This window comes from Ornithorhynchus anatinus, chromosome 11, assembly GCF_004115215.2.
Source record: "Ornithorhynchus anatinus isolate Pmale09 chromosome 11, mOrnAna1.pri.v4, whole genome shotgun sequence".
In the NCBI taxonomy this organism is placed as follows: Eukaryota; Metazoa; Chordata; class Mammalia; order Monotremata; family Ornithorhynchidae; genus Ornithorhynchus; species Ornithorhynchus anatinus.
This window is the reverse complement of record NC_041738.1, coordinates 1,538,884-1,661,757: the sequence shown is the minus strand read 5'-3', so window position 1 is coordinate 1,661,757 and position 122,874 is coordinate 1,538,884. Positions and strand designations below refer to the sequence as shown.

Here is a 122,874-nt window from a genome sequence, read left to right as displayed (position 1 = left end):
GCTTGAGGAGATACAAAGGGAGGACAAGACATGGCCTGTGCCTTTAAGAAACTTCTAGTCTACTGGAGGAAAGAGTAAAAAAACACGCCATATATAAACTTACATATTGATCTAAAACAAAAATGCCCACGGGACACAGCGAATCCAGAGTCCACAGAAACATACACAGATGAGCAATAAATTTTTTCAAGTCTTCTCTCCAGTCCGACAGGTGAAGTTTTTCATTCAATCGTTCAGTTGTATTTATTGAGCGCCGAGCAGTAAATTTTTCTCTCTCCCAGGTTGTATCTATGTGAATTTTCCTCTTTTGCTTTGAATTTTCTCTTTTCTGCAACCTCTCTCACACACCCAGCCCCGCAGTCACCCTGACAAACACCAGACCGACCCCCCTTCCTTGCAGTCTCATTCTCTGAGCTGGAGGAAAGCTAAAGCCAGTTCCCTCCAGCTGCAAGAGCAGGGCTGGAGCAGAGGACCTGACTCCCATTTCCCACCCCAGAGTGTGACACCCGCTCCCCCCACCCCCTCATCCCTTCTCCCCACCTCCCTGGACTCTGGGTGGGAGTCAGGCCTTCCGCTCCCAGGATTGGGCATCGGGGGGAAGAGGGTCCCTGGTCCCATTCTCTGGAGTGGGCTGAGGGAGATGCCCAGCATGCCCTCCTTGAGCGAAAAAAGGAGACCCGGGCTTCTCATTTTCCCATTCTCGCCAGCAGTTCTGGACTTGGAGAGGGAAGGAAAGTTCAAATTAGGCATCATCTCCCTGCCTCTGCTGTCCTGCCCCCTCTGAAGCCAAGTGGGAAGGCTTCATGGCAGAAGGCGGATTTTGGATGAGTTTGAAGGTGGGGAAGGACTTGTTTGGGGGCAGGAGCAGAGGAGGAAGGTCCAGGCTCCGGGCTGGATGTACGCAATCAGTCAGAAGTGGGAGAGTCGTACTGACAGGCGAGCGGCATGTTCTGAACCCTCTGTGACAGCCAGATAAAGGCTGGGCAGAAGGCACCGGGGGTAGTTTCCCTCCATCCTGGTGGCCGGTTTGGAACATCCCCCCGGCCTTATCTGGAAAGAACTAACAAACCTCCCCTCAGAGGCACACATGACAGATGAAACCCTTAGGTGCCATGGTAATCTGTGCTACAGCAATTTAGATATAATGTCACGGCAGTCCCAGGCCCGCGGATAAATGTCAGGTTTAATCCCGCCGAAAGTGACCAGGCCCCGGTGGATTGGACCCCAAGCAGAGGAGAGGATGGACCTTGCGGCCTCCAACTCGAAATCGTCCTTTCGGCACCACAGCCAGAGAGTCTGGCAGGTCACGAGCCCCATGTGATCTTCTAGACCGTGAGCCCTGTAATTGTGAACAGGGATTATCTCTATTTGTTGTTGAAGTGTACTTCCCAAATGCTTAGTACAGTGCTCTGCACACAATAAGCACTCAATAAATACGACTGAATTGAATTGAATTGATCATGTCTGCCAAGGGTGGGGGGCAAGGGCACCCTGGGGACTCTCAGCCCTAACAAACCTTTCTAGGGCTCTTCCCGACCAGGCCCGCCCACGGGACATTGGAAGAAATAAATTCTGGTTCGAGCCAACTAAGAGGGGACAAGGGAATCATCCAGCTGGTCAACCAGGACTGTGCCCTACACACAGGATGAATGCTTATGTAACTAGCTAATCCCAGGAGGTCTGGTGTCAGCGGGTCGCTTGATGCTTTTCCATCCTCCACTTCAATTATTGTAGTCTCATTACTATGCTGCTTATTAAGTGCTTTCTGTCTGCTAAGCGCTGGGGTAGATGCAAGATAGACAGTGAGAAGGAAGGAAGGCGGTGTTATCAACTGAGATTAGTGAAGTGAGGAAAAGGAGGAGATTTAGAGGGTAGATCAGTAATTCAGTTTTAGAGTGAGTGTAAACTGCTGGTGGGACATCCAAGTGGAAATTATCCGGAAGGCCAGAGGAGATGCGGTGTTGAAGATTATTTGCAGGGGTCAGAGCTGGAGAGATAAATTTGGGGATCATCAAAGTAGAGGTGCTACCTGAAGTCTCATGTGAGCCGCCGAGCTCTCCGAGAGGGTGGGTGTAGAGCGAGAGGAGTAGGGTCCCCTAGATTGTAACTTCCTTGAGAGCAGGTTTTGAATTTACTTTTTGCCAGGGGAAGGTATTTGTTAAGCACTGCTCTAAGGGCTGGGGTAGATTCAGTCCCTGTCCTATATGGGGCTCACAGTCTAAACTGGAGGGAGAAGGATTTAATTCCCATTTTACATCTGAGGTAACAGAGGCACAGAGAAGTTCAGTAACTTGCCCAAGACCACACAGCAAGCAGTTGGCAGAGTCAAGATTAGAACCCAGGTCCTCTGGCTCCCAGGCCCGTGCTCTTTCCACTAGGCCATGCTGCTTCCCGGTACGTACTAAGTTGTACCTTCTCAAGGACTCAGTACACTGCTCTGCCCACAGTACATTTACATTAAGTTTACCATTGATTGCTTGATTGATTGACCCAGAAGAGAACCCTGTGAGACACCTAAAGTTAAGGAATGAGAGGAAGAAGAGGAGCCAGGAAACCAACTAAGAAGGAACGGTAAGCGGTGTGGGATGAGACCCAAGGTAGCAAAACCACGCTGTGGTAAGTGTTTCAAGGACCGAGTGGTCCTCTCTGTCAAAGGCAGGTGAGGCGTGAAGGAGGGTTAGGACCTGGGCTCTTCCTCCTGGTTTCACTGTCTGGAAACCGTTTGTACTTGATTTTTATCCCCGTTAGACTATAAGCTCCTCGAGGGCAGGGAATATGCGTCTCCCAACTGTTGTATTCTCCCCTAGGCTTAGCAGGCAGCATACAGTGCCTAGCACTCGGTAACTGTTAAATGAATGCCATTGTTTGATGGATTGATGTGTGGCAGGTTTTCATAACCAACCGGCATAACTGGACCGTCAAAATACAGTCGACACACACCCGGAGACCCAAACTAAAAGAACCCCACCCTCTAAGAATTCTAGATATTGGGCCTAGAAAACATACCCAACTGGGGCCAAGCAACCCTCACTGGGGGCAAATCAATATCGGAGGAGCCGGACCTCTAGGAGGCCTCAATCGTGATGTTTATTGAGCATTTACTGTGTGCAGAGCACTGAACTGAGCACTTGGGAGAGTACGATAGAGAAGGGTTGGTAGACACGGTCCCTGCCCACACGGAGATTAGGGTCTAGAGACTGTAAGCCTCCAATGGGACTGACGGTCTCCTCAGTTGTAGTACTTCCAGAGATGTGTCTCTGATTTTGTATAATTTTAATTAAGCAAAACTCAATAACCCAGAACGTTAAAAGCATCAGCACTTGGCTCCAGTGGTGACTGACTTGGGATTTTGGAACTTGCCAACTCGAGAAACGTGTTGATTCTTGGCTGTTTGGGATATGAATTATGGTAATTATTCCCCCAGCACTTGGCAGTATGCCAAGGGTTTGGGGCACCAGAGAGCTCTTCCAAAAGAGACGTGTTCTTTGCCCCACAGGAGTGGCAAGTGGGGGGTCGCTGTCGGCGTCTGGTCTGAAGTGGGGCAGCACTGATGCCCCTGACTGAGACTTTTTTTGGCTCGGAAGTCTGAGGAGCTTAAGGGGATTGTTCTTTAGGATTTGGGAGCTGGGCTTTATCCCGTATGGGAAGCATCCACACTGCGCCAGCGGAAGACGTCGACACGGTTAGGAGAGCCGGGAGGGATGCCCGTTCTCTTTAGAGAGAGTTGCCCTCTGGTTCGAGGACAGAGGTGGGATTGGATCCCTGGGGTATGAGGGTCAAACTGAGAGCCTCCAGTACCCACTCGCACACTGTGCCTGGGAGAATTTGGGCAGTCCCCCTTTCCGGCCCCTTGTAGCCATTCAAGATGAGCATTGCTCAGATTCCATCGATCACCAACCGGACTCGTGCTTGACCTGTTATTGCAGGAGTGGTGATGGTTTGCTCTGAGTCATCCCCACTCTCTTGCCTGGTCCCCCTGTGCCCAGTGGCAAGCACTGCCAGGTGACCACTAGGGCAGACGGGAGCCATCTGTGGTCACTGACCAGAACCTCTCTGAGACCTCAACAGCAGTGATGATGATGGTATTTGTTAAGCGCTTACTATGTGTCAAGCACTGTACCAAGACCTGGGGAGGATACAAGCAGATCGAGTCGGACACAGTCCCTGACCTATGTGGGGCTCACGGTCTCAATCCCATTTTACCGGTGAGATAACTGAGGCAGAGAGAAAAGAGATGACTTGCCTAAGGTCACACAGCAGACAAGTGGTGAAGCCGGGAGTAGAACCCATGAACTTGTGACTCCCAGGCCCGTGCTTTACCCATTATGCCATGCTGCTTCTCTGGCTCCTCACCCTTTGGGTAAATACAATGCCCAGTGGGGCTGAGTAAGGGCCGAGGGAGTCACCTCCCCTTTTTCACTTAAGCAAGAAATGAAGAAGCAAAACGGAACAACAGCTGCGGAACCACCTGCAACAGGCAATGGTCCGATGGATGAGGAAAGACCTCTCCAAAAGAAGGGGCACCGGACACCTGACTCCGGAAGCCACCCTTCTATTTGGCCCAGGGCTACAAAATCAATGCCACATCCTGCCCGCCCGAAGCCAGCAGGCAACACCGTTGTCTCCGGAAGATCCCTGGACTCGCGTACTCATTGCCCCAACCAGAAAGGCCTAGAAGCTTAGAGAGGGAAGTGCAGATTGAAGAAGTTCCTAACCTGAAATGGAGAGAGGCCCAGGCTTGTCACCTCCCTAGTCAGGAAGGCAAGAGCAGAGATGCCCCGCTTTCACAGAAGCACCCCTTACCTGGAAGAACTTGGTGATTGAAGAAAAAAAGGGAGAGAGAGATATGACTTCCCCTGCTGCCATTCTGCTGCTTGGTGCTCATTCTGTAATTTTATTGCTTTATATTGATGTCTGTTTACTTCTATTGATGTCTGTCTCCCCTCCCCCCGAGACTGTGAGCTCGTCATGGGCAGGGGTTGTCTCTTTTAACTGCTGTATTGTACTTTCCCAAATACTCAGTGCAGTGCTCTGCACACAGTAAGCGCTCAAAAAAAGTGACTGACTGACTGAATGAATGAATTCTCCTACCCTCCTACCCTCTGCTGGAGAGCTGAGCTGATCTGACCAGAAACTAGGCTGGGCTTGTTGGCAGCTCCCCAGTTGGCTCAATGCAGTGCTGGGGTGGCGAAGAGAAGTCGAGGTAGGAGGATTGCCAGCACCCGGAGGTCTTTTTGACTGGTGTTGATTTGATCCTCATTCCCCTGTCCTGAAGTCACCTCCCAGTTTCCCCTAAGGAACCTGGGCCCAGAACTGGCCCAAACCCGAGGAGGGAGCTGAAGCTTTTAGCTTGCACTCGGCTCTGAGGTTCTGAGGTTCCTAGCATGCTTGCTGAAGGGCCGAGCGGGGATGGAGAAGGGGATTGCCTTTCCAAGTGGCACTTTGTTGTGACAAGTGGGGTGAAGGCAGGGGAGGAGAATGGGGAGCCAGAGGGCACCGGGTTGCAGTGGCGTCTCCCAGAAATACTTGGGCCCATCTGTGATCTCCCCCTCCTGCGGCTTACATTCTAAACTAGCTTTGATGCTGATATAAGGGCAGCTGGGCACAGCATCAAAAAAAGAAACAACAAAATAGACACTCTCTCCTGTGCTCTCCTCTCTCTCTCTCCCCCCACTGAGACTTTTATTTCAAATACAATAGGGAGGCATCATGTAGCCGGGTGTGGGCAGGGATTGTCTCTCTTCATTGCTGAATTGTACTTTCCCAGCAGTTAGCACAGTGCTCTGCACACAGTAAGCGCTCAGTAAATACTATTGAATGAATGAATGATTTTTCCCCAAGTTACCCATTTTGTTACGGAGAGGGATTTCATTGACTCATTGCGTTTAGGGGACAGGCAGGAGGCAGGAGAGGTAATTACAGAAGAGAAGGGCGGAAGAAGGCAAAGAGGTTGGGGCCCAGGCAATGGCATTATCTTCCAAGTGGACAATTCGACTGAATTATGGAGAAAAGGACAGAGGATGTAAGAAGTGACTAATAGAGGCACAGAGAGAATAGTGTAAAAACAAACAACTAGGAAAATGGGTCCTGCTTATCTCTGTGTTCCAAATCATTAATTAACTTGAAAGTTCTTGATTAGCAGATCAAATAGCCATTCCATTCTGAGGAAGGGGATTTCTGACGTCATGAGCATAAGCACAGAGGCCAGATAAGGAAGGATAAATTCCTATTCCTCAACACTTAGCGAGGGCTGACGCAGACCAGGGGCTCCCGCCCGGAGCAGAAAACAATCAGAGAGAAAACCAGAAGAGCTCAGAGCCATGCTGGGCAGCCCGCGAGGGGGAAGTGGGCATGAAAGAGAGGGTGCTACTGAGTGGGACATCTGGGGAGCTCCAGTGTGTGAGTCGTCCTCAGGTTGGTGCTCTGGTGGTCCCAGAGTGGCTTTTGGGAAAAGGCTTTGAGAGGTGTTGTAGAGTGGGAGAGGCATGCTTCGCTCCTCTAATGCTAACCTTCTCACTGTACCATGATCTCATCTATCTCGCCACCCAACTCTTGCCCATATCCTGCCCCTGGCCTGAAATGCCCTCCCTCCTCATATCTGACAGACAGTTTCTTTCCCGGGTTTCAAAGCCTTATTGAAGGTACATCTCCTAGAGATCTTCCCTGGCTAAACCCTCCTTTCCTCTTCTCCCACTCCCTTCTGTGTCGCTCTGACTTGCTCCCTTTATTCATCCCCCCCCCAACCCCACAGCACTTACGTACATATCTGTAATGTATTTGTATTAATGTCTGTTTCCCCTGGCCCCACCCCTAGACCGTAAACTCATTGTGGGCAGGGAATATGTCTTCTTATTGTTATATTGTACTCTCCCAAGTGTTTAGTACAGTGCGGCTAGGGGATGGGCAGAAGAGATGAGAAGATAATTACAGAAAAGAAGGGCGGGAGAAGTCTAGGAGGTTGGGGCTCAGGCAATGGCATCATCTTCCAAGTGGATGACTCTACTGAATTATGGGGAAAGGAAGAGACAGAGAGTGGATTTAGGAAGGACTAATAGAGGCAGAGAGAGAAAAGTGTAAAAACAAACAACTTGGGAAATAGGCCCCTCTTTCTCTATGCTCCAAATCAGGAATCCTCTGGCTGATTGACCTACTGATTGACTGTAGGGGGAGAAGCAGCAGGGGAAAGGAGGGAATGATACAGAGTGCATATGGGGAGTGACGAGAGATGGGCTGGGGATGTAAAACGATAGAGAAGACAAGGGAATGGTAAGGAGAGAGGAAGACTGTCCCAAGTAGGGTAAATAGAAGGAAAAGTGAAAAAGAAGGGGAGGAGAGGAAGTAGGAAATGCAAGAAGGGCTGAAGTGGTGCAGACCACGGAGGGCTCAGAGGGAAAGGCCAGAATGATTGGAGGAGTCGCAGGGAGGAAATGTCGGGGAGGAGAAGTGTCTGGGTAGTAGGACCTAGCTCCAGTATTGCTCGGTCGGGTGAGAGGCAACAGCGTTGTTCGAGAGTAATTAGCGATTGCTGTTGCGGCTGCTACTGTCAGTTTCCCTAAGCACCCCATGTTGAAAGGCCAGAGCAGCGCTCTCAAACTGGTTCTCCTGTGCCACTCGGTACCTCATGAGAAATTCACTTAGACAGTATAGACAGGCCAGGCCGACGGGCCATTTGAACTGAGAGGAACAGGGAAGCAGTGGGGCCTAGTGGAAAGAGCACGGACCTGGGAGTCAGCAGGCTAATCCTGGCTCTGCCACATGTCTGCTATGTGACCCTGGGCAAGTCACTTCACTCTGTGCCTCACTTACCTCATCTGTAAAATGAGGTTTAAGACTGTGAGCCCCATGAGGGATAGGGAGCGTATCCATCCTTGTATCTACCTCAGTACTTAGAACAGTACTTGGCACACAGTAAGCACTTAACAAATACCATAATTATTATTATTATTAGGAAGCTGAAGATTGCTCGAAATGGGGTCCCCACACGTTCCCTGCTCACAACAAGCTTACAGCCTAGAGGCCGATTGGCCCCAGCCTCATTCTCAGCAGAGAGCTGGAATCCAGACCAGAACATTTCCTCAACCGGTGTGTCCCGGTCACAGGTTGAGGGAATGTTATGGTCTGAATAAAGTCTGATGCACTGTAATGCTGGGGAACCTTTCTTAGGAGTCTTAGTCAGTTTCTCTCTACTGAGAGCCCCAAAAGGGAATCTGCATAACATTTTTCCCCATGACTAATCAGAGAAACCAAGGGCCAGAGAAAGGAAATGAGTTGTCTAAGTCTTGGATGAAATAATGAGGAGGAGAGAGATGCCATCTTTCCATACCTTCCTGGGAAGGTTTGGAGTTAAGGGCAGGAGTTCATATGCAGCACCATCTTGGGTCAGTCCCAAGGTCCATCCAGCTCAGGACTCCATCTCCAACAGGGGCACCAAAGCATTCAAAGGAAACACATTCTGATTGCCCTCCTGGACTTCCACTGTAATGGTTAGAGATGGACCGTCCGAAACCCCCGACTCCTCCCCAGTGACCCGGCACAGACCATCCAACACCCTTGACTCTCCCCTCTCTGACTCTGACTCTTCCCCAGCATGGTTTAGTGTAAAGAACACAGGCCTGGGAGTCAGAGGTCGTGGGTTCTAATCCCAACTCCACCACTGGTCTGCTGTGTGACTTTGGGCAAGCCACTTAACTTCTCTGTGCCTCAGTTACCTCATCTGTAAAATGGAGATTAAAACTCTGAGCCCCTCGTGGGACAATCTGATTACCTTGTATCTACCCCTGTGCTTAGAACAGTGCTTTGCACATAGTAAGTGCTTAACAAATACCATAATTACTATTATTCCCCAGTGACCTAGCAGGGATCATCCAACAACCTCTAATTCTCCCCTCTCTGTCTCTGACTCTTCTCCGATGAGCCAGCACAGACCATCAAACACCCCTGACTCCTGTCTCTGACTCTCCCAGTGACCCAGCATGAACCATCCCACACCCCTGTCTCTTCCCTCTCTGTCTCTGGCTCTCCCCCAGTGATCTAGCATGAACTATTCCTCCATGGATCTCTCCAAAGCCCTCTGGGACCTGCAGTTATTGCCTGTCTATACAGCTTAATGTGGGAACCCTCGTCATGTTCTCATGGTAAGCTTGGTGTTTGGCCTTTACCTTAGGAGTGTCTGTTCACCCTGGTTTCCATGGTTTCCTAGCCCTACCCCCCCTTGCCCATTCCTCTCCATTCTGCACCCCTTGCTGCCTCCAGGCCTGCTGGCCCATTCCCTCTCACGGCCCCTGGGTGTGTTGGGGAAGCTGGGCTGGGTCAGCGGGAGTTGGGGGCTTTGGGTCCCCGGGTCAAACCATCCCTCAGGGTCCCTTAGAGGATGAATTTTGGTGACCTATAAGCCTATTGGACATTTCAGATTCCAATTTCCCTTTGCCCTTCCTTAGGTTTAAGGAAGAATATTTTTCCAGGAAGATGGAGAAAGGATGAGCCTGTGTCACTTAACACCACCTGCCCCTAGGTCCACAAAGAGGCCCCCAAATAGCCATGAGACAGGGCCCTCCCCGTTGGCCCCCCCGACCATGCCTCTTGCAACGCAGGCCGGGGTTTTGGCCGGCCTCTCCAGTGCCCCTGTCCGACACCCCCTGTGGGGTGATGGGAGATGTGATAGAGGCAGCAAAGCCAGTGACTTTTCCCTTCCTTATTTCTCCCGCTCATCTTGGGAGGCAAAATTCCTCTGGGAAATCTGTTGGGGCGAGCACATCTGGAATTTTTTAATGAGCTCGGCCGGGGAGCCAGCCAGCTCTTTACCAAGGAGCGTTTCTGGGTCGGGGCTGCCCAAGAGGAAAGGCCATCCGTCGCCTCAGAGTACCTCCGGCCAGCGCAGGGCAGCGGGGCTCCTCCCGTCCGGCTCTGGACTCGACGACCCAGCCCTGCAGGCTCTCAGAGGCGGCCCGGGCCTTGCCAGGGCACTGAGTGCCCTGGCCCGGGTTGAAGGCCTCCGAGAATGGGACAGAACACCTGCCCCTTCCACGTGGGCCCTCCCAGACCCCTCCCTCCTGCCTCCCCTTCCTCGCCAGCTGAGCCCTGCCACAAAGGAAAGAAAGCAGCCTGTGTTTGGCGCTGGGTGGGGCCTCCACACTCTCTGGAATGAAACAATGCCGTTACGTGGTCAAAATAATAAGTAACCGTGGTGGGAGAGTGTGGCCCGCCAGGAATACTGCATGGAGGCTTTCCTCGCACTGCGTCCCCTCCCCTCTCTCTGAGACCACAGGCCTTCCCTTCCTCCCTTCTGTGACTCCATCTCAAAAAGAAAGGCAGTCACCTTTCTTAGAGGGCTGCAGGGGAGGTCAAGGTTCACGAAGGCAAAGGACAGACTCCCCTGAGGGCTTGGGAGCTTTCTGTTTCCCTGATCAACGGTTTCACCAGGGGTGCAGGTCTCCATAGGGCACCCCAGGGACTGAGGAGAATCTCTCTGGGCTCCCTGATAGGCCAGAGAGGGGCAGAGTGGTGGCCCCCAGAGCCGGTGAGGAGGGAAACTGCTCTCTCTGTGCTGCCCTGAGTTCAGGCGTCTGCTGGGAGCTTATTGAGAAGCCACAGCTCGACCTGGGGGTGAAGACGCTGAGAGATTGGTGGCAACAGCAGCCAGACCAGTGTCCCCTGTCAACTGCCCTGCCCCTTTAGTGTTTCTTCCTTGCATGTGAATGGAGGTGTAGGGGGTGGGGAGCAGGAGGGAGGTCAGCCGGGTGAGAGGCAAGAGGGCAAGAGAATCAGCATGGCCTAGTGAAAAGAGTCCAGACCTGGGAATCGGGAGACCTCAGTTATAATCCCAACTCTGCCATTTGCCTGCTGTATGACTTTGGACAAGTCCCTTAACTTCTCTGAGCCTTAGTTTCCTCATCTGTAAAATGGAAATAAGATGCCTAGTTTGTTGGGGGGGTTTTAATGGTATTTGTTAAGTGCTTACTAGGTGCCGAGGCATTTTACAAAGCACTGGGGTAGGTACAAGATAAAATGGTTGGACACAGTCCCTATCTCACATAGGGCTAACAGTCTTAATCCTCATTTTGCAGGTGAGGAAACTGAGGCACAGAGAAGCAAAGTGACTTGACTAAGGTCACACAGCAGACAAGTGGCAGAGCTGGGATTAGAACCCAGGACCTCTGACTCCCAGGCCCTTGCTCTTTCCACCAAGCCACACTGCTTCTCTGTTCTCTCTCTTCATTAGACTTTGAGCTCCATGAGAGACAGGCACTCCGTCCTGTCTGATTGTATTGTATCTACCACAGTGCTTGACACATAGTAAGTGTTTAACAAGTACCCCAGTACTAATAATAAAACAAGAATACTTTGGCGGAAACAGGATGTTAAAAGAGTTGGAAAACCCTGTGCTAGAGAGTTAAGCCCTCACCTAAACTGAGGTTACAAGAGATAGTCCAACCTCATCCTCTGTGGACTTTTACAGAGGAGGAAGAGGAGGAGGGGGAGGATCTCAGTGTGAAGCAGCGTGGCGCAGTGGAAAGAGCACGGGCTTTGGAGTCAGGGCTCATGAGTTCGAATCCCAGCTCTGCCACTTGTCAGCTGTGTGACTGTGGGCAAGTCACTTAACTTCTCTGTGCCTCAGTTCCCTCATCTGTAAAATGGGGATTAAGACTGTGAGCCCCATGTGGGACAACCTGATTCCCCTGTGTTTACCCCAGCACTTAGAACAGTGCTCTGCACATAGTAAGCGCTTAACAAATACCAACATTATTATCTGAGACTAGAAGGTGTTTATTTGCTTGTCTCTCCACCCTCCACTGGGCAACTGGGCACACCTCTGTTCCACCCCCCACAGGGGAACAGATAAATGCCGCTATTAAGGACTTAAACCCCCTCTCTCCCTGAAGCTCTGACTCCGACAATCCCAATAATGATAATAATAATGGAATTTGTTAAGCGCTTACTGTGAGCCAGACACTCTACCCTTTAGGGGCAGAGGGCTGGGGGAAAAGCCTCTCTCCCTCCATGAGCACTTAGGTGGTCCTGGGAGCAGCACCGGGGAGCCCAAGGATGGAGTATTTACTGTACCGTACTTTCCCAAGCGTTTAGTTCACTGCTCTGCACACGGTAAGAGCTCAATAAATACAATTGAATGAATAGAGTGGTTTTCTCCAGAAGCCCGGGGACAGAGGAAGTGGAGGAGGAAGAGGAGGCTCAAGATAGGAGAGGCAGCTGCCTCCGCTCCTTCACTGCTTCAGGACTCTCAGCTCACCGGCTGGCCAGCCCCCCGTCAGGGCCCAGCTCCCCTCCCAGGGCTCTGCCCCAAGGCCCCGGGGGCTCCTGGCTGGATGGGAACTCTGTTTCTAAGCAATTGTCTTTCCCCTCATGTTCACTTATGTCTGGTGATAAGGACAATAAGAAGACCAAAACAAAATGGAAAACCCAAGCCAACCCTTCCTAAGAGATCAGAATGTTCTTCTGGAATCAGGGGGTGGAGTATATCAGGCCATTTTAGACAGAAAGTTTGTCGAAGGCAAGGGTTACATCCTGTGAATCTTCTGTACGGTGGCGGGCACACTGAGAATGCTCCATAAATACTAACCCACCAGGGCTGGGGAGGGAAGGGGAGGAGGGGAAGGTGATCTCGGGGAAGGGGTGCGGCTCCCATCTGCCAACAGAACCCCACCCGCCTCCCATCTTTAGGATCTTTGCATTGACCAATTGACTGATTGATTGATAAGACCCTGTTCCCCACCTGAATTTAGGAAAAGCTAATCTAGGTTGGGGGGAGGAGAATGATGGACCTCTAGGATCTCTTGGTGATTCTTTCCAACCTGCAGAGCACTAGCCTCCCTTAGCCTCAGTTCTTTCATCCGAGCAGGAGGAAAAGAGGATCATGGTCTGCAGGGCGTTTGGCTCGTGGCCAATGACAAAAACTCCAGGCGCGCTACAGCAAGTAGATCTGGGCCTCGGTCTCGGTTACTTCAGGAAAGCCTCTGAACATCCGTGACTCAGAATATGCTGAAGTGACATCTGATGAAAGGGGAGGCCCTCTCTGAAACCCCACTTGCCTCCTTCTGGGTGCCCTGGACTGGTCTGCTGTGAAACCATCTTGGATTTCTCCGGCAGCTCTTCGCTCGGAGACTTGAGGTATCTCCCCCATTTCCTCTGATGGCAAGTCTCACAAGATCATAAGAAGAGCCCACCTGGGCTCTGTCTCTGACAGGGGCACGAGGTCACTTGAAAGGATCATGTGCCATCCTCGACACCCATCCTCAAGGAGGGGGAACTGGGGGCTAGTCCTCTCCTGAGAAACTGGTGTTGGAAATCGCTTCGTCTCCCACCTTTCTGAGGCGGAGTCGACAAAATCAAGTGGGAGTCAGGAGATGCAGGTTCTGGTCTAGGTCCTTCCACTTGCTTGCTGGATGACCGTGGGCAGGTCTCTTAGTTTCTCTGTGCCTCAGTTTCCTCATCTGTAGAATGGGGGTAAAACACCTATTCTCCACTCCCCCCTCCTATACTTAGAACAGGGCTTGGGACATTAGTTTTAATAAGTCTATCATTACTGTGGACAGATATAGCCTGCACAACCCTGGCCTCTGCCTTCTCCCCGTCACGCCGACTCTACCCCCAGTGACCTAGTATGGGCCATCCAACAACCCTGACTGCTCTCTTTTGGTCCCTGACCCTCCTCCCAGTGATCCATGGATTTATCCAGACCCTTCTCCAACTCGATGATCCGCTTACCTTCTGCCATGTGAAGGGTTTCCTTGTTTGTTTTGAACCTGCCACCTTCAAGCTTCAGTGGATGGCCCCCTGTCCCAAGGCTGTGGGATTCTGTGTTTGCCTTGTCCATATCCGTCCCAAGTGGGTAAACTTTCATTCAATAGTATTTATTGAGCGCTTACTATGTGCAGAGCACTGTGCTAAGCGCTTGGAATTAACAAGTCGGCAACAGATAGAGACAGTCCCTGCCCTTTGACGGGCTTATGGTCTAATCAGGGGAGACAGACAAGAACAATGGCAATAAATAGAGTCAAGGGGAAGAACATCTCGTAAAAACAATGGCAACTAAATAGAATTGAGGTGATGTACATTTCATTAACAAAATAAATAGGGTAATGAAAATATATACAGTTGAGCAGACGAGTACAGTGCTGAGGGGATGGGAAGGGAGAGGGGGAGGAGCAGAAGGAAATGGGGGGAAAAGAGGGTTAAGCTGCGGAGAGGTGAACGGGGGGCGGGTAGAGGGAGTAGAGGGAGAAGGGGAGCTCAGTCTGGGCCCCCACCCAATTGGCCTCTCTCAATGGGCTTTGGAGTCAGAGGTCATGGGTTCAAATCCCAGCTCTGCCACTTGTCAGCTGTGTGACTGTGGGCAAGTCACTTGACTTCTCGGTGCCTCAGTTACCTCATCTGTAAAATGGGGATGAAGACTGTGAGCCCCACATGGGACAACCTGATTCCCCTGTGTCTACCCCAGCGCTTAGAACAGTGCTCTGCACATAGTAAGCGCTTAACAAATACCAACATTATTATCCCTTCCTCCCTCCTCACCGTGCCATCCTCCCTGAATTGGAGAGTCTCACTAATCTACCAGGGTCCTTGGGAAGGGAACAGAAGGGTTTGCAACACAACCAGTTCCCAGTCAGTTAGGCCAGGAGTCCAGCAGGCTGAACTGTCCCCCTAGTGCCTAGATTCTCCTTCCCCACTGTCTGGCCGGGCATTTCCCAGAAGCCAACAGGGTGGTGTTGCTCTTGCCATCGAGGAGGCTGTGCAATTTCGACTCCACTCCTGGCGATTTATCCCTTAAAAATCTATTAGGGGAGAGAGCAGTCAAGAGACCTGAGTTTGATTCCCAGCTCTTGAATCCCAGCTCTGCCCCTCTGTGTCCTCAGGCAAGTCACTTAACCTCTTGAGATCTCAATTTCCTCAGCTGAAAAATGGGGATAATCATTAATAATAATAATAATTGCGGTACTTCTTAAGCACTTACTATGTTCCAGGCACTGTACCAAGAACTGGGGTGGATACAATCAAATCTGGTTGGACACTGTCCCATGTGGGGCTCATAGTCTCAATCCCCATTTTACAGATGAAGTCACTGAGACCCAGAGAAGTGAAGTGATTTGCCCAAGGTCACACAGCAGACAAGTGGGAAAGTGGGGATTAAAACCCACGGTCTTCTGACTCCCAGGCCCATGCTCCATCCACTATGCCATGCCTGTGGGGGTCAGGGACAGTGTCTGATCTCATAACCTTGTATTTACTCCAGCGCCTAGCACATAGTAAGCGTTTAATAAAGGTCATGATTAATTCATGAATTATTTAATGAGGCCTCGGAGCATCGGTCTTGACAATGAATCTGAGTGATAGCCCAGGTTTCTCCTTTCCGTAGCCCCCGGGCAACACTGGGGCAAAAACTCTGGTCTTGGCCCGGGCCTGGGAGAGCACAGACTCAGCCTTTGTGTGCCTCCAATAACAAGGGCACTGTGTTTTCCTAGCGTCATCCTTCTAGACAGCCCCACTGGAGAGGGAGAGCAGTCCCCAGCTTGCTCCTCTCTGCCTGCTGTTGGAAATCACTTTGTCTCGCGCCTTCCTGAGTCGCCGCAGGTCGATAGAATCAAAATTCTATTAGTCTTAAAATACCACCGGGACATAGGGTGAGTTTTTATTTACCATACCAACCGATATTCCTCTCTAAGCGTTGGGGTGGAACCCAGCACCCACACTGGGGCATTTTCCAGTGAGGAGCGGAGCTGTGCAGGAAATGAGGAGTTCGGCCATTCCTGCAGATTCTTAGGGAGAAAGAGGCCTCCTTGAAGAAACTTCCTTAGCCTGGAGGCCGTGGTGACCCCAAGCGTCTGAGTTCAGGTGAACCCGAAAGGCACACCCCCTGTATTTACGCAGGAACACGCTGGCATCGCCACCCAGATTGGACTCCACGTGATGTTGCTCATGGACAAATAATAATAATACCTGTGGTATTTGTTAAACGCTTAAGGGCTGGGGTAGATACAAAATAATTAGTCCCACTTGGGGCTCACAGTCTAAGAAGGAGGGCGAACGGGTATCGAATCCCCATTTTGCAGATGAGGGAACTGAAGCACAGAGAAATTAAGTAACTTGTTGTTCAAGGTCACACAGTAGGTAATAAGAAGAAGAGTAATTGTGGTGTTTGTTAAGCGCTTATTATGTGCCAGGCACTGTACTAAGTGCTGGGGTAGATACAAGACAATCAGATTGGACACAGTCTCTGTCCCACATAGGGCTCACAATCTGCACCCCCATTTTACAGATGAGGGAACTGAGACACAGAGAATTGAAGTAACTTGCCCAGAGTCAAACTACAGACAAGTGGAGGAGTTGGGATTAGAACCTAGGACCTTTGACTTGCAGGCCTATGCTCTATCCACTAGACCATACTACTTCTTAGATACTTCTTAGATACTTCTAAGATACTTCTTCTTAGGTCACACAGTAGGTAATAAGAAGAAGAGTAATTGTGGTGTTTGTTAAGCGCTTATTATGTGCCAGGCACTGTACTAAGTGCTGGGGTAGATACAAGACAATCAGATTGGACACAGTCTCTGTCCCACATAGGGCTCACAATCTGCACCCCCATTTTACAGATGAGGGAACTGAGACACAGAGAATTGAAGTAACTTGCCCAGAGTCAAACTACAGACAAGTGGAGGAGTTGGGATTAGAACCTAGGACCTTTGACTTGCAGGCCTATGCTCTATCCACTAGACCATACTACTTCTTAGAGATCCTGGAGGCCAGCCCAACCTCTTGGGCTTAGTTGGATTTTACCCCACGGGCTTGCTCAGAACAATGGGACCCGCTACTCCCCGGTCAACCTCACCCTCGATTTCCTCTGAGTCTGGGAGCCCCTTGGGGGCCAGGTACTGGGCCTACATCTCAGCCGGGGACTTCTTTCCCATTGTAGAGAATAGTGCTTGGCACATGGTGAGAATTAAATTAAAAGTAAATTTGGATATTTGTTCAGCACTTGCTGCGGACCAATCACTCTTCTAAGCACCAGGGTAGATTCAAGTTATCAGTTCGGACACGAGCTCACAGTCTAAGTAGGAGGAAGAACAAGTATTGGATCCCTATTTTACACATGAGGAGACTGAGGCACAGAAAAGTCAAGTGAGTTGCCTAAGGTCACCCAGCAGACAAGTGGCAGAGCTGGGATTAGAACCCAAGTTCTCCAACTCCCAGGCCTGTGCTCTTTCTCCTAGGCCATGCTGCTTCTCAGTAGCCATGTTGCTTCTACTGTTCATTTATTCACCACTCACAAGTGAACTAGAGGTTGGAGGTGAAACCAGGTTTCCTAACCACGAGACAACACTGTCTCTGGGCCAGGCCCCCTGGAGTAGCCGCTTAGGGAGAAAAAACCCAGCCCGTCATGCCCAGAACCAGTGGGATCGACGGCCAAGGTTATTTATCCCGAGAGTGGCTGCCTCTCCGAATCCCCGCGGTGGTCCACGTGGGGTGAGGCGGTCCGGACGGGATCAGAGCCCAAACCGAATCAGACCTGAGAGATCCCTATCAGAAACCAGGAGTCTGCCAGGGACAGATGGGGGAGTTGGCAGGGTGAGAAGGCCTGGCCTATGAAGTCATTCCTCTAATGGGCTGGGCCCCGTGGAGCAGAGACTGACAGAGGTGGGCACCTTTCTGGGCTGCCGCCCTGGAGATCGGCCCCAAGGACGGTGAAGTTTCCAACAGAAGCTGGGGCTGTGGCAGGGTCGGGAGGGTGTCTTCTTTCTGCTTTGGGAAGAGAAGTGGGTTTGGGAGGGATCAGTCTAGGGGGAGGACTTTGACGTGAGTCAAACCCCGGGACCCAACCTTTAGTGTGCATTTCATTCACTGGGCAAGGATGAAGCCAGATAAGCTCTTGAGTGTCAACGCTAAGAGGATGTCGAGCCATTGTTTCCCTCCCAGTGGTCTGGGTCGGCCTTCCAGCTTCGCATACCCTGGATCCCTGAGCAGCTCCGGGAGCTTGCGAGCAGGGCAGGAAAGACCCCAACTCAGGTCCTCCTGTGCCATTTGCTCTTTGCAGCCTCCCTGCCCTCCTCAGCCCTGTCCCATGCTTCCCTCCTAAAGCCCCTCCCCATATCCACCCACCCCTGGACTGCCAGTACGATCGATCAAGCAATCGATCGGTCAGTGCCAGGTATTGAGTGCTTACTAAGCACTTGGGAGAGTTCAGTAGAGTTGGTAGACAGGACCCCTGCCCTCAAGGAGCTTGCAGTCTAGTGGGGAAGATGGATAATAAAATATATTACAGATGGGAAAGCGACAGAGAATAAGGATATATGTGCATGAGGGCTGTGGGGCTATGGGTTGGGTGAGCATCACAGGGCTCGGGGGGTGCTCATCGGTGACACAAGGTTGCCAAGGTTGCTGGGCCCAGTAACGAAAAGGTTTCAAATCCAGCTTAGCCTTTGACTAACACACCTCAGCCACAACCTGGAGAAAATCATGAAATAACTCAGCTGCAGCTGCATCTGCCACCACCGCAGCCTCACGCAAATCTCTCTGGTAAGGCAGGGGAAGGTCTCAGTAACTCGTGAGGCTCCAGATTATGGCACCTATTTTGCCTATAGGAGCCCTTGAAATACTGAACCCACCAGTTCTCCATTGGCAACTGGGTTGGGACCCCAGGTCCCTAACTATGAAAGTATAAGTATAAATATTAAATATTATTCTAAATAAAAGTACATGTACATATATCCATATTTTCATGGTATTTATTGAGTGCTTTCTAAGTGCCAGGCACTGTACTAAGAGTTGGGGTGGTTAGAGCCCAATCAGGTTGGACACAGGCTATGTCCCACATAGGGCTCACAGTCTTAATCCCCATTTTATAGATGAGGGAACTGAGGCCCAGAGAAGTGAAGTGACTTACCCAAGGTCATACAGCAGACAAGTGGCAGAGCTGAGATTAGGACTTTCCGGGGTGGGATGTGAAACAAAAGAATAGTAGTAGTAAGAGCATGAAATGAGCACCCATTGGATGCAGTGCACTGTACTGAGCACTGGAATCAAAATGGAGATGTTACCTATTCCCTGCCCAAAAGGAGCTTACATTTTAATGAGGACAACAGGCATAAAACTATATACAAATAGAGTAATCCAAATAAATAATTGAATGTACCATTGAACAGCACTAGCATATCCGAAAAGGGTCAGGATGAGTATCCATTAGTGCTGAAGTGCCAGAGGTTGCTGGTCCAACTTGGGGTGCCGGGAAGTGATCGGGGAAGTGGAAGCAGCGTGGCTTAGTGGGAAGAGCGCGGGTTTGGGAGTCAGAGCTCATGGGTTCTAATCCCAGCTCTGCCACTTGTCAGCTGTGTGACTTTAGGCAAGTCACTTCACTTCTCTGTGCCTCAGTCATCTCATCTGTAAAATGGGGATTAAGAATCTGAGCCCCACATGGGACAACCTAATTACCTTGTATTCCCCCCAACCCCCACACTTAGAACAGTGCTTGGAACATAGTAAGCGCATAACAAATACTTTTATAATCATTATTATTTTAGGAGAGATGGGAGGGTAGGGAGAGCTGTGATCTATCTGTTTGAGGCATGCAGAGAGTTTCAAGTAGGGAGAACAGCATGGGGGAGGGCACAAAGGCCAAAGAGGAGAGAGTGAGGACCAGTTAGAAGATTGGCTTGAGAGGAATGAAGAGAATTAGCTGGAGAGAAGCAGGTAAAGAGAGTAGACCCTTAAGCTAGGGTAAATCAGCAGAAAGCCGGGAAGCCCAAGGCAGCGGAGGGTTTGAGTAAGGTGATCCACAAGGCACAGATCGGAAAGAGTAGAGGCTGGAGGCTGGGATTCCCAAAAGGAGGCTGATGCAGAAGTCTGGCTGTGACATTAATAGTAATAGTATCTTTTAAGCATTTTCTATGTGCTTGAACTAGGAAGGTAGTTGTTTGGTTGGAGATGAAGGGACAGATCCAGGAAATTTTATGTAGGAAGAACCAGCCAGATTGGCAATAATAATAATAATGGTGGTATTTGTTAAGCGCTTACTATGTGCACAGCACCGTTTTAAGCGCTGGGGGGAATACAAGGTGATCAGTTTGTCCCACTTGGAGCTCACAATTTTAATCCCCATTTTACAGATGAGGTAACTGAGGCACAGAGAAGTGAAGTGACTTGCCCACAGTCACATAGCTGGCAAGCGGCGGAGGCAGGATTAATAATAATAATGTTGGTATTTGTTAAGCGCTTACTATGTGCAGAGCACTGTTCTAAGGGAAGGGGTAGATACAGGGTAATCAGGTTGTCCCACGTGAGGTTCACAGTTAACCCCCATTTTACAGATGAGGTAACTGAGGCACAGAGAAGTTAAATGACTTGCCCACAGTCACACAGCTGACAAGTGGCAGAGCCGGGATTCAAACCCATGACCTCTGACTCCCAAGCCTGGGTTCTTTCCACTAAGCCACAATAGATTGAATGTGGAAATTGAAAGACATTGAGGAGGAACCCAAGGTTTCCAACTTCTGGGACAGGGAGGTTGGTGGTTTTATCAACACAGATAGGAAAGATAGGAGGAGAAGTATGCTTAAAGGACAAGATGGGTAGTTCTGTTTTAAACTTGTTGAGTTTCACATGCCAAATGGCCATCCAGATAGCAGAGTTCTGGAGGCCAGAGAAGATGTGAGATTGGCGGTTAGCTGAGAGAGAGAGATCAGGGAGACAGAGAGATTTAGGAGTCATCCGCAAAGAGGTGGTTGTTTAAGCCGTGGAAGCAGATGAGCTCCTTGAAAGAGGGACTGCAGAGTGAGGAGAGTAGGGGGCCTAGGCCAGAGCCTGGACAGCCCCCATCTCCCCCCTGCAGCAGAAGGGTGAGAATGAGGGAAAAGCAGAGCCAGTGGAAGAACTGGAGGGAGCTTCCCTTAGAGAGAGCTTCTCTTAGAGAGAGCACAAGCTGTCATCAGGAGTCATGGGGTTAAAACTTGACTGTAGTATGTTGAGAGTTGGTGGAGAGGAAGTGAAGGCAGACAGTGAAGAGGCCCCGAAGGAGAGTAGAGAGACAAGGTGATAGCCACAGGAGGCCTTAAGGGTAAAGGGAGTTTTCTAGACCGTGGAAGACATGAGTTGGTTTGAAGGCAGAAGGAGAGGAGCCAGCGGAGAGCTGATGCAGTTTGTCCTTGTGCCTATGGGAAAAGTACCTCGACAGACCCCTGGGGCTTTATTTTTTGTTATTTTTTAACTTCTCTTCCCCCCCCCCACCATCCCTCCCCCCTCACCCCCCCCTGCTCCCCAGGGGATCCGCATCTCTGGGCAGAGTTTGGACTTTGAATGTTTTTCTATTTCTAAGTGTGTGTGTGTGTTGTCTATGCCTCATGCATTGAGAGAGAGAGAGACTGCCTGTCTGCTCTCTTCACTCATTAAAGCCCCGGTAAAGACACTGGCCTCCCTCCCTTCCCCCCAGCATCCCGCCTCTCTGAAAGGGCCTGAGAGTTTATATTCAGAAGTGGATTATTTCCGGAGGTGGCTGGGGGGGCGGGGGGATGAGGGGGGAAGTACAGACTGAGATTTGAGAGTCCTGAATAGAACAGTTGGTGTGGCCAATATGTAAGGCAGCCCTGAAGCAAGCTCTTTTTATTAGTAACTGTTTGGGCCATTCAGGGCCCCCACCCCATGCTCTTTGGTCTCAAAAACCTGGCCATTGGCAGGCAAAAGTGTTTGGGGAGAGTGGGGGGTGGGAGATCTGCAACACAGTGGGAGTTGAGTAACAGTAGTAAGTGAGCATCTACCCAGTGCCCTGCATCCTATTGGATGCTTGAGATGAAGCCTCAGGCATGGGCCTGACCACTTGAGGCCCAAGCCCCAGCCCTCCTGTAGCAGAGTTGATATGCAGAATTGGCTTAGCTCACCTGAGTTGGGAGCAGGAATCACTCTCTTGACAAGTGCTTCCTGGCTGTGGCAGGGCCCAACGTCCACCCCAGGGAGGCTGGTGGTCACCAGGGACATGAGGTGGGACTCCAGGTTTTCTGCACAAGTCCCTCCCTCTCCCCGATCTTGGGTTCCCCTTTCCCACCGCACCCAATCCCAGGACCCCTCAGCTCCACTCTAGGGAAGGGAAAGCTGCTTGTGCCCCACAGGGAGGAGAGAAGGTAGCATTTGGGAAGGAAAACTCCACCAGCCCAGCCTTGTAGTTAAGCGTGTCCCTCGCCACGGAAGTTCACATCAAGGCTGCGTCTAGACCGAAGGGGAGCCGTTACCTCCCTCCAAGAGCTGGAGGCCCCGCTTGAGCGGTAGGGCTTCCTGGACTCTGTCCAGCTCCAATGCCTATTCAGGGAGCGATGTGGACTCAGCCCCTCGGGAGCCAGCTTCCCTCTCTTTCCAATGGCTGGACCGTGGGAGTTTCTGCCCTGTTGCCCTCAGGAGAAGCAGAGGGACGGAAGTTGCTTCTCAGGACTGGGTCTACCGGGCCGCGTCTCCAAGGGGAGAGTTAATGGCAGATCCAGAAACAAAAAGCCCGGAAAGTGGCAGGCTGCCAGCCGGGGGAGGCTGCCGGTGGGTTCAGGCTCCTGGGGGAGGGATCAAGGGGCAGCCCAAGGGTCCGGGGAGCTGCACGTGGCTTTGTCTCACTCCCTGGAACACCCCCTCCTCCGGTCTCCCCTGGCAAGAGCCGGAAAGACAGCAAAGCCCGGGCCCTCAGGGCCCCTCCCTTAGCCACTAGCTTACACTGGTCCCTCCCAGGGGGCCGCCCAGGGCCACCTGCCATGGAAACCCATCTCCCGGGAAAGCATGAGCTCGGTGACCTACTTCCCAGGCTGTCCGAGGGCCCAAGGGCTGCTGCTGCCTGGGAGAGTTTTGCCTCAGCCTGGCTGCTGCCTGGGGAGAAATGAGCTGGAGTTGTGAGATCAAGCTGGCTCCCTTCACTCCGGGGCATTTCTCTGGCTCAGGAGCAGCCCTACAAATGAAGCCTCAACATGTTTTTGCCTGAGTCCATCCCCAGCCAACCTGCCCATCGGGCTCCCTGCCCGGCCCTAGGCAAGGGGGCCCAGGCCATAGGGGTTTGGGAGAATGAGAACGGGTCAAGGAGGGAGCTCCAGGACGGGCTGCCTGGCATGGTACCCAGGCCCTACAGCGAACGAGGGCTCACCAGTTGGCAGGACCCAAGGATGTGACACGAGCGTGAGATCGTGAGCAGCACTCTTCTGGCTCGCCCTTTGTCCCAGCTGGCCCAGGACTTCTGAATGAACCGTTTGCTGGTTGTCCTTCTGGTCACCCTCACTCATGGGTCACCCAACTCATCCCTTCCCTTTCCATCCCTCACTCTCCCCACAGTGACAAAGGATGGATCATCCGAGATCCCCGGCTCTCCCCTAACTCCATCTCCGACTCTCCGACCAGTGACCCAACATGAACTATCCAAACTATCCAATGCCCCTGATTCTCATCCCTGGCTCTCAATCCAGTGACCCAGAATGGTCCATCCAACATCCATGACTCTCCCCTTTCCATCCCTTACTCACTCCCCAGTGACCCACTCTCCTCCCCACCTTTAATTTCCACCCCCCGGGTGACCCAGCATGGACCACCCACCCCTGACTCTCCTCTACCCCGTCTCTGACTTTCCCTAGTAACCACCATGGACCATCCAACACTTCTGATTCTCTTCTCTCCATCCCTGACTCTCCCCATGGACTCAGTGTGGATCCCTCATCCCCAGATCTATACAAACCCCTCTTGACGCTGCTGGAATTTTTGGCCACCCAACAGTCCTGTGGGAATGGTGCCATTCTTCCCTCCCTCCCTTTGTCTCCCACTACCCTGTCCTCCCGCAGTGGCCCACCCCTAAACTCTAACTGGCCTGAGGCGCCTGGAGGATTCCAGTTTCCTTCCAACTCCCAGGAGTGGAGTTGTGTTGACCTAGAGGAACATGCCTTGAGACTAAAGGCATCTTCACCCCCTCCCCTTCCCTCCCAGTTCTCTCTCTGCCCTCTGGAGCTCTAGGGGCAACATCCCTGATCCACAGTGCCAGAAACTGGAGGCGGGCAGAGGCTCAGGGCATGACGCCAGACTTAGTTGTTAGGTTGCAGTGGGGCAAGCTCCCGCCTGCAGGACCACGGCAAAGCCCTCATTCCGTGCCCCTCTACCAGCACCCCCTCCCTTGCCCTGCTGCCTTCCTCCACCACCAATGCTTGGGCACAGGGTGGGCTGGTGGGAAGGGCTAGGATGGAACTAATCCCACTCTCCTGCCCCCAGGCCATCTCCCCTCAGGTTCCTGTCCACACTGCCAGAAGTCTCACTGGGCCTCTCATTGGTCTCAGAGGCAGAATGGTGAGGGTGGTGCAGGCTGCGCAGGCCCTTGCCCCAAGGGAAGTGTGCCCAAGCCCCTGGGCCCTGAAGGAGGGAGCACTAGGCATAGTGGGTGGAGAGTCCTACCACCTTCAGGGGGCCTCCCAGCTGGTGCAAGTCACACCGCCTACAGCCCTAACAGGTAGCCCCCCTGAGGGAGCAAGGATCCTGCTGAGCCAATCTCTCTCGCTCCTGCAACAGCAGCAGGCCTTCCCAGCCCTCCGGCTTCCACAGAGTATCAGGCCGAAACCTCTGGCCCGCAGTCAGGCCCGGCCCGGGGCTTGTTTGCAGACTGGCTTCTCTCCCAGCCCCACCTCAGGTTTTGCCACTGCCCTGGACCGAGGCCTGGCCAATTCCCCTCCATCCCAGCCCCCTTTTTGGGACCCATCAGGCCCCATGGCATCCGGGCCCAGTTTCAGTGCCCCTCCAGGTGCCCCCGGGAAAGTAGGGAGTTGGAGCTGGGAGGGATCGGGTGAAATGCTCACCCTGCAGATGCTGCTGCTACTGCTGCGCTGGCTATGGGTTCTTCCGCCGGCCCCTCCACCTCTGGTTTCCCAGGCAGCCGATCTTCTGCCCTGCAGGCCCTCCTGCTGATCATGGGGTCGAGCCCCCTCACCGCCGGTCCCCTGGGTAGCGCTACCAACCCAGTCCCAAGCCCCGTCCCCCCACCCCAGTATGAGGGAGCCAGCAAGGGCAGGGCCGTGACCGAAGACTAGCTTCCTTTAGATTAAAGTTGTTTAATGGACCCAGTACTTCCATTAATGGACTGCACTTGGGGGAAACAGATCCAACATTGTGGTTCTTCATGAGCTGTGACATCATGTCTTCCTGCCTTCTTGACCACACCATCCCCTCAGCCACCTCAGCACTCACATGTCCTTGTTTAGTATCGATTTATTTATCTACTCAAGTCTTTGGTATAGATCTAATCTCAAGTTCTTTAACTCTTGAACATTCATCCACTTATGCCAACCGTGGTCTTTCCCACGAGTTTGGAAGTTCCACCAGGCAGGGATTGTGTCTCACACTTCTGTATGATCCCCCAAATCTAGGGTAGTGTTGTGCCCACAGTAGAAGCCCTTTCCAGGGCTCTGCTCACAATAGGTGTCCAGTACAGCGTTCTCCAACCTGGAGGGGCCCAAGATAGTACTCAGCACTGCTGGTGCTCAGTACACTACTCTGCTTTTGGAAAACAGAGTATGTTTGCTCTTCAGGGGCCTAGAAAGCTGTGGGGCCAGTTGGGAAACTGGGACCTGATGGGAATGGAGAGAAATGGGAGGGGCTGCGCAGAAGTGAGGTATGAGTAATAATAATCATCCTGATATTGTTAAATACTTACTCTGCACCAAGCGCTATTCTAAACGCTGGGGTAGATATAAGATTATCATGGGGCTTAGTCTAAATGGGAGGGTGAACAGGTTTTAAATCCCCATTTTGCAGTTGAGGGAATGGAGGCACAGAGAAGTGAAGAGGTTTGTCCAAGGTCACATACAGCAGACAAGTGGCAGAGTCAGGATTAGAACCCAGGTCTTTCTGACTCCCAGGCTCGGGCTCTTTCCACTAGGCCACGCTGCTTCTTTAGGGTTTGGATTGAACTGGATGGCCTGGAGGATCTCGGCGACGCTTTTAAATTTTCTAGGGAGAATGAGGCCATTCCGGAACCCCGGCCCCAAAGCCCCACCCAACAGCCTGCCTCCCCAGAAAGTAATCTGGTGGTTCCCATCTCACCTGTTCTGACACATCCATTCTCTCCTGACTGTCACCACAGCAGAGCTGAATGTTTCAGCCGTGACTCACGCCAGAGCAGAGTTGGCCGAATGGGACGGTCGGGATTAAGGGTCATGGTCATAGTCATGGCCGGGACAAAGCGGCGCTCTGTGTCGTAGCCGCCGATAACCTTCCAGCGATGCGGTACGTCATGGCCGTGGGCGGTGCCATAGCGATGCTGCACGTAATGGCTGTGGGTGCTTGCCAAAGCAATCCTGCATGTTGAATGATCGATCTAGTCATGGCCACCGTGGGTAGTGCCATAGCGATGCTGTACGTCATGGCTGTGGGCACTGCCAAAGCAATATACTGCATGTTGATGAATAATGATGATATTTTTTAAGCGCTTACTATGTATCAAGCACCGTTCTAAGCCCTGGGGTAGACACAAGCTAATCAGGTTGGAAACGGTCCCTGTCCCACGTGGGGCTCACGGTCCTAACCCCCATTTTACAGATGAGGTAACTGAGGCACAGAGAAGTGAAGTAACTTGCCCAAGGTCACACAGCAGACAAATGGTAGAGCTGGGGTTAGAACCCAGGTCCTTCTGATTCACAGGCCCGTGCTGGTTGATTGACCTAGTCATGGCTGCCGTGGGTCGTGCCATGGCTTCACTGTCCATCATGGCCCTGACTAACGTTATAGCAGTACTATGGCCATGGCAGTGCCAGAGCTGGGCTGAACCTCTCGGCGGCAGCCAAGGTCACCGCGGGGCTGAGTCTCACGGCTGACACCGTTCCCACGGGGCCGGGTCTCGAGGCAGTGAACCCGGAGAGCCAGAAGAAGCATAAATCAACATGGGGGATTTGGCTTTAAAGTATCCCCCAAACTCCAGCCACCCCCTCATTAAGTAAGAGCCCTGTGGCATTACTTCCCCCGAGCCCCCGGCCAGTTCCCGGGCTAACCCAAGGGGCTGCTGGCATCCTGAGGGCCACGGCGGGACCGGGGCTGGGGCCAGGAATAATGAATGGGGCTTGGGTGAGGACCCGGCGGGGTGCTGCAGGGAAGGTTCGTGAGGTGCAGGTGGAGTCCTGCCAGCAGGCACACTGTTCCCTTTGGGGGCTGTCGGACCGGGCCGGGCTGCCCCGAGCTCCTACCGAGAGCCCGTTTGAAGCAGGCAGCTTCCTGCCTGGTCTAACCTTGCCTTTGGGAGATCGGTGGAAGGGAGGACTCCTTAGCCCCCCTAATAATGTTGGCATTTGTTAAGCGCTTACTATGTGCAGAGCACTGTTCTAAGCGCTGGGGGAGATACAAGGGCATCAGGTTGTCCCGCGTGAGGCTCACAGTTAATCCCCATTTTACAGATGAGGTAACTGAGGCACAGAGAAGTGAAGTGACTCGCCCACAGTCACACAGCTGACAAGTGGCAGAGCCGGGAGTCGAACTCATGACCTCTGACTCCGAAGCCCAGGCTCTTTCCACTGAGCCACGCTGCTAACGGGCCCTCGGCTCCGGCTCAGCCGAAGCCGCTCCTCTGGTTTCACTTTTCTGATGCTTGGCTCCACTCAGTACAGGCCCTCCACTCTTCTGCTTCTCAGCTGCTGGGTTCTCGTTCACCACCTAGATTGGGGCTCCAGTCCCGCCCCATCTCTCCTGGCCTGTCACCTCACCCTCAGTCCTGCTCCTCAGATAATGAGGTGTTTTTCTGATAATTACTCTCTTCCCTTTCAAAGTCTTATTGGAGAGACACAACTCCTTCAAGAGGCCTTCCCTGACTAAGCCTCCTTTCCTCTTCTCCTCCCTTCTGTGTCGCCCTGACTTGCTCCCTTTATTCATCCCCCTCTACCAGCCCCAGAGCACTTAAGAACATATCTGTAATTTATTTATTCATATTAATGTCTGTATCCCCCTCTAGACTGTGAGCTCGTTGTGGGCAGGCAATGTGTCTGTTTACTGTTATATTGTCCTCTTCCAAGCGCTTAGTACAGTGTTCTGGATACAGTAAGCACTCAGTAAACACGGTGAATGAATGAGTGAATGTCCACCGCCTCAAACATCAGGACAAAAGGGAGCTTCAGGCTCTTTCCCCAGACCAGTGCCCCTCCCCACTGAGGCCCCATGCCTCTCTCCTGAGCCTAGAGACATGAAATTATCAGTCAAAATCACCAGGTTTGAGTGGCATCTACTGGGGTCAGAACACTTTTCTAAGACCTATGGGGCATACATAACGAATACAAGATGTGACCCCCACCCTTAAGCACCTTACAATCTCGTGGGGGCAACCGTAGCATGAATTGACAGATATATCAGAGTTAAGAGTGAAGGAATAGAGATAAATAAAGGCCCAAACGGAGCAGTGAATCAAGAACAGAAAAACGGAGAAATCAGTGAGGGTGGAGGTGGTTGGTGGCATGGCCCCCCTGGAAAGCAGACAGGATGAATCAGTTCTGGAAACTTCTAAGAGGCCCTCTGCCCCAAAACAGGGTGTCACTGACCCAGTTTACTTCAGTCAGCTCTTGGGTTGAGCGAGGGAGGGAGACAGGCCAGGAGAAGAACTGCAGGGAGCAGAGGTGATGGGGGAATAGGAGGGCGGGACGGAAGGTGGAGAGGGTGGGGATCAGGCCTCCTGTTTTCACCGTGGCAGGCGAGTCTGCTAATGAAAAATATTACTGAGTTGAAACCAGCAAAACCTTGAGACATTCGGTGTTTCGGTCTACCTCCTTGCTCTTCTGCTGCCCATTGTCCATCATTCTCTGTGGTGTTTTACCCCTCCCTCCCCATCTCTGCTCTAAACCTTATCCCCTTTCCTGTCCCTTTCTTTCTCTCTCTCCCCAACCCCCCCCCCCCGCCAACTCCCCCTTCCTTCTCCAGGGCTTTCCTCTTTTCCCCTACTATCTGCTGTTGTTTTCTTAATCTGCCTTTGTCTCATCCCTCTTCTCTCCATCCCTTTCCTCCTCCACCTCTTCCCCTGCACCACTGTGCTCCTGACCACTGTTCCCTTCTCCTCCTCCCACCTCTACATCCCAGGCATTCCTCTGTCTCGCTCTTTCTTTGGAGCCTCACTCTCTGGCTGGAGGTTCCCCCCACAATCACCACCCACCACCACTTACCTACCTACCTACCTACCCGCAGTGACTTCTCATTGGAGGAGACCCAGGAGTGAGACTCTCCTGTCCACTTTCTCCCTTTCAACCGGCCAGTTGCTGCACTCTGGCTAGACCGCCCCCCCTTGCCAACCACCCCCAAAGCCCGTGGCCATTAACTCCGCAGGCTGGGGGAAGTGAGGTGGGGAGCGGGGCCACCTCCAGGGACATCTCCCCTCACTGTGCCACTCGCTCCGTCCCGCCTGCCTCAGCCCAGCCTGTTTGGGCAGGCTGGCCAGTTGCCATGGCAACTGGGACCTCCACACCAGAGCTGAGCCGGGGAGAGGGGACCACCTGCCTCCCGGCTGGCACTGCTAAAGCTCCTGTCACACTCTTCCAGCTTGTCTGATGGCAGCTCTAGGGAACCCGATTCATCATAATCCCCTTCCTCAGCCCAGACAAGCAGGCCGGGGCCTGGTAGGGCCGGACTCAGAAGCCCTTCGGAATCAGGCCAACTGTCAAGGCGGTCAAAGTCTCATGTACAAAATGAATGGTCTGTCCAGAAATTTACCTCTCTGCACATGCACACACGCACACACGCACACACACACCTAAGTTCTACCATGACGATTTGCACTTCGGCTCGATCGCAATGAGGGAATCAGGGAACGTTCTTCCGACCACCAGAGCCTGCTTAGGCCCGACGTCTCACGTTACCGTGGAAACCGCCTGTGCGCACGGGCATCATGTCGGCACACCGAGTGCCTCAGCACCAGTTTTCCCAAACGCGGGGTTTCGCAAGAACGCAGACCCCACCAGAGAGAGACAGAGAGAGAGAGAGAAAGAGATGGAAAGAGATTGACTTGGTTTATGGTACCCCATCCCTGTCTGGATCTTTAATGTCGCCCCTTGATTTCCACCCCATTTGGGGACCGTCGAGATCCCAGAGGCATCCCACCCTGAGTCCCCAGGGGCTGTCTGGATCCAAGCTGGCCTCCCACCCGACACCAACCAAGCAATTCATCACAAGCAATCTTCTGGCGGTCCAGGCCAACTGTGTGTCTGCTGGGTGCTGCCTCATCTCCACAGGACCCTTGCGGGTTTTGCCGCCAAATCCCTGCTAGCAGGTCTCCTCCCACTCCTCCCAGCTGAGGCCTGCCACACTTCACACACTTTTCCTTCTCCATTCCTGGCAGATGAGAAGCAGCATGGCATAGTGGATAGAGCACGGGCCTGGGAGTCAGAAGGTCATGGGTTCTAATCATGGGTTCTAATCCCGGCTCTACCACTTCTCTGCTGTGTGACCTTGGTCAAGTCGCTTCACTTCTCTGTGACTCAGTTCCCTCATCTGTAAAAGGGGCTTAAGAGCCTGAGCTCCATGTGGGCCGGGGACTGTCACCCTAGGGCTTAGAACGAACAGTGCCTGGCACATAGTAAACACTTAACAAATACCATAATTATTATTATTAGAGGAACTCTGAACTCTGGCAGGGGTGCTGCCACCCACCAGCCCTCAGTGCACAGCCTGAAGTGGGGCCAGCACCCTGGCTCTCAGCCTGCGAGGTGGAAAGAGGGACTAAAGGGGAGAGCTCAACCTTCCAAGAAAGGCCAGGAAGAAAACCGAACCCGGGGCCTCTGGGATCTGGAACATTCCAGGCCGGTGAATGACAACTGGCCCCGAGACCAGGGAGCCCAGCGGCCACTGCAAGCCACAGGCAGAGTTCAAGAAGGGGCCTGGCTCTCAGTGGTTTATATGGCACATGGAGGGAGAGGGGTGGGTGAGCTTTCCCCGTACAGTCCCTTCTCCCTCCCACACTTCCAGCTGCCCCTCATCCCCTGCCTCCTCCACCACCTCCCCCGAAGCAGGATCCCACTTTGCCCGCCACCCAGAGATGGTAGTGCCACGGCAATAACAGACCCTCCAGAAACTCAGAGTCACTCGACATGGGGGCAGGGGAGAGGCGGTGAACGATTCATAGCGGGGAGACAGCAGTGAATGCTGGGCTCCGGGCGGGAGACAGCCCCCTGTGCATGCAGACAGCTGGCAGTTATCAAGCCCTGATTATGCCATGGGGATTATCCCAGGCCTCCGCTCCTTCTTCCTCTCCCTCTGACTGCCCTCACCCCACCCTGCTTCTCCATCTTCTCCCTAGGCAGTTACATTGGACTATGTCCATTGGGGTTTATGTGCCTGCGGTGCCAGGCCTCCGGGTTGATAGGCAAGAGGGCAGAGACCCAAACTGGGGAGGGTCTCCCTGACACTCAGGCGGGGCCAGGAACTGAACCTTGAGCTTCTTTGTGTCTTTGGCGCTAATCCCCTACTTCCCGGTGGGGTGGAGCGGGAGCTGCTCTCCTGAGGTGGAGTTTATTGGGCTGGGGGGAGTCCTGCCAAAGTGGGCCTGAGGCCACCTTGCTGATGAATGGAGATACAAGGTGTTTTGGGGTGTTGGTTTTTTTTTGGTGGGGGTGAGGCAGAATCCCGGAATACCGTAATTCTCCAGGCTCAACTGGGAGACCCATGAACCAGCCTCCATTTCAGTTTTCCAGTTTTGCTAATGGGAAGAGTGACACCTGCTTTCTCAGTTCACCTTCACCTCCCGCATACTCCAGGGGCATAGAGGGAACACGGGTGCCAACTGGCATATGGTCCATGTCAAGGAGTTGGCGGGCTGATATGCGATTACTCCTTGGAGGGAGCCAGCTGAGCTCACCGACGTCTGAGATTGCATCAGCTGCAGCAGCGGCGCTCAGGGCCGGAGGAGAGGGCTGGGGGTCAGGGCGAGGGGGCAGGAGGGGGTGGCTCAGCCGTCTTGTCCTGACGGAGTTCAGGCCTGTAGGGCTGCAGGAGGCGAGCGAGAGGCTTGTTGACTGCCAGCACGATGCCCTGCCCTCACCTGGACCTGCTCCCCAACTTTTCAGTACTGCCCTCGGGGCCCAGGGCTCCAGGCTGACTGCTCTCCAGGAGCAGGATTCTTCTAGGTTAGACCCTGCATTTCCAGGAGCCTACCAGAACAGGGGGGTGGGGGCTTGTGGACCCTGGGGAGGCCGGCTCGGCTTGCCGAGCCGGTGGGAGGAGGGGTGGAGTGGATGGGAGGTGTGGTCCTGGTGGAATGGGGCTTGGATCACTCCCCCCCAGGGCCTCCAGAAGCTGCCACTCAGGAGGCCAAACCCCCGGGATCAGGGGCCTCCCAGCATCCACCTCCCAACCCTCTGGATAAGGGCGAGCGGGAGCCTGGCTTAGGGGAGAACGCCCTCCACCCCTGCTCCTCCCCAGAGTCCAGGGAGATTGGTGCATCTTGGTGAGCCAGGAGCCAGCACTGAGGTGGGCCAGAGAGAGTTTACAGGGTCTGGGTAGCAAGAGCCCAGGGCCCAGAGAAGCCCCTCCAGGCAATGGAGCCTGGACTGCCCCTCACATCCACACCTGACCCTGGTGCACTCACTGGACCCCAGGAGGTTTGGGTCGGTAAGGGGTACAGAGAGAAGGATGGGGGCAAGAGGATAGGGCTGGGGACTAGAGGCTCTGAGAGAGAGGCAGCTGAGAGGGTGAGGTTGGGTTTGGAGGAAAGAGGGGCACGTCCCCACTGGGTGAGCAGGCAGAGGGGCTCTGAGCAGACCAGAGATGCCCCGGGAGAGAGTTTCACCCTCATTTTCCTTTCCTGCTCAGACTGTTCGGGTGAGCAGACCCCAGCCTCCCGGGTCCCCGTCCTGTGGCAGCAGACAGGCGGGGAGGGTGGGGGGTTTGGGCGGCTGCCCGTAGGGCAGGGCCTGCTGAGGGGCTTCTTCCTGAGGAGGGAGGTAGGGCAGGGTAGTGGCAGAGCTGCTGGGATGGGACCCCAGGGAACTTTGGGCAAATTTGGAACCCTGGAGGCGCTGCCTAAGGGGCCCTCGGGAGGGAGCAGATTCCTTCTAGAAAGTCACCTGACGGGCTCCCGCCGAGAACACAGATTCCTGAGGCCCAGTGCAGCCCCTTGGAGGAGCTGGGCTGTAGAGAGCACGGGCCCCTCCCCCGGAGTCTGGTGAAATGGGCCATGAGGGAAAGAGGTTGGGACAGTCCCGGGGCAGGTACAGGAAAAGCCCCCAGATCAAGTGTTCCATAACTCCAGCGAGGGATTCTGGAAGAGGCTTCTGGCTGCCGAACCCTGGAGTGATGTGCCCGGAAGTCCCTTCCAGGTGCCCAGAGTTGCAAGGTGACCCCGGGCCGGCCGGTCCTCCGCTCCAGAGCCAAGCGGCCCGGCCCCGCCTGCTCTCCTGCACCGCCCCCAGGCCCACCGGGAGCCCGCCACGGTCCAAGGAGCCCCAGGACAGAAGTACCGGCCCCCGAGGGCTCCAGGAGGCTTGGGGCCAGACCCAAGAGGGTTGAAGGCCCATGCGCATGCCGGGCCAGGCCGCGGGGCCCCGGGGACCCCGTCCGCACGGGGCACAGCCTGGGACGCCTCGTGCCGGGCCCGCAGAATCAGCCCCTTTGTTTCCTGGAGCTTCTGCTGAGTCATTGCTCCAGCAGTGTCCCGCACACCGTGTCCTGGGAGTCCGGCCAGGGCCCAGCCGCTGCCCTCTGGGAACCTCCATCCCTCCACTGGGGCACCAGGCTCCCGGGTGGGCCTCCTGGGCTCCCCTTTACCCTACCCCTGGGCTTCCCTCACCCCTACCCGGCTTTGAAAGCCAAATCAGCTCACACGTGGTCCCCTCCCTCCCTCCCTCTGCTGTGCTGAACGGGCTCCCCGCTCAAATACATCCAAGCCGGGCCCAAGGACCGCCCACAGATCTCCTCCTTCCTGCTTCCCAACAGGGGCTATTCCCACCCCCCTGCCGTCCTCTCACTAGGGTTTGGGTCCCAGAAGCTTCTCCTGCCCTACCTTTCCAAAAGCCTTCCCGGGCTGCAGGAGCTCAGACCTGGAGGCGGCTGGGAGTCCGAGCGGACTGCCCAGTGACCAGCCCACCCTCAGGGGCTGCTCCCTTCCACCCCAGATCTCCAGTTCTCAGGCCCCCGGGGCCGTGGGCCCCCAGCCTGGTAGCCTGACCCGTCGAGTCAACCAAAGGAAGGACTTCTGGGCCTGAGGTGAGGGACATTCCTTCCTCGGGTGACAGGTCAATCAATCAATGGTATTTATTGAGCACTTTATGAAGAGCACTGTACTAAGTGCAGTGTACTGAAGCAGCGTGGCTCAGTGGAAAGAGCACGGGCTTTGGAGTCAGAGGTCATGAGTTCAAATCCCAGCTCTGCCATTTGTCAGCTTTGTGACTGTGGGCAAGTCACTTAACTTCTCTGGGCCTCAGTTCCCTCATCTGTAAAATAGGGATGAAGACTGTGAGCCCCACGTGGGACAACCTGATTCCCCTGTGTCTACCCCAGCGCTTAGAACAGTGCTCTGCACATAGTAAGCGCTTAACAAATACCAACATTATTATTATTATTATTAAGTGTTTGGGAAAGTACAAGAAAGTAAAACTGGTCCTGGGGAAAGCCTGAGGCTCCTGTAGGCCTCAAGCCAGCCCTCAAGCCACCCCGGCACAGCGCCACCAAAGAAAGCAGCGTGGCTTAGGGAAAGAACCCGGGCCTGGGTGTCAGAAGTCCTGGATTCTAATTATGGCTCTGCCACTTGGTCGCTGGGTGACCTTGGGCAAGTAATAGTAATAATAATTGTGTCATTTGATATGGGCTTACTATGTGCCAAGCACTGTACTAAGTGCTGGGGTAGATACAAGGTAATCAGGCAGGACACAGCCCCTGTCCCTCATGGAATTCACAGTCTAAGAGGGAGAGAGAACCCCCTCTCCTTCCTCTCCCCTCAGCACTGTACTCATTTGTACATATTTTTATTACCCTATTTATTTTGTTAATGAGGTGTCCATTCCCTTGATTCTATTTATCGTGATTAAGTTGTCTCGTTTTTGTCCATCTGCCTTCCCCGATTAGACTGTAAACCCGTCAATGGGCAGGGATTGTCTCTATCTGTTGCCGAATAGTCCGTTCCAAGCTCTTAGTACAGTGCTTTGCACAAAGTAAGTGTTCAATAAATACTATTGAATGAATGAATGACTCATTTTCCTGATGAGGCAGTTGAAGCACTGAGAAGTGAAATGACCTGCCCAAGGTCACAAGCGAGCAAGTGACGCAGGCGGAGTTAGAACCTGGGATTTCTGATTCCCAGGTGTGTGGTCTCTCCAGTGGGCCGGGCTGCTTCTCTGTGCCTCGGCTCCCTCATCTCTAAAATGGGAATGAGATGCCTGCTCTCCCTTCCCCTTAGACTGGGAGAGACGTTTGGGACAGGGACTGCGTCTGAGTTATTGTACTGTCTCTGCCCTCCGTGTTTGCCCCTTAGTAAGTGCTTGACAAACCCCAAATGTTGCTATGATGAGGATGAGGGTGGTGATGATGATGATGATGATGATGATGATGATGGACCAAGCTAAGCGCCTCCTTTCCCCAAGGTTCCTCCTCTGCCCAGTTGGGCTGGGCAGCGGCATCCCTGTCGTGGGGGCGCCCTCAGGTGGCCACAGTAGGTAACAGCAGCCCCTCTTAACGGGGAGTTCATCTTGCAGAAGCAGACTTCGCATCTGGACATATATAATAATAATAATAACAATAATAATAATAATATGTGTTAAGCGCTTACTATGTGCAAAGCACTATTCTAAGCGCCGGGGGGGATACAAGATGATCTGGTTGAGGTTACAGATGAGGTAACTGAGGTAACTGAGGTACTGAGGTAACTGAGGCCCATAGAATAATAATTAATAATAATAATAATAATAATAACGTTGGTATTTATTAAGGTCTTACTATGTGCAAAGCACTGTTCTAAGCAATACAAGGTGATCAGGTTGTCCCACTTGAGGCTCAAAGTTTTGAATCCCCATTTTACAGATGAGGTAACTGAGGCCCAGAGAATAATGATAATAATAATAATAATAATGATGTTGGTATTTGTTAAGCGCTTACTATGTGCAGAGCACTATTCTAAGCGCTGTAGGGGGGATACAAGGTGATCAGGTTGAGGTTAAAGATGAGGTAACTGAGGTAACTGAGGAACTGAGGTAACTGAGGCCGAGAGAATAATAATAATAACAGTAATAATAATGATGGTATTTGTTAAGGGCTTACTATGTGCAAATCACTGTTCTAAGCGTTGGTGGGGTATACAAGGTGATCAGGTTATCCCACTTGGGGCTCACAGTTTTTAATCCCCATTTTACACATGCGGTAACTGAGGCCCAGAGAATAATAATAATAATAATGTTGGTATTTGTTAAGTGCTTACTATGTGAAGAGCACTGTTCTAAGCGCTGGGGGAGATACAGGGTAATCAGGTGGTCCCACGTGAGGCTCACAGTTTTTAATCCCCATTTTATAGATGAGGTGACTGAGGCCCAGAGGAGTGAAGTGACTTGGCCCAAGTCACACAGCTGGCAAGTGGTGGAGCAGGGATTAGAAGCCACGACCTCTGACTTCCAAGCCTGGGCTCTTTCCACTGAGCCACGCTGCTTCTCTCTCTGGTTTCTGAAACACTGCATCTGAAGTCGACACATTGAAAGTCGGACCCCGTGTTCCCAGAGGAACAGTAATGGGAATGGGGGATTGGTTCCTGAACCACAGATACCCTGTTTTTACCCAAATCAATAACCCAGAACTGTATACTCCATCTTTATTACAGAGGAGAAACATAGTTACATGCGCGTGTCTGTGCTGAGACAGAGAGGTCCCACAAATCGGACGCTAACTTTGACTTAATTCAATATAAGGTGGACTTGTCCACCTCCCCTCATGACCAGGGAGCTGCCCTGTCCCTTCCTTCTTTAAACTCTCCCCCAGCCCTTTACTTCCCCCAATGCTGCGTTTCAAAGATTTCCCTGCTTCCCCAAGGCTCCCATGCACGTCCCACCGCCCCAAGCTCTGCCTCCCCCCCACCCCCCAAGAACTAGTGCCATGTGGTAAAGCTGAGGCCAGGGGAGAGACAGAAGTCAGGGTTTAGTGGGGAAGAGAAGACAGGTAAACTGACGGGCGCCCGTGTGCCTGTCCACAAGGGGAAGTGGCTTCCGCGAGTAGTGCTTGACAATGGCGGCCACGCTGGAGAAGAGCTGAGGGGAAGGAGGACAGGGTTGAGAGCCCAGCTGTGGCAGGGAACCGGTGGGGAGAGGAACTGGACAGGCAGGCCGGTCCCTACCCTGCAGGGATTTGGGGGCGGTGTGGCCAGCTTCATCAAACCACCTCATCCTTCCTACCTCCACCCCTTCTCTCCCTCCTAGCAGCGGAATTTGGGACAGGGCCCCAGGGGCACTCGCCCCATCCTCGGCCCAGCCAACAGAGACCCAAGTGTTCCTCTGGATGGTGGGAGGAGCTGAGGCTGACGGGAAGGTAGTCCCCAGGGTTCAGGACCTCACTCCGCCTGCTCCCCTTCAGTCCCGCCACTCTCCAGCACCCACCTCCTCTCGGATCTTCCCCTCACGGCCAAGAGCGTAGTGCCGCCCGCCGTCCAGCCGCCGGATGGGGACGTTGTAGACACGGTTGTGGAGCAGCACGGCCAGGGTGAAGGGCTGGGACCCTCCGGGGTTCGAGCTGGGACGTACGATGAAGGCCCCGTCCTGGCCACAAGACCCACCCCCGGGCAGTCAGCTCATTGTAATTGCTCCAGGGATGAGTCAGGGTCTCCGGGGGTCCCCATTAGGGAGTCAGGTAGCTACCTTTTGGAGAAGCAGGACGCTTTCGGCTGTCTGGCGGTCACAGGGGTCTGCGTACCAGGGTTGGGTCAGGATGCTGGGGTCCTGCACACAGCACCAGGGGGACACTAAACCAGTGGGCGGGGTGGGGGCCGGTAGGTAGAACGAGGGCTGGGAGGGCGGGGATGCGGAGTTTTTGTCCTGCAGCTCGTAGAAGGCTAAAACGGGTCGAGACAGCGAGGACCCCAGATCAGGGAAGGACCCGGGCCCTTGGTCTCTCTCCCCTCCCACCTGCCCCTTTCACCCACCCACCCCTCTCACCTCATCTATGGAGCTGTTCCCCAGGGAGGCTGCAGAAAGTGGCAAGTACTCAGCTGAAGGAGGGGAGCAAGGTATGGGGATGGAGCTGGGGGGGGGGGGGTGTAGGTCGGAATGCCCAGAATTGATTTGGAACAGGGAAACAGTCCTGGCAATGAAGGGGCCCCTACTGACAGCCAAAGCTGAGATAAAAGAACCCTCTCCCCACTCCATCAGAAGACCTGGATGAGAACTTGCCAGCCCCAGGCTTGGGAGCAAGCCTGTGGGGACAGCCTGGAAGGGGCTTCTGGGCAGGTGAACCCCATCTCGCCTGGCAGGGCACATAGGAAGTGGGGGAATCATCCAGCCTGGGCCAACCCCCACCTCGGGACAGCGAAGGGGATGGGGCGGCGGGGCGTGAGGCAGCAGGGAGCCGTGGGAGAAGGGGGAGGCTTTGGCAGGCAGACTGGCACAAATCCCTGCAGGGACATGGACCACTCCTCACCCTTGGGAACTGTTTCCGCTGGTCCCTGGAACACAGGAAGCCATGTTAAGGAAGCGGTGGGGGCACCCCGAATCCTGCCTCTCTTCAATACCGCCCCCCACCCACTCGCCCTCAACCCCTGGCAACTCCCCCACCCTCCAGCTCACTGCGATGCCTCTCCCCACACTCACGCTGACGGCTGCCCAGGAGAAGGTGTTGGCCCTGGGGAGAGGTATGTGGAGGGCAGATTTAGGAAGCAAAGTTCAACAGGGGACCCCTCCTGGTCTCTCCTCCTTCTCCAGGGTAGAGAATCAGCCTGGCCGGGACCCCCGTCTAGGAATGTTTAGAATGATACTTCCAGCGGGGAGCTCTGAGACAAACTCACCGGGGCAGCTTTGAGACCTTGGGCTGAGGGTTTGGAGGAGTCAGAGCTTGAACACTTGGAACCCGGCTCAGGCTGGGGACCGGGGTTGAGGCTGAAAGAGAGAAGGTGGGTGAGTTGACTGAGGCCTTCTTCAGCTCCAGGGGGCGGGGGGTAGGAGGGTGGGAGTCAAGGACTGGGTAAGGCTGGGGAGCACCCAGCCTGGAGGCTCAACAAGCCCCTAGACTGTAAGCCCCTTCTGGGCAGGGATTAAGTCTCTACCTATTGTAGTTGCCCAAGAATTTAGCTTGATTGTTTGGTTCTAGAAGCCAAGGGTCCCTTGCATGGGGTCAGGACAGAGGATAGCCAGTTGGTCGAGTGGGGGGTAGAAGGAAGGGCTTGTCGGAAGGGCGAGGAGGGCAGGGGGTGGAGGTGAGGAGGTGAGGAGGGGAAGGCACCATGGAGTAGGAAGGGGCTTACCTGGGTGGGGGTCACACTCCAGGTAGATGCTCTCAGGGGATTCCTTCTGTGGGGAGGAAACCTACAGGGCCAGGGTGGAAATGGGACTGAGCCTGTGTGAGCATGTGGCCCTGAGCAAACTGGAATCCTTCTGGGTGTCAGCCGCTGCACTGAGGCCCAGCGATGGATTATCACTGGGCTGTTAGTCCTCTGAGTCACCGAGTGTGCATGCGTGCTTGCAGTGCATGGGTGCATGCGGGCTCCTTTGGGTGTGGCCAGGACTCCCCCAACCTGATGGCAGGGGAAGAGCTGGAGGGACCAAACTTCTTCCACCCAATGGGGATGAAGCAGGGCAGTGGCACAGTATCCTTTGCCTTGAGCCACTGAACTCAGTCCCCTCCAGCCCAGCACTCCTGTTGCTTGTGAAGAGGAGCTGAGAGAGATGAACAGAATCCATTCTGTCCCTTGCCCTCAAGAAGCTGCTGGGGGCTGTGCCTGCCAAGGGGGTGAAAATGAGGGACTCCCCGAAGCAACTTGGAGCAGAGCCAAGGGCCGCCCCCTCCCAAAGCGGCTCCCGCTCAGCCACCTGAGGGAGGACTCAGAGCCCAGGCCACCGAGCCAGGAGCGACTTCTTGGCCGAGCTCTGCCCCAGTCACCATGGCTGCAGAGCCAGTCCGGTCCAGCCCAAAGGCCTCCAGAGGCCTGGAATGGCCCTGGGCTGGATGGTGGAAGGTCGCTGACTGGCCCGGCCCGGCAAACTCCTCCAGGTCATCTGGCCCCTGACAGCCAGCACCCAAGCTCAGAGAGCTGCATTCCCCGGCTTCCCACTGGGAATCCTTCCATCTTGGGACTAACACCAACAATCTGAAAGAGGCTCCCAGAATTCCCCTTTCGGGACCCCTCTCCACAAGCCCCTCCCATCCTTCCCTCCATCCACCCCCCACCCCCACTCCACTCTGAGGCCTAGGCTTGGGCCCCTGGGCCAGGACCAAAGCGGTGGCCGTGGGGTTCAGTAACTCACTGTGCTGTCCAAGGAGCCCGACCCTGTAAGAAGAAGGAGATAGAGGCAGTTCTGGGTGGGGTCAGGGGCCCAGTCTGGGGGTCAGAGAGGCTGGAAAGAATAGGGCTGGGGAGGCCACAGATTACTAAGCCCTTGGGAGCAATGGGGACAAAGGAAGGGTTTCAGCACCAGTCCCTGGCCTGAGCCGGTGCCCCTGGATCCCAGGGCCCCCCAGGGGGAAGTGCTGGGTTAGTTGGGGAAGACTCCGAGATGGGAGCGGGCAGCAGCTTTGCAGTCCCCACCCCGGCCAGAGTGAGCCCCCTGAACTGCTGATTAGACTGTAAGCCCATCAATGGGCAGCGATTGTCTCTATCTGTTGCCGAATTGTACATTTCAAGCGCTTAGTACAGTGCTCTGCACATATTAAGCACTCAGTAAATACTAATGAATGAATGAATGCCCCTACTGGCCCCAGCCAACCCTGGGGTGGGTCCCGGCTGTGCCTTCTCTCCCTGCCCGTGCCTTTGCCGCTACCTCTGCGGTCGATCAGCTGGCTCCGAGTCATGGCTTCCTGTAGGCTCAATGCAGTCAGCATCTGTGGGAAGGAGGGGCGGGGGCCAGAGAGAGTTGGGGAGAGGAGGCTCCTACAGAGATGTGACGGTGAGAGTGAGCATGAGTGTGTAAGGGGGTGTGTGTGTGTGCGCCCGTGCACGCATGCACGCAATAGAAAGCGGATAGGCCTGTTTGTAAGTGTGGGGGTACACGGGGGGATGGTGTCATTGGCTGGTGTGCAGGTGCATGAAAAGGGACAAAAAGAAGAAGCCAGAATTATAGAAAGCCTACCTCCGTGAGTCTGTCCATGGGCCTCCATGAGTTGGTCCAACCCACCGACCCTCCCTGTCTTCCCTAATTCCTGGCACAATCCCAGGAAATAAGGCAAGGTGGTGGGACGGGAAGATGGGGGGGCCCAAGGAAGGGGGCCCTGGGAAGTGTTGGAGCAGGGAGCCAGTGGGCTCGGAATCCATCAGCTGGTGATGGAAGGGGGTGCAGACTGGCCCTGGGTTGCCGGGGGACAGCGGACTGCTTTGCATGCTGATACTCAGGGACTCTCTGAAGCAAATTTAAGCAAATGATACAGATAAGTGGTGCCCACTATGGCTGGAGCTCTGACTTGGCCAAGAGCGGGCAGGGGCTCACCATGGCTGGGTGGGGCTTGGGGAGAAGCCCCAGAGGCCTGGGGAGCCGACTCTGACCCGGCCAATCTGGAAATGACAAATAGCACATAGCTGAGACCCTCGGACCCTCCTTGCTGGCCTTCCCCCTTCCCCCCTAGTGCCAACTCTCCCCGCCCAGGGCCCCAGCCCGAGCCTCCCATCCCTGTCCCTATGCCCCTCCCTGCTCTGCCTCCACCTCAGTTTCTCCTCCCAGCCCTCCTTCATCCACACAACCCAACGACTCCCTCCCCTCTCCTCCCTGCCCTTCCTTTCCCTGCCTCTATCCTCCTCACCTGAATACAGACCCTTCCCCTTCAGAGGTGCTGGACAGGTGGGGGTCACTTGGCGGCGCTGGACCTCATAGGGGGGCACCTCATACTCCCCACTCCCCACCTTCTCCTTGCCCCCCTCCAAGCTCTGCAGAAGAGGGGCAGCAGAGGCTGACTCAGCCTACCACCTGCCCCAGGGGAGAGCAGGCAGGGAATGGGGAGGGATGGGGCAGAAGAGAGTGGATTGGGGGATGCTTGGAGAGGGTGGAAGGACGAAAGTGGAAATGTCAGGGGCAGGTGGAGGCGTGGGGGCCATGGAGATGTGTGGGTCGAACAGCCTCACCAAGATGTTCCGGGTCTGTGGGAGACCTAGGCACCCGGGGCCACAGGCTTCTAACATCTGTCCTGGGGAAGCCAGGTGGAGCTGAGTCAGTTTGCCCACCCTGGCCCCTCCCACTGCCTATCTCCCAGCCCACCCTGAGCTCCAATTTCCTGATCCAGCCAGGAATCTCACAGTGCACTGGGCAGTGCTGGGCTGAGGGGGCACTCAGTCCACACTGCTGATGGGAGCCGCCCCCCAGGGCAAGGGGACCCCTAAGACCCCGGAGGACCCTCCCCACCCCGCACCCCTTCAAGGGAAAGAACCTCTTGATTGGGCCCATTCCCACCTAGATTAACCTGGCCTAGAGTAGCCCACCCCAATAGAGGCCCCTTGCCCCGTTACTTACTTGCCCGTGGAGGCGGTGGTGGGGGTGGCCTCAGCCTGCAAATAGACTCCTGTCAGTTCCGCTCAGGGAAGCCCAGAATTCCAATAGGCCTGATGTGAAGCCCCCAGAAGAAGAGGGCTGGGCCCAGCTGAGCCCCCGGGGGCAGATAGGGGAAACCTCACAGAGGGGCTATGGAGGAGGAATGCCCACAGGCCGGGAGGGGACTGCTGGGGGTTGCACTATTGCCCTGTTCAGATCGCTGTGCCCTCAGCTCTCCGAGAACTAGGGGAGATAGGGGAGGGGGGATGCGAGGGATGGAGCAGGTGGCCCGAGGTGTGGGGTGGGGCGACTCACGGGATCTTGTTTCCTCCGAACCAGTCCTAGAAGAAGCACAGAGCAAGGGAGGGGTCAATGCCGCTCCGACACCGGGAAAGGGAAGTTCGAGTCAAGGCTTGGGTCCCAGCATGGGTTGGGGTTTGGGATTGAAACCCCATCTCAGGCCAGATTGCCGCCGGATCCCGGGCCCGGAGCTGGCCCCGAGCACGTTCTCACCATGGAGGGAGCGGGCAGGAGTGGAGCAGAGGGTCTGGGTGGCTCTCTTAGCCCAGCAGGGATGCAAATGGCCCCAACCAGCAGGACAAGGGCTCTGTTGTTTCCCAGATTTGCATCTCCTAAACCCAAATACAGTCCTAGGTCAGGAGAGCGATCTCTCTCCCCACCCCACCCGCCGCCCCCACTCCCCTCCTCTCTCCCCACCACTTCCCTCTCTCTGCTTGGCCCTGCCCCCATTTCAACCCAGCCCCCTACTCCCCCTGGACCCAAGTTGCCAGCCCCATGTGGTGCCGCCAGAGCCCACCTCTAGTCTGGAATATGCAGACTTTCAGACTGGCAGGCAACATCCCTTCTCCGAAGGATGGCCTGAGGTACTGGGCACAAGACCACACAACAGAAGAAGAATCCTGAACAAGTGGGCATCTGAGTCCACTATCCTGGAGGGAAGTGGTGGACTTCTGAAATTAGTCCAAGACACTGGAACTTTCCCGCTGACTGCCCCTGAGGATCAATGCCCAGTCCCCATGCGGCCCACGGAGCTGTCACTGCTCAACAGACCGATCCCGGGCACAGCCCGTAGCCCAGTTGAGCTCCTGCTTTCCCTTCCCTCAGGAACAGACAGCTTGGGAACCCCCAGGCAGACAGGACTCCCAGGTCTGAATTGAACCATGATCCCCCGACCCGGTAGATTTGGGTCACCGAGGGATGCGCCCCACGAGGCACCAGGCCAACCTGCCTGAGCCTGGAGTCCACTCCAGACCCTGCCCAAGCCCTGACCTACTTGGTCTTTTTGGCAGGAGAGAGGTGAGCAATGACCTCGACCTCGCTCCTGAGTAACTGGGGTCACCTCCTATCCTACAGGCTCTCATAATATCCCGACTGGATTATTGTGTCAGCCTTCTCTCTGATCTCCCTTCCTCCTGTCTCTCCCCGCCCCTGCAAGGGCTCAGTGGAAAGAGCACGGGATTTGGAGTCAGAGGTCATGGGTTCGAATCCCGGCTCGGCCACTTGTCAGCTGTGTGACTGTGGACAAGTCACTTAACTTCTCCGTGCCTCAGTTCCCTCATCTGTAAAATGGGGATTAAGACTGTGAGCCCCACGTGGGACAACCTGATTCCCCTGTGTCTACCCCAGCACTTAGAACAGTGCTCTGCACATAGTAAGTGCTTACAAATACCAACATTATTATTCTTCATTCCGCTCTCCGGCTCATCTTCCTGCAGAAACGCTCTGGGCATGTCACTCCCCTTCTTAAAAACCTCCAGTGGTTGCCTATCAACCTCCGCACGAAACCAAAACTTCTCACTCTAGGCTACAAGGCTGTCCATCACCTTGCCCCCTCCTACCTCTCCTCCCTTCTCTCTTTTTACTGCCCACCCCGCACGCTCTGCTCCTCTGCCGCCCACTTCCTCACCGTCCCCCGTTCTCGCCTATCCCGCCATCAACCCCTGGGCCACTCCTCCCGCTGTCCTGGAATGCCCTCCCCCCTCACCTCCGCCAAACTAATTCTCTTCCCCTCTTCGAAGCCCTACTTAGAGCTCACCTCCTCCAAGAGTCTTTCCCATATTGAGCTTCCCCTTTTCCCTCTGCTCCCTCTGCTGCCCCTCTACCCCCCCACCTCCCCTCAGCTAAGCCCCCTTCCCCCCCTCCTTTCCCTCTGCTCCTCCCCCTCTCCCTTCCCCTCCCCTTAGCACTGTGCTCGTCCGCTCATTTGTATATATTTTTTATTACCCTATTTATTTTGTTAATGAGATGCACATCACCTTGATTCTTTTTATTGCTACTGTTTTAATGAGATGTACATCCCCTTGATCCTATTTATTGTTATTGTTTTTGTCTGTCTGTCTCCCCCGATTAGACTGTAAGCCCGTGAATGGGCAGGGACTGTCTATCTGTTGCCGATTTGTACATTCCAAGCGCTTAGTACAGTGCTCTGAACATAGTAAGCGCTCAATAAATACTATTGAATGAATGAATGAATGAATGCCTCCAACAGCCCAACCAGGGGGTAACCAGAGAAGCCTGGAGCCAGAACCTGGCCCAGGTCCAGCTAGGCTGAGAGGAAGTGAGCCTTACTGGCACTCCAATTCCAAAATCATCCTCCTTATCAATGCAGGAGCCCGACCTCGCCTGTCTAGGACTACTTCCCTTCCCTTCTGCTGGCCCGGACCCAAAGAGGGAGAGAAGGCCGGAGTCAGAAAGTCCGGGCTCTCTGGCCATCCTCCTGCTATCGCTGCTCCCGATACAGCTGAAACCCGAGTCTCGGATTGGGAGCCAACCACCAGCTGAGATGAGGCCCTGGGGAGAAGGCCCGCCTGGGACCCCATGGCGGAAGTGCAACCGTGACCTGCTACTTTTTCTCTGTTCTCCCAGGCGGGTGGCAGGGTGCCAGCCCCAGGGAGGACTCTCAGGTAAGCCACTTCTCCCCACCCCTCAGTCGCTCCCTCTGCAAAATGCGGGAAGATGAGGCCGGGGGTGTCCAGAGGCTGTGAAACCCTTAGGGCACCAAGGTTCAGGCACCAAGGCTGCCAGTTCAGGAGTGGCACTAGGTGTCCCAAGGCCAGCCAGGGGCTGACTCGGAAGCCAGCTTGCCTCCACTCTCCTTTACAGAGACAAACCACATGAGCCTTATTTGTTGTTGATTCATTTCCCCCCACAAGATTGAGTGCTTGTAGATCTTTCACACTCCTCCCCTATTGGGCCCGCCACCCCTGCAGGCCTGTTTGATTCTATTTATTGCCATGTTCTTGTCTGTCTCCCCCGATTAGACTGTAAGCCCATCAAAGGGCAGGGACTGTCTCTGTTAGTGATTTGTACATTCCAAGCGCTTAGAACAGTGCTCTGCACATAGTAAGCGCTCAATAAATACTATTGAATGAATGAATGCTGATCTCCCCAGGAGACTGCAAGCCCCTCCCTGGGCGGTGGGCCACTGCAGCCGCCACCCCACACCACTAGAAAGTCCCTAAATCCACCGAGGTGGCTCCGGAGAGGGAGGGAAACTGGGGAAATGGGCGGGAGGTTTGACAGCAAACCAGCAAACCTCTGGACTACAGACATCAACACGTGGCAGTAGGGGCTCTGGGCACACTGCTGCCCCTCTATTCCTGGACCCTGGCAGTGACCCTGAGAGTTCTTCCCCACCCACCCGCCCTGTGCCAGCTGCAGCCCCGCAGGGTCTTCCTCATTTCTGAGCCTCCCGCCAGGGGAGGGACAGAGCCGGAGGCCCCATACCCGAGGGAGTCAACGGGGGCGTGCAGGAGGCGAAGGGCTGAGACCCCCAGAGTTGTGCGAGGACCTGACCACTTCATAGGGGAATGACACCCCCCTCCCTCCCCTTGTGGGATTGTGGGGTTTGTAGTGCGCTCTGCAGAGGGTGGGCAGGAAAGCACCGCATCGAGACTACAACACCCAGAGAGGCTGGCGGAAGGCAATCTTAACCCCTGATGGTCTGAATGTTTTCGCGAATAGGGTTCTCGTGGGGGCAGCTGCCGGGCCACGGGGGACCCAGTCCCCTTTCTAGGGCAGTGGAGGCCCTAGGGCTGCTGAGCCCTGATCAAGAAGAGAGTCATTTGGGCCCCTAGAGACTGAATTTTAAAAAGTCTGGCTAATCTGGTTTTTACTTCAACCCCACTTTGCCCCATGGGGACCAACTCTGGAAAGGGTGATGGGGTCAGAGGCCCCAGGTTCCAGCCTTGAGGGTGAGACCATTTCTTCCCCTTTCGGCGGCCTGGGCCGGACTCCCCGCCTCTTGCACTCCAGGTCTCCCCCAAGACCTGGAGTTTAAAATCCTGTGTTCTGCCCCCGTTACCCACCTCTTCCTAGCTCCATCCCATGTATCCCCGCAAAAGCCCTGCCGTCTTTCTGCTTCACTCTCACTCGGCACCTCGGTTGAACAGCAGGCACCTAAATTTGGCCACGTCTAAGAAAGATCAAAATTTTTAGCAAATTGGGGACAGGGAGTGTTTTTAGTAGTAGTCAGTCCATCAGTCATATTTATTGAGTACTTACTGTGTGCAGGACACTGTACTAAGTACTTAGTACAAAAAAACAATAAACAGACACATTCCCTGTCCACAACAAGCTTACAGTCTACAGAGGGAGACATTAATATAAATAAATTACAAATAGGTACATAAGTGCTGGGAGGGGGGATGAATAAAAAGAGCAACTGGGGGCTACCCAAAAGGGAATAGAAGAGGAAAGGGGGACTTGGTCAGAGAAGGCCCCCTTGGAGGAGTTGTGCTTTCAATAAGACTTTGAAGGTGGGGAGAATAATTGTTGGACTTGAGGGAGGGCGTTCCAAGCCAGAGGCAGGAAGTGGGGAAGAGGTTGGTGGTGAGATAGATGAGATTGAGGTACAATGAGAAAGTTAGCAATAGAGAAGCACTGTATACATGCTGGCTTATATTAGGAGAGTAGTGAGGTGAAGTGGGGAGCTGAGGGCAAGGTGATTGAATGCTTTAAAGTCAATGATGAAGAGTTTCTGTTTGATGCAGAGGTGGATGGGCAACCACTGGAGGTTCTTGAGGAGTGGGGAAATATGGACTGAATGTTTTTGCAGAAAAATGATCAGGGTAGCAGAGTGAAGTATGAACTGGAGTGGGGAGAGACAGGAGACAGGGAGGACAGCAAGGAAGCTGACAGTAATTAAGAAGGAATAGGATAAGGGCTTGGGTCAACATAGTAGGAGTTTGGATGGAGAGGAAAGAGCAGATTTTAGCAATGTTATGAAAGTAGGACTGACAGAATTTGGTGACAGATCGATTATGTGGGTTAAATGAGAGAGATGAGTACAGAATAATGCCAAGGTTAAGGGCTTGTGTGATAGGAAGGATAGTGGGATTGGGAAAGTCATGGGGCGGACAGGGTTTGGGTGAGAGCATAAGAAATTCAGTTTTAGGCATATTAAATTTGAGGTGACAGGAGGGCCTCTAAGTAGAGGTGTCTCGAAGGCAGGAGGAAATGTGAGTCTGCAGAGAGGGAGAGAGATTAGGGCTGAAGGAGGAGGAGGAAGAATGTATTTGGCCATGGCCTGCTGAGGACGATGATTGGGAAGTGTAGCAAAAGTACAACACATTTTTACTGTCAGGCCGGTTCTAAATTCATCATCCAGAAGCCTGGATTGATCGTCTCCAAGGCTGCTACCTCATGGGGGTCATCCCACCTGTCCCATTAAAGCCTCACTGCAACCCTTGGCAAAAAGTGGGCAGGACGGGGAGCCCCCCGGCCCAGGAGCTATGGGGTTCTCTGTTTTGTACCGGGGGCTGGGGAAACGTTCATCAGGAGGTGCTGATGGGCCTGGTCACAGCCCCTTCTTTAGCTGCCACGGCCTGAGAACTTGGCTGGGACCAGGCCCCGAATGGTCAGCCCAGGCCGGCTTCTACCCCATATGCACCCCCCGACAGCTTCTCTGAGATCAGGCAGCTTGGCTCTTCCAACAAGGAAGCCTGCCCCCTTCCCAGAGAACAGCTGGGCTTCGGTTTGCTCCCCATTTACCTCTGTGGTTTCCACACTGGGAACAGATTCACTTTCAGTCCAGGGCCCTGGGGGTGTGGCCAAGGGTGTTGGGGCAGGGCCAGGGGAGGGAGAGCTGTTTAGGTCAGTCAGTCAGCAGTCAGTCAGGCAATCGTATTTATTGAGTGCTTATTGTGTGCAGAGCACTGTATTAATGCTTGGAAGAGTACAGTGTGACAATAAAACAGACACATTCCCTGCCTACCACGAGCCTACAGTCTAGGGGGGAAGACAGACATTAATATAAAGTACAGATATGTACATAAGTGCTGTGGGGCTGGGAAGGAGGGGATGAATAAAGGGAACAAGTCAGGGTGATACAGAAGACAGTGCGAGAAGAGAAAAGGAGGGCTTAGTTAGGGAAGGCCTCTTGAAGGAGGTAATGGAGAAGGAGGGTCTGGCTCCAAGGGGCAGAACAGGGAAGGGATCTGGGCCAGGGGATGCATGCATGGGCCACTCAGCTGCATCTCCCCAACTCCAACTCAGCTGGTGGAGATCAACATCTCCTTCTCCTGGCCCCCCATCCAATAATTAAGCTAAAACCTGCCCCCATGGATGTGGGGCTCCTGCCAGCAGGCCCCTTCTGAGATCACATTTCCTCCAGGAGGCCTTCCCCAGTTAATTTGGAATCTCTCCACTCCCTTGTGGCCCCCTATTGCCACTTCGTCACGTAAGCCCTTGGGTACCCCCTCCCCCAACCCTCAGAGCATTTTGTTCTCCATTACTTCCTCCTAGCTGTAATATCTTTGGCTAGATTGCAAGGTCTTTGAGGGTAGGGATCATGCCTACTAATTCTAGTATACGTCGCAAGCTCTTAGGACTGTATGCTCTGCATGGGGCTGTGGGGTGCTGAAGAAATACCTCTGCTGGATTGACTGGCTTGGTGGAGGTCTGCCACCCTCCCCCCCCAACCCAATCAATGGTATTTGTTCATTCATTCATTCAATCACATTTATTGAATGCTTACCATGTGCAGAGTGCTGTACTAAGCGCTTGGAAGGTACAATTCAGCAACAGAAAGAGACAATCCCTAGCCAACAACGGGCTCACAGACTAGAAGTTGAACACTTACTGGGTGCAGAGCACCATACTGAGCACTTGGGAGAGAACAGTACAACAGAATCAGTGGGCACACTCCCTGCCCATAGCGAGCTAATAGTCTAGACTCTGGACCTAGGCAGTGAACGTGGTCCCAGCAGCTCCTCAGAATACACAGAAGTCGGCTGAGCCCCAGAACACTGGCCCTTCTTACCTTAGATTGATATTGGTGTAGAGACTCACCCGTTAGCTCCTCCCCCGGGGAAGGTGGTTTTCAAGATGACTGACTAGCCAGGGCAGGCCCAGACCCGATTTAGCATCCCTCCTCCCCTCTGCCCACGGCCTTACAGGCCCAGCCCCTCATCGGAGCAGAGCCCCGGCCAGGAGACTTAGCTGGAAACCCCGGCTGGGCTCCAACTGCAAAGAGGGGCCCAGGAATCCACGGGAAACCGGCCTTTCCCCAGGCCCTCAGTCGCCCATCGGTCACTCCGGCGATGGTCTTTAGTGCCTCCAATGTGCCGAGCACGGCACTAAACCCTTGGGAGAAGCCAATCGAATTAAGAGATCGGATCACCGCCCTCAAGGAGCTGACAATCTAGCAGGGGAATAACAGGCACGAAACAATTTACAGATGGAAGAAGGGAGAGATGGGGCCATTGTTGAGTAGGTGGGCCAATTGGCTCAGCTTCTGGGGAGGGGAGTTGGGGGGTGGGTATGGGGGTGTGTGTGTGTGTGTGTGTGTTTGTGTGTGTGTGTGTGTGTGTGTTTGGAGTGGGCTCTTTGGCCAGAAGAGGGTTTTCACTCTGCTAAACCCTCTCACACCTGGCCTTCCTGAGGTATTTTCCTCCACCCACCCTTCCCTCTGCCCCCAAAGACTTCCCGGCCCTTCCCAGGCTAAGTGGTTTTGGGACTGGGCAGCTTCTAATGGACCCTGGCAAAGCCTGGCAGGTAGAGTTATCAGCACATTTCCAGCACTCCCCAGTGTGACCCAGAGTGCCAGGGGCAGGCACAATGCAGGGCACAGTCAGACACGGAGCTGGAAAAGGCCAGTTCTGGGGGTGGGAGGCAAGACCTCATCCGTGCCATGCCCTGCCCCTGTCGGGGCGGGGTACGCTTTCCGGGCCCACCCCCTTTTTCTCCTTGTGCAGGAGAAGCTAAAGTCCCTGTTGGGGTTGAGAGTCCCTCAGAGGAAGGGGGTGCCGGATTTGGGGGCCGCTGCCTTCCCCTGATGCCCAGCCCCTCCTTTAAGGAGACAAGGGGAAGGGGAAGGAGACAAGGGGAAGGGGTAGGAGAGGAAGGAGGCGCTGGGGGCAGGGACCTTTCCCAATAGCCCCGTCCTTTCCCGCCCGCGGGAGCCCCGGGTTGAGCTTGGGGCTGCCTTTCCCCGGGCTGGCCCGCCCCGCCTCCCGCCCCCTCCCGCCCCCCGAGTCTGGCCCGGCCCGACCCGGCCCCACCCGGCCCCGCCCGGCCCGGTGACTCACTAGCTCAGCCCCGGCACAAGCCACCGGCCGAGCGGACCCCCTTGGGCAGAGCTGCGGACCCCCTTGGGGAGAGCTGCGGACCCCTTGGGCAGCGGGGCAGCGGCCGGGGCCCGGAGCCTGCGGAAGTAGCGGCGGCCCCAAAGGTGAGCGGTCTCTCGGGGGGGAAGGGTCTCCTCCCCCGGGAGGCTCGGGGCCCGTGGGGATGGGTGGCGTCCCCTGCCCTGGTCCCGCCCCAACCCAACGGGACCCGAACCACCCAACCAAAACTTGCCGCAGGCGGGGGCCGATGCACCCCTTCCCTGCCGGGACCCCAGCCCCCCGCCCCGTCCGGGCCCGCCCTGCACCTGCCCCCCTGCACCGGGCAAACGTCCCGGGCCGGGCCCCGCGGCGGGGGGCCTGGGCGGCCCGGGGCCTTGAGCTCGGGGACCCCCTGCCCCCTCGGAGCTAGACCTGCCGGCCGGTCCTGGCCAGGGGACCGGACCGACGTGGGCTGAACTGGCGGGAATCCAAGCCAGAGCTCCAGGCAAGAGGAGGAGAGTTGCCGAGGTTGGCCCTGGTTCCTGTCCTCCCCCGGTACGGGGGACTGAGCTGCAGAAATGGATGGGGGGGCGGGCCAGCTGCCCCTCCCAGGAACTCCAGCTGAACGGGACTGTGAGACTCCCCCTCCCTCCCCAAAGGCTGCCACTGAGTAAACGGATTCGATCTCCTGCGGCTTCCTGCTTCCGTCGCCACGGCGAGCCAAGGGCCGCCACGGGCTGCCACGGGGCAGGGGCAGGGGCAGCCCCGAGCAAGGGCTCGCTCCCTCCTTCCCTCCTTCCTCGGGCCAAGGGACAAGGCCGGGGGGCTGTCACTCTCCCGGGCCCTTTGCCCCCATCCCGGCCATCCTGCCTTTGGCAGGGGCACACTGGGGGCCGGGAGAGTCCTCCCCGCTCTTCATCCTCTTTTCCTAATCTAAGTGGGGGAAGGGGGTGGAGCCGTCGAACGGCCCCGGCCCCTCCCCCCAGGCTGGCAGCGGGGGTAGCCCACGCTCTCCACTTTCCTGTTTGCCGAGATTCTTCTTTTCCGAGACTGATGTTTTCTTCTCAGTCGGCCGCGCGGCCCCCGGCCCTGCCCTCCGCCCCTGCCCCTGCCCCTGCCCCTGCCCCCTCCTCGGCTCCACCCAGAGGCACCCGGCTCTCTCCGCCGCCGGGGAAAGGGGAAGGAGCTGGCTGGATGGGCGGGGGAGGGGGGGCGAGGGGGCGAGTGACAAGGCCGGATTGGTGACAGACAGTGGGAAGAGCTGGTCCCTTGAGCGGGTTGAGCAGCGCCCGCTGCAACGAGCAGGCCCCTGAGGGTCCGGCCGGGGCAGGGGTCAGGGCCTCAATGAGGCGAGACCCCCTCACTGCCAGACCCCGGGCTGAGCCAGTCAGAAACCCTCCGGCCGGGTCATTTCCTTCCACTTCATCCTCCCCATTTCCCAGGGGGGAGCAAGCGGGGCGCCGAGGCAGAGCCCCGCCCTCATCCTCCGGGGCCTTGGTTAGTCAGTCCTGGGCATGTGCCCGGAGTCCGTGCCCCGGGTCCACAGCATTACTCCGCCTGTAGGCAGCCTCGGCCTACAACGGCAGAGTCGCTGACAACCACCTCTTCTTACCTCTCCAGATTGCCGGCGCCATGTATACAGCCATCCCCAAAAGGTACCGCCCGAGCCCGGGTGCTTCCCGCCTCATTTCTGCCCTTGGCAGTGGCCCAAACCCCCGGGGAGGGGGGAAGTGGGACAGGGCTGGGGAGGGGTCTTTCTAGCACCTCTCCGAAGTGTTCGGGTCTGACCGGGTGGGAGCCCAGGGGAAGGAGGTGAGGTTCCCAGCCCAGACTGCCCTAGAAGAAACAGTGGCTTCAACCTACTACCCACCACGCGACTCCGGCCCCCACCCGGGAGCTCGGGGACCCCTGCCCCCTCAGAGCCAGTACTTTGGCTTTCAGGCCTGTCCTTGTTCCGCTCCCCCCCGTCCCCCCCGCTCCTCGCCCCATCCCCCAGGTCCCGGCCCTCGGCCTCCGGGACCCCTGCCCACTCCAGCTGACGGCCACTTCCTTCCTGGCCCCAGTGGCTCCCTGTTCGAGCCGTCGGTAACGGAGCCCGGCCTGCACCTGTGGCGGGTGGAGAAGCTGAAGCCCGTGCCCGTGCCGCCCCAGAAGCACGGCGTCTTCTACACCGGCGACTCCTACCTGGTGTTGCACAACGGTCCCGATGAGCTCTCCCACCTGCACCTCTGGATCGGTCAGTGAATGGAGGCGGCGGGGCCGGGGGCCTGGGGAGGGATGGAGCTTTGACCCTGAATTTGGAGAGAGCAGCACGGTCTTCCCACCCACCCAAACCCTGTCCTCTCCCTGACTTTCCTGTCGCTGTAGACAGCACCGTCATCCTCCTATCTCCCAAGCCTGTAACCTTGGTCTTATTCTCAACTCACCTTTCACTTTCAACACCCCCTCTCCCCACCGCCAACTTTTCAATCTGTCACTAAATCTTGTCAGTTCAACCTTCACATCATTGCTAAAATCAATCCTTTCTTCTCCATCCTGCTACCACGTTGACCTAAGTAGTTATCCTGTTCCTCCTTATTTACTGTCAGCCTCCTTGCCGACCTCCCTGCCTCCTGTCTCTTCCCGCAGCTGCCCGGATCATTTTTTTACAAAAACGTTCAATCCATGCTTCCCCACTCCTCAAGAACCTCAAGTAGTTGCCAATCCCCCTTGGCATCAAACAGAAGCTCCTTACCATCAGCTTTAAAGTGCTCAATCGCCTTGCCCCCTCCCACCTTACCTCTCTGCTCTCCTACTACAACCCAGCCCACACATTTGCTCCTCTAATGCCAACCTACTCACTGTACGTTGACCTCATCTTTCTCACCGTCCTCTCGCTTACTTCTTGCTTCTGGCCTGGAATGCCCTCCGCAGGATCACTGATCCTGCCCCACTTTGGGCTGATAGTCTGAGAAGAAAAGAGAGTGGGGATCTGATCCTTATTTTAAAAATGAGGACCCAGTCCCAGAGGTAAAGTGACTTGTCTGAGGTCACCCAACAGGCCATTGGCAAATCTGGGAGCCCCAACTCCCAACCCCTTTCCACTCGGCCAAGTGAGCACCTTTTAAGCCCCTGCCATCTGGGAGATCAGGCAACCTTCTGGAGGAGTCAGGATGCCAATAACTCCCTGCTGGTGGGGTCCCCACTGAGGAGTGAGCACCCCACCCTCCCACCCCCAAAATCCCCATGTCTGACTGTGGAAGGGACCCTCCTGAGGCTCTTTTGATGTGCAGGAAAGACAATCGTTTGGGCCCAATGCGCCAGTTGAAACTGTGGCGGGCAGGAGAGGCTTTAGAGTCAAAGCTGGGCCCACCCATTCCTGCTGGAAAGAGCCTGGGGAGACTCGGGGATTTGCATCCTTTCTCCATCTCCCTCTCCCAGGAGAACAGTCCTCGCGGGACGAACAGGGGGCCTGCGCCATGCTCTCTGTGCACCTCAACTCGCTGTTGGGGGAGCGGCCAATTCAGCACCGAGAGGTGCAAGGCAACGAATCTGACCGCTTCATGGGCTACTTCCCTCATGGACTCAAGTACCAGGTCAGAATCCCTATGGTCATCCCCTCCCCTCTTCCCCTTCCCCATGACCAACTCCTGTCTGCCAGGCTAGGAAGCTCTCCCTGCTACTTGGCCATAGGGGCCCTTCTATCTGGAACTTTGTACTGCTTCCCTTCCCCGCTCACCCCCCCGCAACCTGGCCCTCATTATCCACCTGCATCTGGGCTTCTCCATCACCGGGACATGAGCTACACAACCCCCACTACCGTCCTCCCACCCCCCCTTCAGCCTCATGGTTCATCTGGCTCAGTAATCTGACTAACAGGGACAGCAAGATGCTTGGGGAAACTGTGGACTGGTTGCCTTCTTGGACACACACACGAGTAGGGATGGGCTATCCAACACCCCTGACTCTCCCCCAGTGACCCAGAGGAACCACCCCACACCCCTGACTCTCCCTTCTCCATCCTTGAATCTCCCCTAGTGACCCAATCCATCTCGATCCCATTTATATTATCTGCAAAATATTCTGTGGGAATGGATATGCCATGGTCTCCCGCCCCGTGCTTGTTCTGATCCTGCCCATTTCCAGCACCAAGGAGTGCCCCTCGCCCTGCTGGGGTGACATTTGGGGATCAGAAATTCCATATTCACCCCATCCTTGCCCTTCTTAGCTCTGCAAACTCAAATCCCATCCTTTCTGAGCCAGTGTCCTTCCAAGGTGTGGAGTCCCAGCCCTCTGGCCCGCTCTTTGGAAGCTGGGAAGATGTCCCAGCCATCTGGATTGCCCTTCCCTGCCCTCGTTTGGTGGCTCTGTCATCCGAGCCATTTCCACGGAGGGGGCGCATGGGGCATGAGGGGCCTCACTCTTCCTGTGCCATTCTGCAGGAGGGGGGCGTGGAGTCGGCCTTTCATCGGGCCTCCCCCAGCCCCGCTGAGGGGCCGGTGCGGAGGCTGTATCAGGTGAAGGGGAAGAAGAACATCCGGGCCACAGAGAGGGCGCTCAGCTGGGAGAGCTTCAACACTGGCGACTGCTTCATTCTGGACCTTGGCCAGGTAGGGTCTCAGGTAGTGAGGGAGCTCCCAGGCCACCCAGCAGTGGGATGTGAGCACGGACCCTGGAGGCTAGCTCAGGCTGCCTGGCAGAATTTTCCCATGTTGACTGAGACCCGGGGGAACAGGTGCAGGTGTGATTTTGGGCATGTGATGGTGAGCTTGTGCATGACTCCCATCTGCTCAGTGGACACCCTCGGGCCGAGAGGGCATGGGCCTCAGCACTGCCCCCTCCTCCTGCCAGCCCGGCCCCTTCTGTGAGGCTTCTGAGGATGGCAATGGGGTGAGATGGCAGGGCTGGGCAAGCGTGAAATGCTGTCAGTTAGGGAATGCAGGACAGGCTCTCTGAGGTTGGTCAGGGACTCCACAAATGTTTCCCAGCCGATTGGTGCTCCTTTCCTGGGATGCCCAGGGTGGGATTCATCCTGGATACTATCTGCAAGGTCAGATGTGACCAATGAGTGCTCAGTCAGTATTGATGGGCCCAGCAGGAGAGTGACCCCCTGGGCTCCGAATAGCAGGATAGGGTTGAGGGGTGGGGGTTCAAAGAGGGATCCAGCCCCTGCCCTGGCTTCCAGGAGCACCGCGATTGGTCTCTCCTGTGTGGCAGGGCTTGGGTGTACCTGACCAACCCCCTTGCCTCTGCAGACCATCTACACATGGTGTGGCGAGAAATCCAACATTCTGGAGCGCAACAAAGCCCGGGACCTGGCCACGGCCATCCGGGACAGCGAGAGGCGGGGGAAGGCTCAGGTGGAGATTGTCTCCGACGGGGAGGAGCCGGCGGAGATGATGCAGGTCTGAAGAGGCCTTGGCGGGGTGGAAGCTGGAAGGAAGGGGTTGTGGTGGAATGAGAGAGACTGGGGACCGACTTCCCCAGGCTTGCGGGGAGGGGCGGTGAGTAAGGTCAGGGGCAGCTGCCACGGGCTAGGGGTTGGGCTATCTGGGGTCCTGTCCAGCCACGTGCTTCCCTTAGGTCCTGGGCCCCAAGCCGGCCCTGAGGGAGGGCAACCCCGAGGAGGATCTCACGGCCGACCAGACCAATGCCCATGCTGCCGCCCTGTATAAGGTAAACCCAGCCTGGAGTCGGGGGTGTCCTGCAGGCTGGGGGTGGAGACAGGCCTTGGGGACCATCACTTCAGTAATACTGTCCCAAGGTCAAGGTCATGCCACTCAGGCAAAACCCAAGACAGGTACGTACCTCTGTGGACACTGAGGTTCGAGGTCAGCCCTGATCTCTCTCCCTCTCTGCTGTCTCGCATCTCCTCCTGCCTTCAAGATATCCCTACTTGGAGGTCCTCCCGTCACCTCAAGCTTAACACGTCTAAAGCAGAACTCCTTATCTTCCCACTCAAACCCTGTCCTCCCCCTGACTTTCCCATCACTGTAGATGGCACCAGCATCCTTCCTGTCTCACAAGCTTGTAACCCTAGCATTATCCTTGACTCCTTTCATTCAATCCACATATTCAGGCCATTACTAAATCCTGTCAGTTGACCCTTCACGACATCGCTTAAGTCCGCCTTTTCCTCTCCATCCAAACTGCTACCACATTAATACAAGCACTTATCCTATCCCGCCTTGATTACTCTATCAGCCTCTTTGCTGACCTCCCTGCCTCCTGTCTCTCCCCACTCCAGTCCATACTTCACTCTGCTGCCCAGATCATTTTTCTATGAAACTGTTCTGTCTCCATTTTCCCACTCCTCAGTGCCTGCCCATCCAACAGAAACTCCTCTCGATGGGCCTTAAAACACTCAATCCCCTTGCCCCCTCCTATTTCACATCGCTACTCTCCTCCTATAACCCTGCCTGCACACTTTGCTCCTCTAATACCAAGCTTCTCACTGTTCCTCAGTCTCGCTGCCAACCTCTTGCCCATATCCTGCCTCTGGCCGGGGATGCCCCCCCTCCTCACGTTTGACAATTACTCTTCCCCCCTTCAAAGCCTTATTGAAGGCACATCACCTGACCTAAGCCCCACTTTCCTCTTCTACTGCATCACTGACTTGTTCCCCTTATTCATCCTCAGTCTCCATCCCACAGAACTTATGCATATATCTGTAATTTATGTATACATTTATGTATTATGTATTCATTTCTGTCTCCCCCTCTAGACTGTAAGCTTGTTGTGGGCAGGAAATTTGTCTATTGTTATATTGTATTCTCCCAAGTGCTCAGTACAGTGCTCTGCACACAGTAAGCAAATACAATTGACTGACGGAGGACACCCTGGCTGCTGTGAAGGCACCTGCTCCCTTGGCATGAAGTGCCATTGATTGGAGAGGGGGGATCAGCTCCTTCTAAGCTCTGCTGTCAAAAATGCGTTGTGTGGTTTGGGAGTGGGGGAGAAGCATGGGGGCCAGCCATTCTGGCAGTGTCTCCCCATGGACTCACTCCTCCCAGGTGTCGGATGCCACTGGTAAGATGGACCTGACCAAGGTGGCGGATAGCAGCCCGTTCCCTGCCCAGCTGCTGGTCTCCGACGACTGCTTTGTGCTAGACAACGGCGCCTGTGGCAAGATCTATGTGTGGAAAGGTGGGTGTGACCCTGGGTTGCTCAGCCGGGCAGCTGGCAGCGGGCACCACGGCCCCCCCAGCCAAGGCTCCCCCGGGATTGGCCTGCAGCCACTCTAACTTGGCTCGCTCCCTGCCCCCAGGGAACAAGGCCAATGAGCAGGAGCGGCAGGCCGCACTGCGGGTGGCTGAGGATTTCATCTCGCGCATGCACTACGCCCCCAACACCCAGGTAAGGACACCTGCCCCCCCCCCCCCATCCCACCACGCTGCCTCCGCCCAGGGCTGTGGCAGGGAAGGGCCAGGGGTCAGCCCTGGGCCACGGTGGGGTCCCAAGCTGTCCCTCCTGCTATACTTCTGTAGGTGGAGATCCTGCCCCAGGGCCGGGAGAGCCCTATCTTCAAGCAATTCTTCAAGAACTGGAAATAAGCCTGGGAACCGCCATTCCTGCAGCCGCCCCCCCGCCACATCAGCTCTGCTTGGGGCTGCTAACCCCATGCCCCCACCTGGGCCCCCATGGCCACGCTTGCCCTGCCACTGCATTAATAAAGGAGACAAATGGGCCTTATTTCCTCCCACCTTGAGCACCAGGCTGCGAGCTGAGTGGGTCCCATCTGTCCTCCTGGGGTCCCTCCCCTGGGCTTTGTCCAGAGCCTGCTCTCGCCGGAGTTTGGGGAACCCACTGTCTCCACGCTCCCTCCGCAGGTTTCCTCAGGAAAGGGGCAGAGCCCAGGCCCCTCCCAGCAGAGAGCCTGGAGTGCTCTCAGCTGGGCTGCTCCAGGAGGCTGGGACCTTCCTGCAAGGGGCGGCTGGGAGTCTGGCAGGGTTTCATGGATGATCCGTGTTGTCCCCATCTGTGCCCTGGCCCCAGGGAGCCCCCTCTCCAAACGCTCACTGAGTGCCCCCCAGCGTAGTACTGTTTTGAGACCTCTGCTGCGGCTTTGCCCGTTGTAATCAGCCATCCCAGGAAGGGGGAACAGGACCCAAGAGGAGGGTATCCCAGCTCCTCTCTCTTCCCATTATGGCTATCCAGACTGCTACTGTGCCTGTCTGCCACTGAGCTGGGGATGTGACAACAGGTTTATGGGTGCCCTCTACCACCAATCACACTGCTCCATTCCCATGCCCTTGCCAAGTAGCTGGGCACTTAGTTCCATATGCCCTTTGCCACCAGTTGGGGCAAATCTTACATAGGAAGTGGAGAGTCTGGGGCCCTCAAAAGTCCAAGTTACCTTTATTCTAGAGCTGCCCACCCCAGGCCTCAGCAGGACAATCTGCCAAGCCTTCACGGGGGCCAGGGTTGGGTTAGGAGTCCATGTGCAGGCTGTCTCCCAGTCACAGGATGGGGAGGAGGGCTCTCGGCTGGAGGCTCAGGCCTGGGCGGAACCACTTGGTCAGGCTGTGCCTCCAAAAGGGAAGAGGGACAGTGGCTGCCCTGGGCAGGATGGGGGTTTCTGGGACTTGGAGTCAGGAGCATGTGAGGTCCCAGAGCCTCTACCACCTCGAACCGGTGTGCCCGGCCCCAGAAACCCCATGACCCAGTCTGCCGGACCAGGCTGGGCACCCTCTGGGTTGGGGCTCTTGGGCAACGGGGCCATCTCTGAACAGGAAGCGGCCTGGCTCTGCTTCACTGGCTTGGGCCGGTCCCTCCCACGTTCTGCCCAGAAGGCTTGGCCCAGTGGGAGGCCCCAGCTGCGGGGCAGAAGGAGTCCAGCCCCTTGCCTTTGGGATCCTAGGGGGGCCCTGCCCCCATCCAGGCTCTCCCCAGAACCAGCTGAGACGTCTCAGCAGCGGGTCCTGCCCGTGGTTCAGCTGAACCTGCTTCCCTCAGTCACGTCCAGGGGGAGGTCACACACGCCCGTGAAGTGGAGCTCCTTGGGCAGGGACCCACGAGGACGTCCGCCCAATGCCCCCGCAGCTGTGAACTCTTTCGGACTTTCGGTCAAGTAGGCCTCCAGGCCCCGGAGGAGCTGTTTTGGGTTCCTTTTGGCCAGAGTCTCCAGGTCTGCAAGGGAAGGTGAGAGAAGTGGGGCTCTTGTGAGCTGCCAGTTTGGGGGAAGGTAAGAGGAGGAGATATAATAATAATAATAATAATAATAATGTTGGTATTTGTTAAGCGCTATGTGCCGAGCACTGTTCTAAGCGCTGGGGTAAACACAGGGAAATCAGGTTGTCCCACGTGGGGCTCACAGTCTTAATCCCCATTTTACAGATGAGGGAACTGAGGCACAGAGAAGTTAAGTGACTCGCCCACAGTCACACAGCTGACAAGTGGCAGAGCTGGGATTCGAACTCATGAGCCCTGACTCCAAAGCCCGTGCTCTTTCCACTGCGCCACGCTGCTTCTCAACCCCAAGAGACCCGGGGTTCAGGCCCCACGTGAATCCAGCCATCGGTAACCCAGTTCCAAAGCCAGGACTGCGGGCAAGGACCGGCCTGAAGAGCTAGCTGCAGGGCCAGGAGCTGGGTGTGGGGTGTGGGGGCCCGCCTGGAGGCCAGGATGGGCTGAGTTGGTGGAGGAGAAGGGTGGCAAGGAGGCATGAGCAGGACCCTGCAAGGAGAGGCTGGGGTCGGGGCCAGGGCCCAGGCAAGTAGGGGGAGGCCCCAGCTGGCCCCCTTCTCACCTTTAAGCACGAAGCCAGAGTCAGAGATGGTTTTCTGCTGCGTCCACCAGACCTGAGCCAAGCGGAGGAAGGTGGCGGCGTAGAAGCTGTTCACCACAGTGAACACCTGGTGCTGCCGGTTACACTCCCTGAGGTGGGTGGGGAAATGGATTCCTTAGAGCCAGAGCTGTGTCTCGGGGGCACCGCCCCTGCCCCCCGCCCCCCTCCCAGGGGGGCAGCTGTGGCACCAGGCAAGCGGAAGGAAGTGCTGGTGATCGGCACAGCTGAGAGAGTTGTGGAGGAGGAAGGGGGGTGAGTGAGAGGAGCGAGTGTGTTGCTGCTGAGGGGGGTGAGGGGGTCACATCCTCAGGCAAATGGGAACTCCCAAAAGCCTCGGGGGCCCCAGACCATCAGGGTGGGCTCTCACCTGGACAGACACTCCTCACGCAGTGCCTGGATCACGATGCGGGTGATGTTCACCGACATCACACAGAAGGGAAAGTGCTACAGCGGAAACAGCAGGAAATCCACAGTGATCCCGGCTGCCTGGCTCTCGTCCTCTTCCCGTTCCCTGCCCCCAGGCTCTGGTTCCATCCCTCCACGCCCCCCCGCTCCCAGCCAACATCCCTGGTTCCACCTGGACTTGGTGCTGGGAAAGTCGGTAGATCTGGCGGGCCAGCAGCAGGGTCTGCGAGTCCATCACGAGGTAGAGCAGGTGCAGGAGGGCAAGGAAGCCAGCCCCTCGCAGGTCTGTGCCGGGATCTGCTCCTGCAGCAGGAGACATTGGGGGACTGGAGCACCTTCTGGGCAAGATACGTATCTACCACCTCTATTGTACTGTGCTCCCCCAAGTGCTTTGTGCAGTGCTCTGCGCAAAATAAGCACTCAATAAATGCCATCGATCAGCTGGAGCAAGCTGGGGCATGGGGCTGGTGGGGCCCGGAGCCGGGCTAGCCGGACAGGACAGAGCTCAAGGCAGGGCTGGGGGGCTGGGATTTGCCACCTATTCTCCCCGACCAGCTCCCACCTGGGCCCTGGAGCCGCTCTACTGGCGGGGCTGGTTAGGAGGGACGGAAGACTAGGTGCCCCACCTGTACCTCCTCCTAGCCTGGGAAACTAGGGGAAGCAGGGCTATTCTGGGTCTCCTGGGTGGAGGAAATGTTCCGTCCATCTGGCTCGAGGCACAAGGTAGCCAGGGCCCAAAGGAAGGGGTGGGCGCTCCGGGGTCTCACTGTCCAGGCGGCCCAGCCTGCTCTTTGTGCTCTCTCCCTCTCACCTGCTCCCCTACTGGGTTCCTCGCCCCCACTCCCCCAAGGGCCAGGAAATGCTGCTCCTAAAGCAGGTGTGTCACCCCCCCACCAACTGGGGCCCCAGTCCTGGGATTGGGGGAGTCCGGGCCCCCCAGGGTCCCCAGTTCTTACCCTGAAAGCCCAGCTCTTCCCAGTGGGCTCCCAAGAGGGCACAGTCAAACCTGGAGCCGGTCAGCTTCCTGTAGATGGTCCGGAGGACTCGGCCGTGTACTGGGTCGCCATTATCCAGGCCGCCTGGGCCGACAAACGGTAGCCCCACAGCTCTTCTCTTCCCATTCCCCCATGCCTCCCTGTCACCCGGGAGTCAGGGGAGCAGCGGGGAGAGGAGGAACAGTGTTGAGGGGGGGTCAGGCAGGGAGGGGGCAGTGGGCTGGACTCACACTGAGCGATGGCCAGGACCAAGTTGCGCTCCTCCTGGAGCTGGCGGTGCAGCTGGGGAGGCCCGAAAAGGCAATGGCAGAGGGCGGCCAGCCCCCTCCTGCGTACTGTGGGCCGGATCCGTTCCTGGGGGGCCAGAGGAAGGGGTGTGCTCAGTGACAGAGACCCTCCCCCACTCCTCCCCCTGGGCCAAGGCTTCAGCCACCCCTCAGGAATCCGGGCCGAGACAAGGCCTGGCCTTCCCCGGGGATGGGGACTGCCTGGGTCCTGGCCCCCGCCACAGCCAGAACAGATTCCACTAAGATGAGTCCCTGCATGCCTGACCCCGGGGCTCAGGCACCCCAGGGGTGGTCCTGAAAGCCTGCTGTGTAGCCAGTTTCCTAGCAGGAGCTGCTTCTGCTCAGGGCCTAGCCACCCCGGCCAAGGGGTCAGGACCCCCACTGTGGTTCTCCCTCTCTGGGCTAGGGCAGGCAGGCTCTAGAGGTGAGGCCCGGCTTCCTGAACCCCCTTCTGGGTCATCATTACCCCTGCTTGGCCCTCTGCTGATCTGTGAGGTCTGCATCTCCCAACCCAGCTCCCGCCTCTGCCCACCCTGAGGTTACCATGCCCCCAATCTCCTGACCCAGGCTCCTGTCCCACAACCGGCTCCATCTGGGCTTCCAAGGGGCATTGGGAAAGGACCCTGGGCTGAGGTCCCTACTCAGGTTGGAGCCCAGACACCCTGGAGCTGTAGGCGCTTGGTGGGGAGGATGACGGCCTGCCCGCCCCTGCCCCCCGAGAACAAGCTCTGACCCTTTCTGGCCATACGCACCCTGCAGGCAGAGAGGTCGGCCATCTGGAAGTGCTGCAGGGCCTCGGTGAAGGAGATGGGCAGGCTGGGCTGGCCCGGACAGGCTCCCGGGCCCCCTGCAGACAAGCTTCGCACTCAGGCCTGACTCTCCATTCCCGCTCAGCCCCCGTCCCCCCTTTCTCTGGAGGTCTACACCCAGTGTAGCTCCAGCCTCTGCTCCCACCACACCGCCTGCCCAGCCTACCTCCTCCCAGAGATGGGCCTCGCAAGAGGGACACCCTCCCCCACCTCTGCTGAGGTCAAGGGAGGCCAGGCGGGAAGCAGCTCCCATTTGCTTGCAGGCCCAGGCCTCTCAGCCCCCAGCTCTTGGCTGCTCACCTGTACTGCCTGGGCCACGGGGCGGGGGACTGGAGGGAGGGGCGGGGAGTGAGTAAAACACACCTCCCAAAAGCTAAGCAGGAAAGGCGGGAGGGCAGCCGAGCAACTTCAGTGGGCTACTGTAGATTCTGGGTTTTGGGGTTGCAATGATAGGAACGTAGACTTGGGTTTCCTGGGACACCTGTCCCAGCAGCCTAAGGCAGGCACCCACAGACAGTGCCCAACTGAGCAGAGGCGCCACGGCTCAGAGGGACAAGTCCATCTGACTTTCACGGGGCAGGTGGACACTCAAACAGGAGGGTGGACGGTAAAGGAAGTGTTTTCTGGGAGGTGTTTCTGTCTGGTCCAAGTCTGGGGGCCCGGAAGCCTGATCTGGTGAGTCCTAGGGGGCCCTGCGATATAGTGGGAGAGGTCACCCAGCTATGCCAGGGTACCCCTGGAGGGGAAGCCTGCTCTTCCCGGTAAAAGAGCTCTGTGGGAAAGTGAGGTCCTGCCAGAGACACTGCGTTTCTTCACTGCCAGACTGGAAGGAGCAAAAGGGAATCTCTACCCAAGCTGATAATGCAGTAAAAACAAAAGCCACAAAGGCTGTTCCCTCATCTTTCCTCTCAGACCGGGGGCCCCATGGGGGCCAGGGTCAGTGTCTGACCTGCTCATTTGTATTTTCCCCAGTGCCTAGCACTGTGCTTAGCACACAGTAGGAGCCTAACGAAACCACAATCAATCCATCTTCCTCCATAAGAGTTGAGGACCACAGCCATTTTACAGATGACAAAACGGACTGGGACAGAAGCTTGTTTGGAAGTGGAGAGAGAACCCAGGACCCCGGCTCGTGGGGACTTTGAGTCCAGGAGTCCCCGGGGGTCCCGCGGCCTGGGGATGCTTCTCCCCGCCCCCCAGGGCAGCAGCCAGTGATGCTGGGCAGCCGCCCCCTCCCTCCCACCTCGTTGGTACCTGCTACGGCCTGGAAGCCATCCAGTGCCTCCCACTCCTCCTGGGCTTGCTGCACCTCGGGGCTCACGCCTGCAACACACAGGAGAACTGTGGACTCCCACCAGAGGCCACCCCTCCTGGTTCCTTCCCGGCCAGAAACCAACCGTAGCCCGATGGGAGAAAGGGGCGGCCACGGGGAACCAGCAAGGGCCAGCAGCCTGCCCCTGGCAGGGCTCCCCGAGGCCGCTCTCATTAGGCCAGCACCCCCGGCCCCCAGAGAACCCCAACCCAGGCCCTGCAATGGCAGCGAGCAGATGAGCGCTGCTGCAGGCAGGAAGCAATAAAGGGGAGGCCAGTCCAAACCCGTGGGCCTCTTACCTCCCCTCCCTTGCCCTATTCTGTTCGTCCCCAGGGGAGTCCCTTACAGCCTCCTGCTGGTCCTCAGCCTCTAGGGCACAGAGGGGGCCACACGGCTCCACTACTGCCCCATTTTAAAGAGAGGGTCACTGAAGCCCAGGGTTCTTGTCCCCTTCCCCGGGGACTGACAGCATGGGTGAGTTTCAACTTCCGGGAAGAGAGCAGGGGAAGTAGGGTTTCGAGAGCGGAAGGTGCCAGAGTTCGAACGTGCCGGGGGCTGGCCCCGGGGGTGGCTTACCAGTGGGCTCCCAGCCATCGGTCTCCGATGTCAGAGCCTGCAAGGTCTTCTGGTCCTTGAGCGCAGAGATCTGGGGGGCCAGGGGACATGAATGCTGAGCAGAGCGCTCTCGCTCCCTGCCCCCTAAGGCCCTGACACCTCCCCCGTGGGAACGCTGGGCTTGGGACTCCCCTGGGGGAGTGGCGGCCCCCGGAGGGTCTGGTCCTCAGTGTTCTTGTCGAGGCGGGCGGGCGGATGGTTGACCTTGTTCCAGTGAAGTCTGATCGCCAAAGCCGCCGCCGCCACTCCTCCCACCCACCCTCGCACCGGGCGTGTGGACTCGCGGGGCCTTGGGAACGCCGACGAACAAGGAGCAGACTGAGTTCCCAAGGCCATCGCAATCCTCGGCATCCCTCGGTCGAGAGCTCAGGAGTTGCAGGTGGCTGCGCGGGGGAGGGAGGGAGACTGACCCGCCTGCAGCCCGGAGGCAAGGACAGTTTCTGCCCTCAGCGGGCCTCAGCGGGCCGGCCCTGGCGGTGGCAGGGTGGCAGAAGCAGGTGGAAGCCTTCACCCTGAGGGAAGGACCTGCAACCTAGGCCCCACCTGGGGCTCTGGCTCAGCTGGGCCCAAGGTGGGAGAAGGTTAAACCCACCAAGGATTGGACATGGGGCCGGGAGGGGCATCTGGTCACTTCCCCCTAGAACAGGCTCCAAGCGCAGTTAACCCCTTACTGTCCTGGCAGGGACACACAGCAGAGCTCTGCTGGAGCCTGGGAAAGAAAGGAGCCAGGTTGAGCTGCCCACACACCCACCCCAGCCCAGGTGGTGGAGGTGCTTCCATAGCCCTCAGGACAGCCTGGCCCAGCCCTGGAGGAGAGATGTTGCTGTGCCCACACTAATCACTCTGCACTGAGCACCGACCCATGGCTGGTCCGGGCTCCTCCCCTCCAGCCATACAGGCCCATGCAGTAGGCCCGGGCGGCCAACGCCCATATAGACCCACCTCTGTGCACACTCGGCTGACACGCAGGCACCCCCCCACCTGCTCGAAGCGAGGTCTGAATCAAGTGGGCCCAGCACCTCTCCAGCTTTCACGGTCCCACGGGCTCTGGCTTCTTCAGAGGGAAACACTTTACCACCCTGCCACCCTGCCAGTCCACCTGACAAACTGCCGCCTTTAGAGATGGCCGCAAAGCGCCCCACCCCGGCAGGAGGTGGCGGGAATAGGAGGGTCAGGCTGAGCTGGAACAGCCCAGGGGCATCAATACAGCTGTGCAAGGGAGGGGAGTCTGGTGGAGGGAGGGGGGAGCTACTCACCGGGGCGGATCTGATGGATGGGAGGATGCCGTCCTGCTCGGCAGCTCTAGAGTCCCGGACCACGGCCCCCGAGCCCTGCAGGGACAAAAATGGACTTTTTGTGAGTCACGACAGAGGGCCGGCCTAGCCCGGCCTGCTCCGGCCCAGATGAGCTTCCGCTCTGCGGGGCTGGCAAGCTCCCGATTCACCCCCCCTCGACACAGCTGGAAAACAAAGGCGCTTCCGAGCTGGGGACAATAGGGAACGGAAGGAAATCAACCAATGGTATTTATTGAGTGCTTACTGTGTGCAGAGTACTATATTAAGTGCCTGAGAGAGTACAATACAACAGAATTAGTAGACGTGTCCCCTGCCTACAGCGAAGGAAAGGCTATCAGCTCCATCAAGGCAGTCTTCAATCCTTGATGAATAGCATCAATTAGTACAGTGCTCTGCAGGCAATAAGCACTCAGTAAATACGACTGACTGGCTGCTAAACATGGTATGGAGCACTCAGGGGAGGCCAAGAGAGTTGGCAGACCTGATCCTTGACCTCAAGGAGTTTCCAGTCTACTGTAAGCAAAGCACTGTTCTGAGCACCCGGAGGAGGCTAACAGAGTTAGTAGACACGATCTCAGCCGTCCAGGAGCCTACAGTCCAGTAGGGGAGACAGACACAAAATTACTGACAGATTGGAGGAAGATGTGATCAAAGAGTAGAATGAGTGAAATGCCGGGTGAAACAGTAAGCAGTGAGTGCAGACGTGATAAGACGAGAGTAAGGAAGATATGACCTGGCGAGACGCAAAATCACCAGAGGAAAAAAAGCCTTCTGGAAAGGTGAGATTTCTGCCGGTTGTCCTTTTCGGTTGTGATCTCCCAAATGCTTAGTTCATTGCTCCGCATATGGTAGGGGCTCAGTATGGGCTCATGGTGGGAGCAGCGTGGCCTAGTGGAAAGAGCATGGGCCTGGGAGCCAGAGGACCAGGGGTATAATCCCAGCTCTGCCACTTGCCTGTTGTGTGACCTTACTCAAGTCACCTATTTTCTCTGTGCCTCGGTGTCCTCTGCTGCAAAATGGGGATTTGATGCTTATTCTTCCTAATTAGATCGTGAGCCCCGTGCGGGGCAGGAACTGTATCCGACCTGATTAGTTAACCCATCATTGATAACGGTGCTCGACACAGAGTTAGCATTTAAGAAATACCATAAAAAATGAAAAAAAACTGCTGACAGATGGGTCGAAGACAGCGAGACCCAGGCAGAGCTCTAGGGGACGCCCCCACCTCTGCCCCATCACGCAAACCCGCTCTGTGTTAAGTTGGACCTTCCATTCAGCTCAGTCCCTTGCCGGGTCCCACTGAACTTACCAGCTGGTCTTCTACTTCCTTTCCAACACAGGGAGGGCAGGCTGGACCATTCATGGCCTGGCAGGTCTCCTTCAGAGGGGCCGGGGAGGGGCCTGGGGCGGATCAGAGGGCCAAGAACTGAACAGAGCCCCGGCCCCGAACCCCTCCCTTCTTGCCACCTCGCTGCCCACAGTCGCCTAGGTGACGGCTGGGAAAGCGTCTCCTACTCTCTCGGGGGGAAGCCACTTGGGCCTCACGGCCAGCCAGCCCGGGCTGAGTGATCCTCGGGGCTCTCCCGGGCTCCCCAGGGCCGGGGGCCGCCTCCTCTCTGTGCCAGGGCTCTGGCAAGGACTCAGCAGATCACTTCACCCGGCCTCTGGTACCCAGGAGCCCCTCCCGCTGATGGCTGCCCCTGGGCAATGCCTCTTGGAGGGCCATCTTCATCCAGCTGGTGCTATGCCGTGCCCACGGAAGCTGGTGGCGGGCTGTGGCGGAGCTGCTCCGGTCATGAGAGCGTGCCAGCCGAGGGCCCGGGGGTGTCTCAGGCTCCGGCCCACTCTCTGCCTGTCAAAAGAAGCAAAGTGATTTCAGTCCATGCCACCCCCCCCTTACAGTGCAGAGGTTGTCCTCTCACTGGCTCCCGGGGTCGGCACCCACCGAGTCTGACGGGTCAGATCTTTGGACCCACCTGCCTGGGACGGGCTTATGCTGTCGGACGAATGAGCGGGGATGTAGTGGACAAAGCAGAAGGTTGGGAGCCAGGAGATCCAGCTTCCGGTCCCAGCTCTGCCGCAGGCTTGGGGCAAGCCAACTACCCTCTCTGGACCTCAGTTTCCTCAACTGTAAAATAGGAATACAGTCCCTGCTCTCAGATTGTGAGCCCCAAGTGGGTCAGGGTTTGGGTCTGATCTGATTAACTTGTATTTACTCCAGCACTTGGCAGAGTAAGAACTTAATAAGATACATTTTAAAATAAGAAACAACAAAAACATTGGTCAACTTTCTATTTTTCCCCTGAGCCGCTGGAAATCCTTCTAACGGGGATTTCATAGCCCAACCCTGTGATTGACCATTCTCTAGCAAAGCTAGGTCCTTTCTCAAACATTCCCCTTGGCCAAAAAAAAAACCCTTTAAAGAGGTATTTTCATTTTGCAACTCTCTCTTGTCCCGGGTTGTGGGTCAGGGATTGTGCCTGACCCTATTACCTTGTAGGTACACCAGTGCTTTGCACAGTGCTTGGCACATGATAAATGCTAAACATGGTCCTCAGTTGGAAGCCAGGGGTGGGGGTCTTTCGAGAAGCTGGTTGTCACCAGGTTCGACACCAGCTGTGCTCCATCAACCCCCCGAACTCCCACCAGCCCCCCGGCCTTGCCCTCCATGGGCACCATCACTAAGGAAGCCTCCTCCAGGGCCTGTGCACTGCCTTCGTTAGAAAGCCGGGTGGGCTCTGGAGGGGCAGGAAGGTTTCAGCTGGGTGACTCTGGGCAAGTGACTTCACTTCTCTGTGCCTCAGTTACCTCTTCTGTAAAACGGGGATTAAGACTGTAACTGTGGGACCACCTGCTGACCTTCTATCTACCCCTGTGCTCAGACAGTGCTTGGCACCTAGGAAGGGCTCAGCAAAATAGCAGCGTGGCTCAGTGGAAAGAGCCTGGGCTTGGGAGTCGAAGGTCATGGGTTCTAATCCAGGATGCAACCCTTGTCAGCTAGGTGACTTTGGGCAATTCATTTCACTTCTCTGGGCCTCAGTGACCTCATCTGGAAAATGGGGATGAAGACTGTGAGCCCCATGGGGGACAACCTGATGACCTTGTATCCCCCCCAGTGCTTAAAACAGTGTTGGGCACATAGTAAGCACTTAACAAATACCAGTATTATTATTATTAAAATGGGGATGAAGACTATGAGCCCCATGGGGGACAACCTGATGACCTTGTATCCCCCCAGTGCTTAAAACAGTGTTGGGCACATAGTAAGCACTTAACAAATACCACTATTATTATTATTATTAAAATGGGGATGAATACTATGAGCCCCATGGGGGACAACCTGATGACCCTTTATCTTCCCCAGCGTTTAGAACAGTGCTTGGCACATAGTAAGCGCTTAATAAATACCAGTATTATTATTATTAAAATGGGATGAAGACTGTGAGCCCCATGTGGGACAACCTGATGACCCTGTATCCCCCCAGCGCTTAGAACAGTGCTTGGCACATAGTAAGCGCTTAATAAATACCAGTATTATTATTATTAAAATGGGGATGAAAACTGTGAGCCCCATGTGGGACAACCTGATGACCCTGTATCTTCCCCAGCGCTTAGAACAGTGCTTGGCACATAGTAAGCGCTTAATAAATACCAGTATTATTATTATTAAAATGGGGATGAAGACTGTGAGCCCCATGTGGGACAACCTGATGACCTTGTATCCCCCCAGCGCTTAGAACAGTGCTCAGCACACAGTAAGCGCTTAACAAATACCAGTATTATTATTATCCCAGCTCTGCCACTTGTCAGCTGTGTGACCTTGGGCAAGTCACTTAACTTCTCTGTGCCTCAGTTCCCTCCTCTGCAAAATGGGGATGAAGACTGTGAGCCTCACGTGGGACAACCTGATGACCCTGTATCTCCCCCAGCGCTTGGAACAGTGCTCTGCACATAGAAAGCGCTTAACATATACCAACACTATTATTGTTATTAAAATGGGGATGAATAATAATGTTGGTATTTGTTAAGCGCTCACAAGGTGCAGAGCACTGTTCTAAGCGCTGGGGAAGATACAGGGTCATCAGGTGGTCCCACATGGGGCTCAGAGTCTTCATCCCCATTTTAATAATAATACTGGTATTTGTTAAGCGCTTACTATGTGCCAAGCACTGTTCTAAGCACTGGGGGGGATACAGGGTCATCAGGTTGTCCCACGTGGGCTCACAGTCTTCATCCCCATTGTGAGACCACCTGATGACCTTGTAAACGCCCAGCGCTTAGGCCAGTGCTCGGCACATAGTAAGCGCTTAACAAATGCCATCATTATTATTATGTGGGGAAGATAACGGGTGTGAAACCCGACTTGGGGGATGTGCGGTGGGAAGGACTGGTCTCCTCGGGGGGGAGGGGGGGACCCGGTTACCTCCACTCTGCAGCTGGGCCCCGCTGGACGCTCACCGCGCATGCGCCGGGCCGCTCCGACCGGCTCTTTCCCGGCAGCCCCCGCGCCGGGCCTCGCTCGCTCGGTCGCTCCTCGTGGCTGCCGGTAGGGGGCGCCTCAGCCGGCGCTGCGCCGCCTGGCGGCCGCGATGGTCCAACGCAGCCCGCATGTCGCGACCTCCTGGCCGGGCCGGGCCGGGCCGGGCCGGTCCTCCGCGCCCTGCCGCTCCCCGGGAGGAGGAGCCGCCGTCGGACCCATAAGTAGAGGCTCAGCGGCGGCGGGAGCGCAGTCCCGGGCGTCATGTGGCTGTGGGCGTTGCTGCTGGGGCTGCCGCTGCTGTGGCGATGGCTCTCCCGGCTACGGCTGCGGCCCCTTTCGCCCAACCCCTTCGCCACCGACGGCCAGAAGCCGCTCGCCCCCCTGGTCACGGACACGGAGGCCCGGAAAAAGGTGCTCAAGCAAGGTATGGGTTAGGGCCGGTCGAGGCTGGGTCCGGGACCCCGCTCCGATGTCCCACAACCCCGTAGCCGGGTCCTGCCGTCACCTGCCTGGTCCCGGGCTGGGACCCTGCACGACCCCCACCGTCTCCCTGGGCCTCTGGACCTTTCTTCAAGTCTGCCCACCTGCTCTGACCACCCCCTCCTTGGCCGGGACCTACTTTGACCCCCAACTCCCCCTGGGCCAGGACCCCTGGGTCATTCCTCCAGGCCCCTGGATCCAGCTTCGAATCCCGCTACTTGCTTTAACCGCCCCGCTCTTGCCACCCGCCCCCCCCCAGGTGGGGGTCCTGACCTGATCCTTCCCCACCGTCCTCTGGCTTGAGACCCAGCCTGCCCTCCCTAAACTTTCAGAGACCCTTCCCTCCTTGACCCAGATTCAGGTCTCCCGGAAGCAGATCTCGCTTCCGCTCTGCCCCCGTTGACCCGGTGGCCTGAGGTTGTCCCCGGGAATCAGCTACGCCCAGTATGTGATCGACACCCTACTGAGCGTTTGGGAGAGTACAGTGCAGTTAGACATGATCTCTGCCCTCAAGGAGCTGACCGTCTACCGTCTGAAGGGCCCTGAACTGAGAATTTAGGGAGCATATGATTAAGTTAGGAGACACGACCCCTGCCTTCAAGAAGCTTTCACTCTCCTGCGAACAGAACACTGTGCTGAACACTAGAGACAACAGAGCAGAGTTAAAAGATCGGATCCCTCAAGGGGCTGTCCCGGTGTAACCTTGCACCTTCATCCTGCCCTCAGTGTCCCATGTCACTCAAAAGCGGTTACCTGGAGCACCTTCAATTTGACCTCTTCATCCCGAGTGCCTGTATCCGCTAAGCAAGAAGGGAAGGCAGCGTGGCCCCAGGAAAAGCCATGGGTTCGCTAGTCCCAGCCCGGCCACCGACCTTGTGTGTGACCTTGGGCAAGTTACTTAACCTCTCTGTAAAATGGCAATCAGATCCTTACTCTGCCGCCAACCGGTCTGAGGCCCGTTTTGGGGGACCGACCCAGCCCTCGGCCGGGGTGGCTGCCGCCCGGCTCCGAGCGGGACCCTGCCCTCGTTTCAGCCTTCTCGACCTCCCGAGTGCCGGAGCGGCTGGACGCGGTGGTGATCGGCAGCGGCTTTGGGGGTCTGGCGGCGGCGGCTGTCCTGGCCAAGGCCGGGAAGCGTGTGCTGGTGCTGGAGCAGCACACCAAGGCCGGCGGCTCCTGCCACACCTTCCGCCACGACGGCCTTGAGTTCGACACAGGTAAGGCGCCCCCGGGGTCCTCGCCGACTGGCGCTCTCTAACGGGGCAATTGGCCCTTGGCCTCAAGGGCCCCCGGGATCCCAGCAGGGCTGGTTCTTGGGGTCCCCAGACCGACCGCTCCATCCCCCCGTTCAGGATCCCCTCAGAAATAGAGACTTCAAGTGTCCTAGACTGCGTCTGGCCAGCCCAGAGTCTTTCTCGGGATGAAGGTTGTGTCCCCCGTCTCTTCCTCTCAGTTCTGTAGGGCAGTTGAAGCCCGGCCCCTCCTCTGCCCCACCCCCAGTCGTGGCCGGCGCTGAGTGAAGAACTTTACCCCTTGGCCCAGAAATGGGGTTCCGGCAAGGGCAGGGTGCCCGGGCAGCTGGCTGGCCCTCAGCCATTTCTCTCACACGGAAAGGAAAAGCCGGAACGCTCTGGGCAGTCGAAGGCAAACCGATGTCCATTGAGCTCGTTGTGGGCAGGGAATGTCGGTGTTTATTGTACTTTTCCTAGTGCTTCGTACAGGTGCTCTGCACACAGTAAGCACTCAATAACTATGATTGAATGAATGATAGTCAGGAGCGGCATGGATTACGTCCGGAGGGACGAGAACCTGGCTAGGGTTCTGCCAGACTTCGGGCCCTGGCTTGGCCCTCCCTCCCTCAGCCTGGCCAAGCCCAATCAGTCCTTCAAAGTGACTGAGCGCCTGCTCTCGGCCGAGCACTGTACTAAGTGCTTGGTCCAGCGCTTGGCACCCAGTAAGCGCTCAATAATTACCATCGAATAAGACCACTACAGAACCAACCTACGGGAGCTTGCAGTCCAGGGGGTGGTTACCTCTACTGCAGTCTCCATGCGGCTCTTTCAGGCTGTATGCGTGGGTGGGGGCGGGACGTCCCTTCAGCCCGGCCCCTGTCCAGGCTCAGGCTCCTGCTGTCTCCCTGCTTCTGCTCATTAACCCACTCTTGCTGGGAAGCGACAATTCGGCATAGGTCGTGCTGGACCGTCGATTCTGTCCAGCCCAAATCTGACCTGGCCCCTTGTTCAAAAGATGGGCAAGTAGCTTCTCCTGGCCGAGTTTCCAAGGAAGGGTCTGGGCCCGTCCATCTCGGCCTCGCCTCGCCCGTGCCCACTCCTTTCTCTCCCTTCCTCCCTCCCTCTCCTGTGCCACTGCCCGCCAGGGATCCACTACGTCGGCCGGATGGAGAAGGGAAGCCTTGGCCGCTTCATCTTGGACCAGCTGACGGAGGGGCAGCTGGACTGGGCCTCCATGGCCTCGCCCTTCGACGTCGTGGTGCTGGAGGGTTCCGGCGGCCCCAGGAAGTACCCCATGTACAGCGGGGAGAAGGCCTATGTCCAAGGGCTCAAGGAGAAGTTCCCGCAGGAAGAGGCGGCCATCGACAAGTACATGGAGCTGGTGAAGGTACTTGCCCCGGCCCCCTTCACGGACCCGGGGGAAATGTGGGCTCCTCCCAGGGAATGTTTTTCGGAGCGGGGGCCCTGAGTGGTGGATCATGGACGGAAGGCTTCGGGGTGAGCCCCGTGCCGACGTCTGGACTCTCCCCACCGGGGCGCAGGCGGTGGGCCGAGGAGCGTCCCACGTCGTCATCCTGAAGATGCTGCCCTTGCTGGTGGTCCGCTTCCTGTCCCGCTGCGGCCTGCTGACACGCTTCTCCCCGTTCCTGCGAGTGGCCACGCAGAGCCTGGCCGAGGTCCTGCGCCAACTGCCCGCCTCCCCCGAGCTCCAGGCCGTGCTCAGCTACATCTACCCCACCTACGGTGCGACGCAGCCCCAAGACTGCTGCGGGACCCCTTCGGGTCGGGGGGCGAGGGGAGGGAGGGACAGGATGGGACGGGACGGTGGCGTCCTGCTGCTCTGTAGCTGAGCAGAGTGACTTCACGGCTGGTGAACCCGGCCTGGTTCCCAACGGGTTTCAATTTCCCTGGCTCGATCATTCCTACCTGATTTGAGCCCAGTGTGCAGATTGCTGTACTCAGCGCTTGGGAGACCACAGTAGCCTCGGGAGACACAATCTCTGCCCTTGCAGAGATTCCAGTCTGATAGGGGTGGGGCGGAGACGGACCCTATGGTAAATTACAGAGAGAAGGAAGAGGAGACATGCGGTAAGCCAGTGTGGTCAAAGGGGGAGTGAATATCCAAGCACGTGGCTAGCGCGGGGCCGGCAGGGGCAGTCGGCCGCAGGGAGGACGGGGGCGAGTTCTGCTGGGCCCGACCGGGGACCGGGTCTCTGTCCCGTCTTCCGCACGGGCCCCAGGCGTCCCCCCCAACCACGCCAGCTTCTCGATGCACGCCCTGCTCGTCCACCACTACCTGCACGGGGGCTTTTATCCCCGAGGGGGCTCCAGCGAGATCGCCTTCCACACCGTGCCCGTGATCCGGCGGGCGGGAGGCAACGTCCTCACCAGGGCGCCGGTGCACAGCGTGCTCCTGGACTCGGCGGGCAAGGCGTGCGGTGAGAGCCGGGGGCCCCGGCGGGCTGGGTCAGTGACACTGGGGAGGCGCAGGGCGGGAGGGCAAGGGTTGAAGGTGGGGGGCGGGCGCCGGGTGGGGGGGCGTTGGGAGAAGGAAGCCGTGAGAGAGACGAGGGGCGGGGGACCGACAACCTGCCGGCCCCGGCTCCTTCGTGCGGGTTGCACCACGCCCGGTCCTCCTGGTCCCCGCCCGCCCACCCACCCGCAGGCGTCAGCGTGAAGAAAGGCCAGGAGCTGGTGAACGTCTTCGCACCCGTGGTCATCTCCGACGCAGGCCTCTTCAACACCTATGAGCGCCTCCTGCCCGAGAGAGCCCGCAATTTGCCAGGTCTGTGCTTCTCTCCGCCATCCCCCCACATCCCCTGCCCGCTCCCCCCCAGTCGATGCCCAGGGCCCATGGGCGAGCCCAGCTCTGCTCGAGAAGATGCGGGCAGGGTCGGCAGGGGACCCCACCCCAGGGACGTTCCAGGCCCCGGCCCTGCCCGCTCTCCCAGAGAAGGCCTCCGACTATCATCGGGCTAGCGTGCCCGCCCCCTGCCCTCTCCCCGGCTAGGGTAGAGGGAGGCGCTGAGGCCTGCCCCGCCTGCTCCCTCTGGCAGGAGTGCGGGCCCAGCTGAGCCCGCTGCGGCACAGCATCACCATGTTCTCCGTGTTCGTCGGGCTCCGTGGGTCCCACAAGGAGCTGGGCCTAGAAGCCACCAACTACTACGTCTACTTCAACACCAACATGGACGAGGCGTAAGGGCTGCTGACCGGAGAAGGCGGGCCCTGACCCTGGATGGGGGCGGTGCTTGGGAGGGGAGACCCCTGGCTCCCTGCTTCCCTGCCCACTGGGCCTCAGTTTCCCCCCTGTGGCAGGGAGGACGGTGCCAGCGGATGCTCCCCGCTCCCTCCAGGTCATTCCTGGGAGACCGGTCAGGGTTTCAGTCAAGAGTTTGTGCGGCGAGATGACGCCTGACTCCCTGGCCCTCTCCCTCTTCAGGATGGAGAGCTACTTGCGGACTGCCAGGGAAGAGGCTCCTGCAAAAATCCCCTTTTTCTTCATAGCGTCGTCGTCGGCCAAGGACCCTATGTGGGAGGAGAGGTTTCCTGGTGCGGCGGGGTGGGGACGGGCGGTGGGGTGATCGGGGGGGGGGGCGGGGGGCGGTGGGAGGTGGGGTGACCCGGAGCTGCAGGGGAGGGAGCCCGGGGGGAGGCAGCGGTGACCGTGGCTTGTCTTCCCAGCCCACTCAACCGTGGTGATGTTGTTTCCCACCTTGTACGAGTGGTTTGAGGAGTGGCAGAAGGAACCTTCTGGCAAGAGGGCCAGCGACTACGAGGCTCTGAAAACCTCATTCACCGATGCCTCCCTGGCGGCTCTGATGAAGCTTCACCCCCAGCTGGAGGGGAAGGTAGCAAGGCGGGGAAAAGAAGGGGACAGATGGTGATGATAATAATAATAATGGTATTTAAGTGCTTACTTTGTACCAAACACTGTTCTAAGCACTAGGATAGATAAAAGCTAATCGGGTTGGACAGTCTTAATCCCCATTTTACAGATGAGGTAACAGGCACAGAGAAGTGAAGTGACTTGTCTGGGGTCCCACAGCAGATAAGTGGCAGAGCCGGGATTAGAACCCAGATCCTTCTGACTCCCAGGCCTGACTCTTGCCATTAGGCCATGCCTGACCTCTCACGGTCTATGTTGCATGGTCAACATCGGGGCTCGGGCTGTGGCCCGGAGTGGTCCTTGGTGGCTGTGGGAGCTCCTGGGCTGCCCGAGGACATATCGCTGCAGCCTCCGGGTCCCCGAGAGGGCCGAGTCACCCCAGGGGGCTCACCCTGGGCTGGGTTCTTGCCTGGGCCCTGAGGAGGCAGGCAGGAGGGTCCTTGGACCGGTTGCCCAGGTGAGGGCAGAGGGGGAAGACAGGGTGTTTCTCTGATTTGGGGCAACGGGGTGCTCTGTTTCGGGCTGTGCGTGCCGTGGGCCAATAAAATTACTCATCAGTATCATTGATTGGGCACCTACTCTGTGCAGAACGCCATACTGAGCACTGGGGAGCTAGGAGACACGATCCCTACCCTCAAGGAGCTTCCTGTCATACAGCAACTCAGGGAATGGGATGAGAGGAGTAGGCCCTGCCAGGAGTTGGGAGGAGGGAACTCTTGGGTTCCCCCTGGCCTCACCCTTTCCAAACTCTGTTCCCGCCCCCAGGTGGACAGCATCTCGGCCGGGTCCCCGCTCACCTGTCAATTCTACCTGGCCTCCCCGCACGGGGAGTGCTACGGCATTGACCATGACCTGGCCCGCCTGCGGCCCGACGTGCTGGCCTCCTTGAGAGCACAGAGCCCCATCCCCAACCTCTATCTCACAGGTACTGCCGCCTGCTCCCGCTCCGCTCCTGCTCTGTTCCTCCGCTCTGCTCCCTTGACCCCAGCTGTGTCCGCCGGTGCCTCCTTCACCGTGTGGGCAGCTCCCGGTGCCCGGGAGGAGGTGATGGGGAAACCACGCTCTGATCCGGGGACATTTCCCGGGACCCGTCCACCCAGCGAGAGGGAGGGTGGCCCAGTCAGATGGTAGAGGCCAGGTGGGAGCACCGAGGCGCAGAGCCTGCTGCCTTGCTTGGAGGGGCTGGGCGCGGAGGACGGGGTCCGGGGATGAGCAGAGGGAAAGGGGCGGTCGTGCCGTTGGAGAGTCTTGGGGGAGGGTCTCCCTCCTCCCTGCCCCAACCTGGAGGATCCCCGCTCCCCAGGGAGTCGGACCCGTAAGGAGGGTGATGGACGACCGCAGGGGAGGGCGGGGTGGGGTGGTTGGGCTGAACCCCTGCCCCTGTCGTGCAGGTCAGGACGTGTTCACATGTGGCCTGATGGGAGCCCTGCAGGGAGCCCTGCTGTGCAGCAGCAGAATCCTGCAACGCAATCTGTACCGCGATCTCATGCAGCTCCAAGCCCGCCTCTATGCCGCCACCGCCCCGGACCACCACAAGTAGGCCTTCCCGGACGGCCGCAGGGCCAGAGCCCGAGAGAGCTCGCGGCCCAGGCCGCGTCCTCCCCCCTCGCCTAGCAGGACTGGGGAAGCTTAGACGGGCGGAAGGGCTCCCTCAGCCCGGAGCTCCTGCTTTGCCAGGGGTGGTGCCGGGGTGAGGGCCTTCAGCACCTCCTTTCCTTCCCCTGCCCACCCACCCGCCACCCATCCACCCCCAACCCTTAGTGCCTTAGTACTTGCAGATGTAGCTGCAGCCTTGGTTTGTCCACTGAGGGGACGTGAAGCTGTCTCCTGGAGGGTTTGCCATTTTCCCATCTGTTTTTTGGGGCTCAATAAAGTTTCCTTGAGGGTGGGAGTCCGGCCCCTCCCCTGTGTCCCGGGTGGCGCGGGCGGCGCCCAGGCCCGAAGCACGGCCGGGCAACGTTGGGCAGGCCCGTCCCATCCGCTCCCGGGCTCAGCTCCCGGGCCTATTGTCCTCTGCCCAGACTCCTGACTCGAGGGGCCCTAAGAGCTGGGCACAGATTGGCTTGGAGGGGGAGCAGGAGGAGGAGGAAGGCCCCTAGCTGGGCCCAGTGTAGGGATTTTCACCTGGGTTAAGCATGAAGTCATGGCATGAGAAGCGGCATGGTCTAATGGATAGAGCACAGGACTGGGAGTCAGAAGGACTGGGAATCAGAAGGACCTGGGTTCCAATCCCAGCTCTGCCACTTGTCAGCTGTAACCTTGACCGAATCACTTCCCTTCTCGGTGCCTCAGTTACCTCCAGCTGTAAAAGAGGGATTAAGACTGTGAGCCCCATGTGGGACAGGGACCGTGTCGAACACAATTACTTTGTATCTACTTGATTCATTCATTCCCGCGTATTTATTGAGCACTTACCGTTTGCAGGGCACAGTACTAAACGCTTGGGGGAGAGTACAATACAACAATAAACCGACACATTCCCTGCCCACAACAGCGCTTAGTATGGTGCCCGACACCCCAGTAAGCGCGTAACAAATACCTTTATTATTATGGAATGGCAGGCTGCCTCGGTGGGACTGGGGGAGGTTCCCCGCTGAGCAGGGGCTGGGTCGACCTCAGTTTCCACCCACCGAGCCCCATCCGAGCCACCCATCTCCCCAGTCAGACCTCCCACTGAACTCTGCCTGGTCCTTTGTCCCATTGCCACCCACGGCGGAGGAGAAAGGAACTAAAAAGCTCTGGAAAGTGCTCCGATTCCTGGTGCCCGGGAGAGGAGACTGATGGTCTGGAGCTGAGCCCGCTCCAGCAGGAGTTGGGGCGGCGGCGTCCGCCCACCCACTCGCTCGCCTCTACTCATGGACCACTGGAAAAATGGCCACAAGGCAGAGTCCCCCAACCATGTTCTCGGGAATCCCTCTGCCTCTGATCCTCTGCCATCTCAAGATCCAGCGGGACTCTGGATGGGGGAGCAGCAACGAAGGCAGAGCAAGCCGGGAGTCTCTCGGTCGCCGGCTGCTCTTCCGAGCCTGGTCGAGGCCGTGGGGAGGATCTGGTCCGTTGCGCCATCTGACTTCCTCCTGTGACTTCCTCCTTGTGACTGTCTGAAAGACCGGTCTGTTTCTCAAGGCGGCGGCGAGCAGCCTGACTGCCCTGCCGACAGTGCGGAGCACGAGCCGTCCTTCCTTCCCAACACTCCTTCCCAAAGTTAGCCGGAGCCGTGCTACGGGCCCATCTCGCGATGTCCCGTTTTTCCCGTGGTCCCACAGCTTTGGCTGGGATGTGGGGGGCCGGTGAACTGGGAATGGGGATCACCCTCCCTCCCCACCCCCAGCCCCAGGCTCACCATAGTCACCTCCGCCAGGGTGAGCTGCCTGTCCCAGAGAAGAAGCCATAATGGCTTTTCGTAGCTTTGTCTTCCTCCTAGCTGTCTCTCCTAGCAGAATGTAAACTCCTTGAGGGCAGAGATGATGATGATAAAAATATTACTTGTGGTAGGTGTTAAGCACGCACTATGTGCCAGGCACTGTACTAGGTGCTGGAATAAATACAAGAGAATTAAATTGGACACGGTCCCTTTCCCCTGTGGGGGTCACAGTTTAAGTAGGAGAGAGAAGAGGTATCGAAGCCCATTGTACAAATGAGAAATGAAGTGACTTGCCCAAGGTCACGCAGCAAGTATGAAGCATTATGGCCTAGTGGCAAGAACATGGGCCAGGGTTAATAATAATAATAATAATAATGTTGGTATTTGTTAAGCGCTTACTATGTGCCGAGCACTGTTCTAAGCGCTGGGGTAGACACAGGGGAATTAGGTTGTCCCACGTGGGGCTCACAGTCTTAATCCCCATTTTACAGATGAGGGAACTGAGGCACAGAGAAGTTAAGTGACTTGCCCACAGTCACACAGCCGACAAGTGGCAGAGCTGGGATTCGAACTCATGAGCCCTGACTCCAAAGCCCGTGCTCTTTCCACTGAGCCACGCTGCTTCTCTTATGGCAGGGTTCTAATTCCAGCCCTGCCATTTGTCTGTGTTGTAATCTTGGGCAATTTCACTTCATTTACCGCGCACAATAGGTGTTTGGTAAACACGACCGATTAATTCACGATCTCTTCTGTGAAGACTGAGCCCCATGTGGGGCGCGGACTGTGTCCAACCTAATTACCTCATATCTACCCCAGGGCTCAGTACAGGGCCTGGCACAGAGTAAGCACTTACCAAATACCTATTTAAAAAGAAAATTTTTTAAAAAAATGGTGGAGCTGGGATGAGAGCCCAGGTTCTCAGACTCCCAGCCTGGGCTCTTTCCACTAGGCCACGCTGCTTGGATCCAGCCGGGCCCATTTGACTTGAGAAAGGATGATGAATCAAGCAGTGGTTTTAACTGAGCATCTCTGCCCGTTGCTCCCGCCCACACCACTGCGACTGCCCGCCACCGCCTCTCCTGCGGCTGCCTGTGCCACCATCTCTGCCCCGCCACCGCTTCTGCCCCCTTCAGTTTTGCCCGCTGGGCTGGCCCGGGCTGCCAGCGCATCACCTCATGGCACTGATTTCACGCTGCGGTCTCCCTCTCAGCCACCAGCTTCCTCATCTCGAGCGTTTCTACAGCTGCAGAGGTGGAGGAAGCCGGGGCCAGGGTGAGGGCGCCCCATTCTGCACCAAATGGGAGTCCCACTTTGGCGGGGAGTCTGCAATCGGAATCACGATATTTCCTCAGCGCCCCTTGGGTTCAGGGTTCTTTACTAAGCGCTTGAGCCAGGTCAAAGACACTTCCCCGGCCTGCAAGGAGCTTAAAATCTATTGGGAGAGTTAGACCTATCTGTAAATATTTTTAAAGAAGCAGCGTGGCTCAGTGGAAAGAGCCCAGGCTTGGTCGTGAGTTCTAATCCCGACTCTGCCACTTGTCTGCCATGTGACCTGGGGCAAGTCACTTCACTTCTCTGGGCCTCAGTTACCTCATCTGTAAAATGGGGATTAACTGTGAGCCTCACGTGGGACAACCTGATTACCCTGTATCTACCCCAGCGCTTAGAACAGTGCTCTGCACATAGTAAGCGCTTACCAAATACCAACATTATTATTATTAAAAATGGGGATTTTTTTTTTTTAAAGTGAGCCCCACGTGGGGCAATCTGATTACCCTGTATCAACCCCAGCGCTTAGAACAGTGCTCAGCACATAGTAAGCGCTTAACAAATACCATAATTGTTATTACTTGTTTTAGTTGTTTTTTAAAAAAATGATATTTGTTAAGTGCCTGACACTGTTCTGATAGATATAGGGTAGGGTAATCAGGTTGGCTGGACACAGACCCTGTCCCATATGAGGCTCACAGTCTTACTCCCCATTTTACAGATGAGGTAACTGAGGCCCAGAGAAGTGAAGGGGCTTGCCCAAGGTCACACAGCAGACCCGGGGCGGAGCTGAGATTAGAACCCAGGTCCTCCTGACTCCCAGGCCTGTGTTCTAAGCCATAGGCCACACTGCTTCTTTAAAAATACTTACAGATAGGGTGATCAGATTAAGTAATGGCCACCTACCCACTTGTTCTACATATACAGTCACACTCTGAAGCGAAATATCGCTCAATGCCTCCTCCTCCCGCCATTTTCATTCATTAAATAGTATTTATTGAGCGCTTACTATGTGCAGAGCACTGTACTAAGCGCTTGGAATGAACAGGTCAGCAACAGATAGAGACAGTCCCTGCCGTTTGACGGGCTTACGGACTAATCGGGGGAGACGGGCAGACAAGAACAATGGTAATAAATAGGGTCAAGGGGAAGAACATTCGTAAAAACAATGGCGACTAAATAGAATCGAGGCGATGTACATCTCATTAACAAAATAAATAGGGTAATGAAAATATATACAGTTGAGCAGACGGGTACGGTGCTGAGGGGATGGGACGGAAGAGGGGGAGGAACAGAGGGAAATGGGGGGAAAAGAGGGTTAAGCTGCGGAGAGGCAAAGGGGGGGGGGGCGATAGAGGGAGTAGAGGGAAAAGGGGAGCTCAGTCTGGGAAGGCCTCTTGGAGGAGGTGAGTTTTAAGTAGGATTTTGAAGAGGGGAAGAGAATTAGTTTGGCGGAGGTGAGGAGGGAGGGCCCGCGGGAGGACGTGGCCCAGGGGTCGACCACGGGATAGGCGAGACCGAGGGACGGTGAGGAGGTGGGCGGCAGAGGAGCGGAGCGTGCGGGGTGGGCAGTGGAAAGAGAGAAGGGATGAGAGGTAGAAAGGGGCAAGGTGATGTAGAGCCTTGAAGCCTAGAGTGAGGTGTTCTTTCTCTTCTCCCAGCCCCAGGTCTTTCCCTCACCAGGCTGTATTCCCCATTATTTATTGCCCTGCTTAGGCCCAGCTCTTGTCCTTCCTCTTGCCATCATAGCTCTTGTCCCATTTCTGTCCCAGAAGCCGAGCCCGACCCCTAGCCCAACACTGATACTCTCCCTACTCTCAGGTACTTTGTTGAAAACCACGGGGCCTAACGGTAAAAGCCCGGGCCTGGGAGTTAGAGGACTTGGGTTCTCACCCTGGCCCCGTCACTTGTCCTTGGGCAAGACACTTAATTTCTCTTTGTTTCAGTTTCCTCATCTGTAAAATGGGGGTTCGATGCCTGCTCTCTCTCCAACTAGAATCGTGAGCCCTGTGTGGGAGAGGAACTGTGTCTGACTTGGTCATCTTGGTATTTACCTCAGAAATCGGTGTAGTGCTAGGCTAGGAGTCGGAGGTCGTGGGTTCTAGTCCCGGCTCCGCCACCTGTCAGCTGTGTGACTTTGGGCCAGTCATTTGACTTCTCGGTGCCTCAGTTACCCCAGCTGTAAAATGGGGATTAAGCCTGTGAGCCTCATGTGGGGCAACCTGATTATCCTGGATCTACCTCAGCGCTTAGAACAGTGCTCGGCACATAATAAGTGCTTTAAAAGCAGCATGATATATATAGTGGATAGAGCACAGGCCTGGTAGTCAGAAGGTCCTGGGTTCTAGTCCTGGCTCCGCCACCTGTCTGCTGTGTGACCTCGGGCAAGTGACTTCACTTCTCTGTGCCTCAGTAACCTCATCTGTAAAATGGGGATTAGAGCGGTGAGTCCATGTGGGCCAGGGACTGTGTCCAACCAGATTACCTCGTACCAAGCCCAGAACAGTGCTTGGCACATAGCGCTTAACAAATACCTTAATTACAGAAGCAGCGTGGCTCAGTGGAAAGAGCCCGGGCCGGGGCGTCAGAGGTCATGGGTACGAATTCCGGCTCCGCCGCTCATCAGCTGTGTGGCTTTGGGCCAGTCACTTATCTTCTCTGTGCCTCAGTTCCCTCATCTGTAAAAGGGGGATGCAGACTGTGAGCCCCATGTGGGGCAACCTGATCACCTTGTATCCTCTCCAGCGCTTTGCACATAGTAAGCGCTTAACAAATACCAACATTATTCACAAATACCAACGTTACCCAAGCTATTAGTTCAGTGCTCTGCTCACAGTAAGCCCTCAATAAACACTATTGAACGAACGGGGGTTCGGCCTGGGGTGAGGCCGAGCGAGGGAAGTCTTGCTCTCTTAGAGCAGAGGCTTATGGGAGAAGTAGGGGGGACAAGTGCCAAGCTCTGCACACAGTGAGCGCTCAATAAATACTACTGAATGAAAGGAGGCAGAGGGGGCCCAGGCCAGCCCCCTCACCCACCCCTGGGGCTTGGCCACCGTCCCTCTTCCCGGCCAACCCGCGCCCAATATTCCTCATCGAGGATACGGTACAGAGGACAGACGACTCCGCTCAGGGCGCAGACCACACCGGGGCCTAGCCCGCACCGGGGCCTTTCCGGGCCCCCGAACGCGTCTGTGACGGGGTCTTGATCCTCCGCACCTTTCAAAACCCTCTCCGCGAGCCGCTCTTCGGTGCAACCCCCTTCCGTGCTCTGCGGGCCACGGGGCCCTCAGTGTGGCTCAGGGGCAAGAGCCCGGGCTTGGGAGTCAGAGGTCATGGGTTCGAATGTCAGCTCCGCCACTGGGGGCGAGTCAGTTCTCTGGGCCTCAGTGACCTCATCTGCAAAATGGGGATGAAGACTGGGAGCCTCACGTGGGGCCACCTGCTGACCCTGGGTCTCCCCCAGCGCTCAGAACAGTGCCCCGCACATAGTCCGCGCTTAACAAATAGCACCATTCTTATGAAGAGGCCGCGGGGGCCCTTTGACGCGGGCGCGCGGGCCCTTTAACGCGGGCGCGCGGGCCCTTCCCGCCTCGCCCTCCCCGCGCGCGCTCCCCCGCGCGCCACCTTGTTTACAGCGCGGCGCAGCCTAGCGCGGCGCAGCCTAGCGCGACGGGCGGCCGCCCCGCCCCCGGGCCGCCCCCATTGGCGGGCGCCGGCCGGGCGGCCGCCGCCATTGGCCGGCCGGGCGGGCGCGCGGGAGGGGGGAGGAGGAGGAGGAGGAGGAGGAGGGCGCGCGCGCGGCGCTGAGGGGAGAGGCAGGGGGCGGGGTGGGGAGGGAGAGAGGGAGGGGGGGGCGATGGCGGCGGGCGGGCTGCGCTGGGCGTTCGCCTGGCTGTGCCTGGGCTGCGCGGCGGGCGCCGGTGCGGGCCCGCGGGTCCTGGGCTTCCGCCTGGAGGAGGGCGAGGACGGGGCGGCGCCGGTGCGGGCGGCGCCGGGGTCCGCCTTCCGCCTGCGCCTCTTCGGCTCGGGCTTGGCCAACCGCTCGTGGCCCCGGGTGACCTTGGCGCCGGCCGGCTCGGGCTGCGCGGGGGGAGGGGCGGCGCCGCGCCTGCGCGCCGAGGAGCCGCGGCCCCGCGGCGCGCACTCGGCGCTGCTGACGGTGCGCGTGCCCGCGGGCGGGGGCGCGGGCGGGCCCCACGTGCTGTGCAGCCGCGACGGGGCGGGCTGGGCCGAGGCCGCCGACGGGGAGGCGCTGACGGTGGAGGAGCGGGAGCGGGAGCGGGAGCGGGACTGGGACTGGGCGTCGGCGCTGCTGGCGCTGGCGCTGCTGGCGCTGGCGGCGCTGGGCCGGGGGCTGCAGCTGAGCGCGCTGCTCCTGGAGCCCGCCGAGCTGCAGGTGCTGCGGGACGGCGGGACGGAGGCGGAGCGGGCCGCCGCCCTGAGGCTGCAGCCCCTGCGGCGCTGGGGCTGCTGCGCCCGCTGCGCCCTGCTGCTGCTCGTCAGCCTGGCGCAGGCCGCCCTGGCCGTGCTGCTCTACCGTCTGTGCGGCCAGCGCGTCGCCCCCGCCGTGCTGGGCGCCGCCGGCCTGCTCTACCTGCTGGGCGAGGTGCTGCCCGCCGCCGTCAGCGGGCGCTGGGGGCTGGCGCTGGCGCCCCGGGCGCTGGGCCTGGCCCGCCTGGCCCTGCTGCTCACCTTCCCCGTGGCGCTGCCCGTGGGCAAGCTGCTGGAGCTGGCGCTGAGGCCCGGCCGCCTGCGGGAGCGGGTGGTCGAGCTGGCGCGGGGCGCCGACCCCTGCGGCGAGGAGCCGGGCGGCGCCGCCGCGCTGCGCCGCAAGACGGTGGCCGACGTCCTCACCCCGCTGGACGACTGCTTCATGCTGGACAGCGCGGCCGTGCTGGACTTCGGCGTCCTGTCGGCCGTCATGCAGAGCGGCTACGCGCGCATCCCCGTCTACGAGGAGGAGCGCACCAACGTCGTCGACGTCCTCTACCTCAAGGACCTGGCCTTCGTCGACCCCGACGACCGCACGCCCCTCAGCACCATCGTCCGCTTCTACAACCACCCGCTCCACTTCGTCTTCGACGACACCAAGCTGGACGCCGTGCTCGAGGAGTTCAAACGAGGTGACCGGCCCCGGGCCCCGGCCTCCTCCCTCAGCCCCCTCTCCCGTCGGCGCGCGGGCCGGCCCCGGGACGGGAACGCCCGCCGCGCACCCCCGCTGCACCCGGGGCCCGCCCGGACGGGCCCGCCCGGACGGGCCCGCCGGGCTGCGGGAGGGGCCACCTCCCGGCCTCTGCCCGCCCGGGAGGGGTCGACGGGGGTCCCGTGCCTCCCCGTGCCTCCCCGCGCCCCTTCTCCTCCCCTGGTGCCTCCCCGGGCGCCGCTTCAGGTGCTGGATCCGCTTTCAGCGACGAAGGGGGAGTAACAGTTTCTCCCGCGTGCGGAGCGCCACGCCGAGCGCTGGGAAAGAAGACGCGGGTGGGAGCGAGATCCGGGTCCCGGCCCCCGACGGCTCACGGTCTCAGTGTGGAAACGGGGAGGGGGGCTGGGGACGCACACGTAAGGAGAGGCGAAACAGACCGCTGAAACAGCAGCAGAGATCAGTAGGGTTCGGCGGCCCCGGGTGCCCCGCGACGGCCTTCCCGCGTCGCCCTCGGACGCTCCGGCCGCCGGGGTGGAGCTGTCCGGGCTGCTCGGTTCCCGGGCCGGGCCCGGGGCCGTGAGCGCCTTCGGGGAGTGGTTTTGGGGCGAGGGTTCGGGGGATGACGGCTCCAGCATCCTGGAGGATGCTTGACCTCCCACCCGGCTCAGCACAGGGCACAGGTGGGCAAAGCAGCCGGGGCGGGGGCCGCTCCCGAAGATAAATACTTCCCTCCGGAGCCCGCGCTCCTCAGCGCCGGTGGTTCTCCAAACCCGGCAGCTCCCCGCACTAGTGCTCCCCTTCTGCCCTGACCCTCGGCACCGGGGCGGAGATGGAATTTTGCCCGGTGGGTCCCGGGGGATGTGGAATGAAAGGCCCACGGTCTTCTGGGGGAGACGGGGGCCCGGCTTGAGTTCCCCGAGATCCTGTTGCCGTAAAGGGAGCTCCGTCCGTGGCGCCGGAGGCCGGGGTGGAGTCGGGCCTGTTGGCGGCTCCTGGCGGGTCGTCCTCCGGGTTCGGTTGCGCCCCGGTCTCCGGGTGCCCGGTCCGGACCTCACGGCACCGGGAGGGTTTCAGAGGCCAAATTGAGACGGCCGAGCGGACACCTGCGTGGGGCGGGGGGTTGCTCGTGGAGGGACCAGTCAATTAATGGTATTTATTGAGCGCTTACTACATGCAGAGCACTGTATTAAGCACTTGGGAGAGCACAATATAACAGAATTAGGAGGCACGATGCCCGCCCACCATGAGCTTACGGTCTAGAGGGTGAGAGAGAAGTCCTGGGGGCGGAGAGAGCGAAAAGCACAGAGGGCCATTCCGTAGCCACATTTCAGGCTTAAAGCTCTCTGGAATGTGGCCTAAATTCCAGCAGCCGACTTCTTCCCGTTCCCCGGGCCCACAGAAACGTCACGGGAGCCGTGGTCCCCGGGACCTGGTGACCTGGTTGCCCGGAGTTGTGTTACTAAGATAAGCTGCTCAAAATAGATGGGGTCTACCCCAGCCCAGAGATTGTCTGTTTCGGGAAGGGGCTTCTTCACAAATGTCAACTGGGAGCGATTCATTTCTGCGTCCCCTTGGCCGGAGACCTGGCCTTCGGCTCCCGAAGCCCTTGTGGGGGGCGACTCTGGCCCTCCCGGAGGTGGTAGGAAGTAGCATCTGTCAGTGCTGCTGTACTAAGCGCTGGGAATAAGTACTGCACGGGTGGGAATGAGCCCCCGATCCAGAGCCCAGGGAGTTAGCCTAGAGGGTCGGGGGGAGGGCGTTGGGCCGGATCGATGGCGGGCAGAGGACATCTCGTCCACGGCGGGTCTACCCTCTCCCGCTTGGCCCTGGTGGGGCTGCGGTCTTCATGCAGACCTGCCCCGCTTCGGGACTTGACCAAGGTCACACAGCAGACAAGGGGCAGGGCCGAGTCCTCCGACTCCCGGGCTTGTTCTCTTTGCACCGCGCCATGCTGCTTCTCTGCAGGGCACCGGGGAGAGGACAGTGAAGTCCCTGCCCTCAAACTGAGAGTCTAGTGGGATAATAGCCAGCGCAGCAGACTCGGTGTCCCCCGGTGCCCCCAGGCTACAGAGAGCAGACCCTGCAGGGGGCTGGGAGGGCAGCGGTTCAGCCACGATGGGAGACGAGGGAGGCCCGGCCAAGTGGCAGGCGCAGGAGGCGGCAGGTCGACGAGGCCCGAGGAGTCCGGAGGGAAAAGCTCTTGTCCCGGGGAGCCGATGGGGTGGGCCGAGGGGGCGGTTCTGGTGGCCGGAGCGGGTGGATGCGGGTGCCGGCCGGGCAGACAGACCCTCTCTCCGACCAAGCGTCGATTGGTTCACGGGGGACTGGGTTCCGGAGGCCCGGTCGGGTCGATGGGAGGGAGAGGGCCGCCCCCGTCGGCCACGTGGCCGCCCGGCTTTCTGGTGGCTTCCGCGGGGGCGCCCGAGTGGGTGTGGCGGGTCAGCCCCGGCCTCGCCCCCCGTCTCGGCCGTGGGTTCGGCGGGGACCCAGCCGCCCAGAGCCCCGGGCTCATCGAGGGCTGTGGCCCCCAGGGAAGTCCCACCTGGCCATCGTGCAGAAGGTGAACAACGAAGGAGAGGGCGACCCCTTCTACGAAGTCATGGGCCTGGTGACGCTGGAGGACGTCATCGAAGAAATCATCAAGTCCGAGATCCTCGACGAGTCAGACGGTTACAGTGAGTTCCCGGCCGTCTCTGGGTGGGACGCGGCGGGCAGGGGGCGGGGGTGTGGGAGGCCCCCTCCCAGTCCGGGCGGGTGGGCTGACTGGCGGGCGAGCGGGCAGACTGGCGGGCGGGTGAGCTCCTTCTTCAGATGGGCCCCAATGCCACATCTCCGGTGCCCGTGACCCAGCCGGGCTCCGCAAAGGTTTCCCCCAGCCCCAGTCACGATGTCCTGAGCCCCCGGCCCAGCCTCTGGCTTCTCGCGGCCGGTCGGACTGGGCCAGCGGAACGCACGGGATTCATTGAGATCCAGTGTCTTGGGTCTGGCCCGGGCTGTGTTCGGGACCCACAGTCATTAATCAGTCCGTCATTGGGGTTTACTGAGCGCCTACAGTGTGCAGAGCACTGGACTGAGTCAGTACAATCAAGTCCAACCTACTTGGCAGGCGCGGTCCCTACAGTCAAGGAACTTAAGAGTCTAGTCGGGGAGGTGGGCATTAAGAGAAATTACAGATGGGGGAAGCAACAGAGCATGCATGAGGACAAGTTAAGTGTTGTGGGGTTGGGCGGAGAGGTAGGGTGAGAGTTTAGGAGGTATGGACCCTAGGGCCTAGGGGATGCGCAGGGGAGGGAAAAGGGGGGCATGGAAGAGATGAGCGGTTAGCCAGGGAAGGCTTCCCGGAGGAGATGAGATTTCTGGAAGGCTCTGAAAGAGGGGAGAGCGGTGGTCGGTCGGATGTGAAGGGGGACAGAGTTCCGGGAGGGATGGGCCATCGGAGAGACGAGCTTTTAGGCGGGTGAGCGGGTTGGAGCTACGCCGTTCACTTCCTTCCCGCGGTGCCACCTCCTTCCCGCAGAACCACCGCCTTCCCGCGGTGCCACCTTCTTCCCAGAGCGCCGCCTCCTTCCCACAGTGCCACCGTCCCGGCTCCCCGGGCCCCACCCGAGGCGGGACCCGCCGTCCCCCAGCCCCCGACCTCGGGCCGCCGATCTCCGGGCCGGCGCCACCGCTGCCTGCTCTGTTTTCGGGGCTGGGGGAAGCCCCATCGGGTTCCCGGGCCACCTTGCTGTCTCCTCCCCATCCAGGGGAGACCAAGGTGAAAAAGAAGCAGCCCCTGTCTCTCAGCCTGCCCATGGAGCCCAGGAAGGAGGAGTTCTCCCTGTTCCGGGGTGCCGAAGGCGAGAACAAAGTGAAGATCTCCCCTCAGCTGCTCCTGGCCACTCAGCGCTTCCTCTCCCGAGGTGAGTGGCCCGCCCCCCCCGTCCTCTCCCTGCCCTTCCCCGGCCACCGTTTCCAGAAGCCCCGTGGGCAAAGAGCGAGGTGTCACGGTGTCCCCGGCTCAGCCCGAGCCTGACCCGCCTTCCCTGGCTCCCGCAGAGGTGGACCTGTTCAGCCCACCACGAGTCTCTGAGAAGGTCCTGCTGCACCTGCTCAAGCACCCCAGCGTCAACCAGGAGGTCAAGTTTGACGAGTGCAACCGACTGGCCGCCGGACACTACCTGTACCAGCGCAACCGGCCCGTCAACTACTTCATTCTCATCCTGCAGGTCAGGCCGAGCCGCCCCCGCCCAGTCCCCCAGAGACCCCCGAGAACCCCCGCGAGCGGTGGGTGTTCAGGGCGGGGAAGGGAGCTGCCCTGACGGCCCCTAGGTGGTCAGGGGTGGGGGGGAGGGGGCGCGCGGAGGTGAGGCAGCTGGGTCCCCCCTCCTCGCATCCCCAGGGCAGGGTCGAGGTGGAGATCGGGAAGGAGGGGCTGAAGTTTGAGAACGGAGCCTTCACCTACTACGGCGTCTCGGCCCTGACGGCCCCCTCCTCGGGTGAGCAGACCCCGGCCCGGCCGCGCCCTCTACTCCTGCTGCTTCTGGGTCGGGGCTTCGGGGACCATCCTGAGCGCCACCCCCCGCCCCCGTCCCCTCCTTCTCCTCATCCCGGCACCTTCTCTCGCTTGGTCCGGGGGCAGACCGGCCTCGGGGTGCGGACGTGGGCGGCTGCGGCCCGGAGCCGCCGCGGCTGGTGAAGACGGTGTGCGGTTCCCGCGGGAGGGCTGAGACTCCCCGGAGCAGGGCTGCACCCCTGCCCCGGCCCGCCTTCCTCCCCAGAGCTCCCGGCCCCACTCACCTCCCTCCCGTTAGCTTCGGGTGGCACGCGCTCTCCCCGGCCGTCCGCTTCCACCACGGCCGCTCATCACCCTCTCTTGATAGTTCACCAGTCCCCGGCGCTGTCCCTGCGGCCCGGCCGCCACGAGCCGCAGGTGGACCCGGTCGAGAGCAGCCCCTGCTCCACGTACTGTCCCGACTACACCGTGCGCGCCCTCTCCGACCTGCAGCTCGTCAAGGTGAGCGGGGGCCCGCCCGGTCCGGGCATGACGGTCCGCAGCCCCCCCTCCGCTCTTCCCCCGGGGTGAGGGAAGCGGGGTGGGGTCGGGGTGAGGACACCCCCGCTCTCCTCCCTCAGGTGACGCGGCTGCAGTACCTCAACGCGCTCATGGCTTCTCGGGCCCAGAACTCGCCCCAGTCCCCGGAGAGCCTGGATCTCCGGGTGGTTCCGAGCAGCCAGACCCAGCTCCTCGGAAGCCGGGACCAGAAGCTGGGGACCGCCGCTACCCCTACAGGTGACCCTTCCCCAGGAGCCGCGGTGGGGGCGGCGAGTGGGCTTGGCCCCGGGGGTCTCCCCAGGGGAGCTGCTGGGCTGGTCCGGGTGGGCGGCTGCCGGGGGGGGCTCCCACCCGTTGGACCAGGATCCCCCAGGGACCTTGTGGGAGCAGACGGGAGGCGCCAGACTGCCCTGCCCTTACCCCTGCTGCTGTCCTAGCTAAAGCTCTTCTCTTCCTCTCCTCCCTCCCTGTCTGTCTGTCCATCCACCCCTCCCTCTTTCTCCCTCTCCCCTCTCCAGCCCTCCCGATAAACATTTCCCTCTTTGGCCCACTTGGAAACTGCAGTTGATAGATGACTTTCAACAAGTCAGAATTTTTGTTTTTTAAAAATCGCCACAGGTAATTATCTCCCCCGTCCTTCCCCCGCTCCCAGATTCCAACATCTCCAAGGCTGGGGCTTTCTCTTTCTCTTTCTCTTTCTTTCCTTCGCTCCTGCCACCTCTCCCCAGACCGGTCGGGCGAGCAAGCTTCCTCTTCTTGCTGACCCCGGGAGCTGGCGTGGTTTAAGGCTGCAGCTTTGCCCCCCAGCCCCTAGAATGAGCTTCTTGGGGAACTGCCTGCTCTGAGCCGAGTGGGCCGGGGGGGGGGGGGGGGGTCCCTGCCGTATCTGCCCCCCAGCTCACCTCTTCCGGAAACGGGCCGTGACCCTTTCCCCTCTCCTTCCTCTCCGCCAGGGCCCGCCGGCGGTGGCAACAGTGGCAGGCCGTGCCCCCCAACGGAGGAGAGCCCGGAGCGGAACCCAGGGGTCTAGGGTCCTGGCCCACACCTGGACGGACCAAGCAAGACGACCTTGCGTCTTTCCCTGACCGGCCCCGTTTTAAGGGGCTCGTAGAGACGTTGAGGGGAGCACCCCGGGGTTGGCCGCAGCCCAGGGTGAGGGGCAGCGGGGCAAGCCCCGGCCGGGCAGCCGCCTTCTCTGGGCCCAGGTGGGTCCCTCTGGCGTCGGCGCCGCGGGACTCCGCTTGCCTTGCCGCCGAGGCCCAGCTCTCCTCGTCATCCACTGTCCCGCGCCCAGGGGGCAGGATGGGCTGCAGCCTTCCCGGGAGGCTGGCCGCGCTCTGGTCACCTCCCCGCAGCCTCTGGCTTCACGTGCCAAACACCCCAACCTCCCCGAGGGGCTGGTTTGGCCGCGGCCCCCAACCCGGCCCAGCTGGGCCCGGCTCCTCCGTCGGGCCCGTTGGGGCGGCATGGGGGAGGGCGGTGGCGGGATAAGTCCGGTCTCTCCTTTAAATTATTGGAGATGGTGCCTAGCTGCCTGGGCGCCTAGCCCCTGGTGGGGTAAGGGTCCGAGACCCTTCTTGGCTAGTTGTTACTAACAGTATTTCCCTGGAGTTGTTTCTTAGGAAGTCGAGGTGCGGGGTGGGTGGGAATTACTATCACCATCCCCCTCCCCCAACCCTGAGCCCAGGGAACCATGTGGAACACCTGGTCTCGACTGTACCAATCTTGTACTTTAACAGTCTGGCCCCGTGGTCCTGTGTGTGTGTGTACACGTGTGCATGGGTGGGCAATCTAGCCCTCCCCCAGCTGGAGGGGGCAGGGGTCAAGCAGGATAGATTGGACGGTGAGAGCCGCCAGAGGTACGGAGCGATCGCAGGAAGTAAGGAACTGGGCTGTGGTGCCAGGCTGAGACATAATGTCCACTTTAATGAGGTCTTGGAGGGGGGCGGGGGGTTGGTGCCATCGTTAACCCCTGCTCTACAGGGTGAGCAGCCAGCTTTATCCCCAGCCCCATGGTGGTCTGGGGGGGTGGAGAAGGGTCAAAGCCCTCCACCCCGGCCTAAGTCCCTGGAGGGCTCAGTGCCACTTAAGGGGTGGTTCTGGCAGGAGAGTTAAGGCCGGAGGAGGGAAGGAAATGGGCTGGGGGCCCCCGATGGGGTGGAGCACCATCCCACCAGGCTCCTTGGGCGGGCTGCTGGCAGCCACATGGGCATGTGCCCTACCCGACCCGACCCAGTCTCACCTGGCGGATGTGAGGCCGCTGGCTACGGCTCTGCCCTCCTCCACCTCTTCTCAGTGATGCCCAGCCCTGCTCCAGCTCCCAAACAGAGCCTGTGGGCAGGGGTTCGGGGGCAGAGCGTAGCCAGCTGCCAGGTCCTGGCCACTGCAGCGATAGCTGGAGTGGGGCTTGAGTTGGCCAGGGCTCCTGCAGCTCCCAATTGGACCTAGAAGGGATGGAGGTACGGTAGGGCAGTGAATCCACCCAAGCCCCTCCAAAGGAGAAGCAAGGAGCCACCCCCATCCTGAACTCAAATGCCTTTGGGAACTGAGCCTGGCTCCACCCTCGCCCATCCCCATGCAGGCCTGGCCCTACCCGATGCTGGGGAGTGACCCGGGGCTCCACACAAAGGCCCGTGCAGATGGCCTCATGCAGGGCTGTGCTTCACATCTGACCCCAGGCCCAGCTCCCGCTCCATTGCCTGCCCCGTGTTTCAGCAACCCCAGAAGGATGTTCCTGTACCCCCGTGCCAGGCCCAGGGCAGAGGTACCCAATCCATCTGCTGAGGAAAAAGGGCATCTGCCAGTCTGGACCCCTGCCCCCCCCCCCCCCAGCTCACCTTGCCTCAGATGTACCCCCATGCCTCCTACATCCAGGATTTTGGCCATGAGCTAACAGGCCACAGAGGCAGGCATGGCAGTACACAGGGAATGGGGTGGGGGGGCACCATCCACCTCCCCCAAATATACACCCTGGGGTCCTCTCAGCTCCCAAGTAGCTGCCCCTTTCCCCTGGAAATGTTGGGTCAACTAGGTGCTTGGAGCAGGGAAAAAAAGAAGGCATTTCAGCCTCCTGGAGGTCCCCACCCCCTGCCAGGTCAACCCAGGGCTCCTTTGTGTGGCAGCTGCCTGCAGATACTACTCCAGCTCCACGGGCCGGGGCCGGGCAGAGTGGGAGCTGGAGTCCCACTGCCCAGCCCCGCTATTGCTCTCCGCTCCTGCCCCTGGGCCCCAGCTCTCCCTCACCTGCTCAGGGGGCGCGGGTCGGACCGGCCTTTCAACCACTGCGGCAGGCCATCCCAGTCAGCCAAGCTCTCCAGCTAGGGTCGGGGGAGGGCTGCGGGGAGAGGGGAGGAAGAAGCTGATAAGGTTGGGGAGCCAGTAAGCCTTTAGCAGGAGGATGGATGGACCCCACCCTGGCTGTGCCATTTATTCATTTCGTATTTTGAGTGCTTACTGTATACAAAACAATGTACTAAGCACTTGGGAGACTATAATATAGTAATAAACAGACATTCCCAGCCCACAATGAGTTACAGTCTAGAGGAGATGGACGTTAGTATAAATACATGTATATTTTACATATATACACACACACATAATTTGCCAAACATGCAGCTACAGGCCCATCACCAGCGTGTGCTCCTTACCTTCATCCGTCAGGCCACCATTTCCATTTAGAAGCCTGGCCCTGAGTGTCGTCTTCATCCTGATGGGTTAGGGGCTCCCGGCCCAATCCCAGTACTCTCTCCTCGCTTCTCTAACCTGAGGTGGGGGGCAGGGAGCATTGGCAACTCTGGCCATAAAAGACAGGAAGTAGGGCCTGAGTCCCAGTCCTTGTGGCCCATCGGAGCGCTGCTCTTCCCGACATCTCTAGGAGCAAGAGACAACCCCTGCCGGGTGGGTGTCAGGAGGAAAATACGGGTGTGTGCATTGCTGTGGGGGAGATGGGCAGCTCTAATTCTAGCTTGCATGAAGATCCTCAAGGTGAGGGCAAGGCTAGAGGTCAGAAGCCACCCCCTTCTGGTCCCCAGGCCTCCAGTCATCCTAATGGCTAGGGTTGGGGGCGGTGCTGCTGGACAGTGGGGAGCCCTGCCCGGCCCCTACTCAAACCGTGAGGGCCCAAATGCCTGTGGCTGCCACTGCCAACCACAGCCCTTCCTCCCTGCCCAATCCCAGCATCTCAGAGCTGCAATCATATCCTTGGAGGGAGTCAGGCCAGGTCAAACTTTATAAATAAACACTCCCTTTCCCCAGCTCCCTTTAGCCTTAGCCAAACAGAAGGGGGGCAGGGGTGGGTGTCAGGTGACCCCCCCCCCCTCCCACCAAGCCCTCTCAGAGCCAGAGATGGTTAAGGAAATAGGGAGGGGGCTGGGAAGGAACTCAGGACTGAGCCCAGCAGCCCAAACTCCTGGAGAAAAGGGAAGGGGTCAGCCCCAGAGTGACCTGAGAAGCTGGTGACACCAAGGAGGTAGGAAAAAGGGACAGGACCCTGGTCCACCCCGCAAAGGCCAACATCTCCCAGGCCAACTGCTGCCCTGACCTCCAGGCGCACCGTCTCACCGCCCTGGACTCTGGGACCCTGCGGCCCGGCCGCGCTTCGCCCCCGCTGCCACCTCAGAGCCCCACTCACCAGCTGCTGAAATGCTCTCTGCCGCTGAACGCTCTCTGCCCAGATTACCTAACGGGCAGGATGCGGCTTTTATTAGCCCAGGCTCCCGAGGGGAGGGGTCGTGCGCTTCCACGGCCTGTCGTCACAGGGGCCGGCTCTGCCCGGGGGCAGTCTTGCCTCCTGGCACAGGACCAGCGGAGAGACGGGCTCCCCCACCTCCCCCGGGAACCTCCTCTGGCACAACCTTGGCAGAACACCCCAGGGAGAGAGAAATACCATGTCCAACAGCTCTCTGTCCCCATGCAACTTGCCCTGCCCATCCCCTGAGAACTGTGCCACGCCCACGCTGGAAGACCGCCTCCACCCAGAGCTCCAGCCCTGCTGCCGGCGCAGAGGCTGCCTTCACCAACCGCGGGAGCCAGGCTCCGGCCAGCCCCGATGCCCTCCCCGGGACCGTGCTGGGGATCTGCTCAGAGGGGAGCAGTGTGTACCCTCTGATTTTGGAGTCCATTTTGGGCCAGCTTCGGAGGGGAGGAGGTCCAGAGAGAGGGACGGGACAGGAGGTGTCGGGTGGGAACAGGAAGGCCAGCCCATCTGCCTCTTCTCTAAAGCTGGGGAGCAGACATCTGGACAGGAAAAAATTCTCTCCTGGCCCCCAACACCCCACTCTGGGGGGCTTGGCCTCAGGAGTCCAAGCCCGGTGTCCAGCAGGAGCAGGGGGTCCGGGGGCGCCTCTTCTTTATCCCACAGGGCCTTGACTCTGCGGGGAGGGGAAGGGGGAGGTCTCTGTCTGGTGCTTACTTGACCGGACCCCAGACTGGACCCACAACACTAGTGTTCACCTTCAAGGAGGAAAATAAGGCTTGTAATTTCTCCCACGTCCAATCGGTCACACTCGCACCCACCACCTCCCAACCCCACAGCGACTCCCTGCAGTCCCGGCCCTGGACTCTCAGGCTGCCCTTGGGACTCCGGGCCTTCTCCTCCGGGGGCTCCCCCACCAGCCAGGGCCGGAGGCTCAGCCGGCCAGCAGGTCATACAGGCCACTGTTGCCCGGCGACAGGTCACAGGCTCGCCGGGCCTTGTGGTCCCGGACGGCTCTCAGGGCCGGGCTGTGCTGGAGCAGGAGGGAGCAGAGATCCAGGTGGCCCCGCTCGGCGGCCTGGGGGAGAAGCGTGGAGAAGCCGGGGTCAAGGCCAGGCCCGGGGTCTGGGGGCGGAGGGTGGGGAGAGGGGTGGCGGCGCACAGAAGACGGAGGGTTTCCGTCCGCCCCCGCTCACCTTGTGCAGGCTGGTCATGCCGTCGCCATCGGGCACGCCCGGGTCAGCCCCGTGGGACAGGAGCAGGCGCACCACGTCCGTGTGGCCGCAGTAGCAGGCCCGGTGCAGGGCGGTGGCCCCGCCGTGGGTCTGGGCGTCACACTCCGCCCCGCTCTCCAGGAGAAGCTGGCACACCGCCAGGTGCCCGTTGCGGCTGGCGTAGTGCTGGAGGAGGGAGAATGCCTGGTTCTCTCTTCCCTGCCCAAAGAGCCAGCTGAGCCGGGAAGGGGTGGGGGAGAGGGGTACCAACACCGCCTGCCGTGGCCTCAGTCCCCAGTGGTACCTGCCCCAACGCTCAGCACAGTGCTCAGTACATAGTAAGCACTTGGTGAATACTACCGTTAACCATTATTATCATCGGCTCTGACTTCCCCTCTGAAACTCTGCAGTCTTCTCACCTTTCCTCCTGCCTCCAGGACATTCATTTTAAAAGTATTTATTGAACGCTTACTATGTGCAGAGCACTGTACTAAGCACTTGGAACGTCTTCTACCCGATTGTCCGGGAGGCACCTTATGCTTGTTAGGTCCAAAACACTACTTCTCTACGCCTCAGTTGTCCTGTTCTCCCTCATACTTAGCCCGTGAGGCCCATGCAGGACAGGGACTGGGTTCAACCTAATTAACTTATATCTACCCCAGCGCTTAGGATACTGTTTGTCACGTAGTAAGCACTTTACAAATACCATAAAAAAACCCCAAACAGAACTGAACTCATCTTCCTTCCCTGAAATCTCTCCTTCCCCGGCATCCCTCATTCTCTGAAGCCGTCGATCTGGCGTCAGCCTCCGCTCCTTTCCAGCTAAATCCTGCTGGCTTTTCCTCCCCATATTTCGAGGATCCACCCCTTCCTGGCCTTCCAAATGGCCGCTCGACCTCCCTGCCTCCAGCCTGTACTTCGCTCCGCTGCCCAGACCATCTCCCTAAAAGACCCCCGGCCTCCCCATAAGCCTTCAAACTTTTGCTCACACTTCATCTCCTGCCTGGAACTCCCGCCCTCCCTCTCCAAATCCCCACGGCTTCCCCATCTGCAAAGCCTTCCTGAAATCACATCTTCTCCAGGAAGCCTTCCCCGATTCATTTCTCTTCCCCCCAGGTCACCTGCCTCCAACTGGAGGGAAGCAGTGTGGCTCAGTGGCAAGAGCCCGGGCTTGGGAGTCAGAGGTCATGGGTTCGAATCCCGGCTCTGCCACTTGTCAGCTGTGTGACTGTGGGCCGGTCACTTCACTTCTCTGTGGCTCATCTGTAAAATGGGAATTAAGACAGTGAGCCTCACGTGGGACAACCTGATGACCCTGTATCTCCCCCAGCGCTTAGAACGGTGCTCTGCACATAGTAAGCGCTTAACAAATACCAGCATTAATATTAACTGCCACCTCCAGGTCCCCTGCACTAACTGCTCGTGCCCCCCGCGGGGGCAAATCACGGCTCACGAGGAACTAGTCTGGCCCTTCCCCGGCTACAGATCCCTTTCCCCTTTCTTTTCTGTCTTGGGCCTGTCTCCCCAGGTGGACTGACAGCTCCTTGGCGGGCAGAAATCGTGTCTCCAAGCACTCAATATAATAATAACAATAGTGTTGGTATTTGTTAAGCGCTTACTATGCGCAGAGCACTGTTCTAAGATACAGGGTCATCAGATTGTCCCATGTGAGGCTCACTGTCTTAATTCCCATTTTCCAGATGAGGTCACTGAGGCCCAGAGAAGTGACTTGCCCACAGTCACCCGGGTGACAAGTGGCAGAGCCTGGATTCGAACCCATGACCTCTGACTCCCAAGCCCGGGCTCTTTCCACTGAGCCACGCTGCTTCCTAGTCTTCCAGCAGACTGCCGGCTCCTTTGAGGACCGGAATCCCACCGACACACTGTACTGGACTCCCCTAGAGAAGCAGCATGGCTCAGTGGAAAGAGCACGGGCTTTGGAGTCAGAGGTCATGAGTTCGAATCCCAGCTCGGCCACTTGTCAGCTGGGGGACTGCGGGCGAGTCACTTCACTTCTCTGGGCCTCAGTGACCTCACCTGCAAAATGGGGATTAGGACTGTGAGCCCCACGTGGGACAACCTGATGCCCCTGTGTCTACCCCAGCGCTTAGAACGGTGCTCGGCACATGGTAAGCGCTTAACAAATACTAACATTATTAAGAGTACTGAACCCCCCCTAAGAGCTCAGTCCAGTGCCCCACGACTAGCTGGCTCCCCCGCGGGCAGGGGGTCCTGAAGACGGAGTCCGTTCTCTTCTCCCCAGTGCTCAGTCCAGCGTCAGCTCCTCGAGGGCCCGAATGGGGGCCTCCCGGGCGCTCAGCACAGGGGTGCTCCCCGGCCGCCCCTCCCCCGACCCGGGCTCACCAGGGCGGTGTAGCCGGCCCGGTCGGGCAGGCTGGGGTCCGTGGCTTTCTGGAGGAAACGCTTCACCCGGCGGAGGTCTCCGTCCAGCGCGGCCGACCAGATCCCTGCGGGCGAGCGGGAGCCGGGCTAAGGCCCAGCCGCCCTCCTCCTCCCGCCCCCGCCGCCAGGGGGCGCCCCTCCGCCCCCACCAGTTCCAGCCGCGGCCGCCAGGGGGCGCCCCCCCCGCCGTTCCGGCCGCGACCGCCAGGCGGCGCCACCCCGCCCCCGCCCACCTCGCTCGAAGTCCATCTCCTCCAGGGTCTGCCGCACGCCGGCCCCCGAGCTCCGAGGGCGGCAGCAGGCGCCGTCGTCGCAGCGTCCAGGGGTCGCCATGGCCGGCGTTAGGTCGAGGCGGGCGGGCCCCGCGGCCCCGGTCCGGCGGCCCAGCGTCCGGCCGTCAGCGGGCCGCCGCCGCCATCTTCCTTCGGGCCGGGGGGGGGGCGGGGGGCGGAGCCGACCAATCCCAGGCCGCGGAGGGGGTGTGACGTCATAGGGGGCGGGGCCTGAAGGGGGCGGTACCCGCAGCGGCCACTGGAGGGCGCCCGGGGGATAGGGAGAGAGGCGGGCGCCGCCGAGATCTCATCGCCCGCAAGATAATAATAATAATAATAATAAAATGTTGGTATTTGTTAAGCGCTTACTATGTGCAGAGCACTGCTCTAAGCGCTGGGGTAGACACAGGGGAATCAGGTTGTCCCACGTGGGGCTCACAGTCTTCATCCCCATTTTACAGATGAAGGAACTGAGGCCCAGAGAAGTGAAGTGACTTGCCCACAGTCCCCCAGCTGACAAGTGGCCGAGCTGGGATTCGAACTCATGACCTCGGACTCCAAAGCCCGTGCTCTTTCCACCGAGCCATGCTGCTTCGTATTTGTTAAGCGCTTACTATATGCAGAGCACTGTTCTAAGAGCTGGGGGAGAGACAGGGTCATCAGGTGGTCCCACGTGAGGCTCACAGTTAATCCCCATTTTACAGATGAGGTAACCCAAGGCACAGAGAAGTGAAGTGACTTCATAATAATAATAATAATGGTATTTGTTAAGCGCTCACTCTGTGCAGAGCACTGCTCTAAGCGCTGGGGGAGATACAGGGTCATCAGGTGGTACCACGTGAGGCTCACAGTCTTCATCCCCATTTTACAGATGAGGTCACTGAGGCACAGAGAAGTGAAGTGACTTGGAGTAGCAGCGTGGCTCAGTGGAAAGAGCACGGGTTTTGGAGTCAGAGGTCATGAGTTCGAATCCCGGCTCGGCCACTTGTCAGCTGTGTGACTGTGGACGAGTCACTTAACTTCTCTGTGCCTCAGTTACCTCATCTGTAAAATGGGGATTAAGACTGTGAGCCCCACGTGGGACAACCTGGTTCCCCTGTGTCTACCCCAGCGCTTAGAACAGTGCTCTGCACATAGTAAGCGCTTAACAAATACCAACTTGCCCACAGTCACACAGCTGACAAGTGGCAGAGTCTGGATTCGAACCCATGACCTCTGACTCCCAAGCCCGGGCTCTTGCCACTGAGCCACGCGCCCGTAAGATAATAATAATGTTGGTATTTGTTAAGCAAGCGCTTTCTACGAGCAGAGCACTGTTCTAAGCGCTGGGGGAGATACAGGGTCATCACGTGGTCCTACATGAGGCTCACAGTCTAACTCTCCACTTGACAGATGACGTTACTGAGAGGCCCAGAGAAGAATAATAATAATGGTATTTGTTAAGCGCTTACTATGTGCAGAGCAATGTTCTAAGCGCTGGGGGAGATACAGGGTCATCAGGGTGTCCCACGTGAGGCTCACCGTCTCCGTCCTCATTTTTCAGATGAGGTCACTGAGACCCAGAGAAGAATAATAATAATAATGGTATTTGTTAAGCGCTTACTATGTGCAGAGCACTGTTCTAAGTGCTGGGGGAGATACAGGGTCATCAGGTGGTCCCACGTGAGGCTCACCATCTCCATCCCCACTTGACAGATGAGGTCACTGAGGCCCAGGGCATAATAATAATAACAATAATAATAATAATGGTATTTGTTAAGTGCTTACTATGTGCAAAACACTGTTCTAAGCGCTGGGGGAGGGGAGGTACAAGGTGATCAGGTTGTCCCACGTAGGGCTCACAGTCTTAATCCCCATTTTCCAGATGAGGTAACTAAGGCACAGAGAAGTGAAGTGACTTGCCCACAGTCACTCAGCTGACAAGTGGCGGAGCCGGGATTCGAACCCATGACCTCTGACTCCCAAGCCCTTGCTCTTCCCACTGAGCCACACTGCTTCTCTCTGCAGCCCGTGGGCCTCAGAGGGTGGCCCGCTCCACCGGGACCGCTGCTTTCCCCCACGGCGTGGCTCAGTGGAAAGGGCACGGGCCGGGGAGTCAGAGGTCGTGGGTTCAAATCCCAACTCCGCCCCTTGTCAGCTGGGTGACTTGGGGCAAGTCACTTCGCTTCTCTGGGCCTCAGTGACCTCAAATGTAAGGTGGGCACTAAGACTGTGAGCCCACCTTGGGACCACCTGGTCACCTTGTATCCCCTCCAGCCCATAGAACAGTGCTTTGCACATAGTAAGCGCTTAACGATTGCCATCATCATCACCCAACACCCACCCCCACACACCCCTAACCCTAACCCCCACACTGAGCACCGCGGGGCGCTTGGAAAACGGGACTTGCTGTGGGGCCCATGGGGCCCCCTCCCCGGCTCGGGTCGCCGTGGCTCAGAGGAAAGAGCCGGGGCTTAGGAGGCAAGGGTCATGGGTTCTAATCCCGGCTCCGCCACCTGTCAGCTGTGTGATTTTGGGCCAGTCACTTAACTTCTCGGTGCCTCAGTGACCTCATCTGTAAAAGGGGGATGAAGAGTGGGAGCCTCACGTGGGACAACCTGATTACCCTGTATCTACCCCTGCGCTTAGAACAGTGCTCAGCACATAGTAAGTGCTTAATAATAATAATGTTGGTATTTGTTGAGTGCTTACTATGTGCAAAGCACTGTTCTAAGCGCGGGGGGATACCAGGTGATCAGGTTGTCCCTCGTGGGGCTCACTGTTTTAATCCCCATTTTACAGATGAGGTAACTGAGACACAGAGAAGTAAAGTGACTTGCCCAAAGTCACACAGCTGGCAAGCGGCGGAGCCGGGATTAGAACCCAGGCCCTCTGACTCCCAAGCCTGGGCTCTTTCCATTGAGCCACGCTGCTTAACAAATACCAACCCACTGAGCCCGCCCCCGGGACCACTCGCCCCGGGTATCCGCGGGAGCGCCCTTGCCCTCGGGACAGCCGAACCCCTCTCCCCACGCCAACTGTCCTTGATCCTGGTTCCGCCACAGCCCCCGCGCTGCGGGACGCAGGGCAAAAATGCAGGGGTCGCGTGGGCTGCGCACGTGGGCAGCCCCAGAGAATGGAAACTGCTGGGCCCGCGAGACCAGCGTGGCTCAGTAGAAAGAGCCCGGGCTGGGGAGTCAGAGGTCATGGGTTCAAACCCCGGCTCCGCCACTTGTCAGCTGTGTGACTTTGGGCCAGCGACTTCACTTCTCTGGGCCTCAGTTAGCCCATCTGTAAAATGGGGATGAAGACTGTGAACCCCACGTGGGACAACCTGATCACCTTGGATCCTCCCCAGCACTTAGAACAGTGCTTTACACATAGTAAGCACTTAACAAATACCATCATTATTACTATTATTACCTCCCTGGCGAGGACCTGGAAGGCCGGACAGCTGGACAGCCGGACCAGATGCCCCCGCCCCCAGGGCCGGGCTGCTTCGAGGAAGCTTCCTTCCTTCCCTCGCGCTGCTTCTCGGAAGGCTCGAGGCCCTGCCCCAACCCCCCTCCCCGCCCCCCCGGGGCCCGGGCCGGGGTCCCCCCCACGTCCCCTCCCGCTCTCCCGGGCCCCGACCTCTGCCCGGCCAAGGCTGCCCGTTCCCATCGTCACCGTGGGAAAGGCCCGGCTCCGGCCTGCCCCGCTCCCAGGGGACCCCGGCCTGTCGGGGGGGGGGGGGGGCATGGAGCCGCCCCAACCTCCGCCCCCGCCTCCCCGCAGCCCGGCCTTCTGGTAAAGGCCCACCCCCGGGACCCTTCCGTCCCTCCCTCCCTCCCTCAGTCAGCCCCTCTGCCCCCCTCCCTTCCCCTCACGGAGCCAGCTCTTCTAGCACCCAGAGAGAAATCTCAGGTTTTCAGCTTTATTTCTCAATATAAAAATACTCAAATATTTACAACAAATAAATACGCGGACACACAATAAGTTACACAGTCGGGACTTGCTCCTCAGAGCGGGGTGGCCCAGACGCGGCCTCGCCGCCCCCCCGGCTCCATCTGGGAGAAAGAAGAGTCGGAAATGCCCGGATTCCAGGGAGCCTTGGACACGCTCCCTTTCCTCCCCTCCCCCCACCCCCAAGGGGCCCATCTCCCCCACCCCCCCGCCCCCCGCCCCCCCAAGAAAACGGGCTCCTGGCAGGCCAGGCCTCAGCCTTTCCTCTCCCGGGGCACAGACCCTCCTCCCACCCCGGCCACCCCTCAGCCCTTGACTTCACGGAGCATAGATTCCCCCCACCCGCCCCTGGTCTATGTACACCCTGTCTCCTGCCACCCTTCCCCTGGAGGGAGCGGCCAGAGATGGCCCTCCGCCACAAGATTGGGGAAGGCACAGAGCCAGACACTCGGGTCCCTTCCCCCTTTCCCTTTTCCTTGGGGAGGTGGTGTCCTGGCCCGTCACCAGCCCCTCATTCTCACACACACACACATATACACACACACTCATTGCACATGCACACGCACACGCACACACAAACACACGTACAGCCCACTGGGATAGCGGGGCCCTGCCTTCTGCTTCCTCGCCTTCCTCTGTCCATCGCAGTTGGCGGGGTTCGGCCTCGCCGGTCGCCCGGAGGAAGGGGGCGGGCCCCTCGGCCGCCCCGGGCCGAGCCCTCCCTTGGAACCGGGCCCACCCCACGGGCCCGTGGGCGCCCGCGTCCCGTCACGTCCCTGAGGTAGCTGTGCCTGTGCAAACGCCGGAGCCGAGCCCGCCGAGCCCGCCCCGCCGGGGCCCTCACACCGACGACTCCTCGGGGTTGGAATCGGGCAGGGGCTGGCGCTGCTGCAGCTTGCGCCGCAACTCGTCCGCCAGCTCGGGCAGGGGGTGCCCGGGCCCCGCCCGCTCCTCACCCCCCAGCTGTAGCCGCACGTAGCCGTTGGCGCCGCCCGCGGGGCGCCCGCCCCCCAGGTGGAGCCGAGTGGGAGAGGGGAGGGGCTGGCCGGGGATGCCCGGCGGGGACGAGGGGGGTCCGCCGCCCGGCTGGCAGCGGGCGTGGCCGGGCACGATCTTGAGGGAGCCGTCGGAGTAGTAGTAGCCGGCCGGGTCCCACAGCTTGTCGTCCGGGTCCGGGCCCGGCCGGAAAGGGGGGCCGGCGGGCTCCTTGGGCAGCTCGAGCGGGTACACCAGGGTCCTCTCGGCCGCCTTGGCCCCCGCCTTCTCCAGTTCCTCCCGCAGCCGCCGCCGCAGCGACAGCACCAGCAGCAGCAGCACCAGGCAGACGGCGCCCAGCGCCACCACCGCCAGCCACACCAGCCCCAGGCTCTCCAGCGGCGCCCGGGCCTCCAGGGTGACCGCCGGGCCGGCCGCCACCGCCACCAGGTAGCCCTCGGCGGCGAGCCGCGCGCCCTGCTCCTCGGAGAAGCAGTGGTAGGCGCCGGCGTGGCGCGGCTGGGCCGCCAGGACCACCAGGGCCTGCAGTCGCGGGTCGTAGAGCGGCGAGCCGGGTTGCTCAGCCGGGAGGTCGCGGCCCCCGAAGGTCCAGCGGGCCCGGGCCAGGTTGGAGGACAGGCGGCACGGCAGCACCAGGTCCGTGCCCACCGCCACGGTGATGTTCTTGGGCGTGATCTTGACTGCGGCAGGGAGAGGGGAGGTCGGCCAGGTGGGTTTGTGTCCGGGGAGCGCCACTCTCCTCCTCGGCACCCCCGGGGCCTGCTGGGTTCCGGTTCTTTCTCCACCTCGCCTCCAGCTCCCCCACCCCCGGGGCCCCCCCGACCCCGGCGGACAGGCTGCGGACTCACCTTTCCTGCTGACCCGTGAGCTGCAGAGTGTCGGATCCGGGCTGGCGATGTCCTGGAGCAGCAGGGACCTGGGAGATGGGGCGGGGATGAGGGGCAGGAGGCGGGGGAGGGGTCAGGGTGAGGAGTCGTTCCCCCCTCACCCAAGTCGGTCCCGCCCCAGCTCCGCCCCCGGGCCCCCGCCCCCACCGCCAGGAGGCCGGCTCACCAGGGGTGCCCCCGGAGCGGCACGCAGCGGCTGGTGTTGGGGCTCCAGGCGCAGTAGGGATCCCGGGCGAGGACGCAGTCGGCACAGGAGCGGTACTTGCTGCAGTCGGCCAGGGGCAGCTGGGCCAGCTGGGAGCGGGAGCCGGCGAACAGCAGTCTCTGGTGACGGGGTGGGGGGCGGGAGGAGACGGGGGAGGCGTCAGCGGCAGCCGGAACCCGGGGGGGGCGGGGGCCGCGGCCCAGACGGTCAGGAGGAGTGCGGACGGGGGCCGAAGAGACGGCAACGGGGGAGGAGAGAACCAGGTGGGGGGGAGGGCGGGGTGCGGTGGGGGGTAGGAGGAAGGAGAGGGGTGGGAGGCCAAGGGCCGGACAAGGTGGCCCTACCTTGTCCCGGGCCAGGACCAGGCTCTCCACCGGCTCCTGGTCAAACACCTGCAGTTCCTCGATCACGTGGACGCGGGGCCCCAGGCTCACGGCCTTAAGCAGCCAGCCCTTCTCTGCAGGACGGTGGGGATGGCGTGAGGGAGGGGAGGTCACGGAAGCCAGAGACCCCCCCCCCGCACCCCGACCCTTCCGGCCCCGGGCCCCGTACCCGTCCCGATGAAGAGCACGTCATAGGCCGTCCCGTCCGCGCCGGCCACGCGGTCGGCCACCAGTCGCGTGAAGTTGGCGTCCTTCTTCACCAGCAGCGGGCGGCCCCATCGCGGCCCCACCTGCCCCTCCATGAGCGGGTGCTTCTTGGCGAAGTTGAGGGTGTTGTCGGGGAGCTCCAGGGAGCTGGCGTAGCCGTTCCGACGGTGCCACGCGTCGATGCACTGTGCCGGGGCAGAAAGGCCAGTAGGTGGGGGGCGGAAAGATGAGGACGAGGAGGAGGAAGAGAGGAAGAAGAGGAGACGGCCCCGTGCTGCCCAGGGGCCGGTGAGACAGGGACGGGGGACTCACCGAGCCGGGCCGGGGGCTGGGCACGGGGTCGGTGTAGCGGCTCCACTTCTGCGCCTGCTCCCGGTACTCCTTGTAGGGCCCCTCGAACACCCGCTGCACGTCCGCCAGCTGGTACTGGCACACGGCCGAGAGGTCCACGTCGCCCCTGCGGACGGACCGGCGGACGCGCCGGGTCAGTCGGAGCCCGGCAGGCACCCCTCTGCCCCCCAGCCCGGTCCCCGCCGCCCGGGGATCCCTCACCAGCGGGCGTGGAAGACCCCGAAGAAGGTGGTGTTGGGCCAGGTGGGCCCCGGCAGGGTGTGCAGGGCCTGGAGCTGGTTGAAGTGGAGCTGGCGGTCGGGGGCGGCGCAGACCAGCCGCGCCTTCAGAAACGTCGTCCACTTCTTCTGCAGCGTCCGTGCGCCCCCAACATCCCCCTGCGCCGTGGAGAGGAGGGCGGTGAGGTCCGGGGAGCTTGTCCCGGCCCTAGGCGGCCCCGTGCTGCCCTGCCCGACGGCCCTCCTGCTCACACCCTGGCCGCACCTTGCACACGCGGGCCACGCGGGCCACCACCTGCTCGGCGTAGCAGTCGTACTCGACCGCGCGCTCGCTGAAGAAGAAGTAGATCTTGTCGTCATCTCCCGAGGCGCTCCCCACGCTCTCGGGCACGTGGGCCGAACCCACGAAACGGGGCTCTGCGGGGAGGAGGGGCGGCCGGGGGTTAGACCCGGGGAGCCTGGGGGAGGGGGCGGTGGGGGTGCACGCCGGTCCGCCCTCCCCACAGGCCGCAGCGGAGGGACGGAGCAAGGTGGGGGGCCTCACCGTTGAGCCAAGAGATGAGGTACTCCGTCTTCATGGAGCGGTGGGGGCCCAGGTTGCGGAGGATGACGGATTCCGTGCCCAGAAAATTGTTAAGGGTCGCTGAGTACAGCTCGCCGTCTGCGGGGGAAGCGAGGGGTTGATGGTCTAATGGTCAGAAGCCGGGTGGGGCGGGTGGGGGCAGGGGGGAACTCTGTAGCTGGCCCCAGGTCCACCCTCCAGTCCCCCAGCAGGCCTACAGCGGGCAACGGTGGCCCAGCCCTCCCCCGGGACCCCGCTTCCTGCAGTGGGCAGTCCGGTCCGTAGGCCAAAGGGCCGCCTCACTCACCCACGATGAGGCCGGTGTGACCCGTGGTCGGGTCGTAGGGACACTTGCCCTTGCCGTCCTCCATCTCCCCCCGCTCCAGGGAGAACGTGGCCGTGTCCTACGCCCGGGAGAACAACGTGTGAGCCGGAGCCGGGCGGGGGTCCCGGCGTGGCGAGGGGTGTGGAGGGGCCGGGGGCGGGGCCGGGGCCGGGGCCGGGGGCGGCACTCACGATATAGGCGCACTTGGGCTGGAAGGCGTAGGTGCCACAGGTGTACAGGTGGGAGGAGTTGTACGGCTGCAGGAAGCGGATGAAGTTGAAACACTCCGTCTGGGGGAAGAGACGTGGGGTCAGAGGGGCACGGGAGCGGCACAGACAGAGATAGGGAAATGCATGCGGCCCGGTAGAGGGCAAAGAGCACGTGGATCCCGGCTTCCCCGCAGCCCACACCTCGACCCAGGAGCCCAACAGAGGAAGCAGAGACCCCAGTGGTCAATCCCGGTCTTTCTTCCCTCCAGACCCGTGCCGTGGGAGGGCAAAGAATGAGGCGCGTGGTTGTTCTGGTTGGCCCGCTGGGACCAACAGTCCCAGCAGTCCCAGCAGCCCCCCACGCACTTCCACTGGTGGGTGACTGCCCTGCAGCGCGGCGGCCTGGGGGAAGGAGAGGGTATGGCGACTGCTTCCTCGCCTTGGCCCGATTCCCGCGGGCTTCCGTCGGGCCTCCGTCAGGCCCAAGCCCCCTACCTGGTTGCTCTTCCCCTTCTGAGTACATTCGGTCTTCTTTTCTTCAGGAGCTTCCCAAGGGATCTGGGAGAGAAAGGTAGAGTCAGCACTGCTCCCGCCCCCGAACTCAACCCTGCCATGAGCCTCTGGCCCTCCCCAGTCCCCCTTGCCCCCCACCTCACCTTTCCTTGCAGCTCCAGGGCCTCCAGGCCCAGGGCGAACAGGGCCTCCCGAGCCCCCACGTACAGGATCCCATTGGTCTCGGTCAGCGTCAGGGTCAGGAAGTCCCGCACGCCCGCGTGGGAGAAGCGCCGGGCCACGGACGCCAGCTCTGTGGGGCCGCGGATGGTCAGGGGGGTCGTGGTGGCCGGCTCCCCGCCGGCCGTCCAGGGCCCCTCACCCCGGCCCCCGTTGACCGCCTAGGGTCCCTCACCCTGTCCCGGGCCCGAGCCGGAGGACGGAAGCGGCTCCTGGCCGACGAGGGGGAAGGAAGGGTCTCTCGGCCACAGCGTCTGGCCGGAGGCAGCCGTCATCAGGGTGACGGATCTCCCGGCCGGGGTCAGCGGCCCCTCCGTCCGGCCCGGAAGCCCGGGCGCTTCCTCCTTCCCCTCCCGATTCCCAAAACGGAGAGGGAGGAGTGGGAGCCCAAGAGGCCGACTCAAAACTGGGGGAGGGAGGGAGAGGCTGCTGGACTTATTCCTCGGTCGCACCCCCGCCCCACCCCCGCTGTCTGGCCCCGACCCCTCCCCTGCTCCCACCCACCGGTGCCAAGGCTCCAGGTCAGATCGGCCAGTAGCCCGGATGGCCCATTAGCCCCAGGGCGGCCCAGGCAACAATAGCAGGTGAGCTGGTGAGCTCACGAAGCCCCTGGAGGGCCCGCTGGCTGCCACAAACAGCTGACGTCAGCAGGGCTGCGGCCAGTTGGGATGGGGAGGCCCCCAAGGGCTCCGTGGGGGGAGTTGGAGGAGGGGATGGCACGTCCCCTGCCCGGCTCCCAGCACTCCTCTCTTGGAAGGCAAGGGCAGAGAAGGGGTTCCCATATCCCTTCCAGGGGGGGAGCTGTCCCTAAGGCACGGGCTGGGCACCCAGTGGGTAACGTGCCTCTTCCTGCAGAGCTGTAGCCCCCGGGGGCCCGGCGGGACCCTGGGGACCAGGGGAGGCCGGGAGGGCAGTAGAAGTGTGTGTGTGTGAGGGGGATCCCTATCCTCCCGGCCCTCCCCTCGCCAGGCTAGGGGCCTCCCTCTGCCCCTCACCCACCAGGCCTGGGCACTCACCCCCATAGGTCACCGTCTTCCTGGGCACCAGGTTCCACCAAGCCCCGTCCCCACGGCCCAGACCCGGCAGCACCGCCGACAGCACCAGCCCAACCAGCAGGCGCAGGCCCATGGCGCCGGGCCCTCTGCTTGCCTCGGCCGCCCTACCTGGGGGAGGAGAGCGTTGGGGCTCGCTTGGTGAGGGGCCGGCGGAGGAGAGGAGAGATGGCGGGAAACCCCGGCCAAGGGGATGGGAAGGGCAGGGCAGGGCAGGGCAGGGAAGGGAAGGAAAGGGAAGGGAAGGGAAGGGAAGGGAAAGGGAAGGGAGACCCTGACCGTGCCCAGTGGGGATATCTGATCAACCCCCCAGGCCTCCCGGCTCCTTTCCAGGGCAAGGAAATTGACTCTCCCTTCCCCGCTGCCCCCTCAGTCCTGGCTGTGGCCGGGGCCTCTCCTCCCCCAACCCCCTTCAGGACTTCCTGTCATTGCAGGGGAGGGTTGGGGGAGTCAGGGCTGAGTCAGCAGGGGGTGGGACCCTTTCCATCTTTTCCATCTTCCAAATCCTAGAAGCTCCCGGCCAGACCCTTCTCCCCGGCCCCTCCCCCTGCCTTCAACAGGAAGTTGTTCGAAAAATAAAACGGGAGAAACTTCCTTCCCTCCGCTCCCCTCCCCCCACGTTTTCCTGCTCAGGCAGCTGGGCCAGGCCTCTCGGGCCCTCGGAGGCGTCGAGATTGGAGGAGGGGGGAGGGGGCGGACATCCAGCCCCGGGGGGCGGGGAGCGGGGGAGACGCCGAGGCCGCACGGGCTCAAGGTGGGGTCCCGGGGTCGCCGGTGCCCCTCCCCCCTTTGTTTGGTGCCTAAAGAGATGGAAGTGGCTGGGATGGAGATGGAGACCCCCGGGGCCGGACGCCCCGGCAGCCGCCCGGGGATGGGGGGGGGTGGGGGTTAAGGATTCGGCCAGGGGACGCTCAGATGTCTCCGATGTGAACGGGGGGCCGAGGGGGACCAGCCCGGGCCCGGGAGAGGGACCGGCTCTCAATCAAAGGGGCAGGGGGTGGCCCCTCCGCCCCAAGTCAAGTAAAAGGGACTTGAGGCCCTCCTGCCCCGTCCCAGCCCTCCAGCCTCAGTCAGCTCGTTAGGGACAGGGAACGTGCCTGCTAATTCTGTTGCATTGTACTCTCCCAAGCGCTTACTACGGTGCTTTGCACATACTAAGCGCTCAATAAATACCATTGGTTGACTGATTGATTGAACCCCAGGCTCCGCAGCCCCTGCGCTCCCAGGGCCCCTCCAGCCCCTGCAGCCCCGGGGGTCCCGCAGCCCCCCCGCCGACCCCATCCTCGGGGACCCTCCGGCCCCCGCAGATGTCAAGCCCGGGGGTCCTCAGCCCCTGGAGCCCCCCGGAGCCCCCGCAGCCCCCGCAGCCCCGGGGCCTCGAATGCAAACAAAGCGGGCGGGTCCGGGAGCGGGCGCGGAGGCGCAAGCCTCGGCGGCCGGGGGGCGGGCGCCCCCTCCTGGACACAGCCCCCAATCGGGTGGGGTGGGGGTGGGGATGGGGATGGGGGTGGGGGCGGCTCCCCCCGAGTCCCGGCCCCCGGTGGGGGGTGGGGATGGGAGGGGCGGGGGGGTGAGCCTTTTTGGCCGGCCGCCCCCCCGGGCGAGGGGAGGAGCGCAATCCGCTCCGGCTCCGGAGGGGGGGGTCCGGGGGGGGGGTCCTGGGGGGGGCCCGGGGGGTCGGCGCGGAGCTTGGGGGTGGGCGCGGGCCCGGGGGTCCGCCCGGAATGAAAGCCGCAGGTCCCGGGGCGGGCGGGAGACCCCGCGCCACAACAACACGCTCCGACCAACACCCAAACTTTACCCGGCGCCGGACCCGGATCCAGCCCCGGGGGGCGGGGGACACACCCCCCCATCGAGACCGGGGGAGGGGGCGGCCCGGGGCGCCGACACCCCCGACCCGCGCCCACAAGGGGGACGGGGGGGCGGGGACGACTCCGGACAGGACGGGACCGGACAAGACCGGACCGGCCGGCCGGTCCTTCGGGGGTCCCCGTGTCCCCAGCGGGGGCTGGGAGGGTGGGCGCGCGGAGGAGGGAGGGGGCGTCCGGGCCCCCGCGCGCATCCCGCGCCCCTCCCCCGCCAATCCCGAGGACAAAGCGGCCGCTCGCGCCCCGCAGCCCCCCGCAGCCCCCCGCAGCGCCCCTCTCACCTCTCGCCCTGGGCTCCGACGGGCGCCGCCTCCGTGTCCGGCCCGCCCTTCGTCCCCCTCCTCCTCGTCGTCCTCGTCCTCGTCCTCGCCGCCCCGCAGCCCCCCGGCCGGCCCGGGGCTTGAGTGGCTCCCGCGGCTCCGGGTGGGCGGTGGCCCCGGTCCCGGTCCCGGTCCCGGTCCCGGTCCCGGCGGTGGCCCCGGTCCCGGTGCTGTCCGGCGGCCGTGTCTCCGACGCGGCTCCTGCGCCCTCCCCCCCCCCCCACTGACGTCAGGGCCCCGGCAGGGGCGGGGACACGGGGGAGGGGGCGGGGACACGGGGACCCGGGGGAGCCCGCTGTGCCCACCGGCCCCCGGGACCACTCCCCCCGGCTGCCCCTCCTTCGGGGAATTGTCCGCCGCCTCCCTGCTCCATCGCCGACCTGCGTCCACCCCGCGCCGGGCCCCGGGACCCGGCGAGCCGGTCCTGCGGGCACCACGGCGGGCATCAGGGCGGGCACCACGGCTGGCAGCCGAGCCCTAGAACCTGACCTGACCCCGGGGCCCGACAGTCCCACCTGAGCCCCGGGCCTGCCCGCCGGTCCGGGCCTCCCCAGCGGGCCGGGCCCTGTTGCTCACACGAGGGGGACGGACGGACCCCGGGCCCCCAGCGCCCCGCCAAGAATCCGCCTTTCCCGTTTTTCCGGCCACCGATCCCCCGCTTGAGTCCGGAGAAAACTGGGCCGGGACGACGGGGAGCCCCCGGCCCCCAGGGTCCCGGTGGGGATGGGGGCACGGGCCCGCGAGGGACCTTGTCCGAATGCGGCCGGTGGCCGCGAGGGGCGGCCCCGTTTCAGGCCGTCAGCACATTTGGGTTATAAATCCCTATATTCATGAGATTATAAATCAGCTCCGACAGCAACTTTTGTCCTGGGTTAGAACTTGGCGCCTGAAAATCGGAGCCTGGAAGAGCCGGGGGCGTAACTGGGAGGACAGGACACTTCGGGTCCCGAAACCTCCGGACGCCTCCGGGTCCCCCAAAGGGCGCCGGATCCCCTTTTCCCCTCCCCCCGGCCCCGCCTCCACACCGCCTCCCCCTGGGCCCAGCCCACCCCACCCAAAACCAGCCTCCTGGTCCTGCGGGTCGGGATGGGTCCCTGCGAACCATTAGCGCGGGCGGGTGGGACGCGGTTAGTTTCAGATTACACTGGGGAGAGGCCCTGCCCTCCAAACCTCGGGAGCTGGGAGGAGGGCCTGCCGCCCCTTCTGGCTACAAGAGGGGAAACTGAGCCACGGAGATCGGAGAGGCTGAGCCGGCTCCGGGCCTCTGCAGCTTCAGCCCCTCTCTCCCCGACCCACCTCCGCGACCCCAGTCGCTGGCCTTCGGCCCGGGGCCCTTTGGTCACCACCCAGCTCTGACACTGAGGACCGCAGAAGGGGGCTAAGTAGGCGTGTGGGGGGGAGGCCAGGGAGCTGGCGGTCGCCATAATGGTGCCCCAACCCCTCTCCACAGCTCCGACAGCGCTCCCTGGAAAAGCTCGGGGGCCCCACGCCAACAGCTTCCCCCCTTCCCTCGGAACAGCGGCCCTAGCCTCTCCCCCTTCACCTTCCAGTAGCGGTGTGATCTAGTGGTTAGAGCCTGAGTCAGAAGGACCTGGATTCTAATTCGGATCCACCACATGCGTGACCCTGGGCAAGTGGCTTCACTTCTCTGGGCTTCAATTACCTCGTCTGTAAAATGGGGATTGAGAGTGTGAGCCTCAAGTGGGACAGCGACTGTGTTCAACCCGATGCTCCTGTATCTGCCCCAGTACTTACAACAATGCTTGGCACACAGTAAGCACTTAACAAGTACCATAATCATTATTCATTATTAAGGGGAAAGGAGATAGATTCAGACTGTTGAATTGGAGCTTTCTGAGGGGGAACCGAGACTCCCAGGTTCAAAAAACAAAAGAAATGCTCAGCAAACCAACAGGAGAAGCGTGGTCAGTGCTGGGAGGGTAGGGGCCGCCTCTGGCCCAGTCTGTGGGATGGCCCTCGGGCTTGTCTTCTGGGCTACCTGGTTTGGGTTCCTTCCATCTCCCTAGACAATGCTCAAGGTCATACCCCCCCAGCCTCCCCATCCGACCCAGGGTTGATGGGCTCCACTCTGTCCCGATCTTCCTCCGGCTCTCAGATGCCTACTGCCCAACTGACCGCCCCCAGTCCACCCAATCTTGGTTTCGCCCATCACCAGGCCCACCTGGTTTTCTTCCTTCCTCCCTGACGGCTCCTTCTCAAACTCCTTTACTGACTCCTTTGCCTCTCAGCCCTCTCTCCGAGGGTCCCCATCCTGTGCCCTTCTTGCTTTATACACCAATTTCTCTGGGACCCCATCTGCTTCGGGGGTTTCAGCTGCCACTTCGACCTCTCAAATCTACTTCACCTCCTTCAAATTCTGCTGTCCTTCCATTCGGTATTGACTTTCCCCATGCCTCTGGACGTTGCCTCAACCAAGTCCCACTGGCAAAATGGCTAAATCCCAACTCATCTTCCCTCCTCAACCCTCTTCCCCATCCCAGATGACATCACCACAGCCCTTCCTTTCCAAGAAGCTCCCAACTTGGTGACATCTTGGAAGCCACCTTGAATCTGCCTCTAAATCCTGCCATTTTTCTTTGATAATTATCCCTAGATCTACCTACCTCTTCCTCTCCACCTAGTAATTTATTGATTTATATTGATGTCTGCCTCCCCCTCAAGACTAGAAATTCATTTGGGGCAGGGAATGTGTCTTCCAACTCTGTTAGTGTACTCGCCCAAGCACTTAGTTAAGTGTGCTCTGTGCAGAGTAAGCAGCCCTCGATGAATATGATCGATTGACTGATTGGCAACGAATCCCCTGACCAAACTCTCACATCTTCTCCTGACTGGACTCCTATATCAGTCTCCCTGCATCCAAACTCTCCCTTCTCCAGTCTGTCCTACACTCTGTCACCTAAGGTGCCCTCCCAGAATGTTCACAGTCTAAGTAGGTGGGAGACCTGGTATTGAATCCCCACTTTACAGATGAGGGCAGGGATTGTGTCTACCAACTCTATGGTATTATTCTCTCCCAAGTGCATAGTACGGTGCTCTGTACTTGTGAATGCTCAGTAAATACTATTGATTGATCATAATAATGATGGCATTGCTAAGCGCTTACTATGTGCCGAGCACTGTTCTAAGCACCGGGGTAGATACAAGGTAATCAGGTTGTCCCACGTGGGGCTCACAATCTTAATCCCCATTTTCCAGATGAGGCAACTGAGGCATAGAGAAGTCAAGTGACTTGCCCAAAGTCACACAGCTGACAAGTGGCGGAGCCAGGATTAGAACCCACGACCTCTAACTCCCAAGCCTGTACTCTTTCCACTAAGCCATGCTGCTTTGGGTGATTGATGTCACCCAAGAGCCACCCCCCAGATCTTAATGTATATCGCTCCATTTATTTATTCATTTTTCTATGCCTTTGCTGCTTCTGGCAGCATCTCTAGTTTGCCTTGTTTGCCTTGTGCTCTCACTGTTCATAAACAATTTATCCTTGTTTGCTTCCCCATTGTGTTGTATGCTCCTGGCAGGCAGGGACCAGGTCGTTTACTTTTATTTACTCTTCCAACGCCTACTACACTGCTCTATCTGCAGAAGTGCTCAATGACTATTCCAGGATTGGGTGAATATGAAGTGCTCAGCTTTTTCCTTTGTTTGTAACCTCCCCCGCTCCACCCCCAGCCCCGACCCACAACACACACACACACACACACATTCCTAGGGGAGATGCGGGGTGCTGCCCCTCCTGGGTCTTTTCTACTTTGTTCTCGTTGAGCTTTAGGCCTCAATCAGTCAATCCATCGGGGGTATTTAATGAGCACTTAACTGTGTGCAAAGCACTGTACTAAGTGCTTGGGGGAGTAAACTATAACAGAGTTGGTAGCACATTCCCGACCCTCGAGGAACTTACAGTCTAGGGGGAGGGCTTCTCTCCCTCCCACCCTCACCTAATCTACCCCAGGCCCCACTCTCTTCCCCAAGGCCGGGAGGGTGTGTCAGGTCAACATTCTTTGTCATTTTGCCCCTCTCATCCTTTTTCCAGCCTGTCACCTCCTTTCTGACCACTGTGGTTCCAAGGACAGAGGACTGCATCCTAATAATAGTAATAATAATAATAATAGTAATGGTTTTTGTTAAGCGCTTACTATGTGGCCTGAACTCTTCTAAGTACTGGGGAAGATACCAAGCAACTAGGTTGGACACAGTCCCTGTCCCAAGTGGGGCTCACCATCTCAATCCCCATTTTACAGATGAGGAAACTGAGGCACAGAGAAGGGAAGTGCCTTGCTCGGGAGTGGGTGGGGGGGGAGGGTGGGGGAAGGTTACAGTAGGCTACAGACAAAGGGAAAGAGCTGAGCACTTCATAAGATGTGGATCCAGGATTAAACCCATGACCTTCTGACTTCCTGGCCTGCGCTCTATCCCCTACCCCACGCTGCTTCTAGTATTTGTTAAAGCGCCGACTTTGTGCCAAACACTGTATGAAGCACTGGAGTAGATACGAGATCATCAAGTTGGACACAGTCGCTGTCTCACATGGGACTCACAGACTAAATAGGAGGGAGAACTGTTATCTCCCATTTGACAGATGAGGAAACTGAAGCCCCAAGAAGTTAAGTAGCTTGCCCAAGGTCACACAGCAGGACAAAGGACAGAACTGGGATGAGAACCCAGGTCCTCTGACTCTTGGACCCAGGGCCTCTCCACTAGGTCTCCACTGGAGAAGCAGCATGGCTTAGTGGATAGAGCACGGGCCTGGGAGTCAGAAAGACCTGGATTCTCCCCCCGGCTCCACCACTTGTCTGCTGTGTGACTTTGGGCAAGTCACTTCACCTCTCTGTGCTTCAGTTACCCCATTTGTAAAAGGTGGATTAAAACGTGAGCCCCATGTTGGACAGGGACCTTGTTCAACTCAGTTACCTTGTATCTACCCCAGCGCTTAGAACAGTACTTGGCACACAGTGACTGCTTAACAAGTACCACAGTTATTATTACTATTATTATTAGGTCACACTGCTTTCTGAGGACCACTAGGTTGTAAGCACCCTGTGGGCAGGGAATGTGTCTACAGACTCTGTCATAATAATAATAATAATTTTGGTATTTGTTAAGCGCTTACTATGTGCCAAGCACTGTTCTAAGCGCTGGGTAGATACAAGGTAATCAGGTTGTCCCACATAATAATAATAATAATGTTGGTATTTGTTAAGCGCTTACTATGTGCCGAGCACTGTTCTAAGTGCTGGGGTAGACACAGGGGAATCAGGTTGTCCCACGTGGGGCTCACAGTCTTAATCCCCATTTTACAGATGAGGGAACTGAGGCACCGAGAAGTTAAGTGACTTGCCCAAAGTCACACAGCTGACAAATGGCAGAGTCGGGGTTCGAACCCATGACCTCTGACTCCAAAGCCCCGGCTCTTTCCAGTGAGCCACGCTGCTTCTCTCCTGAGCATTTAGTACAGAGCTTTGCGCACAGTAAGTGCTGAATGTATACTATTGATTTATCGAGTGACCTGCAGGGCAGCAGCCAGTCCTGGAACTTTGCTTTTAAGCCCAAAGTTTTTAAGCAGGACGCCCTCCAGAGTTAGGCTGGGCCACAGAGGCCCTCCCTCCCCGCCGTCACCCCCCCCCCCCCCCGCTCTTCCCCCTTCCCCTCCCCTCAGCACTGTGCTCATTTGTATATATTATTTATTACCCTATTTATTTTGTTAGTGAGGTGTATATCTCCTTGATTCTATTAATCTCGATGACGTGGTCTTGTTTTGTTTTGTTCTGTTTTGCTTTGCTGTCTCCCCCGTTTAGACTCTGAGCCTGTCATTGGGCAGGGATTGTCTCTGTTGCCGAATTGTGCATTCCAAGCACTTAGTACAGTGCTCTGCACAAAGTAAGTGCTCAATAAATACTATTGAATGAATGAATGACACCCACCCCCTCCTCAAGGAATCCTCTACCGCCAAGCCTGGGGTGGCCCTTCCCCTATGGGCCAAAGAGGGAGGGTCTTGGGGAGAGAAGGGGGCCCATAAGGAGAGAAGGAGGGTCTTGGGGAGAGAAGGAAGCGCCCTCCCCCTCCTGCGACGACTGAGGTCACAGGCCATCCGGTGGAACCCTCATCCCCTGGGGGGAATCAGAGTGGCAGTGGTAAGGGGCCTTGTTTAAGTGGCCGAGTCAGGGAGAGAGAGGAGGAGGGGGAAGGAACGGGAGGAGGGCTGAGCGGGAGGGGCTGGCTCTCAGCTATCAAAGGTGCCGGATCCTCCACCGCCTGCAGGCCCGCTCGCCCACCAGCCTGTACGATCACTTTACCCGGCCTCTCTTCGGGGGACCACCTAAAACCAGCTTCCTGGCCCCCAAATCCTGTAGTTTGGGATCGGTCCCTGCAAACCACTACCATCAGCCGGTGGGCGGTCCCCAGTGTCCGGCCAGGCCAGGGTCAGAGAGGCCCCAATCCCCAGCTCCTGCTCCTCCACCCAGGGAGTGAGGTGGGAATGGGTTCCTTCCTTCCTTCCTTCCCACTTCCTCCCGAAAGGGAAACTAGCAAAGCTGTCTCGTGTCATCCAGGTCACCCTTCCGCTCCCCACACCAAGTCCCCTTCCCTCTCCCATCGGGACGCAGGAACACATCAGTCATCGCCCCTCCTGGGAAACTCGGCCCCCGGTTCCCGCCCCACCACCATTTGTTTCAGCCCGGATGTCCCCGGCTTTCATCCAGGGCTCCGCGGCCTCAGTTGGAGAGGTGTGGACGTGAGAGCCGTGGCCTGCCTGGCGGCTGGGGGAAATGTCTCAACTCCTGGCCTGGAGGGGGCCTTCCTGGGGCCTAGGAGATCCCGGGCCGCCTCACTGCCTTCCCAATTTTGGGGGGGGAGGGGCGGCGGGGGATGAGGTCAAGGTCACTTCCCCTCCGGTGACTTCACCCAGGCCACCTCACTGCCTCCCGACTGTAGGGGAGGACTAGGGCAGAGTCGCTTCCCCTCCAGTGATCTCACACTGCGTCATCTGTCCCACCTGCTATTCACTCACAGTTCCTAAATTATCAATAATGATAATAATAACAGTAATGATAATGGTGGGGTTTGCTGAGCTCTTATTCTATGTAAAGCACTGTATTAAGTGCTGTGTCAGATACCGGCTAATAATAATAATGGTGGTCTCTGTTAAGCCCGTGTGCCAAGCACTGTTCTAAATACTGGAATAGATAAAAGGTAAACAGGTTGGACAAAGTTCCTGTCCCTCATGGGACTCACGGTCTTAATCCCCATTTTACAGATGAGGTAACTGAGTCACAGAGCAGTAAAGTGATTTGCCCAAGGTTGCGCAGCAGACATATGGCAGAGCCGGGATTATAACCCATGTCCTCTGACTGCCAGGCACATGCTCTTACCACTAGGCCATGCTGCTTCTAAATCTGGCTAATCAGATGGAGCACAGACCCTGCACTGTGTCGCCCACCCCCTTTCCCAGGTCCGGGGCCGACCTGACCTGGGCAGTCAGGAGCTCCTGGATCCCTATCGGTCAGCAGTCCGGTGGTGGCCAGAGCCAGGGGAACAGCCCCTACAGAAGCTGGAAACTCCCAGCCTGTCCCTCCTTCCCTCTCCCATCCTCCCGGGCCTCTCCGTCCTCCCCATCTAGACAAGCTGGCCCAAGCTTTCTTCCCTCTCCCCCTCTGCTCTAGCCCTGGCAAGGAGAACAAAGGTGGGAAATTTCAAAGGTGATTTCCAGGTTTCCTGAGCAAACAGAACAAATGCAGAGGATTAACTGCGGTAAGCTTTCCCGGGCAGGACCCCGGAGAGAGGGGGCTCCCAGCACCACCGTTTGAAGGGGAGGAGCCCTGCTCCTCGGCCTCATCCCAGGATCCGGAAAAACCGGCGCTCCCGGCACCCAGGAGACTTCGTCTAGGGAAGCAGGGACCCCTGCCCTTGGCTCTCAGGGGTGGCCAGTTTGTCTATTCTTCACCTGACCAGGAGGTCACCCTGGGGGATGGGGCTGGGGGAGGGACAAAGCGGCAGAGGGAGAGGCAGGCGTTCAGGCGGCAGCGGCCTGCTGAACTGCCGAGCGGTTCTTCCACGGGGACAAGTTGGGGCAGGGTGGGGGGAATCTTACTACAAACGGGATTCTAACCCAGCCATCTAGGGGCAGCTGGGGGCAGAAAAAGGGCAGAGACTGGGTGGGATTAGGAAGGGGTCAGGGCAGCCCCAAACCCGGGAGAAAGCCCTTCTGTGGACTCTGGTGGTCAGCAGCCACCACCCCCCTTTACCCATAAATGGGGTCCGCCCCTACCCTGAGCAATGGAGCTGATCCTCTGGCTGAACAATAAATTGAATTAAGAGTAATTACAGCCCTGATCGGCTTACTATGTACACACACACACACACACTCTCTCTCTCTCTCTCTCTCTCTCTTTCTCTCTCAAGCAACGGGGGAGGAGAAGGAGGAGGAAGGAAAGAGGCAGGAAGGAGTGGAGGAGGGAGGGAGAAGAGTGGGCTGGCCTACATTGATGCGGGAGGACTTACTCTAGGACTCTTCACTAAATGGGGCCAGAAAGTCTGAGTTCCACCACTGACTCCCACAGCCGCTTTTCTGATCCCTGGGGCTCCAGACCGCTGGGCTCAGACCTAACTCTCAGCCCCTTGCTCCCGTAACCCACCTCCTGGGCCCCCACCCTAACCCCCAGCTCCACAGCTCCACACTCACTCCAGCTTCCAGCCCCCAGTTCCCATCTTTCCACTGGGTCCCAGCCTCCAGCTAGACTCTAAGTTCCTGGAAGGCAGGGATCGTGTCTACCAACTTTACTGTACTCTCCCAAGATGTCAGTACAGTGCTCTGCATAAGGTAAGCACTCAATAAATACCACTGATTGACTGAGAGGCTAGGAGGCAAACTAGAGCAGTCAGAGGGGTGAGAGAGGAGGGACTAGCTGGTCCCCCAGCCGAGTGGAAGCAAGAGCATTGAACACTCCTCCTCCCCCAGCCCACTTCTGCACCCCAGGGCCTGGAATGAACTCTGTTCCCATCCAACCAACTCCCCACATTCAGAGCAGAGCAGAAGGCTATTGTGGCCAGGGGCAACTCCTAGGGGGAAGGAAGCTGGGAAAAGCAGTGTGGCTTAGTGGAAAGAGCATGGGCCTGGGAGTCAGAGGTCGTGGGTTCTAAGCCCGGTTCCGCCACTTGTCATCTGTGTGACTCTGGGCAAATTACTTAATTTCTCAGAGCCTTGGTTACCTCATCTGTAAAATGGGGATTAAGACTGTGAGCCCCATGTGGGACAAACTGATAACCTTGTATCTACCCCAGCGCTTAGAACAGTGCTTCGCAAGTGCTAAACAAATACTATCATTATTATTATTATCATTATTATTATTCTCTGAGCTTCAGTTTCTCATCTGTAAAATGGGGATGAAAACTGTAAGCCCTATGTGGTGCAGGGACTGTGTCCAACCCGATTATCTTGTATCTACTCCAGTGCTTAGAACAGTGCCTGGCACATAGTAAGTGCTTAACAAATATTTTTAAAAAACCCCAAGAAACCGGGGCTGGATGGGGCCTGGGTTCTGGCTTAACCCTGACTGGGGATACGCCTCCCCTCCTCCCCACTTCCTCCCCTTCTCTGTCTCTCCTTCTCTCCCCACCCCCATCCCCTGGGTTTGGGGAATGAAGAGCTTCTCTCTGGTCCAGATGCTGTGGAACATATCTTTAAATGCAAACAGAGAACTAGCACTGGTGAGTGGTGAGGGGGCGAGGAGGGGAGGCAAGACCTGGAGGGGGAGGAGCAGGAGTTGAGGAGGGCCCAGGGGGTAGACACAGGAACACGTGGGAATGGGGAAGAGGGAGACAGAGGCCCCCCAAGACTCAGACTGAGGGTGCCTATTCCTACTGCACGGTGAGGCTTGTGCCCTCCACGCTCTGGTCTCGGCTCGGCTCCCGGATCCCCGGGTCCCCTCTGAGAGGCCACCGTTCCGCGCTTAGATGTCATTTTAGGCTCCCTCCTAGAGCTGCCGCCCTGAGCCTGAAATGGGAAAACCACATGCGGTGTTGGTCCCTGGCCCTCAGCCCTTCTGGCGGCATCCCTGTTGTCCCTGGGGTGCGGTGGCAGGGGCACCATAACATGGTAAGGGTGGCAGGGGCACTGTCTGGACTGAAGCTTTAAACTGTCGGCTCGCTGTGGGTAGGGAATGTGTCTTCCAGCTCTTCCGTACTGTACTTTCTCAAGCACAGTACAATGCTCTGCACACAGTAAGTGCTCAATAAATACCACTGATTGGCTGATTGGACTGACACTGTGCAGCAAGATTGCTCCCACATTTTCTGATTGACACCACTGAGGGGTGCGCACGTGTGTATGTGTGTGTGTGTGAAAGAGAGAGAGTGGGGGGTGGGGAGGAATGGGGGTGGGGGGAAGGAAGGCGTTGGGGGAGGAGCGTTTGGGTCCCTCTACCTCCTGGAGACGGGATCCTGGTTCTCATCTCTCTGGGGCTGCTTGGACCAGGTGCTCTAGCCCCAAACCGGAAAGCCCAGAAACTTCCTGGATGGAG

General features: G+C 58.5%; 7 protein-coding genes across 9 annotated transcripts; 3 read left to right on the top strand and 4 right to left on the bottom strand.

Moving 5' to 3' along the window:
• Nucleotides 1-37,011: 37,011 nt before the first annotated feature.
• SH2D6 (SH2 domain containing 6) lies at nucleotides 37,012-40,917 on the bottom strand. Its single transcript, XM_039913471.1, has 7 exons — nucleotides 40,887-40,917; nucleotides 40,374-40,396; nucleotides 40,009-40,131; nucleotides 39,374-39,434; nucleotides 37,776-37,969; nucleotides 37,518-37,676; nucleotides 37,012-37,172 (listed from the first exon to the last, which is right to left on the bottom strand). The coding sequence occupies exons 1-7, from the start codon at nucleotides 40,915-40,917 to the stop codon at nucleotides 37,056-37,058; spliced, it is 708 nt and encodes a 235-aa protein (XP_039769405.1). The 3' UTR covers nucleotides 37,012-37,055.
• A 10,211-nt stretch (nucleotides 40,918-51,128) lies between these two features.
• Nucleotides 51,129-58,835, top strand: CAPG (capping actin protein, gelsolin like). The gene is made up of 10 exons (XM_029074997.2): nucleotides 51,129-51,273; nucleotides 52,769-52,803; nucleotides 53,212-53,384; nucleotides 54,569-54,723; nucleotides 55,570-55,737; nucleotides 56,383-56,532; nucleotides 56,711-56,803; nucleotides 58,141-58,273; nucleotides 58,395-58,483; nucleotides 58,615-58,835. The coding sequence occupies exons 2-10, from the start codon at nucleotides 52,781-52,783 to the stop codon at nucleotides 58,678-58,680; spliced, it is 1,050 nt and encodes a 349-aa protein (XP_028930830.1). The 5' UTR covers nucleotides 51,129-51,273; nucleotides 52,769-52,780; the 3' UTR covers nucleotides 58,681-58,835.
• A 633-nt stretch (nucleotides 58,836-59,468) lies between these two features.
• On the bottom strand, nucleotides 59,469-71,132 carry ELMOD3 (ELMO domain containing 3). 2 transcript variants are annotated; one of them, XM_029074996.2, is made up of 12 exons: nucleotides 71,056-71,132; nucleotides 67,942-68,484; nucleotides 66,594-66,668; nucleotides 65,299-65,368; nucleotides 64,665-64,733; nucleotides 63,354-63,448; nucleotides 62,545-62,668; nucleotides 62,276-62,398; nucleotides 61,492-61,622; nucleotides 61,282-61,358; nucleotides 60,876-61,003; nucleotides 59,469-60,256 (listed from the first exon to the last, which is right to left on the bottom strand). In XM_029074996.2, the coding sequence occupies exons 2-12, from the start codon at nucleotides 67,993-67,995 to the stop codon at nucleotides 60,060-60,062; spliced, it is 1,143 nt and encodes a 380-aa protein (XP_028930829.1). In that variant the 5' UTR covers nucleotides 67,996-68,484; nucleotides 71,056-71,132; the 3' UTR covers nucleotides 59,469-60,059. The 2 variants fall into 2 exon arrangements, with proteins under 2 accessions (XP_028930829.1, XP_039769445.1); XM_039913511.1 differs by lacking the exon at nucleotides 71,056-71,132 and adding an exon at nucleotides 68,609-68,762.
• Nucleotides 71,133-71,290: 158 nt separating this feature from the next.
• Nucleotides 71,291-78,601, top strand: RETSAT (retinol saturase). The gene is made up of 11 exons (XM_029074994.2): nucleotides 71,291-71,536; nucleotides 72,627-72,809; nucleotides 73,970-74,211; nucleotides 74,366-74,567; nucleotides 75,065-75,262; nucleotides 75,490-75,609; nucleotides 75,881-76,019; nucleotides 76,264-76,373; nucleotides 76,506-76,672; nucleotides 77,476-77,635; nucleotides 78,102-78,601. Exons 1-11 carry the CDS (start codon nucleotides 71,374-71,376, stop codon nucleotides 78,248-78,250), a joined length of 1,833 nt encoding a protein of 610 aa, XP_028930827.1. The 5' UTR covers nucleotides 71,291-71,373; the 3' UTR covers nucleotides 78,251-78,601.
• A 6,598-nt stretch (nucleotides 78,602-85,199) lies between these two features.
• On the top strand, nucleotides 85,200-93,280 carry CNNM3 (cyclin and CBS domain divalent metal cation transport mediator 3). The gene is made up of 8 exons (XM_029075214.2): nucleotides 85,200-86,466; nucleotides 89,018-89,161; nucleotides 90,233-90,388; nucleotides 90,525-90,694; nucleotides 90,868-90,964; nucleotides 91,349-91,482; nucleotides 91,602-91,758; nucleotides 92,475-93,280. Exons 1-8 carry the CDS (start codon nucleotides 85,200-85,202, stop codon nucleotides 92,549-92,551), a joined length of 2,202 nt encoding a protein of 733 aa, XP_028931047.1. The 3' UTR covers nucleotides 92,552-93,280.
• A 139-nt stretch (nucleotides 93,281-93,419) lies between these two features.
• On the bottom strand, nucleotides 93,420-100,251 carry ANKRD39 (ankyrin repeat domain 39). 2 transcript variants are annotated; one of them, XM_039913439.1, is made up of 5 exons: nucleotides 100,065-100,251; nucleotides 99,793-99,896; nucleotides 97,411-97,614; nucleotides 94,765-94,855; nucleotides 93,420-93,965 (listed from the first exon to the last, which is right to left on the bottom strand). In XM_039913439.1, exons 1-4 carry the CDS (start codon nucleotides 100,162-100,164, stop codon nucleotides 94,796-94,798), a joined length of 468 nt encoding a protein of 155 aa, XP_039769373.1. In that variant the 5' UTR covers nucleotides 100,165-100,251; the 3' UTR covers nucleotides 93,420-93,965; nucleotides 94,765-94,795. The 2 variants fall into 2 exon arrangements, with proteins under 2 accessions (XP_039769373.1, XP_028930883.1); XM_029075050.2 differs by lacking the exons at nucleotides 93,420-93,965; nucleotides 94,765-94,855 and adding an exon at nucleotides 96,968-97,292.
• Nucleotides 100,252-104,254: 4,003 nt separating this feature from the next.
• On the bottom strand, nucleotides 104,255-112,542 carry SEMA4C (semaphorin 4C). Its single transcript, XM_029076066.2, has 15 exons — nucleotides 112,304-112,542; nucleotides 110,119-110,265; nucleotides 109,027-109,175; nucleotides 108,866-108,928; nucleotides 108,353-108,451; nucleotides 108,144-108,240; nucleotides 107,819-107,935; nucleotides 107,540-107,691; nucleotides 107,258-107,433; nucleotides 107,018-107,162; nucleotides 106,668-106,890; nucleotides 106,460-106,572; nucleotides 106,077-106,234; nucleotides 105,872-105,939; nucleotides 104,255-105,703 (listed from the first exon to the last, which is right to left on the bottom strand). The coding sequence occupies exons 2-15, from the start codon at nucleotides 110,228-110,230 to the stop codon at nucleotides 104,868-104,870; spliced, it is 2,508 nt and encodes an 835-aa protein (XP_028931899.2). The 5' UTR covers nucleotides 110,231-110,265; nucleotides 112,304-112,542; the 3' UTR covers nucleotides 104,255-104,867.
• Between the last annotated feature and the right edge of the window lie 10,332 nt (nucleotides 112,543-122,874).

Excerpts from the sequence above, each read along its gene's own strand:
- ANKRD39 (XM_029075050.2), bottom strand. The coding sequence starts at position 100,164 with ATGGCGACCCCTGGACGCTGCGACGACGGCGCCTGCTGCCGCCCTCGG. Across the intron at positions 97,615-99,792 it reads GGGCCGGCTACACCGCCCTG|CACTACGCCAGCCGCAACGG; the intron begins GTGAGCCCGGGT and ends TCCCTCCTCCAG. Across the intron at positions 97,293-97,410 it reads GCATGACCAGCCTGCACAAG|GCCGCCGAGCGGGGCCACCT; the intron begins GTGAGCGGGGGC and ends CTTCTCCCCCAG.
- CAPG (XM_029074997.2), top strand. The coding sequence starts at position 52,781 with ATGTATACAGCCATCCCCAAAAG. Across the intron at positions 54,724-55,569 it reads CTCATGGACTCAAGTACCAG|GAGGGGGGCGTGGAGTCGGC; the intron begins GTCAGAATCCCT and ends GCCATTCTGCAG. Across the intron at positions 58,484-58,614 it reads ACTACGCCCCCAACACCCAG|GTGGAGATCCTGCCCCAGGG; the intron begins GTAAGGACACCT and ends ATACTTCTGTAG.
- ELMOD3 (XM_029074996.2), bottom strand. The coding sequence starts at position 67,995 with ATGAATGGTCCAGCCTGCCCTCCCTGTGTTGGAAAGGAAGTAGAAGAC. Across the intron at positions 64,734-65,298 it reads CGATGGCTGGGAGCCCACTG|GCGTGAGCCCCGAGGTGCAG; the intron begins GTAAGCCACCCC and ends TGTGTGTTGCAG. Across the intron at positions 61,004-61,281 it reads CGTGAGGAGTGTCTGTCCAG|GGAGTGTAACCGGCAGCACC; the intron begins GTGAGAGCCCAC and ends CACCCACCTCAG.
- SEMA4C (XM_029076066.2), bottom strand. The coding sequence starts at position 110,230 with ATGGGCCTGCGCCTGCTGGTTGGGCTGGTGCTGTCGGCGGTGCTGCCG. Across the intron at positions 108,241-108,352 it reads AGCCCAAGTGCGCCTATATC|GACACGGCCACGTTCTCCCT; the intron begins GTGAGTGCCGCC and ends TCCCGGGCGTAG. Across the intron at positions 105,704-105,871 it reads CTCACGGGTCAGCAGGAAAG|TCAAGATCACGCCCAAGAAC; the intron begins GTGAGTCCGCAG and ends TCCCTGCCGCAG.
- RETSAT (XM_029074994.2), top strand. The coding sequence starts at position 71,374 with ATGTGGCTGTGGGCGTTGCTGCTGGGGCTGCCGCTGCTGTGGCGATGG. Across the intron at positions 74,568-75,064 it reads CTACATCTACCCCACCTACG|GCGTCCCCCCCAACCACGCC; the intron begins GTGCGACGCAGC and ends CACGGGCCCCAG. Across the intron at positions 75,263-75,489 it reads CTCGGCGGGCAAGGCGTGCG|GCGTCAGCGTGAAGAAAGGC; the intron begins GTGAGAGCCGGG and ends ACCCACCCGCAG.
- CNNM3 (XM_029075214.2), top strand. The coding sequence starts at position 85,200 with ATGGCGGCGGGCGGGCTGCGCTGGGCGTTCGCCTGGCTGTGCCTGGGC. Across the intron at positions 89,162-90,232 it reads CGACGAGTCAGACGGTTACA|GGGAGACCAAGGTGAAAAAG; the intron begins GTGAGTTCCCGG and ends CTCCCCATCCAG. Across the intron at positions 91,483-91,601 it reads CCGACCTGCAGCTCGTCAAG|GTGACGCGGCTGCAGTACCT; the intron begins GTGAGCGGGGGC and ends CTCCTCCCTCAG.
- SH2D6 (XM_039913471.1), bottom strand. The coding sequence starts at position 40,917 with ATGACTCGGAGCCAGCTGATCGACCGCAGAG. Across the intron at positions 39,435-40,008 it reads GGACTGGCTCTGCAGCCATG|GTTTCCTCCCCACAGAAGGA; the intron begins GTGACTGGGGCA and ends CTGGCCCTGTAG. Across the intron at positions 37,970-39,373 it reads GGAGTGTGACCCCCACCCAG|CCTTCTACGAGCTGCAGGAC; the intron begins GTAAGCCCCTTC and ends GACCCGTTTTAG.